The sequence below is a fragment of the Rutilus rutilus genome, assembly GCF_951802725.1.
Source record: "Rutilus rutilus genome assembly, chromosome: 10".
In the NCBI taxonomy this organism is placed as follows: domain Eukaryota; kingdom Metazoa; phylum Chordata; class Actinopteri; order Cypriniformes; family Leuciscidae; genus Rutilus; species Rutilus rutilus.
This window is the reverse complement of record NC_140215.1, coordinates 21,502,076-21,612,191: the sequence shown is the minus strand read 5'-3', so window position 1 is coordinate 21,612,191 and position 110,116 is coordinate 21,502,076. Positions and strand designations below refer to the sequence as shown.

Sequence of the window (110,116 nt, the reverse complement as noted above, 5' to 3'; positions counted from 1 at the left end):
AGGTTTACATGCAGCAAAGTTAAAAAAACACTTTCATGGTCTCATAATATACATCACTTCACTATTTCAACTCACTCAAATATTCAGCCCCTCTAATGGCCCAGTCTGTTGTGATTGGTCTACGTCTTACAACGCGTGTCAGAAACGAAACATCCATTGCCATAACTGAATTTCAGCTCTGAAGGCTTCCTAAAGCTCAGCGACTGTACACACCCGACCCGAGCTGACCTTGCCGAGATTTGAGAAGCAGTCGTCAAAAGGTTAAACTGTTGTATCGCTGTGGTAATTGTTACCGCTGTCTCTTCACATCCTCGTCATTTGGAAGATACAAAGAGAATTTTGACCAATCTTTGACCCTGTGGGGACATTTTTTGTCCCCTTGAGGAAAAAACCTTATAAATCATATTAAATTATGTTTTTTGAAAATGTAAAAATGCAGAAAGTTTTCTGTGAGTTAAGGATCAGAATCCACTGTATGGACAATGAGACATTTCTCAAAATATCTTCCTTTATATTCAGAAAAAAAGAAGGTCACACAGGTTCGTCATGAGATTCAGATGAGATTGGGAGTTTGTTAAAAAGGTTGATGTTGTTCGTGAAAAACAAAGATGTGTTCTGTGAAACAAAAATGAACCCAAACTTCCTCAGAGAAAATGAGTGCCATCCAAACAGGGCTAAAGGCAGAGGGCTGTGACTGAGGAGAACAGAAATCTGTGGTGATTACTGCAAGGAAATATATCAAATCTACAACAAGAGACTGGCCAGCATACAGTTAGAGTGACTAAACCTACCCATTGGTCTGTGACTAAGTCCATTATACAAAATGAAATGCATAGAAACGGAACATGCTGTAATGAGGTAGATGACAAATCACTGAAACATTCTTGAGTTTTTCCATTTGCTTCTATTTTCTTCCTTCCATTTGCATACACAGATTTGTCACAACTATGAGTGGATTAGCAGTCTTGCAGTTCAGCCTGCAAAGAGTCAGGAGAAAAACAAAACTGTCAGAGGTCGCCAATTACTAATATATCAAAAAGCATTTTTGAATGACTGAAAATAATATTTTCATGAAATTTTACACAATTGCAGAACTACAATCAAATTAAATTGAGTTTGAGTGTGTCTTATCCCTGTGAAGTGATTCAGAGTCACCAATGCACCAGATCTCTGAAACACCAGCAGTCGTCTCAGGAAGACTGTAACTGGGAATAATGAACCACACCGTTGTTGTCATCCTCAATAATTCTCAACATTCATTATGACTTAATAAACCTAACTGTGTTTGACTGGCCAAACAAGCTGCCTTCAAAGCTTCCGAGGTACATTGGAGAACTCAAGGCTGAATTAAAGGAGAACTCCGGTCAATTTTAACATTGAGCTCATTTTTTTGTACATTTGGAGTGCTGTCAGTACAGAGAACAACGACAAAAATCGGTGTTGCCTACACCGAGTTATCCTCTTTTTAAAATTTGCACCCTGTTGACTTCAATGGGGCAAGTTTTAAACCTGCTTTTAGGCTCTTAACATCCTTGATGTGTCATTACAAGATCACAGGTCATGTGAGTGATTCCTTCGGAGTGAACGCGGGTGAATCTGACTGCAGTAGATGTGAAAGATATGAATAAAAATAAAAATGAAAATGATGTTTATTCAGCCAGCGCACATACCTGTATTTACATCCTGTTTTCGGTCGAAGTCCACAGTAGTTGATTGTCGAGTTCACGCGCGTGATCGTAGGTACTAAACCTATGCGCGTGAACTCGACAATCGACTACTGTGGACTTCGACCGAAAACAGGATGTAAATACAGGTATGTGCGCTGGCTGAATAAACATCATTTTTATTAATATCTTTCACATCTACTGCATTCAGATTCACCCGCGTTCACTCAGAAGGAATCACTCACATGACCTGTGATCTTGTAATGACACATCAAGGATGTTAAGAGCCTAAAAGCAGGTTTAAAACTTGCCCCATTGAAGTCAACAGGGTGCAAATTTTAAAAAGAGGATAACACGTTGTAGGCAACACCGATTTTTGTCGTTGTTCTCTGTACTGACAGCACTCCAAATGTACAAAAAAATGAGTTCTCCTTTAAGCTCTCATCTCCAAACAGGTTCATCTGCTGAGTGAATCCACTGAGATGTAGGTTTGAGGATTCAGATAGTGAACAGTAATATGTTTTGCATGCCAAGACAATATTGCTCATGCTTAAGAATGGTTAGGAACTCAAACAAACTCCTCTTCCTACAGTAACTTTGGTTCTCAACTCGCTTGTGATACACCAATGAGGCTTTAAAAAACCTGACACTCTAACAACCACCAAGAAAAACCCAGCAATACTAGCAAAAAAACAAACAAGATTTCCATATCAACCATCCAGAACACCCCAGAGTAACACATAGAACACCCTGGCAACCACCCAGAATACTCAACGACCCATAATTTACTAGCAACCACTCAGAAAAACCTAAAAACCACCCAACACACTCTAGTAACCAACTAGAACACCCTAGCAACTACCCAAAACACTATAGTAACCACCAAGAACACCCTATAGCAACTACCTAAAACACTATAGTAACCACCAAGAACAACCTAGCAACTACCTAAAACACTATAGTAACCACCAAGAACAACCTAGCAACTACCCAGAACACTCTAATAACCAACTAGAACACCCTAGCAACTACCCAAAACACTATAGTAACCACCAAGAACAACCTAGCAACTACCCAAAACACCATAGTAACCACCAAGAACAACCTAGCAACTACCCAAAACACCATAGTAACCATCAAGAACAACCTAGCAACCATCCAGAATACTCAATGACCCAGAATACCAGAACAACCAACCAGAACACCCTATAGCAACAAGCTAAACTCAGAACACTATCGCACCTGAAAAATAATGTCATCATAACTGCAATTTTGGCATGATCAAGCAGCATTAACATTTTCTTCAGAATTGTACAAATTAAATATCTTGTAGCAGAGTACAATCAAACACATAAGTGTTGCACTAAAGTCTTGTTGGTGATGGCCACATTGCACAATATGCCACAAATGTGATTGAAGCAACCATACTGCTTTATTGATTGAGTATCATGATGGCTGAGGTGTGTGTGGGGGAGGGGAGGATTGAATCTGGCCCCCTAAGGCAGGTTCCCTAGAAACCTGGCATATAAAACAATTTCAGACTGTATTCTGAAATGCATTTTGAGAACAAGCCCCAACGCTGATCCTGTGAACTCTGTTTCTCTCTCGTAAATATGAATCACTGAGCATGTACTGTACAGTATGAACCACTTGTCTTTGTTCTTGCATGTCACACACTGTCACTGTCCACGGGCCTTTGATGGTGTGTGACAGCAAGCTGTGCTGGTTTGAATGTCAGCCAGATGTGGGTGAGAGGATGAGCATGAGGAGCAGATGTCCCCTCTCATCACTCATCAGCCACTGCTTGATGATAACCACCTCAGGGCACATCAGCCGTGACCACACAACTGCGCTTTCAGCAGGCTGTCAGCAAAGCTCTGGGATTATGCTAGATATTCAGACTCCCCATCAGCCAGACAAGTCACACACTGCAATAAATAAATAAATAAATAAATACAATAATTAGAATTTACTTACTTATAATAAGATACTGCTTTAATGCTGTCATAATACTTGTTTTCTAAGAATATGTCTTGAATTATATTTATATTGAAAATATAAATTTCTATATAATAGAAAAGATATTATATTTTTCTTTTTTTAGAAGAAATCTGAAATTAAATATTATAGTTGGGTTTATGATTAATATGTTTGAAATATATATAATGTAATGTAATATCTCTATATTGTTTATTTTTTTTTGAATTTTGTAAGTTACTAAAGTAATATATCATATCATATCATATCATATCATATCATATCATATATCTATTTGCATTGATCATTATTTTCCTGTTTATGACTGTAAAGCTGCTTTGAAAGAATCTGTATTGTATAAAGCCCTATAAAATAAAGGTGACTTGACTTGACTATAATATAACATTCATGATATATTCTGAACATATTCTTATTATTAGCCTTGTCATAAATTTAGCTTGTTTTAAGGTTGTTTAGATGTTTTTACTGGAAAATGAGACATATATATATAGTGGTTAAGAAAATATTATTTGCTGTGACACAAAGAATCACATGAACTTTTTATTTGAATTAAGATCACATGTAGCTTGTGACAGACTTGATAACTATCATTCATCAAACAGTTGACAAAGGTTCAGTTGCTGGCAAATGCAAGGAAATGTCAGAGTATTGCAGTCTGGCCTGGAGACCCAAAGGTTGTTGATCCAAACCTTGTGTTCATGAACAAACCCCTTCAGCCAGCCCAGGTGGTTATATAGACAGTATGGGCCCTATCTTGCACCCAGCGCAATTGACTTTGTACACCGACGCATGTTTCATTCCTATTTTGCACCCGCGCAAAGCGCGCTTTTCCCTCCACAGAAGCACGTCGCTAAACTAGGGAATGAACTTGCGCTCTCTGGGCGGTTCAGCGCAAAAAAGGAGGCGTGTTTTGGCGCAAACGTTCCCTGGTGCTATTTTACTGTTCCATAAAACAATTGCGCCACTGGCCAGAAAAAACCTAGTCTAAAGTCAGTGGCGCGTTGCGCGTTGTTCATTATGCTATTTTAAGGGCGCATGCTTGACCATAATGTATAGAGTGCACAAACGCTCATACACTGTGATTCTCTAATCTACACAGAAGCAGCAGTTTTCATTTTTGCAAATCATATTATTACAAACGATAGATAGATAGATAGATAGATAGATAGATAGATAGATAGATAGATAGATAGATAGATAGATAGATAGATAGATAGATAGATAGATAGATAGATAGATAGATAATTTATTATAAATATAATAATTTATTATAAAAGCATACATCTAGCTTACACATTTACCCACATTATTATATGCCTGTTTAGCCGAAGCTAATTTGGGTGTGTTTCTCCCATCCCCAATGTCACTTCTCTCTCTTTTACGGCCGTGAAGAGAGCGTTGCTCTCCTCGGCTGTGAACCGCTCTTGACGCGCGCCTGGCAAATCCGCCGTTATAATAGCAATACGCCAAGGAAAAAGTGCGTCTGCTCTTAAAGGGAATGTGAGATGATGCTCTGATTGGTTTATTTCACGTTACGCCCAAACCACACCTATGAATAATGAAGCTACTTCAGACCAACCCCTTTTAGATTTGCGCCCGGCGCAAGAGTCATTTATCCCGCCGGGAAAATAGCAACAGCGCCAAGACCCGCCCACAAAGTTACTTGCGCTTTGCGCTTTGACACTTGCGTTTCAGATCGTTAAAATAGGGCCCTATATTTCATGCAGTTATGATAATTGAATAATTTGTTGTTGTAATCACAGATTGCAGCAAGTCTAATACCCACCTACACAAAGCTCTCACTGAGACACAAACTAAGATCTCGATGCTGTCTGGGAACTGCAAGATCCTGTTTGTTTGGTCTCTAATTGTGGAACTGCGGTCAAGCCAGCCTCCACTTCGAAATGAGCGGTCAAACTAGCCGCCTCTATATTTCGCGGTGCGCGTATACACTAGCTATTACGGTAAGACCGTCAACCTGTCATCTAAACTCAAAACATTCATCTTCCGGCGAAGGCTATTTCACATTATTCTGTCTGTCCGTCTGTCTATCTATCTATATTATTATCTATCTATATATCTCAAATTATTTATCTATTTATCTATCTATTTCTATAATCTATCTATATTATTATCTATCTATATATCTCTATAATTATCTATCTATCTATCTATCTATCTATCTATCTATCTATCTATCTATATATCTATCTATCTGTCTGTCTGTCTGTCTGTCTATGTATAATTATGTATCTGTCTATTTATAATTATCTATCTATCCATCCTAAAATAATAATATACTGTTGTGTCTATACATTCAGAAAATCATATTTAAAAAAAATCCTAGTGCAGCCCAATTTCACCTCAGATGGAGAGTACACCTTCTCACCGTGTCACCTGCACAGTTTCAGGACATTCTGATGTTGTATTCCAAAATAAGAGCCCTCCAAAATTCATAAATACGCTGTTTTGGCTTTACATTCAGAAAATCATTAAAAAAAAAAATCCTAGTTTACACAGCCCAATTTCACCTCAGATGGAGAGTACACCTTCTCACCGTGTCACCTGCACAGTTTCAGGACATTCTGATGTTGTATTCCAAAATAAGAGCCCTCCAAAATTCATAAATACGCTGATTTGGCTTTACATTCAGAAAATCATTTAAACAAAAATCCTAGTTTACACAGCCCAATTTCACCTCAGATGGAGAGTACACCTTCTCACCGTGTCACCTGCACAGTTTCAGGACATTCTGATGTTGTATTACAAAATAAGAGCCCTCCAAAATTCATAAATACACTGTTTTGGCTTTACATTCAGAAAATCATTAAAAAAAAAATCCTAGTTTACACAGCCCAATTTCACCTTAGATGGAGAGTACACCTTCTCACCGTGTCACCTGCACAGTTTCAGGACATTCTGATGTTGTATTACAAAATAAGAGCCCTCCAAAATTCATAAATACGCTGTTGAGTCTATACATTCAGAAAATCATAAAAAATAAAATAAAAAAAAATCCTAGTTTACACAGCCCAATTTCACCTTAGATGGAGAGTACACCTTCTCACCGTGTCACCTGCACAGTTTCAGGACATTTTGATGTTGTATTACAAAATAAGAGCCCTCCAAAATTCATAAATACGCTGTTTTGGCTTTACATTCAGAAAATCATTAAAAAAAAATCCTAGTTTACACAGCCCAATTTCACCTCAGATGGAGAGTACACCTTCTCACCGTGTCACCTGCACAGTTTCAGGACATTCTGATGTTGTATTCCAAAATAAGAGCCCTCCAAAAATCATAAATACGCTGATTTGGCTTTACATTCAGAAAATCATTAAAAAAAAATACTAGTTTACACAGCCCAATTTCACCTTCTCACTGTGTCACCTGCACAGTTTCAGGACATTCTGATGTTGTATTCCAAAATAAGAGCCCTCCAAAATTCATAAATACGCTGTTGTGTCTATACATTCAGAAAATCATTTTTTTTTAAATCCTAGTTTACACAGCCCAATTTCACCTCAGATGGAGAGTACACCTTCTCACCGTGTCACCTGCACAGTTTCAGGACATTCTGATGTTGTATTACAAAATAAGAGCCCTCCAAAGTTCATAAATACGCTGTTTTGGCTTTACGTTCAGAAAATCATAAAAAAAAAAATCCTAGTTTACACAGCCCAATTTCACCTCAGATGGAGAGTACACCTTCTCACCGTGTCACCTGCACAGTTTCAGGACATTCTGATGTTGTATTCCAAAATAAGAGCCCTCCAAAATTCATAAATACGCTGTTTTGGCTTTACATTCAGAAAATCATTAAAAAAAAATCCTAGTTTACACAGCCCAATTTCACCTCAGATGGAGAGTACACCTTCTCACAGTGTCACCTGCACAGTTTCAGGACATTCTGATGTTGTATTACAAAATAAGAGCCCTCCAAAATTAAGAAATACGCTGTTTTGGCTTTACATTCAGAAAATCATTAAAAAAAAAATCCTAGTTTACACAGCCCAATTTCACCTCAGATGGAGAGTACACCTTCTCACCGTGTCACCTGCACAGTTTCAGGACATTCTGATGTTGTATTCCAAAATAAGAGCCCTCCAAAATTCATAAATACGCTGTTTTGGCTTTACATTCAGAAAATCATTAAAAAAAAAAATCCTAGTTTATACAGCCCAATTTCACCTCAGATGGAGAGTACACCTTCTCACCGTGTCACCTGCACAGTTTCAGGACATTCTGATGTTGTATTCCAAAATAAGAGCCCTCCAAAATTAAGAAATACGCTGTTTTGGCTTTACATTCAGAAAATCATTAAAAAAAAAAGAATCCTAGTTTACACAGCCCAATTTCACCTCAGATGGAGAGTACACCTTCTCACCGTGTCACCTGCACAGTTTCAGGACATTCTGATGTTGTATTCCAAAATAAGAGCCCTCCAAAATTAAGAAATACGCTGTTTTGGCTTTACATTCAGAAAATCATGAAAAAAAAATCCTAGTTTACACAGCCCAATTTCACGTCAGATGGAGAGTACACCTTCTCACCGTGTCACCTGCACAGTTTCAGGACATTCTGATGTTGTATTACAAAATAAGAGCCCTCCAAAATTCATAAATACGCTGTTGTGTCTATACATTCCGAAAATCATAAAAAAAAAATCCTAGTTTACACAGCCCAATTTCACCTCAGATGGAGAGTACACCTGCTCACTGTGTCACCTGCACAGTTTCAGGACATTCTGATGTTGTATTCCAAAATAAGAGCCCTCCAAAATTCATAAATACGCTGTTTTGGCTTTACATTCAGAAAATCATGAAAAAAAAAATCCTAGTTTACACAGCCCAATTTCACCTCAGATGGAGAGTACACCTTCTCACCGTGTCACCTGCACAGTTTCAGGACTAACTAGCACGCTCATTGGCTGCTCTGTGGCAACTGCAGCAGCCTACCACTGAGCCCTGCGTGACGTCACGCCCAATGACGCCACGCGTCATAACCTGCCAGTATGGGCGTGGCTTAACATATAAAAGGACGGGCTCGGGAGCTGTTTAACTGATTTTCATCTTTTCAGTGAAGCTCTCCGCATCGCTGGATCCTTGCGAGAAGCCGCCGCAGTTGAAGAAAGCGACAGAGCAAGCCTAGGACATCGCCTGAGGAAGCCAGTCGATTTCACGCCTCCTTCAGCCATCCGTGCCTGCTACGCTATCCGGTGTCATATCCTTTTACTGCCTGTGTGTGCTCGCCGCCGCGACACACACTCTCTCTCTCTAAAAGAGCGCGAGGCGTTTTTGTCAAAATGCCTCGCATTTCCTGTGGCTCTTGCAGAGTCCCGCTCAGCGACGGAGACTGCCACGTGATCTGCACTCTCTGCCTGGGCCGAGACCACGCAGCCCTCGCCCTGTCTTCGGGTGGCTGCGTCTACTGCGAGGACATGACCATGTCGACCCTGCAGGCTCGACTTAACATGTTCGACGCTGAAGCTGCACCTCCGCCTGCCCTTGCTGGACCGCGCTGTAAGAAGCGTCGCTCCCAGAGGCTACCGGAGCCTGCCATGGCCTGCGAGCGCTCGCCTGAACCTTCCCCTCGAGCCTCGCTATCTCCTTCTCCGCGCTCCTTTACGGATGCACAGATGCCGGCCGCCACCCTCACTGTTGACGCCTCGGGAGATGAAGTGGACGGAGACGCCATCATTGACAGCTGTTCCCTCCTGGCTTCAGAAAGCGAAGACTGGTCTGGATCCAACCCAGACCCCGCCCCTTCGCTCCAGGAGTCCGGTGCTCCACAATGAGCTCATGAAATCGTGGAACACTCCATTCTCCGCAAGACTTCACTTCTCCGTCTCCTCGACGCTCTCCCAAGTGGACGCTTGCTGACATGAGGGAGGCTGAGCGAGCCGTGTTTCTTAACGCCCCGCTCTCTCCGTCCGGCCTCTTTGGCCCAGCTGTAAGTGGGATTGTCGACCGGTTCTCTGAAGTACAGAAAACCACACAGGCCATGAAGCTCTTCCTGCCACAACGCTCGAACTCTGCCGCAGGCCGCTCTCAAAAGCAGCCTCCTGCCCGGAGCTCTACCCAGCAGTCCTCTCAGCCGCCGCCTTCGCAATGATGCCAAGGCGCTCGCCAGAGATCATGTTTGTCAAGCCGCCGCAGGCCGCCTCCCCCGCGGGGACCCCAGCCGAAGATTGCGCTGACACCTGAACCAGCGAAGTCCTCCTAGCATCAAGGAGGAAAAGATGGTCAAGACCCGCCGCGGCCGGACTGCCTTCAAAGCGTTTCGCTCTGTCAGTTCCCTTAGAAAAGGCGACTGCAGATGTGTATTTTGCAGCCAACGAGCACGTTGTACAACCCGCTCACCTGCACACAAACGCCGTTTTTACAGCGACCCAGAGAAATCTCATAAAGAGTACAATTTCTGGTTATCCGGCTCATGCCGATGGTGTCTTAAGTGTAGAAAATGTGCCCGCTTCCCAGTGTTCACCCCTACACACAAGCACGGTTCCCCCTGTGTCATTCACTCATGCAGAGCCCACTCTCATAAAGCTGCCGTATGCCGCTCGAGTGTTAGATGTAGGAAATGTGCCCACAAAAAAGTGCCCACCCCTACTCACTGCCCGCTCTGCTACACTTTTATCCCAGGGGACAAAACCTGTAAAGCCGACACACATCGGCTATGTTGTAAGTCCTGTGTCCGCCCGCGAGCGCTCACGCTTACTGACAAACACAACACGCCCGGTGCTACACACGCGTTCCCCGCTCAAGGTGACCGGGACGTTACATGTAAACCGGCCAGCCGCCGTTTTCAGCGTGCCGCTGTGTTCAAGCATGGAGAGCGCGCTCATCGCGCCGATACCTCAGATTTAGGTTCACAAGCCCACGCTGTGTGGCTACCAGAACCGAGAGGCCATTCTACCCCTAGCTATGCACGCAAAAGCGTGGGAAGCTATTCCGGGAGTGTCACAATGGGTGCTGAATACAGTAAAGCGGGGCTATTCGCTGCAATTCGCTCGCCGTCCTCCGCGCTTTCTAGCACGGACCGAGACAAAAGTGAATCAAGAAGTAGCACACCTACTTTGCGCAGAAATAACAAAGATGCTTTGCAAAGGGGCCATAGAACCAGTACCGCCTTCCGAGAGCGAGTCAGGCTTCTAAAGCCGCTAATTCCTTGTACCAAAGAAGGATGGGACTCCCAGACCTATCTTAGATCTGAGACATTTGAACATTAGTCCTCATGAGGCGACCGTTCAAAATGCTCACGACCAGACAAATCCTCGCGCAAATTCGCCCGAGAGACTGGTTTATCGCTCTTGATCTGAAAGACGCATACTTTCAGATTCAGATAATACCCCGTCAAAGGCCATTCTTGAGATTCGCCTTCGACGGTCAGGTATATCAATACACCGTCCTTCCGTTTGGCCTGTCCCTAGCACCCCGTACATTTACGAAGTGCATGGACGCGGCTCTCGCTCCCCTCAGAAGTCGGGGCATGCGAATATTGAACTATTTGAACGATTGGTTGATTCTAGCACAATTGGAGATAGAATTAATATCTCACAGAACGTTGCTTCTCAGCCATCTGGAAACCTTGGGTCTCACGGTCAATTGGACCAAGAGCTCATTACTGCCCAGTCAGACAGCCTCTTTTCTGGGGATAGAAGATGACTCCGTGTCTGTGACGGCCCGCCTGTCGACACAGCGCGCGCGCCGTGTTCGACACCTGGCCGCTTCATTCCGGACTAACAGCCTTGTTCCCCTGAAAACTTTTCAGAGAATGTTAGGCTGCATGGCCTCAGCAGCAGCAGTGCTTCAGCTGGGCTTGCTATGTATGCGCCCGCTACAACGCTGGCTGAGTGCGCGAGTACCACACCTAGCTTGGGCTTCCAGCGGTCTGCATATCAGAGTGACTCGGAGCTGCGTTTCAGCTCTGGAGCCTTGGATAGCGGCCGAATGGTACCAGTTGGGAGTGACAATGGGAGCTATCTCGTACCGGAAGGTTATCTCGACAGATGCCTCCAACCTAGGTTGGGGCGCCCTCTTCGAGGGCAGGCCGGTCTTTGGCCAGTGGTCAGACCAGGAAAAGTGCCTTCACATAAACTGTCTGGAGATGATAGTGGTCGAGAATGCGCTGAGGCACTTCCTCCCATGCCTGCGGGGCATGTACTGGTTTGCACGGACAATATGTCAGTGGTGGCCTACGTGAACCGCCAGGGCGGTATCAGATCCAGAAATCTCAATGCTCTAGTGGAACGCCTACTCGTTTGGGCTCAGCGCTCCCTGCTCTCGCTGAGAGCCGCGCATGTGCCTGGTCGCCTGAACGACGGTCCAGACAGACTGTCCAAGGACAACGTTCCTCCGGAAGAATGGTCCCTGCATCCTCAAACAGTCCAGCTGCTGTGGCGCCTTTTCGGCAAAGCGAAAGTCGACCTATTTGCGTCAAAAGACAAAGCTCATTGCCCAATGTTCTTTTCGAAGAAAGAGGACGCGCTGGCCCAAGCATGGCCCAGCTGCCCTCTCTACGCTTTTCCCCCGATCTCGCTGTTACCACAGGTAATCAGGAGAATCAGGGAGACTGGCCACTTGGTGCTCCTCATAGCCCCACGATGGGAGAACCAAATTTGGTTCCTGGAGCTGATGCGGCTGGCGAACTTAGCCCCATGGCCGATTCCGGTGAGAAGGATCTCCTCTCTCAAGCCGGCGGCTTGATTTGGCATCCTTATCCAGAGCGCTGGTCTCTGCATGCATGGATAATCAACGGATACCCATTGTCCTGCCAGAAGGGGTTGTGAACACGATCACTCAGTCTAGAGCTCCTTCTACGAGAAGGCTCTACGCGTCTAAATGGTCTGTGTTTACTAGCTGGTGTGTCGATAAAAACCTAGACCCACAAACCTGTAGGGTCTCTGGGGTGCTTTGTTTCCTTCAAGAGCTACTGGATAAGGGCAGGACCCCTTCAACGCTCAAAGTATATATTGCGGCCATTGCGGTGTTCGCAGAGTCGACGCGCGGCCAGTCAATAGGAAGGAATGAGTTCGTCATCCGCTTCCTTAGAGGAACCAGGAGGATGAACCCCCCGCGACCCCCGTCGGTTCTTATTTGGGATCTTTCTATGGTCCTGGAGGCCATGAAAGCACATCCCTTTGAACCTTTACAGGCCGTGGATCTAAAATACCTTTCGCTCAAGACCGCTTTTCTGATAGCCCTGTCATCAGTCAAGCGTGTGGGTGACTTACACGCGTTATCTGTTAACGCCGCATGTCTCGAGTTTGGACCTAATGAGTTTAAAGTCATCCTCAAGCCGAGACATGGCTATGTCCCCAAAGTGCTTGGCACTCACTTCAGAGCGCAGGTTATTACGTTATCGGCCCTACCGGGATCCGGTAGCGAAGTCGATGTTAACCTCCTTTGCCCCGTTAGGGCGTTAAGGGTTTACGTCACGCGCTCCGCCGCCTTCAGGCGCTCGGAGCAGCTCTTCGTTTCGTTAGGTGGGCGCGCCAAGGGCTTTGCCACCTCGAAACAGAGTCTGTCCAGGTGGATTGTGGACGCTATCACGGCAGCATATGCGTCTAAAGACCTGCAGTGCCCCTTGGGCGTCAGGGCTCATTCCACTAGAGGCATGGCCTCTTCGTGGGCTTGGTCCAGTGGGATTTCTATTCAAGATTTTTGTATGGCAGCAGGCTGGGCCTCCCCCTCTACATTTGTTAGGTTTTATAACCTAGAAGTTCCTGCCCTGCAGGCTAGACTTTTGTCAGTCTAAGTTATGAGTATGTTCTGCTCAGATTCGTTTGCGCGCAGGCTACTCTCACATTAATCCTAGCTCCCCTGGTTCCCGTAGCATAAGCAACTTATGCAATACGAGATAACCTCTCGTAAGAGAACACATTGAAGGCTATTTATTTTGTAATACAACATCAGAATGTCCTGAAACTGTGCAGGTGACACGGTGAGAAGGTGTACTCTCCATCTGAGGTGAAATTGGGCTGTGTAAACTAGGATTTTTTTAAATATGATTTTCTGAATGTATAGACTACAGCGTATTTATGAATTTTGGAGGGCTCTTATTTTGTAATACAACATCAGAATGTCCTGAAACTGTGCAGGTGACACTGTGAGAAGGTGTACTCTCCATCTGACGTGAAATTGGGCTGTGTAAACTAGGATTTTTTTTATTTTTATTATTATTTTCTGAATGTAAAGCCAAAACAGCGTATTTATTAATTTTGGAGGGCTCTTATTATGTAATACAACATCAGAATGTCCTGAAACTGTGCAGGTGACACGGTGAGAAGGTGTACTCTCCATCTAAGGTGAAATTGGGCTGTGTAAACTAGGATTTTTTTAAATATGATTTTCTGAATGTATAGACACAACAGTATATTATTATTTTAGGATGGATAGATAGATAATTATAAATAGACAGATACATAATTATACATAGACATACAGACAGACAGACAGATAGATAGATAATTATAGAGATATATAGATAGATAATAATATAGACAGATTATAGAAATAGATAGATAAATAGATAAATAATTTGAGATATATAGATAGATAATAATATGGATAGATAGACAGACGGACGGACGGACGGACGGACAGACAGAATAATGTGAAATAGCCTTCGCCGGAAGATCAATGTTTTCAGTTCAGATGACAGGTTGACGGTCTTACCGTAAGCTAGTGTATACGCGCACCACGAAATATAGGGGCGGCTAGTTTGACCGCTCATTTCGAGGTGGAGGCTGGCTTGACCGCAGTATTGTGGAGCAGCATTGTGGCAAATGGGAGACGCATGCTCAGAAACTAATTGGTGCAGCGAGCGTGTGGATGGCAATGAAGCGACCCAGTGATGGGTTTAATTGATTTAATGAAGTCATCAGCTCAGTGGATCCATTGCTAGCACCTGTCACTGTCGAACATGCCGCTGCGCTAACAACGAATGGAGGCATGGGAGGAATTAAAGAAGCTGTTTTTTGGAGATAGGAAAACAAGCTGAGACAATCTTTTGCCTCTAGAAATGTTTGTGTTGTAATGTCATTAAGAAAAAAGACTTAAGGAAACACTCTGAGGGGAAAATGCCATGTTGACAGAGATAAACACACAAAAAAATCACATTTTACCACACAGGTCCAAATGTTTTGTCATTAGCTGTGTGATAAGAGCAGACGACTTTTCTTTAGCTAGTTTCTCCTCTCACACAGGATCTTCTGCAAGGGGCATTACGGGGAAATGTCATATTGACTGTGGCATTTCTTCCCTTCGATACCATTATTATTACTGAGGGACGCAGGTGAGTGTGTGAGCTGTCGTCAGATAAGAGTATTGGGTTTTAAGAGTTTTTAGATTGAATGGAGGATATATTTATCTTGTCTATGACTGACAAAATTTATTGTTTAAAAAAAGATTAACTTTCTTGGCAACGTGGGATGCAATATTTCTTAAACTAGCCTATATGCTTTCCAGTAATACCAAAAGATTGCTCTTGCTCTGTGTGAAATGACATTTTCACTTTTGTGTCCTTGGTACACACTTAACATTTCCACTATAATATGACATTTTATTGTGTTTATGAGTAAGTTTTGTGGAAAGTTAAACCTATTAGGTTATGTAGCCTATAGTATTTTGTAGCTTAAAGTACAAATGTCAACGAGAAGAACAAAAGTGAGTTTTATCCTTCCTCCACAAATAATTCGAGTCGCTTTCCCCGTAAAATTGCTAGTGATGCTGTTGCCTCAACAATATTTGTGCCAGCCATCCCAAGCGTCTGCCGTCAAAGAAGCTCCCCTCGCCGTGCGCCGCATAAAATTATATGCTTGAAAATCCCAGTGCATTTGTACCGTATGTCTCCTCATTACTAATTCATCCACTCTCTGTGTAGCTGTCACTGTTATTTGTCTGACACGGATGCAAAATGATTTATTGAAGACATATTTGAGTAATTCCACAATGAAGAATTGCAATAATGATACTAAAAACAAAACAACATAACTTTGGAAAAGCCAAATGTCCCCACTGTCAGAGATTGTTGGATATACAAGCCTGCAAACTGTTAAAAATGATATGTGTCTCCATTTACATGCCAGTTGCCACAGTGTCTTGAATTAGGGTTGCTAAGCAATGCTACTTGCTACTGTCCTGTTTTGTGTTGTGCTCCATCATAAACCATCTACAGTCTGCTAATTGACTGCTGTTCGTGCAGGACGATTGTGCTGTCTCACATGCCCACAAGGCTCACATTATGAGGTACACCTGTCTGTAGGAGAAACAGATTTGAACAGCTTATTGCCAAACTTTGGAGCTGTATGGAGAACATTTCACTTCATATACACTGACAGTAAAGATATCGCTGTTGAGCAGAGCGGACACATCCTACTTTATATTCACCTGATAGTGCAGTATTGCATATTATTACAGCAAATATTACAGAATGCGCATATATACAAAAGATATACACTGAACAAAATGATTCGTTGAATTTAATAAAAAAAAGTGGTTGCACACAATTGATTTTAGCTACATTTAAACAAATGCATTACATTGACCTAAAATTGATTAGGTTCAACTTAATGCATTTGTTTAAATGTAGCTAAAATCAGTTGTGTGCAACCACTTACCATACATTTTTTTTATTAAATTCAACGAATCATTTTTTTCAGTGTAGGTTGTAGCCGACAGTATTTTTTTAAATGATCCCCGTTCAAACCGGTTCAAACGGAACCACAAACATGATTAAAAATGCTGTATTAAGCATGCCAGGCCAGTAGTTGGCGATGTCACTTTGTAAAAGAAACATACACACCTATAGACTGAACATGTAAATACGCATGACGTCACCATTTTCACAAATTCGCGTTTTTGTAGTTTACACGGAGATGATAACGGTATGGTTTTCAAAAACTTGCACTTTGAAACCCATTTTCAAAGTTTGTGTTTTCAGACCTCCAAAACGCTGTTGTCATGTAAATGAACGGCCAAACACATAAAACATTTTCCGTTTTAGTTGGACACGGTGTCATGTAAACAACCCCTTAGGTTGGTTTTAATGAAGTAATTGCTTAGAAAAGCAGCATTAAGAATTCTAAAGAACTTCGCTGCATTTAGCAAACAAAATTGAACTCATTTAATACATTTTGAATTCACATTCAATTTTAAATGTCATTTATTATTTTTTAACTCTTTATTAACATTTTAATTAAAATTGTAATAAATAACTACAAATTTTATAAAAACAAAATGTAATTAAATAAAAATAAAACAAGCCTTGCAATCCCCTCATTGAGCAAGCTAAATGCAACTGTGGCAAGGGGAAAAATATTAATAAGATATTAAAGTAGATGAGGACGAAACCTTGGGAAGGACAGCGACAATAGCAAGTGTTGAGCAAGGTTGTTAACGCATTAATTGTTCACAGAATCATCAGTAGGACAAAACTGATGCTTCCACCACACAAACAATTAGTGAAGCTGACAATGATTCATGATGGCCTTATAATAGAATGTCCTTGCAGCATTTGAAAAAGGTTATAAACTGTTTTGTCAGCAAAGAAATAAAACTTGTTTGGTCTGTGCCCAAATTGAACCAGCTGGTCTGTGCTTAAAAACACAAATAAAAATCAAACATAATTACATTCACACCGATTCATCAATATTTCCATTATGTCGCTGTCGAGAAGGACAAGTGCTGAAGTTTGAATTTTTCATAAAAATCTATTTATTTTTATCTTTATTTTTCACAGGCAAACGATGTTCAAAAACAAGTACATACACTAATGCCACTGGCAGAGGAAAGCACAACAATACCTTTCTGTCAGAACTAAATTGCAAATGGCTCTTGCAAGTCGGCCCGAGACTTATTAATTTGTGACTGACATTTTAATATGTTGCACTATGGCCTCAAAATAGCATTAATTTTACTCCTACTAATTTATTATACAGCGACTACCATGAGAGAACAAAGAGTGACCAAAGATAAAGAGATAGGAACTCCCATTCATTAGCACAAACACATTACTGTGCTTGTGTTCAGTGGCTAAGAGAAGCCTTGTTCAATGACAGCGCCTGTGATTTCAACCAGCGAATCCGCATTATTCAGTGTTAAGAGCCAGTTGGGAATAAATAGGCCAAATTTGCAAGTGTAAGTTATTAGTTAAACGCACTGTTCCCCCACCTAACATATTGGTCGGACTGTGAATAACAATTTCACTAGTTCATTCGAATGATTATATAAAACTCTGAGCCTTTCTTGCAGGCGAGGGTGATTTAGTTAATGTTCGGTATGTTAGAGAACTCTACAGAAACACTTGGATAGCATGGCTACACAATATAGACTATGTTTCCGGACATTTTGAAAACCGTGTGAATCAGCTGCTATAAAAAGGTTTACCAGACTAGTGATTCACTCGCATTCATTTACACATTGCGAGAGGAAAAAGAAGAGCGCATTTATAGGAAAAGAAGGAGAGAAAGAAGAAGAGGATTAAAAAAGAAACAGGAAGAATCAGAGTTTACATGTGCACAGATATGAGCATAATGTCTTTTGAGGAAAGGCTTTGTATCTCCTTGAAGTGGGTTGTCACCGTAATGCCCCTGGATGTTCCTGGACCTTTGTGGCCGATTGGTATCTTATCGTTCCCATCATCCCCTGAGAGGAGCAAACATCCCTAAAAGCTTCCATCTTTCTGGGAAGACTTACCACTGGGTGTTGTGGGAAAAATATATGATTCTTTGTCTGAACTTAATTCAATTGTGGTTCCATGGTAAATGTAATTTTCCTCTGACACGCAGCAAGATAAAGGTAGCATTCAGGTTATGGTGTTGGCAGGAAGACGAGACCAATCCTCAATCCTTTCAGCCCTATAAACACAAGGGGCCCTATCTTGCACCCAGCGCAATTGACTTTGTACACCGACGCATGTTTCATTCCTATTTTGCACCCGCGCAAAGCGCGCTTTTCCCTCCACAGAAGCACGTCGCTAAACTAGGGAATGAACTTGCGCTCTCTGGGCGGTTCAGCGCAAAAAAGGAGGCGTGTTTTGGCGCAAACGTTCCCTGGTGCTATTTTACTGTTCCATAAAACAATTGCGCCACTGGCCAGAAAAAACCTAGTCTAAAGTCAGTGGCGCGTTGCGCGTTGTTCATTATGCTATTTTAAGGGCGCATGCTTGACCATAATGTATAGAGTGCACAAACGCTCCTACACTGTGATTCTCTAATCTACACAGAAGCAGCAGTTTTCATTTTTGCAAATCATATTATTACAAACGATAGATAGATAGATAGATAGATAGATAGATAGATAGATAGATAGATAGATAGATAGATAGATAGATAGATAGATAGATAGATAGATAGATAGATAGATAGATAGATAGATAATTTATTATAAATATAATAATTTATTATAAAAGCATACATCTAGCTTACACATTTACCCACATTATTATATGCCTGTTTAGCCGAAGCTAATTTGGGTGTGTTTCTCCCATCCCCAATGTCACTTCTCTCTCTTTTACGGCCGTGAAGAGAGCGTTGCTCTCCTCGGCTGTGAACCGCTCTTGACGCGCGCCTGGCAAATCCGCCGTTATAATAGCAATACGCCAAGGAAAAAGTGCGTCTGCTCTTAAAGGGAATGTGAGATGATGCTCTGATTGGTTTATTTCACGTTACGCCCAAACCACACCTATGAATAATGAAGCTACTTCAGACCAACCCCTTTTAGATTTGCGCCCGGCGCAAGAGTCATTTATCCCGCCGGGAAAATAGCAACAGCGCCAAGACCCGCCCACAAAGTTACTTGCGCTTTGCGCTTTGACACTTGCGTTTCAGATCGTTAAAATAGGGCCCAAGATCTACAATGGTAACTCAAACTCAAACTCCCCTACATTTCCACATACCAGATTATTAAACACTAACAAACCCACTTTGTCATATTGCTCGGAAACATTTAACATTCACTTTCACTCTCATTCAGACCCATGCAAAGCATGTTAAGAACTGTAAACCCACTGCTAAGTTTAGTAATGCTACATTTTAAATTACTACTGTACAGTAATTAACAATTAAATGGATGGATTTTAAGATGATTAGATGTTAAGGAAACAGAGCAGAAAGAAAGATGCATTCCTAACCGTGTCAAAAAATGTAATTGAGAGAGTTTTGTTACCAAGCATGGAAATATTTCTCCCTCACTCCCTCACATTTTTGCAGTTTAGATCTAGATAGATAGATAGAACAAGGGCATGTTGACGCACTAACACTATGTATTCTCCACTGAAACTTACAAACTACTTTCCACTGTTGCTCCATATACAGAGTTTTTGTTTTGTGTGATTTTCTTTCCACTTTACCAGCAAGCTGTGTCCCAGGGGATGTTAGAATGTCTATGTAAAAGATTTAAGAAATACACCCATTTGTACAAGGGGTTGGTGAGCAAAACGAGTACATGAGTGTTTGGTGGCAAAATGAAGGAAACGCTTTCAAAATGTAGCTGGAGATGGAAAGTGAGATTTTACTGGCAGAGATGAGAATGCAAAAGGAAAGAGAGAAGAAAGATAAGTGATAATGACCTGCGGTAATGTGTAGATGCAGGTGTGAAGAGGAGTGTGTGAAAGAGAGAAAGAAAGCTTTTTTTAGACTTTCTGTAAATATGCTGTGGAGACAGCAGAACATTATGCAATAGACCAGATTTTGCAAAGGCTTTTGCATATATTACTGCTTTATGCTCTTGAAATTTCAGTTAGAAAGCAAAGATTCCTGTATGTCAACCAGCATTCAGTCACAAGCACTTTGGCTGTTTTTTATCAAAACAAATAATATATAAATGCATCAAATATTGTGCTAAACGACCGGTATTGCAAATTATGCCTGGAGGAAATCGAGCAAGAATGACAGAAAGGAATGTGGAGTGAAAAAAAATGGGTAGGAAATAAATGTATGGATGAAATCATAGGAACAGAGAGGAAAAATGAAGGATGCAAGGCAGTATGTGAGTTAAAAACTGAAAAGGGATCAAGGCCTTGAGAAAAGATGAGAGAGAATGAGCTTTCATTTCACGCTCGCATGCATGTGCTGTCTTTGGAGATAGAGACGAACAGAGTACAGTGCCAGGAGAGATAGGTGACTTTCTCTGAATACTACCTCCCTACATCTCTATATATCTGAACTGCTGCGTGCATTAAAATATGTGAATTTGCTTTGATTAAAGTAAAAGATAGAATGTTTGTTGTTTATAAAATAATTCAGGACTGGGTTAAACTCAAGAAGGTCTATCACACCTGAAGATATATATCCATTAGCATTGCCTCAATGGCAGTTGCTCCACTGTTTCATGACCGCCCAAAAGAGAGACAACTGTAATGACACATGGCAAATTTGAAAGGCCATCATGGAGAAAGCATCTTAGGTATCTACTACTATCAAGCTGGACTATGATAACCACCATTTATGGACTGTTTCCACCACTGAGTAAAAAGGAAAATGTGTGGGATAAAGTTTAAGATAAAAAACAGTCACACTGATATCAAGTCACAAATATGAGAAATAGTCATACCTACCACATAAAGTCACATTGCAAGATATAAAGTCATATTTAAAGTAGAATTTGCGAGATATAAAGTTACATTGCAATATAGTCACACACATAAACCAAAATTAAGAGAAATAAAGTGACAGTTGGGAGATATAATGTCACGAAACAAGAAACAGTCGCAATTGTGATGCATAAATTGCAATAAGGAGAAATAAAATTGTGTTTTTGAGCAATACTCACAATGTGAAGTCATGTTGCAAAATGAGAAATAGTAGCAGTTGCAAAATATAAAGTCACATTGCAAGAAATTAAGTTGCAATTATATTTTCTTTTTGTTTTACTCTGAGTCTTCTATAACCATTAAACTGGTTGATGTAAACACTCCCAATCAAACTACAGTAAAGAAGAAGTTCCAGTTAAAAAAAATCACACCCAGACCTCATTTGAGAAGAAAACACACAATCAAGCATTGGGTCTAACGGCCATCATGGCACTTTGTCAAGAAAAGTAGTCATTCTAATTGTCTCATGAGCTCATAATACCGGTATGGTAAATATGGCATCTTGTTCCCTACAAGAGAAACAAGAAGACAGCCCTAGAGAATAGTGTGACTGATGTGTGACTGAAGCTCTCTTGCAGTGTGAGTTAAGGATGTGAAATCCTGCTCGTCGCCCAACCGCAGGAGTCCTGCTATGATGGGCATTGGTTTGGGTGATTTCAAGAGCGCCTTTTTGATCATTCTAACTGAGCCTATGAAATCAGATAGAGTGAAAGGTCTCTCTGATAGAGAAAAAATATTTTGCATTCATGCACTGGTTAAAAAAAGTAGAAAAACATTCAAATGGCTGGCTGAAGTTTGCTTACAATTCAGTAACAACAATTACCAAACCAAGCCATTGTTAGTCTGTGTGTAAACACTTTACCATTATTGATGAAAATCAGGGACACAGATACATTCTCTAAAGATTCTCTAAATTGCTAGCACCATTGGAGGCAAAGCTCTTACACTGAAGGATTCATTGCTGCTCTTTGCAGAAATGCGCTTATGTATAGGCTACTAAGTGGAGGTGGAATCTATCCACATCGTGAAATCAACACATACCTACACTCTAGCTTCAAGGTAACATGTTTTTTGCAGCCATAAAGCTTTATTTAAGCTTATAACCATATGGTGAGATCTTTTCAGCCCTGTTCACAATGTTCCATTAACTCGATACAGCTCATTACACTTCCTGGTGCTTTAAAAGACAGCACACTGGAGATGATTTTAGAATGATAAATCCTAATTGGACAAAAGATGGGTAGTTAATAAAGGCTTAGCAGTCTAGTCTAAGTAGTGAAATGGTTGTAAAGACATAACATAAACATTCCAGTTGCAGTCAGTATGGAGATGCTAAAGCAGTGGTTCTCACTTTTTTTTTACTCCAAGGCCTCCCTTGTCCAAGACAATATTTGCAGGCCCTCCTATTGAAACTGATATAAAAAAAAAATATATATATATATATAAAAAATTATGTCAGTTTAATGTTGTCCTTTATTTTTTGTGGGCTTTTTAACATTTTAAGATAGTTAATACAACTAAATTTAAAAACTTTTAAGACTTAATAGGTGCCCCCCGGAAGTTTGCTGAGGCACCTTAAGCCCCTGAAACACCAATCGGACGTCGGCCAACATCAGGCCATTGAGAGCATCAGCCGACCCAGTTATTTAGCACTAGTTGAGACATCGTCTGGGGGAATTTTAGCCAATTGAGAATGTTGAATCAGCGTCCATCGGCACTGGCGCCGTCTGTGAGAGAGAACTCTGATTCAATATTCAGCTTAGCGAACAAGTCAGTGCATGAGAATAAAAGCAAAAGTGATGAACGCGAGTCAAGATGGCACAGACAGAAGGCTGCATTCATTTTATGTCGTCTTACCTGAGCATTCCAATGCATGAGTATTTTCATAACATGAGCCACCTGGAATGAAGAAATTGATCAGCATGATTGATATTCAAAATTGTAAGCAAGTGCTGCTTTGTTTACGATTTGTATATTTGCAGTTCTTTGAATGATGAATGATGAGCTGTGTGAATGGGCCTACCTAATTTGTTAACTTAAAGAGAACAGTTTGTGGTGGGTCTCGAGCTTGATTATACTCTTGGTGGGACCTAGCATAAAAAAAGTTTGGGAACCTCTGCCCTGTCTGCTACCCATCATGGACCACATCCCTACCACCAGTATAATGACATGACCTAAAGTAACAGTTATCATGCACTGGCCTTTTACAGTATGGTCTAATGCACAGAAGCCTTAACCTAATGCTCTTTATAATAGCACAGAGTCATTCCTCTTGAATCTTATGATCCTGTTTTCCCCTCCAGTCTCCAGGCAAATTCTACAGCCTTTAACCTCACAAATTATTCACAAGCATGCACTCTTCCATTCAAAGGCCTCAAAGAAAGACATAGAGTTTGCATTAGTCGACCACTTAGAAACCCTGTAAAGAAGCTATTACTAATTCCAGAGTGCTGACCCCCTTAAAATGGCAGTATAGAACAAAAATAGATATTATTCCACATAATGGATCATATTGCCATATTTTACAATTCAAGTATTTTTGGAAGCAACAGTACGCCATTGTGTGACGCATCGAATGACGTATCATGAAATCAGAGACACATCTCTCGACAAAACCTGATTGCAGGTGGTCACAGAAGACCACTTAAGACAGGTTGTAAAAAGTTATAAAAAGTAAAAAAAAAAAAAAAAAAAAGGGGGGGGGTTAAATAAATACACAGTAATAGCTTCAAGGCAAATAAAAAATTGACAGTTACGATGTATTATCTTTATCTTTGCTACATGCCGTTTAATTGCTGCAGAGTGCAGACATTTGGGATCCAACAATAAGTTAAAACTTGGTTTCTGTAAAAAACATGTGTTACTACATGCTAGCTCATTGTCAGGGGGAGGATGTGAACGTTTAACCAGAGATGTCTCTGACATGAAACTGACTGCAACTATGAAAGACAAGCAAACTAACACTGACAGGCAATCCCACATGCCATAAAGTTATAATGCTTTCTTTATTTAAACAATACTTTTTAAAGCAACCCTAATGAAAAAATATACTTTATTGTATTTGAAATATATTCCCTTTTTCAATAGTACATTGCACATACCAACACATTTTTTGACTATCTTTAAAGTTGCAGTCCGTAACTTTTTTGGGTTAAAAATGATCCAAAATACATTTTTGAGCAAATACATAACCAGCCAGTGTTTAAAACTATCTGCTTCCCTTAGCTCGATTCAAAACGGTAAGTAGCCGATGCAGCTCTTGGTATTAATTCTGAACCAACTCGTGTCATTCCATCCTTAAAAAATGATTTCAGTGTTTCCTTTTGATTCCCATTGATGGGAGTTCTCTCTTGTTGAATAACAACAAAGAAAGAAAAAGCTAGTCAGTAATAAATCAGTAATAAAAAAGACAGTGTTGCAGATCATACCATCGTTCTCAGACACTCTTGCCTAATGCTTCTGGATTAGCAACTGTAAGGCTTACCTCAATCTTCAATCTAAAACATAAACAGAGAGAAACTTGCACAAGACAGATTTTTGAACAATGAATTCTAAACCATCCAAAACCAAATTTTGGATTGTTCAACAAAGACATAGAGCATGGAAGTAATAAAACAAACTTACCACAGAAGTCCTTGCAACCTGCTGGAAATGTATGCTGTAAAGGGAGCCAAAAAAAAAAGTTAGGTAAAGAGTATTAATGTAACACAGGCAGGCAGACAAATAGATAAACAGACAGCTAAACAGACAGACAGGCAGACCTGTGCCTTTGGGTTTTATTTTTCAAGGTCAATGTCGAGGACAGCAATAAATGTGACACAAACAGACACCACAGTATCTTTAACGTTAATGTTACTTCTAATAGATTGCCAGTGTTTATCTTTTGCATTAATTTCATTTCATTTCATTTCATTTACTTTATTTATAAAGCACAATTAAAACAACGTGATGTTGACCAAAGTGCTGTACAGCCACACAATAAAATTACATAATAAAATGTTTCTTTTTCAAACAAAACAATGACTAACAAACATCTGAAAAGAGCCTCTTACTAGTTAACCTACTGAACCAAACGCTAATTCTAGCAAATGCAGTTTCAGATATCGTTTAAAATAACCTAAGGAAGGAGCCAGTCTGAGATGTAGAGGCAGGTTATTCCAGCGCTTTGGAGCTGCCACAGCAAATGCCCGATCACCACTCAATTTTAATCTAGTCCTTGGAATGTAGGATCATCTGATTTGCAGATCTAAGAGACCTAGAAGGTTTGTGTATATGAAGAAGATGAACAAGGTATGATGGGGCCAAATTATGCAAGGCTTTGTACACAAATATCAATAATTTATAATCAATTCGGAACTCAACCGGCAACCATTTAAGTGAGGCTAAAATCGGTGTTACATGCTGCTTTTTACGAGTCCCTGTTAAAAGTCTAGCAGACGCATTTATAACCAATTGAAGACGATTCAAAAGTGCTTGGCTGACACCTACATATAGCGAGTTACAATAATCTAGTCGTACAGAAATAAAAGCATGAATAATCCTTTCAAAATCACTGGAGGACAAAAACGGTTTAACCTTTGCTATTGATCTTAAATGGAAAAAACAAGATTTCACCACAGAATTAATCTGTTTGTCAAACTTCAAAGAACTATCAAATTGGACGCCAAGGTTTTTCACTACAGATTTACAAAAAGGAGCTAACTCACCCAGATCAAAATAATTTTTAGTGTCAGGGGCCCCGAACCAGATTATTTCAGTTTTACTTTCATTCAGATGCAGAACATTTTCGGACATCCAAGATTTTACTTCTTGTAAACATCTCAATAGTGACTCAAAATAATTTTTGTCCTGTTTCCGCAACGGTAGATACACCTGAGTGTCATCTGCGTAACAATGAAAGGATACTCCATGCTTGTGAAAAATAGAACCTAGAGGTAACATATATAATGAAAACAAAATTGGACCAAGAATGGATCCTTGTGGAACCCCACTAGACAATGGGGCCACTTTTGAATGTTGTTGACCAAAATTAACTGAAAACGACCTATTAGAAAGGAATGATTTGAACCAATCGAGTGCCATACCCTGAATTCCCACTGTCTTTTCTAGGCGGGAGACTAGAACATTGTGATCAATGGTATCAAACGCTGCACTAATATCTAGCAAAACTAAAACCACTGAGCTACCAGAATCAATCGCAAGCAAGATATAATTTAAAACTTTCAACAAAGCCGGTTCTGTACTATGTTTTGATCTAAATCCTGACTGAAATTTTTCAAAAATCTCATTTTGTACTAGAAAAGTCTGTAGTTGGTTTAATGCAACTTTTTCAAGGAGTTTAGATAAAAATGGCAATTTTGAAATAGGCCTGTAATTAGATAAAACATTTGGATCCAAATTCGTTTTTTTCAAAAGAGGCTGTACTAAAGCATGCTTAAATTCCATCGGAACTACTGCTGTTTCAAAGCTTCTATTAATTAAAGTCAATATACTAGGACCAATAATATCAAAAGTCTGCTTAACTAATCTAGATGGAATAAATGTAATTGTAAGCTTCCTCGTGTGGGCATCAAATCCAGCCAAGCTTTGTTCTAACCCACAGAACTTTATTTTACATTCTAGTCAAGTCAAGATCAAGATCCCAAGGTTTCCAAACAGCCACAAAATACGTCTTGGGCTTGAATACTTCACTCAAGTCAATATGGGTAGCGTTAGGCCTATGATATGGCTTTAGTGAAGCGTTATCGAGCATACACAATATGCAATAAGCTGTCAATGTGTAAAAAGTCATTTTTACAGTTTAACTTTGCGTTTAACTAGAAACTAAATTCCCCCATTAGCTTCAGACGTAAAAACCTGCTTATTAGCAACGAATGTTCACATAAAGCATGTAGTGCTAACGTAACGACAGGCTATAACGTAATAGGGCCTAACGTTAGCCTATAACGTCTGCAGACACATCGAAATACGGTTATCTCATGTCAACAATCATGTCACGATCACGCAATACGATTTTATGTATTGTTTTCCCTTATTGGCTTATTTACTTATTGACTTCCCTATTGCAGTTTAAATGCTCGTTTAAATAACTTAAATCATTTTAATGGTCTTACCTGAAAATATCAAGCTAGAAATATCGTAGATTTCCCGATTAATGTCGAGCTGGATTCCTGCGGGACTTCTTCTGTATTTGTCGGTTAACCATGTGGATGGATGATAACAGGCGCAGGAGGCCCCCTTCTGGCCCATATCTATAAGCTGATAACCACTGATAACGCCCATTCAATCGAGTGATAACATTCGAAACGGGTGGTACACATAAAGAAGGTGTCTCGGCTAGTAGGCTATATTGCGTGTGAGGATGTTGGAGATGGAGATTTATTGCCTTTTCTCACAGCACTTGATATAATTGAACTTAGCAATTTGATGGCGGATCCAGAATGGTTCAAACGACAATCACCAGTGACAACTGAAGATTCACCCGGTTTTAAAATGCAAAAGACTTCGGACTTTGGAGTGGCTAAAGAAAAAAAAGTGACTGCAACCGGCCCATGCGAAAACAAGGATAAATATCGGAAGGGCATTAAATGTAGTCACGCAATGCTGATGTTGTTAACATTAAAAATTTGAGAACAAAGTATAATTTGACCGGTTTGACATGATATGATAGTTAGATCGTTAGATTTAATCAGCGTGATTTACTGCAATGCTTTTTTCCACAAAAGTGGATGTTACTACATTTTCAAGTGAAAATTCTTATGTTGGTCATACTTCCAAAAAGTAGAATCTGTGATTCCAAATGACAGTATCCATTCCACACCACCGGCGCATTGACTGACAGCCGCACATTCTCCTCAAAACATTGGATTCATCTGTGCTGTGCCATGCCGAGGCACAACCCACGTAAAGTTGATAATTCCACGAATAACTGCAATTCCAGATTTCGACAGAGATGGCAACAAAGAGGAAAAACTACGGACTGCAGCTTTAAATATATTAAAAGTATATTAGCATCATGCTTTTACCCTTTTTTCACAAAACAACATTTAACACATTTTCAAATAATTGTACTTTAGTATATTTTCTAGAAAAATATACTTGAAGTGAAAATTTTGTTTATTTTTTAAAAGTGTATTTATTTGCACTTTATTAAAAAGAATATTTTAGGTATATTTTACTGGAAATGATCATTGTAACAATGTATTGAAAGTATACTTTCAAAATACATTAGTATACAATAGTATTTTGTACAAAGTATAGCTAAGTATTATTTGTTTATTAAAGGGGTCATATGATTGTTCTAAAAAGAACATTATTTTGTGTATTTGGTTTTAGGTAGTTATTTCACACACACTGTACATTATAGTTGCTACTCTATGCCCCGCCTTTCTGGAAAGCGTAGATTTTTACAGAGCTCATCATTCTGAACACTATGGGGACATTATGTAAACATAAAACCATGTCTGCATTTGTGATCGTAGAAACAAACAACAATTGCTATACTCTATACTGCTCAAAACTCGCGTTTGAATAGTCAGTAGCAAATTCCTAAAATATGTAAACATACTTACAGGCTGTGTCTATGAGTCAGAAGCACCAGAATGTACTTGCAAAGATGGAATTGCCCCACTTTTTATAATCAGGGAACCAAGGTTATGTTAGTAACCGAGTCGTTCCCTTTCGAGCGGTCAGTCGTATTGCGTAGCTATACGCTATGGGGAACCAATCCAATCACGCCGTGCTATGTTAAGCTTAACGACATGTTCTATGACCCAAGTTGGGATGCTTGAAAAAGGGTCCAAAGCAAGGGCCTAAGTCTGACATGACGCCTTGATAGGGCAAGACCCTAATGATGATGGCCTGGCTCGTGCAGAGGCCGGCTCAATCATACAGAAAGGACTTTTAAGTTATAAAATCTGGCGAAGGTAGACGGCGAGGACCAGCCGGCCGCCGTGCATATATCGCCAATGGATACTCCACTAGACCATGCCCAGAAGGAGGCCATACCTCTAGTGGAGTGAGCTCTGATGCCTATGGGGCATTCCTGGCCCATTGAACGGGGTTGAAAGCATTTTGCTCACGTAGCCATGTCTTGGTTTGAGGATGACTTTAGAGTCGCCCGGACCAAACTCCTGACAGGACGCTTGATTGATGCTATGGCTAGCAGTAATGCAGTTTTGAGAGAGAGCGGTTTTAATTCGGCCGATTGTAGCGGCTCGAATGGATGCCCTTTGATGGCCCTAAGGACTGTTGATAGGTCCCAGGAGGGCACTGTAGGGGGGCGTGGAGGGTTAAGCCACCTTGCTCCCCTGAGGAAGCGGACAATCATGTCGCTTTTCCCTATCGACTGGCCGGCCACTGGGGGATGGCAGGCTGCGATGGCTGCCACGTAGACTGAGCGTGGATAGGGTACGGCCTGAATCCAGCAGCTCTTGGAGAAATGAAAGTATCAGAGATACTTTACATAAAGTAGGGCTCTGGTTCCTAGTTGAGCACCAGCCAGAGAACACAGACCACTTAAGAGCATAGAGACGTCTAACAGATGGAGCTCTAGCCTCGCTGATTGTGCTCAGGACTCTCGATGGGAGGTCTGCAAGCTCCCGTCGAGAAGCCACACATGGAGGGCCCATAGTTTGGGATGGCGGTGCCAAATTCTCCTGTTCGCCTGGGAAAGAAGGTCTTCCCTCAGGGGTATTGGCCACGAGGCTGATGTGAGCAGCTGAATCAACTCGGGGAACCAAGGCTGGTTCCGGCAGAGGGGGGCCACAAGTAGGACTGTGTGTCTGCCCTCCTTGATCCTTTTTATGACTTGAGGGAGGAGTGTGACCGGCGGAAAAGCATACAGGGGAAGGCTTGGCCATTCGTGGGCCAGCGCATCCCTGTCCTTCGAGAAAAATATTGGGCAGTGAGAGTTGTCTTTGGAGGCAAAGTGGTCGACCTCTGCCCCCCCCCGAAAACATCCCAGATCGTTTGAACCATTTGGGGATGGAGGGTCCATTCCCCTGGGGACTCCTTGCCCAAGGACAGTATATCTGCTCCCTGGTTCAGTTTGTCCGGCACATGCATAGCTCTCAGCGAGCGAAGTTTGCTTTTTGCCCATAAGAGGAGACTTCTGGCAAGTTCGTACAGACGTCTCACCTGAGCCCGGCCTGGCGGTTTATGTAGGACACCACTGTCGTGTTGTCCATCCGTACAAGGACGTGGTGACCTGCCAGGTGTGGTAGAAAGGTTTTGAAGGCCAGCAAATTTCTAGGCAGTTGATATGCAACCGTCCCTCTGTGCTTGTACAAGAGCCGGAGGCCGGTTTGCCCTCGCACAGAGCCCCCCAAGCTGAGTTGGAGGCATCTGTCGTGAACACCATCCTTCTTGAGACTATCCCCAAGCTTACCCCTGACTCCAAGGGGCCAGAGCTCTGGTGCAGCTGTGGTCCACCCTGATATGAAGATGGCTTGAGCGCCATTCCTGGGGAGGAACCTGTGGTTTCAGCCAGTACTGCAGGGGACACATTTGAAGCATACCCAGTGGAAGTGCTGATGACGCAGAGGCCATGAGGCCTAGCATCCTCTGAAAGGTTCTGAGGGGGCGCTTGGTCCCCACTCTGAACGAGCTCGCGAGTCGCTGAATAGCCAGAATGCATTCGTTTGACGGCCACCCTCATTTGAGCAGAGTCTATAGCCGTTTTTCAATACCAAGTACGCAAAGTTCGGACTTGAGTCCTTGGTAGTTCGGACTTGACAAGTTCGACTCAGGAGAACGAACTCCCGAGGACGGGAGGACGGAAGTCCGATAATTCTGAAATGGAACAGCGGCGTACTTGATAGCGTCACTCAGCTCGCTCTGGCTACTCCGGTTATCTCTTTATGTATATCTAGGCTACAAATAAAACAAAATATGTTATAAACCACCACTCTGCCTCTTTTCATTTTCATTTAAAAAAATCTTAAACATAATGGCCACACAAATGTGGTTCAATTGATTATCTTCACTGCATATTTATAACAACACGAAATATAAAGCACAACCCTGACTCTTTTTGTTTTCATTTAAAAAATATGATAAATAAAAAACATTATAATATTGATCATTAAAACTAACATTTAGCAAAAAGAGACAGGGTTTTTTATTTTATTATATATGTACATACAGTGAAGAGAATGTAGGCAACATGTATAATAAAATATTTTATATGTTTTAAATATATAAAATAAAATGACATAACCTTTTTTGTTAAGTTTAATTGGACTTGCCTAGATGTGAACTTTGAATTGGAACAGTACTTGGGCAGCGACTGATGACGTTTCACAAGTCCACAAGAACACAAGTACAGACAAGAACGCATATTGAGAAACGGCTTATAACTGCACCCAGGAAGGATATCCTCTGACTGGGAAGCAGAGAGCTCTTGGCTGTGTTTATTCTGAGTCCCAGGCATTCCAAATGGCTGAGGAGCACAGATCTGTGAGCGTTCAGTTCCGTCTCCGACTGAGCCAGTCGTCGAGCTAGTTCAAGATGCACATTCCCTTCTGTCTCAATGGGGAAAGTGCTGCATCCATGCACTTCGTAAAAATGGGGGGCGCGACTTTGTCAGTTCTTCGTGAACCTCAGGGAAGAACGGTGCAGATCTCTGGTGAGGGGCTCTGCATTTGCCACAGCCATGGCGCGACATTTGAATCAACGCCGCTGCTCTTTTAGAAAAAATACCACCTTAAATCAGCTCGCCAGGGAGCGCAGGGAAACAGCGCGACAGCTCGCTGTGATGATCCGCCAGCTGATTGAGCGCGCTGGATCTGGATACAGTCCGCTGGCTTGCTCGCTGTTCCGCGGCTTGGCTCTGCTGTTCACGGCGAAGAAGGCGAAGGCTTGTAGTAGAGCAGTTCAGCGAGGTCCGTAGATCGTCGCTGAAGGAGATAAATCTGAATCTATGGCGATTGGTTCGCGCAGTTACGCCATAGGTTCGTGCAGTTACCAAAAGACAAAGTGTGCAATTTGTAGTATTTGGAATAAGCCAAAGGTATTACTGAGCACTTTTTACTCAAATATAATACATTTACGGTCAGCGTCGATAGCCTCGTGGGCAAGTGCGCTTATGTAGTGCCGTTGTGCTTCAGGAGACCCGAGTTCGAGTCCTGGCTTATAGTTTGTTTGGGTTTTTTTTGCCTTTTTTTTGTATATATATATACACACACACTTATGGAATATTGCTTGTATCTTTCGAAGACACTCGTAATTAATTTGTAATGTACTTGTAACACAAATAAAGTATTTTAGCATATATTTTTTTTCACCAGGGAAGTGCTTTCTAAATCATAATTTTTTTAGGTTATTCATCTTGACAAAACACAGAGCCCAGTTATTGAGGTTCACCCCTTAGAACATTCCCATTCAGTCTCACTGCTTTATTTGTTGGTTGTTGTGCCTTGTCCTCACCTTTTCTGGCCTTTAATATCTGTGGCCATAATAGCATGTGACTGGAGGGTTATGAATTCTGAAGTTATAGTTCTGAACTCTCTCAGATGATGAAGTGGTGGTTCTTTGTTCTCTCAGAGCATAGTGAATATCTGATGCTGGTGTAAATAGCAAGATATAAACTCGCAACTAGGACTTTATAAATCACATTTACGAGTTTATCTCACAATTCTGACATTATATTATATTATATCTTGTTTCTGACCTCGTAATCTTAATAAAAAAAATAATTATATTCACACGCAGCATCGTACCAGTAGTCTAATTTGTAGAGTCAGTCTCCTTAAACTACTTTAATACTTTTATATAAATAGGCCTATACAGTATAATATATAAATAATGTATAGTACCAATAATATAGTATAAATAATATATAAAATATAAAATATATGTAATTTATTTCAAAATGTGCATATATGAACATTTACCATTTACCAAACAAATACCTTTGTCTTTTTAAAATGCTTTTTTTCCCCTTTACATCAAAATTTTAAATATTGGGATTCACCTCGTAACTAGTTGGTTTGGTTCATGGCTTATAACATTCTAAAATGAAAAGTTTTTTTTAAATACATATGGGAAAAATGAATGGGACTGCAGTGCAGAATAAAGTTATTGTTTTCAACAACAAAAAAACCTGACCACTTTTCCTCTTTGCCATTGGTCAAACGAACATATAGTCCTGCCTCATTCTAACACCATTGGTTCAGTCAGTGTTGCTGTGTTGAGGTGGTTGGGTCTTGAAATGCTCAAACAAACAGAACAGTGCCACAGAAGTGAATCAAACTTTGACTCTGAATTTTAGTTGGATAGGAAAATTATTTAAACATCAACAAAATTACACACTTCCCATTTAAATATTTAAATAAACATAATTCAGCTTCACAGGTCCTGTATTGTGAATTCAAATAATATCTAGATCTGTTAGATGATATGGATTTGTTAATATGATCTCTATGTTCATAGTCTCAAATGACAGATTAGCTATTTATTAAGATAGAACAGCAAACAGAATCAGGTCTTTTTCTTTTCAGCCTGTGTTGCACCCAGACCCAGATGAGCTTTCATTTATTTATGCCAGAGTCAGTTTCAATTTTATTCATCTCAGTCCCTTCTGTCTTCAACAAAGGTGGATTAAAAGAGCTGTTCCCTGTGGTTAACGACAGACACAAAAGAAAAGCAACATTTCCCTGGGCATGCACATTTCATTCCCTTGCCAAGAAAATAACAGATATTTCACAAGGACAAAGAAAAGAACATTAAACCAAATACCTCAATTAAATGGCACCCAAAGCAGTGTTTTCATTCTCTGCACAAACACAAGCATTGAGATATTGTTACTCAAACACTAAAGCTAATTTGCTTGTGCTAAATGTATACAGTAATGTGTGCAAACTGCTGTGCAGGCCATTAGGCCAACCTCTGGGTAAAGGTGATGCTAATGAGTCTCGCAGAGAGGATGAGTTTAACGTAAGGTCACCTGGCACTCCACCAACACTCCATCAGGATCTTCAATGATCAAACACACAATAACATGTTCCTAAACTTTGCACTGCTCACCCACAAACAGTTTGGGATCCTGTATAGTGGAAAAAAACTTGATATATAGGGGTTGGTTTAACATACAGACGAACACAGACAGACATCTAGCTATTCTTTCTAATTAACAGCTTTTGAACCACATGTTGTATATTGATCTGTGTTCAGTTAAATTCACACTTCACATCATGTTCTTTCAACAGCACACTGAAGGCATTTGAGGGGCCTCATAGCTTGAACCTTATTGTGCATTTTGTATATATACTTGCAATAACATTGTCTTGTTTTAATGCACCTTTTTTTTTGCCATATGAATACATTTAAAGAGGACCTATTATGCTTTTTTACATGATTTACATCAATCTTCCTTATGTTGCTGTTTGGCCATGAAAAAGGTCTACAAATCACAAGTCCACTCCAAAGGGAAGCACTGTTTCTGAACTCTCTGAAATGCCTCGATTGTAGTCTTGAGTTATGTCACAATATTCCTATTTTAAATAATTCCCACCCAAGGCATATGCAAAAAAAGAAAAAAAGAAGAAAAAAAGGAGCGAGGCCTGGTTGAGTTGTGTTAGTAAAGTGTTAATAGTTGTTTTTATGGTAAGGGTCATGAAATTTCCGAAAACAAGATGGAAGCGGTTGACCGAACATAACACAGTGGTCCAGCTGACCAATCAGAGAAAATTTAGCTTTTTTAGATGGAGGGGCTTTATAGAGACAGGAACTAAACAAAGCGTTACTGACAGACTGGGAAAAGAGGTGCTGCAATAATGTAAAATATGAGAAAAATAATGGGTTTTTAACCTAATCTAGTAGACCACCAAAAAAAAAATCAATACTTTGTAATGGGGCATAATATGGCAAAAAAAAGTCTAATCGTCTTTGGTAGTGATGGGCGTGTTCGCACTGCTTCATGAAGCTTTGAAACCTTTTTGAATATTATGTTTCGAATTTGTGGTCCGAAGTGCATAACAATCTTGCCACGTCATGGGATTTTAGCAAACAAGGCTTTGTTATGTCATTGTTTATCTTTGTTTTGAATCTTGGAACTTGGAATCTTTCAGAACTGAGGATTCTTTCAAATGTTTAGTGAAACCCTGTGGGCCACATCATTTAAACATGATGAAATACATTGAGGGTGGGCAACCCGCAAAACACGTTTTATAGAAAACTATTATGAGTACAGTCTTCAGTGTACATCATTCAGATGACGAAATATAATTTATTTCTTAATGTATGTTTTAATGCATGTTCAAATTAGTACTAAATTGCTGAATGCGCCATTAAGGAGACTGTAAGAAAATACGGGAAATAAGGAAAGATTGTTCACCCCTCATCATTTGCCTCTATGTCTCTCCCTGTATCTCATTTTCTCTCCATAAATATGAAACACATGGCTCTTAAATCAGATCCAAGCCATCATAAAGGCCATTAGGAGGATATGGACATTAGCCATGTGAAAATGCATCTAGGGCTTTCTCACAAAACAAATACATACAGTTTATGGATGACTGAATGTCCATTTTCAACCTATGAAAGTGCAATTTCAGCTGAGAGAGAAGAAGAACTTATCAAAATGTCAGTGGAGATGTATTTAGAGTTGTGGGAGGTGATAAAGAAAATTCGGGAAAGAGCTCTGAGGGAATAGGCCTAAACAAAGAGGAGGCAGATGATTGAGGAAAACTCATGATCATTTACTGGTTGTGAAGATGGGCAAATTTTTTTCTTTTATTTGTTTTCTGTCAAGTCACAAACTGAGGAAAATTTGTGGGCTCCTGGATGCAAAGACCACCAGCAGTCAACACTTGTTTACTACTTGTAAAGCCATAATGTGTTTTAATCTCTTTTAATTTTCCAAAAAATATATGGTTTTTATGTACTGTATGTGGGTGGATGCCTCTTGAGTGTTAATGCTGTGCGTTCAGTACTGCTAAAAGTGTGAGAGAACCTCAAGTTGAGGGTGGTTTTGGGAAAAGCCAAGGCAGTAGTGGGTCGATCATTTTGAACAAATCTTTAATATGAACCGGGAACAACGAGTTGCCTCAGAGAGTGATTCATTCATTTTGTGTTGACAGCACACACGCAAGATCTTATAGGTTCTGTGCTACTGGAAACAGAAATTATTATTTCACCTGCCGAGTCTTTGGGTACGACTCGTTCGTTCATCAAGTGACAGCCCCATAGGCTAAGGCTATGCAGTCTGTACCGGAAACAGAAATGATTAGTTGATTAGTTAGTTGGTCTCAAATTTCTTACAATTTAGAAATTAGTGAATTTCTGTCATGGTTCTTTTCCATAACACTGGTAATAAAGAGTTGGCTGACACAAGATGAACGAACGACTCTGACCCAAAAACTCGAAAGGGGAACTGTTTATTTCTGTGTCCGGTACAGACTGCATAGCTTCAGCCTCTGGGGATGTGACGTGACAAAATAACGAAGGAGAACAGGTGAGAGGTGAACTAACAAACTGCATAACCTGGAGACCCAGCTATGCAGTGAATTAATCATTTCTGTTTCTCATAATTTGGCCTTGGCTGCATTATCGTTTTTTCTTACTCGAAATGTGATCAACGTTTGCATAGATGTGTTGGGGAATTTGGATATGAACATGTAACAGAATTAACAGTTATATTCTACTAAAATTCTCCGTACTTCCCATCACTACAAGGCAGAGCATTAGTATTACAGAGAGAACAAAGCGTTCAATTTCTGTGCTGACTTGCCTTTCTGTGTTTGTTCCAGACAGACTGTCAGTCTGAGAATTAGTTGTGGAGATTTTTCAGTGGCGACAAGTCACTGTCTTAATGAGTGAGTCATTTGAATCATTCATTCAGCCAATGCATTCAAGACACTGATTCATTCAGGAAGCAACAAATGACTGTTTTTACAAGTGAGTCATTGAATTATTCACTTAATAGATTCGTTCAAAAACTTTAAACACACGGATTCAATCAGAAACAAAATCAATGAAACAGCCTATACTGTGTTGATCAGAGATGCGTAATAGTTTATTCTGAACTATTTTCATTGACGAAACAAAAATAGTAACCAGCAATTTTGCATCTGAACTGTAAGAGATATTCAAAATAAGCATATCGCTTTAACATGTATAGCTATTCAGTTTAAACTTCTCATACATATCGCCCCAAAAATGTTTGGACAATGAAACGGTATGTATTACATAAGAAAGAAAGTGTAGCCATTTTTGCAACTGGTACCAAGGTAATTTTAGTTAAACTATAAAGTCTGTTCCCTCACGTTAACAGCAGGAATGTGTTCAAAATACTTTATTTATTTATTTATCTATGTATCAGTTTATTCATCCATACATTTATTTGACCAAAATTAACATTTGGTTGTCATTTTAAGTTGTTTTATCATTTAAAACCTAACTTTTGTGAAATATTTTGTTTGGAGAGTGAGTGTGTGCTACATTTCTTTAAAAATAGAATGGTCAGTCTGTCGTTCATATACTGTATTTTATGGTATGGCTTAAGGGCCCAACAAAATATATTATATGCACAAGTACTAAAAATGCTTCTAGATGGTAAATTACTGGAAGTTGGAAAGGGAATAAAGGAGGTTTGTTGGGTTACAAAGGAATGCTGAGGGAATTGTCCATGTTGGCAGGAGCTCTGGCCTGGGGAAAGAAGCAGTGCAGGTGTCGATTTGTCCTAGTTTTCAGGGCATAACTGTTTACTGTTGTGAGGAGAGACACTGTAAAAGAAAATGGCTATGGTAGGACGGGAAGATTATGATTTTCCCCACATTCATTTTCGTCCTACTGTAGATGCTTATGTCTGTGAGTGAGGAGAGCTGGCAACCAATTATTTCCTCTTAGAGTGTGATGATGCAGAGCCAAACCACCAGACGAGCAGAAAGGTTGAGAGGACAGATTCAATCACAGCTGTGTAGAACTGAACCAGAAGCCCACATTTCCTATGCTGTCTCAGAAAATAGAACATTTCCGATGTGTGCCTTTAAAAATAAGCCTTCAGTATTATCAGAGTTTTAAGACATCCTTGAAAATGTAATTGAAAGAAAAACGGCAAATTACATACTTTCACACAAGTACACGATATTAATTGCATATTGTGGAAATTCAAGTTGAAGTAGCTATATGACATGACACTACACTCACGGGGAATAATTACCCAACAGCTTGTCACTGGCAGTACACTCAAAGGGACATATTTACCCATAAAAGATAGTAGGCTACCGTAAAGGGTACATATTATTAATATTATGCCAATCTAGAGAAAAATTCAAAGGTCAATACAAAATATAGGGCGAAAAGTAAGGGATTCAAAGGACTTTTCTCAGAACAATCAGACTAGTTACAAAGATGAGACTCTAGCAACATAAATACACCATCAACACAAGGGGTTTAAAGGCTTTGTTTTTGTTGTGATTGTTCCGTGTGCGAAAGATCCCAATAATAGCAGTGTTACCAAGATCATGTAATAGTTGATATAAAATAAAACTGTATTTCTAATGAAATGGATTTATACTTGATTTTAAACATACAACATTTCTCAAACTTAATATTTATCCTTTGAGGGTAAAACGTTTTACAAAATAGAAGAAGACAGAATGCATTTTTAAAGGGATACTCCACTTTTTTCGGAAATATGCTCATTTTACATCTCCCCCAGAGTTAAACAGTTGAGTTTTACCGTTTTAGAATCCATTCAGCCGAACTCCGGGTCTGACGGTACCACTTTTAGCATAGCTTAGCACAGATCATTGATTCTGATGAGTCCAGTAGCATTTCTTTCAGAATGACCAAAGAGTTTCAATATTTTTCCTATTTAAAACTTGACTCTTCTGTAGTTAAACCGTGTACTAAGATCGACGGGAAATGAAAAGTTGCGATTTTCTAAGCCTATATGACTAGGAACTACTCTCATTCAGGCGTAATAATCAAGGAACTGTGCGGCTGTACCATGAGTGCAGCAGGCGTAATGATATGACGCAGCGCCTGAAAATAGGTCTAATAGGTTAGACAAACTTAGTCCCGGTCACGTTGGAAGAAGTTACCGAGCTGGGGACTATTTTCAGGCGCTGCGTCATATCATTACGCCTACTGCACCCATGGTACAGCCACACAGTTCCTTGATTATTACGCTGGAATGAGAGTAGTTCCTAGCCATATAGGCTTAGAAAATCGCAACTTTTCATTTTCCGTCGATCTTAGTACACGGTTTAACTACAGAAGAGTCAAGTTTTAAATAGGAAAAATATTGAAACTCTTTGGTCATTTTGAAAGAAATGCTACTGGACTCATCAGAATCAATGATCTGTGCTAAGCTATGCTAAAAGTGGTACCGTCAGACCCGGAGTTCGGCTGAATGGATTCTAAAACGGTAAAACTCAACTGTTTAACTCTGGGGGAGTTGTAAAATGAGCTTATTTCCGAAAAAAGTGGAGTATCCCTTTAAATACGAGTAAATATGAGCTGACGAGTCACCAGCAGAAACATTTCTTATGAGGGCAAATGCCTCCCTCTAGTGTTCAAGAAGGAAGGTTCAGGAGAATATTTGTCAATCATTACATCACATTTTTTTTCTGACCAGTTTTCTGCTTGACATCATACAATTTCAGATCATGTGGAGAAACTGAGAGATTTGACATTGACACTTTGCCATTAATGTCAAGATGCACAAAAGTAATGGATGACACATTTCTCGGAAAAGGAACACAATGAAACACAAAGAGCAGCATGATGTACTCTGAGTCATGTCATTATCTGAGATCACAGAGTCTTCATTATGCAGAACAGAAGAGTGTTCCTTTGAAGCACTGCACCTCAGTGACATTCTCCCAGGCACAACTGCTGATTTGATTTACAGAATTTTGAAAAAGCAGAATAAATTATTTTCAGTTTTAACATGTAAATAACACCATCTAACCCATGTTTATCATTGTGTGAGATTATGCAAATTTAAACCATGATAATACCACAACAACATGTAAATAACACCATCTAACCCATGTTTATCATTGTGTGAGATTATGCAAATTTAAACCAATATTCATGTCAACAGACAAACAAACCACAGAGCAAAGTGACTAATCATTTCCTTTGGAGAAACCTGGAGTCAGGGGCACAATGGTGATAGTTCACAGCTTATTCTGCAGGACTTTAAACAGCAACCTCATACTCATGGCCTTGAGCTTTACACCATATATCAAAACAGACAAGGCCCACAAATCAGTCAGTCACAAAATTACTGCAACTGAACAGCTGTGGCTTCTCAAGACACATGCATAACTACTTCAGTGTGCTTTTTAAAACTAAATGAAGTTTTATGTAACAAAGTTCGGGAGGAGCACGTTCAGGTAATCAACCAATCAGCTCAAGAGGAAGCCGGTATAAATAAAGCATTTCCTCACCTCTGTCTCATGTCAAGTTTCACAGCAGCCCTCCACCACCCCATCACCTCACTCTAGGCTGGTTTCTATCCCAGTAAAAGGGGGAGTACTCTGGGTTCGGGCAAAATCCCGAGCTCGGAGCCCTCCCCCGGACAGCATGCCAAATACGCTTAAAATACTACATCTGATCTGATTTCATGTAGCCTACGTCAGTACGTGTGAACTCGTGAAACAGAATATATGAATACAATTCTGCCCTAACAATAGTGAGGAGGAACCTCATGTGGAAATAAAAAATCTGACATCCACCTTGGCACATATGACAATATTAAAACATTCATAAGCTGGGATAACAAATATTCAAAAAGTTCATTCATATATGACGCATGTAATTGTAGTTCATAAAATGCTATATAAACACATGCCATTGAAGTTCTAGTTGTCTGTTGATAATACCACAACAACAATAAAGCCTACAATTACCCCTATATTTTAAACTGCATGCATTTTGTGGAAAAACATTGTTTTGGATGTGCTTTGGCTCTGTGTGACTGTGCGGATGAATATGGTTATCCGACTGATCATAAAACATTCACTCCTAGGCTTAAGAGATATAAAAGGATCTGAAGCTGACTAGCTGAAGATGTTACTGCAGCTATCCCCATTAACAGACAGCACTTCCTTGAAAAATTAATTCCAGCACAGTGCTACAACCAGTGTTAGGGAAAGTTACTTTTAAAAGTAATGTGTTACAATATTGCGATACTCCCTAAAAAGTAACTAATTCCATTAGCTACTTTTTTATGGAAAGTGATGTGTTACGTTACTTTTGCATTACTTTTTCTCATCTGGGCCTGGTTAGCTTGTTTGTTTTTTGACAAAAAAGTTATATTTTTGGCAAATGTAAAGGCCCTTTCACACCAAAGGTTAAATGAATAAGCCTAAGGCTGAAGGAAATGCAAATTCATGCATGTAAAATAGAGGGCGCAGCTCAAACAAACCATTTAAACAAATGCAGCAGAAGAAAGTTCACCAATAAAAACCAGGTTCAGAATGTAAAAGTCCTCCTCTGTATTTTGTTCCAATCACCTGGATTTGCTAATTAGCACAGTTTTTCAGCCAGGAGATAGAACTAATTAGTGAAATCAGCTGGCTGAGTTCATGGGTGGAATAAATGGCAGGACTTTTACTTTCTGACCACTGGACTTTACACCTCTGATAAAAACAAACAAGCCAATGTGATGTTTGATTAAAGTCTTTTTTTTTTCTTTATTAGTATGGTTGAATTTGATCATTAAAGGACAGTAGCAAAGACAGTAGTTAATAAAGTGAGATTAAATACGTAAAGTATATTTGTATTATTTAACATATTTGATTATCGCAGGTTACCATAATATTCTGAGTTTGCATTTCACTGTTTTTATTCATATTGAGGAATACTAAATCTGTTTTTGTGCAAGTGAGGTGAGTAAATGAATGCTCACTGCTCTCATTTAGTCTAGAACTACAAAAAACATATTCACACAGCATTGTAATGCTTTATAATGAACTGTTAGAGAGCTACATATGCAATTTATCTGTTCAATAAAATACCTTACATTTTGAGTAATAAAATGCCATTTCTGCATCGCCTTAACAAAATTTCACATCACTCAGTTCTTGCCATCTCTGAATAGCCAAGACAATGTTGACTCTCATTATATTACAAGCTCTGTCACGTTCTCTTGCCAGCAGACTCTCCTCCTCAGACTCTCCATTTTATGTGTGATTCTCCAGAGGTTCAAGATTTATGGTACTCCATTTTAACCTTTCTCACTCGTTGTGAAAACTAACCTATGCCACTCCCACACCATACACGTGTCAAAGTAGCCGGAGCAACTTTTCTCCATTTACTGATATGACGAGACCATCCCGCGTCAGGTCTAGAATATAATCTCTTATAATAGGATTACCATAGTGAATCAGGGTAAGATAAAAACACATTTGGGAATGGTTGATGATGTATTCACTCATTATTTAAATTTTGTTAATAAAAAAAAAAGTTACATAGTGTACATTTAACAAACTTACCTTCACCTATATTTGTAGAAAGAGGACATAAGATTTTGTGTTTCAACAGTTAAAAGTCATGCACAACAGTAATGTCCCAAATAGTCTCACCTTTTAACCCATTAAGTTAATAATATTATTGTAAAGAGAGAAGTGAATCTTAGTTCATAAAGAAATAACATCCACATTTATATAGCTGAGGATTTTTATTATTATTTTATTCATAGAATCAATTAGCCTATAGAAAAACACTTGCCTCAACTACCATTATATCTAAAAACATTTCTTCAAGTTGCTGCCCCCACACATACTTAAAAATAATAACTTTAGTAATAATAAAATAACAGACAAACAGAGAAATAACTACTGGAGTCCCAGTCATTTTACTGAGGCTAGGCAAAAAGGATCTATTTCAGAGGTCTTCAATGCAGTAAAAAGTTTAAAAAATGGTAAAAAGTTTAGCAAAAAAAAAAAAAGGTCATACTGTTTTTATGTTTGGTCCTTTTTGTTGTTGTTGTTGTTTAGTCTGAGAGTTTCTCATACATTATACAAAAAAAAGTACATAGTCATGAGTTACTTTTGGGGTAATAAGTCTTTTTTGGTTCTTGTGCATTGGATTTGAAATACTTATTGTAACAATAACTGCATAGCAAATGCATTTTCATTCACCCTGTAAAAACACAAAACATTCTGAGGCTAACAGCACAATTTGGAGTCGGTAAGAAGTTTTTGAAAGAAGTGTCTTATGCTCACGAAGACTAGACTTTTTTGATAAAAAATTAAGTAAAAATTCTAATTTAAATATAGCGGTTTTCTATTTTAATATATTTTATGTAATTTTCAGCATCATTACTCCAGTCTTCAGTGTCACATGATCCTTCAGAAATCATTCTAATATGCTGATTTGCTGCTCAAGAAACACTTATTATCATCAATGTTGAAAACAGTTGTTCTGCTTAACATTTCTTTTGTCGAAACTGTGATACATTATTGTCTGGATTCTTTGATGAATAGAAAATTCAATAGAACAGCATTTATTTGAAATAGAAATCTTCTGTAACATTACAAACGTATTTACAAGTTTTGTTGTTGATCCATGTAATGCATCCATGCTTAATAAAAGTATAATTTCTTTCAAAAGAAAATCTTACTGACCCCAAATTTCCACGTGGTAGTGTATCCTCACACAATAACCTACTCGTACCTCTGTACTTTATTTAGAGTTCTATTCAACATGTATAATGTATGTATAGCACTTTTTTTGCAATATAGAATGTAATATTGTGTAAGTTTGCTTGTGTCTCAGTATTTAACATAAAATAACACCACAATTAAAATGTGTTATTATAATATGCAAATAAATGTGAAAACCAGTGATACACCATTACTTTGGCAAGATGCAGGTAGTAGGCACAAAACTGAAATTGCCTATGGAAACTCTGTTAAATGTAGGGCCGGGTCTGATATTTGATGCCACACATCTTTTTCAGTGTTCCCTAATGGCTGATACTGAACATGACGAGCATCGCCCTGAGTGGTGTTCACGTGTGGATTCTCAATGTTTCTCAGTGAAATATCACTGACATGTCTGGCTCTGTCCACTGCTTTTTCATGTAGTCTCTCCTCCAGAATGGCTGAAGTCTCCCGCTCCAGATAAACCTCATAGATCGATTTATAATACGGCTTCCATCGGGTCATGAGAGATGAGCTTATCGTCAACAAAAATGAAAGGCCAAGAATAAGAATTAGGCCAATTACCTAGAAGGAGAAAAAACAACTGAAATTGAAAAAATGGCATAGGTCAAGGTCACGATCTATTTAACCATTTAACAGGCCTCTCTACCATTTGGTAGAACACATTTAGTGTAAAATGTGTAAAAAAAATACATAATTTAAATCAACTTTACAATCCACTATTTTCACCAGCATCATTTCAGGATGTTAGCAGCAGTGAAATCCTTTAACGTATTATCATTTTCATTAATTTTAGAAAGGTAATAATTTATTTTGTAAATAATATAGTTTCAGAGGGCATGGTGAACAGATTAAATAAACTTTTTTTTTTTTTTAAAGAAGGAAAACATGCTCAACCAATTGGTAGACATGTCTATTAATTGTAAAAGTGAGAGAACATTTTCAATTCTGCAGCAGATTCAATCCAGTGTTGTTATTGTTAACTATAACTAAAACTGTTAAAAATAGTTTTCGGTAACTGAAAATAAAGCTGAGATAAAATATAATATCCCAGATAGCACATGTACGTCTGCAAGATGTCTGTTAAAGAACACTTCCTCTGGAAAGCATCTGTTGTTTACTAACATCTGATAGTAACATACATTCTAAATCATTACATCTTAAAGACATCTTCTAAACGTCTATTTGACATCTGACAGGAAACGTCCTATAGACGTATTGCAGATGATACGTATTGCTATCAGCACACGTACATCACGGAGACGTCTATTTGATGTGCGTGTTTACATCTGGAAGACGTATTTTTTAGGGTGTTTGCTCATCTGCAATACGTCTATAGGACGTTTCCTTTCAGATGTCAAATAGACGTTTAGATGTCTTTAAGATGTAATGATTTAGAATGTATGTTAAACTGATCTTAAAGATGTCTATCAGATGTTAGTAAACAGCAGATGCTTTCCAGATGAAGTGATCTTTAACAGACATCTTGCAAACATGTGCTATTTGGGATCTGGGATAAAAATTTGATGGAAAAACTTAAAAATAAATAAAAAATAAAAAAATAAATTTGAAAGAAATGCTGCCTTGGCAACTAACTGAAGTTAACAAGCACTTTCTGTCATTTCTGTTTTCGCCTAACATGTAACCAGCAAAATAGTTACATATGGTTTTTCCCTTTTGGAAACCAAATCATTTTAGGAAACCAAAAATCTTTTATTTTATTTTATTCTTGTTTTTACCAAAAACTTCCCAGTAGCCTGCGTTTTGGGAACCAAAATTGTTAATTGTGTGATCAAATATGAGGGATAGCAATATAATAAATAACACAGATCAAATTTACCCGTGATTCACTGTCAAATTTTCTTAGAGTCTCTGCTTCTCCTGGAGTTGGTAGATCCTTGCACGCAATTTGCTCCCCGGTACCGTTCGCATTAACGGTCCGCATGCAAACGTACCAATCCCCGTCAATAAATGTAACAACAATCCACAGCGATCCCGCATAAAAGACATTGAACAGATGCTTCCATATAATGCCACAGTAATACCATCCTTCCTGACCACAGCGTTCTGGATGATAACAGTAACCCCCAGCACAACAGCAGCATTCAAAGGTATCGCAGCACTCACTCTTACAACATCTGCTCTGGCTGCTGACGCAACATCTGCAAACGTAACATCTGCACATCTTCAGGAGCTGAGCGTTGATGAGGATCATAATAAAGAACAGTATGCCTATTGGCAGACACAGGTAGAGCCAGCAGTGCAGGAGAGTTATCTCGCGAGTTGTGCAAGGGCACGTGAACACATATTTGAAAAAGATAAGCATGACCAGGACTATGACAGCTGTCCTGACGGGTACATTTCTGAGTACATAAGTTGAAAAAAACGTGTGTCGAGCCATTTCTGCATATATGCTTAACGGAACCCATACAAGAGCAGTAAAGCACCGCGCGTACTGATAACAAATCTCAGTAGTTCAACAAACATAACACGGCTTCCTGATATCCGCTGCTCCGTCTTCTCAGTGGATGTGGCAGAGGAAAGGGAGGGACAGTTAGGATTTATCCCACAACAATAGTAAGGTTGGGAAGATGCAGCGCCCCTCTATGCGTGTATGTTTTAGGAAACATAACATTACAGTGTAATCTCTGTAAGGACCGTTTCAACCACTGGATGGAGCCCTGTGTTTTTATAGCAGGGAGGTGTGTCTTTACAGGAATATGAGTCAGGAAGCCGTTGGTTATTATTGACTTTTCTAATTTACTCTTTCTTTAATGGTATTTTCTTAAAATCTAAACGTATCTAACTCGACTCTGACTTCACGGTAAGATGTTCTTCCGTCTGCTGGCATGACAGCTAGATGCAGCAGACTATTGCCGACTGTTTAACTTTATATCTAGGGAAATATCATAACTATGTGTATGTGAATACAAGAATCATATGTCTGATTTGTTAAATAATAGTCCAGGTCGAATATGTTTATGTTGATAGTATCAACTTGATACGCATTACGCAATAGAATGAGTCGGACACAGACGCTATTTTTATTATGTTCATCGTGTGATTTACTTATTTTTCTGTCGCTTTTCTTGGCATGTTCAGACACAGTGGCATCATGACAGTGTTTGAAAACTGTACTGTAGTGTTAGATGTGAAGAATGTGCCTTATAAAGAGAAGAAGAAGCTGAGATTGGCTCTTCTGGAAAATGGAGGAAACATATCTTATGTCATCAACAAAGAGGTTCGTATCCCACAAATAACATGGGAATGGGAACTTCCCTTTATGCTTTATAATGCTTAAAATAGTGCCTCAAGAGGTTAAAATAATTTAGTGAGCAATAGTTCCTACTAAAGATCTGTATAGTGTCTCTTCTGACCTGCTTTTCTCTTCTCCAGTGCTCTTTTGTAGTCACCAGCAGTGCACTCTTGGCAATTTTTATGTCTAAAACGACCGAACAGTACCAGTGGGTTAAATTGAACTACTCTCTATAGGCTAATTTTATGTTAGTTCCTACAACAGTCACATGGCAACTTAAAATATGTAAAAGTGACACCAACGTGTGCAATGTTTCTACTAAAAGCCACTAAAGAGCTGCAGTGTCTCTTCTGACCTGCTTTTCTCTTCTCCAGTGCTCTTTTGTAGTCACCAGCAGTGTGAATGACCTGAGCAGTAACCGGCAGCGCAGCATCCAGAAGCTCCAGATCCCAGTGGTTGGGACACAGTATGTGTGGAGCTGTCTGGATGAAGGGCATCTCCTGCCTTTGACGGAGCATGATTTGGCCCCACAGCTGGCTTATCCCACCTCTGAATTCATCTCTCGTCCAGGTAGAAGTTTCATTAACCTAATTTATTGAATTCTCAGATTTTCTTTCTTTGGTTAGAATAGATATCAGATGTTTGTGTCAAGTCACATGAGATGTACAAAATGGAGGAACAGAATGGATGGGAGTGTCACAGCCAGATTAGTTGTGTTTGCTTACTGTTGGGTGTGTTTTGTTCTGTTTTTGTACTCTTCTGTTGCAGTAGGCCATATTTGTTGAGACATTTTTTTGATATATTTAGGTAATGAGTATTAAATGAGATTAAACCATGTGTTTTTGTGGAGCTGTTGACATACTGTTGTTTTTCACCATAAAGAGGGAAAAGTGTCGACCCAGATACAAGAAAAAGAGGAGTTCAAAGGTCAGTCTGAACTCCCAAAGACTGAGATTGTGGCTCTTGAGAAGGGTGGACCCAGTCTTGGCAGGTTCAGGTATGCCCTTGTTTTTTGTCACCGTCAGTCCTTGAGTGTTATTAAAAGTTTCTTTATTGTTCTACAGTTTTCACATCATGTATTTAGATGTGCTAGTTTACCTGACTGCATCTTTTCATTTACCCAATGCAGAGTTTACAGAGGCGGCGACCATGAGCTGCCTGAATTTCCTTCATATTTTCAAGTGGCCAAGTATTCCGTTTTTGAGAGGGTGAGTGAGTGTCATAGTGTGTCACATCATTAAAAAATGTTCCTTCGATTTTCCCTTAATCTTTTAATTAAAAGAGTTAGTGTATTATGAAAAACACTGTACATTTCAGAACTCAAAGTAGACCATTAATTCAAAATACACTGCAAAAATTACTTTCTTTCAACTTCCACAACTTTCTGAAGTCAGACAGATAAATACAACAGCCCATAGGTCATAAATCTGACAAACATAAGTGGATCTCGGGGGAAAAATAAAATAGTAATAAAATGTATGATGACCAGTTTAACACATTCCTGAAGTGATTCTTGTAGCCTCCATCACTGCCTGAGTTTGAAGGTGTTTTCATGTCTGTGTTGCAGGTCAAACCCAAGACTTTGTCTGTTTTGGAGCTGCAGAGTGCCAGAGGACGAAAAGGCCAGCAGTATCGTGTGTTGTCTTCAATCTTGCGTGAAGCTGAGGTTTGGTCATCTCGAACACCGTATAAACTGTTTAGATGTTGTTATCATAGGACTCTTATACTGTGAGAGAGGTAATAAACTCTTGACATGTCTTGACACTCTCTCACTGTAGAGCGCAGTGGTGCAGGACAAGCTTGTGTACTGCGTGACGTCTGAGGATGCTGTGGAAGCGTATCTGCTGCTGATGAAGGAGATGGAGACACAGGGATTCACAAGGATTCACACGCTTCCTCCTGAGGTTGAACGCTTGGCGTCCTACAGCCTGCAGCAGGTTAGACAGAAACGGCTCTATGAAGATCTATTTTATTCAGTTGATACTGTACAGTATGTGCATATATAACGTGTCCGATGAGTGTAAAAGTTCACTCTTTTGATTTGCAGCTTCTGTTGGAGGAGAAGCTGAACTGCAGCTCATTATCACAGGAAGTTGGCGTCTTTGTGGAGCTGGTATGGACCGAAGCTCTCGGTTCCCTTAGTAACATCTTGACAGTCCCTGTCTCCAAAATCAGCCTTAATGATGTGAGAATGAGCCTTAGATAATCACACACACACACACCCAATCATGAAGCTCACAGGAATGTTGTGTGTTTAATGTCTCTGTGCTGTTGCAGGTGAGCAGGGTGGAGGGACTGTTACTGCAGGCACAAAAGACTCAGAAAGAGGATGAAGTCAAGGCCCTGCTAGAGGAGGTCAACACTCTTCTACCCCTCAGAATGATCGACCCTCCTTCCAAACACAAGCTTGTGTCTCAGAAACTAGATCTTTGTCAGGTAACATGTATGCAGTTATAGTATACAGTTATATAAATTCCTTCATATTTGGGGATTTTGGTAGATTCTTCGATATGGATTTTTAACTCCACACACAGTGCAGACTTTAAACTCTTCTGCCGTCCTCAGCTGATAAGAGACATTCTGAATGTGAGTGAAGCCACTCTGGGAAGCCCCTCGCCCTCGTCTCTGGGAAAGTATCGAGCTCTGAGGTGCAGCATTGAGGTTGTTCCACCACAAAACCCTGAGTTTCATGTTGTCTCTCAACTGCTTCAGGAAAGGTAAACTTGATTGTGATGATTGTGGTCTGAAGTTCAAACATGAATATATTATGATGGTGTTAATCTTATATCCACTACAGGCCTGTTCAGATTCAGCAGATACTGCGTGTAAGCAGAGGGGTGGAGCTTCAAATGTTTTGGGAGGATTTAGGCAACATTAAGCCTCTCCTTCACTCCACCAGTCCCAGTAGTTTTGTTGGAATACTGTCACGGTAAGAGCATATTCTTTAAAAAATAATCATACTTACACACAGTGACAAAACCACACAAACCTGTTTATGACAGACCATATACTGTGGTGGAGCAAGTTAAGAAGACAGATACAGTCGGTTTGGTTGAACCATAATGATTGATATGGCTGATAGTAAGTGAATTTAGAAATAATAATGTACAAAAATGGACATTGTTGTTGAGATTTGCATTAAATGTAATAAGATTAACCATTTATTTTAACCAGTTTAAATGCTGTTTAAAAATCAGTTTTAATACATTTATTAAATGTTATTAAATGATTAATAAATGATGGCAAATTTATCTAAACGTAAAAATAGAAGAAATGAGCATTACTAAAAACAGTAGACCAACCCTGAAAAAAACTCTAATATCTGTCTATAAATTGACAGAAATCACTTATTGTAATGTCTATTCAATTTATTTATTCTTCTGCAATAATCATGTAATGTCTTTTGTTCAGTTTTGGGATTTTCTCAGCAAGTGTTAATGCAATTCATTGTCATTCATTTGATTGCTTATTTGTTTTATCATGTAATTAATTAAATGTAATTTTTTTAATGGAATATTCTATGTAGAGGTCTGCTGCTGCCCAGAGTTGGAGTCGAACAGCATGGAATTGAGAGGACGGATATCGGGAATCTTGGAGGAGGAATCTACTTCAGTGACTCTCTAAAGTCAGTCTTTTGCATTATTCAGGCATCTTTTAATATGACAGATTTGTAAATACTCCACTTTCATGACAACTGAAGACTTTAGCCACTCAGTAAGTTTCTGCTCTGTGTTAAAGCACTAGTGTGAAATACTCCAAGCCCAGTGTAACTGACGGTTCTCGGCTGCTGTTGGTGTGTGAAGTGGCGTTGGGTCGCTGCAAAGACCGGCTGAAGAAAGACACCACTTTGACCTGCGCCCCTGACGGCTACCACAGTGTACATGGAGTCCGCCGCACACCCAACAGACTCTCTGAATTTGAGGTGCTGGTCATTTTCTCTGTACTCAATTATTCTGCTCATGTTTTTGGGATCTAATGTGATTCTTGTGTTTGCGTGTGCTGGTTTCTATTTGACAGGATGATGAGTTTGTTGTCTATAACACAGAGCAGATCAGACTGAAGTATGTGGTTCAGTACACTCTGGAGGGAGACGAGTTAAAAGAGTTCCAGCCTCATATCAACACAGTTGTGGAGCTCACACAGCTCACTGACACGTCTGACGTCTGTGAGTAACGTCCAGTGAATAGGACATGTAGAAAGAGCTTTTATATGTGGAGGAATCTGTTGTAGATCTGTCAAATCCATTAAAAATGTAATCAAATTACATGATGGCGGAGCCCATTTTCTTGTGTGCAGCACTCCAATATATAGCGCTACAGCGCTTTAGGTGACCCAAGTTTGAGTCACGCAGAAAAGCCCGTTAATGGTGAACTTTGCCATGGTGGAGAGAAAATCATTCTTCAGGGACATCTGATGCTCTGTAAACGTGAATGCTCTGATTTGGATTTGTGAAATTGATCATTGGTTTTGTTTAATGTGTTTCTTTAGTGTCCAGTGATGACAGTGAGGATTTGGAGTCCACTAAAAACCCTCTGGAGGACATGACTGCAGGTTTGCTGGACAGCAATGGTCAGAAAATTCCTCTTCAGGCTGTCAATGTGAGGTGCAAGCTGATGGACCTGCTGTGTCAGGTGTGATACTACAGCTGGCGCTACTGCTGGACTACGAGTGTATGAGCGATACAAAGCAGTTGTGTGTGTGTGTGTGTGTGTGTGTGTGTGTGTGTGTGTGTGTGTGTGTGTGTGTGTGCGTGTGTGTGTGTGTGTGTGTGTTTCAATCAAAGCATCACTGTTTTCTCTCACTGCTAAGGTCAATCGTGTGTTCAACAATGTTATGAAATATAAAAAATCAGAATAAAGGATAAATAGAATAAGTGAAATATCAGAAAATATAATGATTAAAAATATGAACATTAGTGATGAAGAGGCTGACAGCAAATGTGGGGTGGTCAAACATTTGTTGTTCAATTTTATGGCAGTTGAATACAAAACAGCAACTGACAATCATTGTAGGGAACAAAGACATGACATGGTGATCAAGAACTTCAAAGTAAAATCCAATAGGGTTAACAAAATAAATGAAAGAAAGAACCATAGCAAAATGATAATGACAATTTCAAACTGTAACCACAACCAAAACTTTCTCTGTTCTGTCATCAGGTCATCATTTTTCAGACCTACACAAACAAGAGTGCTGTTCCCATTGAAGCAAAGTATGTCTTTCCACTGGAGGAGACGGCAGCAGTGTGTGGATTTGAAGCCTTTATCAATGGAAAACACGTCGTTGGAAAGGTGCAAGTCATTCAGAATCTGTCGAATGCAGCTTTTGCTCTTCATTTCTGCTTTCTCATCAGTTTTCAATGTCTTTCTTTGTCCTGTAGGTAAAGGAAAAAGAGCAGGCACGTAAGGAGTACAAGCAAGCCATAGAGAAAGGACATGGAGCCTACCTGATGGACCAGGATGCACCTGTGAGTTACTTACTACTGTTTCTTTCTCCGATGCATGAGTGATAATATATCAGAAGGCTTCTTAAAGGTCATGTGTTTATGTGAGGCAGGATGTATTTACTATCAGCGTGGGGAACCTTCCTCCCGGAGCCACAGTTTTGATCAAGGTGACGTTCATCACTGAGCTGGTGGTGAGATCAGGCTCTATAGTCTTCTCACTGGCTGGCAGCGTGGCACCATGGCAACAGAGCGCCGCCCTTAATCTGACAACTCAGGTACGACACGATTGGTCTTTAGTCACTGTAGTTAAACTACTGTATGGGCTGCTGTTAGTTACAGTGTTTTGACTGAGAGTTTTGTTGTATTTCAGGCAACTGTTGAAAAGATTGGTGTGACGGAGCTTCAGTCAGAGGGGTGAGAGTCTCAAACGCTGGGGAATTCACTGGGATATTCACTAAAGATTCACTAAAAATCTAAATGCATCTGCTGATGATTTACAATATTAAATTGTCAAGTTGTCTTTATGATATCACACTCTCTTTCATTTGTTCCCTCTTTCTTCAGGGAGTTTTCTCTCTCTATGTCCATTGAAATGCCTTACGAGATCATCAACTTGAGCTCTTCACACCGCATCAAAACCAAGGTTATTTTACTTATTTTTGTGGATTGTCTTACTAGATACTTCTTGTGTTCTCCAAAGGAAATAAAACATATTTGGTTATGAACAGTATTATTAACAGTATCAGTGTTTTTCCCGTTCAGATGACCGACTGTAAGGCAGTGGTCAGCACGTTACCGGGACAGACTCTTGGATCTGAAGGGTTACAGGTGTCCTTCAGTCTTTCTAATATCCACATGCCCAGGATGTGGGTCGAGAACCATCCGGATAAATATAGTCAGGTAATGAAATAATCAGTCACATCTGATTCATATTGCAGATAAAAATGCCTCTTTTTCTTTCACATGGCCTGATCTATGAAACACACAGAAAAGTCGTTCTCTGACACTCTCTGATCCCTGCAGGCCTGCATGCTGGTGTTTTATCCAGACTTTAAGTCAAGCGGGGTTTCCAGCTCTGGAGATCCGTCCAGTGTGAGCGATGTGGTCATTCTACTGGACTCGTCCAAGTCTATGCGGGGAGACGCCATGCTGAACGCCCGCAGGATTGCCCTTCAAGTCCTTAAATCTCTGGACCGCTCACTGAAGATCAACATCATCTCTTTCAGCACTGGTTAGTGCTCACTGAAACAATCTGCTGTTGTTCTAGTGATCATCTTGTAATGTAGACACTTTTATTTCCCTATTATTCTTGTAATTCACAGTGAAGTATTATGGGTGAAGAACATTATATGCTGGTACTTAAAATGTGTGTGTTTTTAAGATTACAAGGAAGCTTTTCCTGCACCAGTGCCTTTAGATGAAGCATCTGAACCAGCCAGAAAATTTATAATGGTGAGTAATGTTTAAAAATAGTTAAAGATGAGTGTTTCTGTGCTTTGAAAGGAGGCATATTGAGATATTCATCAGGGGCCGTATTCACAAAGCATTTTATCTTACCACTAGGAGTACTCCTAAATCGCACTAAAAGATTTTAGCTAGGAGTTTTCTCTTAAAAGTGATTCACAACGCCTTTCAGACCTACTCTTAGTAAAGAAAAATGACAACTCCTAATCTAAGAGTGAGTCTTCGTTGCTATGGATGACGTCATTACTCATGCACAAGCTTGACTGAAGTGACCACCTTGATTGGCTGATGATTGTAACGCGGGAATGATTCCAAACCCCTCCACTACGATGATGATTGACAGGTGACAGGTCTGAGAATACGTGCGCTACACAAGTAGTGCGAAGGACGGAAGATGATGAATAACTGAATAAATAGCCTAAATGAATAAAGAGTAAGGAAAAACAAATAGCCTAGTAGCCTAATGAAACATATGGATTGATGCAATATCTTTGCAACATTATTGAATTAATCTGTCACTATATGCCTCTTACGTTTGCAAAGAGAAGAACATTTTAATTTGATTCACAATGAAACGTTACAATTAATTTACATGCAATGAATGAGTAGCCTAGTTTTGGTTGTTGTTGGTGGCGTTATTGCATCCCTAGTTATGCCTACAATGCAAAATTGTTCCCTCGCGATTGGAAGCTAGCCGCCGTATACGCATTTCAAAACATCGCAACGTGAAATGCCACAAAAAGCGGTTTGTGAATAGGTCTTAGTGAGTTACGAGTCCTCTCGACTTCTTTTAAGCTGTCCCAGGCTTAGGTGCTACTTTTAGGGCTAAAATGCTTTGTGAATTACTCTTAGTCAAAAAAATGAGGAGTCCTAAAGTTACGAGAGACACGCCCATTATTTTTAGGAGTTGCTCCTAAATTCGCCAGTTAGGAGCTACTTTTAGCCTTAAAATTCTTTGTGAATACGGCCCCAGGTTTTTTTACTTCTTCCATCAAGAGACATCATTCGATTCACATTATGCATCATCTTCTGCTCATGGTTGCTCATGGACACTAAGTTCCAATTAGAGCGAGATGTTTTGCCACCATAATGTTGTAGTTACAGCATCATCCAGCAGGGTGTAACTGTACCACATTAACCAGCTAAACCTTGAGCCCTTGGTTAATCACTAAATTTCATGTTCATGTCATTGCATGTTTGGTCTCTTCAGTCCTGTAGTGGCGCTGGTGGCGGCACTGAGCTGTGGCGGCCTCTCCAGAGCCTGAGCCTTCTGTCTCCCAGCCGGGGCGTGAGGAACATCCTTCTGCTCTCTGATGGACATGTTCAGAACCAGCCTCTGACCCTACAGCTGGTCCGAGAAAACTCCTGCCACACGCGCCTCTTCACCTGTGGACTCAGGTCTGCCTTTGAAGAGTTCAACACAAATCTCTTTAACACTTCAATTCATTTCTGAACCTACAGTTTGTGTTTGTGTTTGTCTAGCTTGACAGCTAATCGTCATATGCTCAGAGCTTTGGCTCAAGCAGGTGGAGGAACATGTGAATTTTTTGACACAAAGATGAAACACACTTGGGCAGAGAAGGTGAATCACGTTGTTTATTGTATTGTTGTTTTTATTAAGAAAAAGGGAACATTATCAGTTCAACATGGGCCGCTCTGAGGCTTGAGTTCACCAGATTTGCTGGTAATTTCAGGTGCGCGCTCAGGTTCAGCGTATGGAGTCTCCAGGCTGCAGATCAGTGGCAGTGAAGTGGCAGCAGTTTAATCCCACAGCGCCTCCTCCTGTTCAAGCCCCCTCACAGCTTCACGGCCTCTTCAGTGACTGTCACACTCTCATATACGGCTTTGTGCCGCACTGCACTCAGGTAGACCTGTGCTTTTTACCAGCTGATCTGATTGTGTTCCAGATGGTTGTTTCTTATTGTAGTTAGGACTGAGTAATATATTGTAAAATTCACAGTATATCCGAAAGATTTTGCTAAAACTGTAAAATTAAGAAACATTACGAATGTAGCTATAATTTTAGTATTTTTTACTATTAAAGTTAGAATTTGATGATGAATTATTTCCAGCTGTTTCATAAAATACATTCAAAGCCCTGAATCAACAGTTTGTTTGCATTATCATGTTCATGAAGATTGTGTATGGCATTTTTGATATTAAAATATTTTAAAATATACAGTATGTAGGTAAATATTGACGATGATTTCCTCAGTATAGTTATATTGTTGCATACTATAAATGAAAGTAATTAAATAGTGTTCTTCATATAGGTATGTTAATTTCTGCTGTACATTTTTAATTGTGTAATATTCACCCTTTTAGGCCACACTGTTTGGTGATTTGAGTGGGCAGGAGATCAAAACAATGGTTTCCACCACAGAACTACAAAAGACAAAAGGAACTGTGAGTGAACATCTTAAATACTTTATATAATCTGAAATATCATCAATTTTTGATCAGGTGTGTGTGTGTGTGTGTGTGTGTGTGTAGTTCCTTCACAAGTTAACAGCAAGAGCGGTCATCAGAGACTATGAAGATGGCATTCTAGGCAACAGTGAAGCAGAACATGAGGTACAATATTTTACTGATTGTTGCTGTTTTTAATAGAACTGGCAAATGTGGTAACAGAAGAACTTGACTTGCTATCTTGTATCTCTCTATCAGGGGAAGAAAGCAGAGCTGAAGTCCTACATCATTGAGCTCAGTAAAGAGTTCTCCATCTTGTCCCAGTTCACAAGCTTTGTCGCCATCGAAGAGAGGGTATGATTACTGATAATGTAGGGGTTATGTGTTCAGATCATTCATTCTAAACTTATTGTAACAATAAATGGCTTTTTTAAATTCATAAAAATAATTTACATTATCTGTAAAAACAAGATTTTAAATGTGTAGCAATAATCTTTCATTGTTCTTTCTGGCAAAGAATTGTGTCTCTGTTCAAGTTTCAGTTTCAAGATCTAGAGAAACAAACAGAAAAATCAAAAACTATGTTGCTCCGTCTTTTTGTTTGGTCACCCTTTTTACTCTGTAATGGTTTGCTCTGTTTTTCTACTGAACCGTCTTTACGAATAGTGTATTACCACCTATTAGTAAATTCGAAATTCGTAAAACACCTATTCGTAAAGACTGTTCAATAGCAAAACAGAGCAAACCATTACAGAGCAAAAAGGGTGACCAAACAAATGTACAATAACATATAGTACCTAAGTAACATCTTCTACCTTTTCTTAATGCAGCGACAATTTTTAATAATACAATTTTCTCAAGCATTTATGCTTTTAATGTCTAATCGTGTATCTATTCAAATTATGTTTCTTGCATGTGTTTTTAGGCAGCTTTTTTCTTATACTGGCCTATTATAATCGTTATTTAAAAATGTTTTAATAAAAATAAAAGGTCAATAAAATGTGAAAGTGTATTGTGAATCGCATTTTCAGACTTGGGTCACTAAATGGCCCAGCGGCAAAATGTATTGCAGATGCTATATAACGAAAATATACCAAAAATGATCTGATATAAGAAGTCAACTTCTGCTAAAGTGTGATATATGAGAGTTAAACTAAAATGACTTTTGTGATCTCAATTGATCTTTGTAGGACCAGAATGAGCTTGAAACTGGATTGACAGATATTCCCAAACTCATATCAGAAGAGGATGTGGATATTTTGCCATATATGGGCTGGACTGAAGAGAATCTCATGGATGGGCGTATTAGATGTGCTAATTATGTATGGGTAACAACAAAATGGTCTATTACAGCTGTTGTCATGCAATGTAGTATAATGTAGTATGTAATGTAGTAGTATAAATGCAAAGTAGTGGCTTTCCTGTAGCTCAAACAGTAGAGTGTTGGCGCTTGCAACGCCAAGGTCATGGGATTCAATTCCCAGGGAAAGCAAGAACTGATAAGAATGTAAATGTGTACCTTGAAATGCAATGCAAGTTGCTTTGGATAAAAGCATCTGCCAAATGCACAAATGTAAATGTAAAATGTAAGCTGACATCATTCAGTATTCACACCAATCATTTTTATTTTTATATATATATTTTTTTTTTTTTTTAGATGGATTCAGAGGAATGGTCCAGTAGCGACTCCAGATCTCTTGACGGTTCAGCTCGTAGTTACACTGAAGAAGAAGTTACATTGTATGATGATAAAATTGATTCAGAGGATGACTATGCAGATCCTACTGAGGATTTTGAAATGGAAGCATCTGCAGCTCTCACTCGTCATCGCTTCAGTTTCGGTTTCGCAGGCTCAGCAGGAAAGTTTAAGTTGTCTAGTTCTGATGAAAGTTATGCGAAGACTCACACAACCTCATCACAGGCTCCCGTAGGTGCCTCAGAGGATGCTCTCCCTCGTCATCAAATTCTTAAAAAGTGTTCTCGTCGTCCTTCTGGTAGTGCCTTGATGTCCATATCTGGCTCCATGAGTGACAGGCTTCCCCCTCCAACTCCCCTTAGTCGTGCCTCCAGGGTTGCCTTCTCAGTGCCTCCTCCCCTTCGTGATTCTGCATCAGCGGACTCTCTCTCCATTGATTGCAGCCTTGATTCCTTTCTCCCCACGAGTGAAACTTATGCATTCGAGCATAGCACCTCAACTCCTCCTCTCTTTGCAGGTCCTCCTCCTCCTCCTCCTCCATCTTCATCTAATCTGTTCTCGTCTTCCAGCCCCACTCCTCCTGCTCCTCTTTCTGGCAGGGTGGGCACATCTTTTTCAACGAGTGAAACTCCTGCTCTTCGCAGTCTCTCAGCAATCGATCATGGCATCTCAACTCCTCTCTTTGAAGGTCCTCCTATTCCTCGTCGTCGTGCATGTAAGCAGAACTTGTCTCACAGCCCTACTCCTCCTCCTCCTCTTTTTGGCAGGCCGAGGGCATCTTTTTCAACGAGAGAATCTCTAGACCTTCGCTGTCTCTCAGAGACCCAGTGTGACGCCGCAACTCCTCCTCTCTTTGAAGGTCCACCTATTCCTCATCGTCTTGCATCTGAGCAGTACTTGTCTCCCAGTCCTACTCCTCCTCCTAGTTTTTTTACCAGGGTTGCTGGCCCCGCTGTCTTTGGTTATACATTTAGTGGCTTTGGTGGTTTCCCTCAAAGTACGAATGAGCCTTTGGGCCTTTTTGGTTCCTCATCCTCCGGACTTTATGAAGCATCTCATCAAGAACAAACAGAACTAATGCAACCAGCAGCACCAAAAGTGCAACAACTAAAACGGCAAAGACTACTACAGCCACTAGACACTCTGAATTTTGCACAATGTAAGTTGGCTCACACTGATGAGGTTTCAATGTTGATGTGGAGTAAAAAAAATTTTCTATCCTTTGTCTCAATTTTATATCATTGTCTCATCTTTCTATCCTTTGTCTCATGAAGCTAGAATAATGGCTGATTCTGGTTATCATAAAAGGACTCAGCAATTTACAAAACCTCATGACATCTTGAATCTGTCGGTCATGGCAGATATAACAAGCAAGCCTGACACCGTGGCCTGGAATGAGCTGTTTGAGCTTCAACATGAGGTTTTTACACATGATTTAATGCACTAGATTATACAGTATGTAAATGTGTAAGTCAAGGGAATATGAACTTATGTATTGTGTTTGGATGTAGGATGGATACTGGGAGTGCACTGAGAGACTGAGCAGTTTCCTCAACCTGGACGTAGACTTTTTTGCCAATGTCTTCCTTCAGGAGAAAGGCATCCGTTCCTTTGGTATAAGATTTTTTAAATCGAATCTTCTTAATTTTTCAGACACAGTTTGTCTGTCAGAATCAGTTAATCAGTCACATGTTTTGTCTGTCAGGTGTGAAGGCTCATGCTGAAATTCTGAGACTGGTGGCGACTCTGCTGGTGCTGCAGCTGATCCGGGTGAAGAAGCTGGCAGTGGGACGGTTGCTCGAGTCTCTCCTCCGGCTGAAAGAGTCTCAGGAGCCCAGGTACGAGCACACGTCCTCATAGTGAATTCACTCTTGTATATTTGATCCATAACTTTGTGCTCTTCTCCATTCAGGCCGATGCACTGGGAGGCAGTGAAGAGGGCCGTGGACTGGGCCTGTCGGACAGACAGACAGTATCCATGTGTGTGCAGCAGGCTGGAGATCGGCCGGGATTGGGAATCATCTACACGTCAGCTGCTGGGCTGTGATTCTCCACACCCATATTCCCCTCTCAAACCTGTTCTGGAGAGACGTGTGTGTGTATCAGTCATGTAGAAACTGGACACACACTTCCCCCTTCATTTACAGTTGCTGCTTTACTTGCTGCTTGCTTATTGCAAACAAATCTTTCTAGCCTTTAAGTGGCCTTAACAATTTAGACACTTTTGAACTATAAGACTAACTCAAAATATTGATGTAAAATGTCTGAATTTCATTGTATTCTAAAATATCAAGTGTTTGAAAGCTTTTTTTTTTAGAACTAGAATTTTTTTTCAGTTACAGTAATTGTTGTAGTGATTTTTAGTGGATCTATTAAGTAATTTCTCCTCAAGTTCACACTGATGTCTTAGCGGAGCAACCACTAATGTAGTTCATCACATTATCTATGATCATTAAGCAGTATGTTGATTTATCATTTAAAATTAAACAAAATTTGCCAAATGTTTGGTTGACACGTATGCTTGTGCTGTCTTTCTTTTAAGTAAATGAAAATAAATATATTGTTTGTTACCGTAAACATTGGTGCTTCAAGGACCTGCGTAATAATCATCCATCCTATACTAATGGACTTTCTCTGGATTCATTTTATTTTTTTATAAGTTAAAAAGGCTTAAATTCATGGGATGATTATTAGAAGAATCAAATCTTTATTCCTTGGGAATTACTCGTCAAGCCACTTATAGCCCTCTGCGTTTTAAACAAATTGGTAATTTCAAATATATGTCAACTAATTGTGCAAAAAAATTCTTATTGGGTTGTAATTTTTCTGTTTTGCTCTGCCTATTTGTATCCATCAGTAAAATAATGTATCACTCAGAAAGGCACACCTGAAAGGCTGTCAAAGCTGTGGCAAGAACTCCATCAATTGATGTTCTAGGGATTCTTGACTTTTTATTCAACTCTTACAATGTTAAAAAAATAAATAGACTTTGTCTTGTCACCCGATTTAATTAATAATATTCTATAAATTAATTATCTGTACTTTAATAGAAGAAACTCCTCAAATGGTATTTTTTACGACATTGTGCCTTTTTTATTTTAATTAGGTTTATTTATCAGTGATGAAAAATAGCTATGAGGCGCCGTGCAACACTTGAATATATAAATGTTCACTTCAAACATATTGACCTACAGTCACTCTCTCTACACACACACACACACACACACACACACGACTCTCCGCGTGGCTGCTGTAGCCTACACGGCGCCTCATGAAGAACTGAGTTTCGACCACTGGATGGAGCCCGTCTAATGTTTTTATAGGGGTGACATACTGTACGAGTCAGGAAGTAATTTAACGAACTTCACATGCAGATTGTTTACGTCTTCTTTAATTGTATTTTCTTAAAATATGGTGTAAACTTCTCCACGGTAAGATATGCTCTTCCGTCTTCTAATGACGTAATTGCATACTGCGATTTGGATTATTGCCTGAATGTTTACTTCAAGAGAAAGATCAATTAACTTGTTTTAGGTATGTGTAGTAATTTGTTAATAAATATTCGATGTTTATTTGAACATGTTTGTGTTGCTGCATAAATACATATAATTTTATAGTATATGATTGATTGATATATTTTCTTTGTTTATCTTCTGTCGTTTTTCTTGGCATGTTCAGTGGCATCATGACAGTGTTTGAAACCTGTACTGTAGTGTTAGATGTGAAGAATGTGCCTTTTAAAGAGAAGAAGAAGCTGAGATTGGCTCTTCTAGATAATGGAGGAAACATCTCTTATGTCATCAACAAAGAGGTTCTGCTCATTTTTATACTCTTTCTAACTAAACTATATTTTTTCTGTCATCAAAACAGTTACACTAGGCGTTTGTTTACACAAATGTTTTTTTTTTTTTTAAGGACGTTTAGCCTACACAAATGTTAGATTTAGATTTTTTATTTTTTTTTATTTTTTTAAGGACGTTTACACAATTTACAGACGTTTGATTTGTTTATCCCTCTTGTACTGTTAAACGATGAAGTTAACAACGACATTGAAAATCTAGATTGGTGCCATGTGGTGGAAATAAATATCGAAAAGCACCTATTTGTGGTTTAACCACTGGATTCCTGTTTAGCTCTATATGGGCCATTCTACAGAATTGGTTCAAAGTCAGAGTTGGATTGTGCAGTTAATTATTATATTGTATTTTCAGAAAGTTTTGGAATATTTTTCCTCTCCCCAAATTTGTCACTACCGAAATAATTTAATAAGAAGGCTTATATTGACCTATTCATATTTTGTTTACATCTACCTTGTAAATATATTTTTTGCTATTTAAAAAAAAAAGTTTTCACAGGTAAATCAATAACAATTACAATTTTAACAATATTTCAAGTGTAATTTATAATATTTGTTGTATTTTGAACCCAATCTTTCTTTGTAAAAGGCATTAAGTTAATCATACTGATTTCAAAGTTAAGGATTCATTAGTTTAAATATACATTGAACCAAACACTATAATAACATCTTAGTTGATAATTCAGTATACTTTATTTTAGACAAAACATCTATGTTTCGGTCGTGACGGCACATTTTCGGTAGTGACAGTAATGTTTTGGTAGCGACCACATCATATTACAGAATTTTAATTTGCATACTAAAACAATACTAAAACATACTAAGATACTAATGATTTGCATAACTGTACAAAAATGTTGTTTATTTCCCCCAAATAAATGATTATGAGTTCCCTTTTGTCACTACCAAAACAATGATGGCATGTTTCGGTCATGACTGTTTCGGTAGTGACAATTTAAGATACTTTTGAGCCTAGTTCAAAGATGATAACCAGCACAAGGTTACTTAGCACAGTTCTGAACAGTTGTACACACTTAAAAACTAAGTTGTATGGAATTACACCCAAAAAAGTTTGCTTAATTGCAGAAAAAAGGTGTTTGGTAGTGACGTTTCTTAAAGTTACACACAGATTTTCAGACTTTTAAAGACATTTTCCCTCAAAATGATGGTGCCTATCTATAATGAAAGAGAGGCTATGAGAGAGAGGCACACAAGAATATTTCCTGATCAAAAATGTAGGGGTGTGGTTAAAATCAGTCTCAGCCAATGGACTAAAACACACACTGTTTTGGTAGTGACATGAAAATGCGGGACACATTTTTTTACACATTTAAAAATATATTTTTATTTATTTATTTTTTTTTACTTAACTTTTTAAAAGAAATCCAAAAGATATTTGTAAAAACAACAATGGAAAATATTTGAACAAAATATTTTCACAAGTTCAAATTTAGGGGTTAGGGTTCAGGACAGCCACCTCCCAATTGAACGTACCCAATAAATGATGATTCTATATATATTAAGCTTACTTGTATTTTAAATATTATTGTGGGATTCAATAGATAATAGAAGGATCTTAGTAAACATCTCAAATTTGAATACTTAAATGCTTTTTAAATGTGTTTTTTGGTTGTCGGACAGCAGTTTGCACCAATTCTATAGAATGGCCCATATATAAATAAATACACAGGCCTGTGCAATTCCCTTTCTTTGAACAGGGTTTTCAGACATAATTACTTACATTAATTAGGCTAGGTTTTGCATTTGAAAAATTAAGACTTCTTGTCAAAGTTTATCCTTTTTTTTTTTTTTTTTTTTTTATTAAAGTGTCAGTCAAACCTGAACACAGAGAAAGCCTTTTACCTATAATTAATAAAATAAAATAAAAATGTCTATAAAAGTGTAAAAAATCTCAGTATGTTTGATCCATCTGGCACTGATTTTTCAACCTCTTAGTTGAGTCTTCTTTTGATCTTACTCTGCCTATTGTGTTTATTTTGCACTCTTGGCAATTTTTATGTCTAAAACGACCGAACAATACCAGTGGGTTAAAATGAACTACTCTCTATAGGCTAATTTTATGTTAGTTCCTACAACAGTAACATGGCAACTTAAACTATGTAAAAGTGACACCAAAGTGTGCAATGTTTCTACTAAAAGTCACTAAAGAGCTGCAGTGTGTCTTCTGACCTGCTTTTCTCTTCTCCAGTGCTCTTTTGTAGTCACCAGCAGTGTGAATGACCTGAGCAGTAACCGGCAGCGCAGCATCCAGAAGCTCCAGATCCCAGTGGTTGGGACGCAGTATGTGTGGAGCTGTCTGGATGAAGGGCATCTCCTGCCTTTGATGGAGCATGATTTGGCCCCACAGCTGGCTTGTCCCACCTCTGAATTCATCTCTCGTCCAGGTAGGAGATTCCTGAAAATGTATTTGACATTGTTTTTAGGTTATAAGATTAAGTGAGATTTAAACATACATTTTTGTGGCTCTGTTGACATAAAGTTGTTTTTCACCATAAAGAGGGAAAAGTGTCGACCCAGATACAAGAAAAAGAGGAGTTCAAAGGTCAGTCTGAACTCTCAAAGATTGAGAAGGGTGGACCCAGTCTTGGCAGGTTCAGGTATGCTCTTGTTTTTTGTCACTTTCAGTTCTTAAAGTTTATTTAATGTTCTAAATTTTTTACATCATTTATTTAGATGTACTAGTTTACCTGACTGCATCTTTTCATTTACCCAATGCAGAGTTTACAGAGGCGGCGACCATGAGCTGCCTGAATTTCCTTCATATTTTCAAGTGGCCAAGTATTCAGTTTTTGAGAAGGTGAGTGAGAAAAATGTTATTTACATTGATCTATGAATTAAAAGAGGTCACATACTATGTAAAACACAATGTATTGTTCAGAACTCAAAATGGACCATTTATTCACTCCAACCTGCAGAAACAACTCATTCTGAACTTCCACAACTTAATGAAATCAGACAGATAAATAGTATAAAATAATGATAAATGTATGATGACCAGTTTAACACATTCCTGAAGTGATTCTTGTAGCCTCCATCACTGCCTGAGTTTGAAGGTGTTTTCATGTCTGTGCTGCAGGTCAAACCCAAGACTTTGTCTGTTTTGGAGCTGCAGAGTGCCAGAGGACGAAAAGGCCAGCAGTATCGTGTGTTGTCTTCAATCTTGCATGAAGCTGAGGTTTGGTCATCTCGAACACCGTATAAACTGTTTAGATGTTGTTATCATAGGACTCTTATACTGTGAGAGAGGTAATGAACTCTTGACATGTCTTGACACTCTCTCACTGTAGAACGCAGTGGTGCAGGACAAGCTTGTGTACTGCGTGACGTCTGAGGATGCTGTGGAAGCGTATCTGCTGCTGATGAAGGAGATGGAGACACAGGGATTCACAAGGATTCACACACTTCCTCCTGAGGTTGAACGCTTGGCGTCCTACAGCCTGCAGCAGGTTAGACAGAAACGGCTCTATGAAGATCTATTTTATTCAGTTGATACTGTACAGTATGTGCATATATAACGTGTCCGATGAGTGTAAAAGTTCACTCTTTTGATTTGCAGCTTCTGTTGGAGGAGAAGCTGAACTGCAGCTCATTATCACAGGAAGTTGGCGTCTTTGTGGAGCTGGTTTGGACCGAAGCTCTCGGTTCCCTTAGTAACATCCTGACAGTCCCTGTTTCCAAAATCAGCCTTAATGATGTGAGAATGAGCCTTAGATAATCACACACACACACACATCCAATCATGAAGCTCACAGGAATGTTGTGTGTTTAATGTCTCTGTTCTGTTGCAGGTGAGCAGGGTGGAGGGACTGTTACTGCAGGCACAAAAGACTCAGAAAGAGGATGAAGTCAAGGCCCTGCTAGAGGAGGTCAACACTCTTCTACCCCTCAGAATGATCGACCCTCCTTCCAAACACAAGCTTGTGTCTCAGAAACTAGATCTTTGTCAGGTAACATGTATGCAGTTATAGTATACAGTTATATAAATTCCTTCATATTTGGGGATTTTGGTAGATTCTTCGATATGGATTTTTAACTCCACACACAGTGCAGACTGGTACTTTAAACTCTTCTGCCGTCCTCAGCTGATAAGAGACATTCTGAATGTGAGTGAAGCCACTCTGGGAAGCCCCTCGCCCTCGTCTCTGGGAAAGTATCGAGCTCTGAGGTGCAGCATTGAGGTTGTTCCACCACAAAACCCTGAGTTTCATGTTGTCTCTCAACTGCTTCAGGAAAGGTAAACTTGATTGTGATGATTGTGGTCTGAAGTTCAAACATGAATATATTATGATGGTGTTAATCTTATATCCACTACAGGCCTGTTCAGATTCAGCAGATACTGCGTGTAAGCAGAGGGGTGGAGCTTCAAATGTTTTGGGAGGATTTAGGCAACATTAAGCCTCTCCTTCACTCCACCAGTCCCAGTAGTTTTGTTGGAATACTGTCACGGTAAGAGCATATTCTTAAAAAAATAATCATACTTACACACAGTGACAAAACCACACAAACCTGTTTATGACAGACCATATACTGTGGTGGAGCAAGTGAAGAAGACAGATACAGTCGGTTTGGTTGAACCATAATGATTGATATGGTTGATAGTAAGTGAATTTAGAAATAATAATGTACAAAAATGGACATTGTTGTTGAGATTTGCATTAAATGTAATAAGATTAACCATTTATTTTAACCAGTTTAAATGCTGTTTAAAAACCAGTTTTAATACATTTATTAAATGTTATTAAATGATTAATAAATTATGGCAAATTTATCTAAACGTAAAAATAGAGGAAATGAGCATTACTAAAAACAATGTAGACCAACCCTGAAAAGACCTCTAATATCTGTCTATAAATTGACAGAAATCACTTATTGTAATGTCTATTCAATTAATTTATTCTTCTGCAATGATCATGTAATGTCTTTTGTTCATTTTGGGGATTTTCTCAGCAAGTGTTAATGCAATTCATTGTCATTCATTTGATTGCTTATTTGTTTTATCATGTAATTAATTAAATATAATTTTTTTAATGGAATATTCTATGTAGAGGTCTGCTGCTGCCCAGAGTTGGAGTCGAACAGCATGGAATTGAGAGGACGGATATCGGGAATCTTGGAGGAGGAATCTACTTCAGTGACTCTCTAAAGTCAGTCTTTTGCATTATTCAGGCATCTTTTAATATGACAGATTTGTAAATACTCCACTTTCATGACAACTGAAGACTTTAGCCACTCAGTAAGTTTCTGCTCTGTGTTAAAGCACTAGTGTGAAATACTCCAAGCCCAGTGTAACTGACGGTTCTCGGCTGCTGTTGGTGTGTGAAGTGGCGTTGGGTCGCTGCAAAGACCTGCTGAAGAAAGACACCACTTTGACCTGCGCCCCTGACGGCTACCACAGTGCACATGGAGTCCGCCGCACACCCAACAGACTCTCTGAATTTGAGGTGCTAGTCATTTTCTCTGTACTCAATTATTCTGCTCATGTTTTTGGGATCTAATGTGATTCTTGTGTTTGTGTGTGCTGGTTTCTATTTGACAGGATGATGAGTTTGTTGTCTATAACACAGAGCAGATCAGACTGAAGTATGTGGTTCAGTACACTCTGGAGGGAGACGAGTTAAAAGAGTTCCAGCCTCATATCAACACAGTTGTGGAGCTCACACAGCTCACTGACACGTCTGACGTAGGACATGTAGAAAGAGCTTTTATATGTGGAGGAATCTGTTGTAGATCTGTCAAGTCCATTAAAAATGTAATCAAATTACATGATGGCGGAGCCCATTTTCTTGTGTGCAGCACTCCAATATATAGCGCTACAGCGCTTTGGGTGACCCAAGTTTGAGTCCCGCAGAACAGCCCTTTAACGGTGAACTTTGACATGGTGGAGAGAAAATCATTCTTCAGGGACATCTGATGCTCTGTAAACCTGAATGCTCTAATTTGGATTTGTGAAATTGATCATTGGTTTTGTTTAATGTGTTTCTTTAGTGTCCAGTGATGACAGTGAGGGTTTGGAGTCCACTAAAAACCCTCTGGAGGACATGACTGCAGGTTTGCTGGACAGCAATGGTCAGAAAATTCCTCTTCAGGCTGTCAATGTGAGGTGCAAGCTGATGGACCTGCTGTGTCAGGTGTGATACTACAGCTGGACTGCGAGTGTATGAGCGATACAAAGCAGTTGTGTGTGTGTGTGTGTGTGTGTGTGTGTGTGTGTGTGTGTGTGTGTGTGTGTGTGTGTGTGTGTGTGTGTTCAATCAAAGCATCACTGTTTTCTCTCACTGCTAAGGTCAATAGTGTGTTCAACAATGTTATGAAATATAAAAAGTCAGAATAAAGGATACATAGAATAAGTGAAATATCAGAAAATATAATGATTAAAAATATGAACATTAGTGATGAAGAGGCTGACAGCAAATGTGGGATGGTCAAAAATTTGTTGTTAAATTTTATGGCAGTTGAATACAAAACAGCAATGGACAGTTAGGGCGTGCAATAGGGAACAAAGACATGACATGGTGATCAAGAACTTCAAAGTAAAACCCAATAGGATTAACAAAATAAATGAAAGAAAGAACCATAGCAAAATGATAATGACAATTTCAAACTGTAACCATAACCAAAACTTTCTCTGTTCTGTCATCAGGTCATCATTTTTCAGACCTACACAAACAAGAGTGCTGTTCCCATTGAAGCAAAGTATGTCTTTCCACTGGAGGAGACGGCAGCAGTGTGTGGATTTGAAGCCTTTATCAATGGAAAACACGTCGTTGGAAAGGTGCAAGTCATTCAGAATCTGTCGAATGCAGCTTTTGCTCTTCATAACTGCTTTCTCATCAGTTTTCAATGTCTTTCTTTGTCCTGTAGGTAAAGGAAAAAGAGCAGGCTCGTAAGGAGTACAAGCAAGCCATAGAGAAAGGCCATGGAGCCTATCTGATGGACCAGGATGCACCTGTGAGTTACTTACTACTGTTTCTTTCTCTGATGCATGAGTGATAATATATCAGAAGGCTTCTTAAAGGTCATGTGTTTATGTGAGGCAGGATGTATTTACTATCAGCGTGGGGAACCTTCCTCCCGGAGCCACAGTTTTGATCAAGGTGACGTTCATCACTGAGCTGGTGGTGAGATCAGGCTCTATAGTCTTCTCACTGGCTGGCAGCGTGGCACCATGGCAACAGAGCGCCGCCCTTAATCTGACAACTCAGGTACGACACGATTGGTCTTTAGTCACTGTAGTTAAACTACTGTATGGGCTGCTGTTAGTTACAGTGTTTTGACTGAGAGTTTTGTTGTATTTCAGGCAACTGTTGAAAAGATTGGTGTGACGGAGCTTCAGTCAGACGGGTGAGAGTCTCAAACGCTGGGGAATTCACTGGAATATTCACTAAAGATTCACTAAAAATCTAAATGCATCTGCTGATGATTTACAATATTAAATCAAATAATTTAATTTAGCAAATCAAGTTGTCTTTATGATATCACACTCTCTTTCATTCGTTCCCTCTTTCTTCAGGGAGTTTTCTCTCTCTATGTCCATTGAAATGCCTTACGAGATCATCAACTTGAGTTCTTCACACCGCATCAGAACCAAGGTTATTTTACTTATGGATTGTCTTACTAGATACTTCTTGTGTTCTCCAAAGGAAATAAAACGTATTTGGTTATGAATAGTATTATTAACAGTATCAGTGTTTTTCCCGTTCAGATGACCGACTGTAAGGCAGTGGTCAGCACGTTACCGGGACAGACTCTTGGATCTGAAGGGTTACAGGTGTCCTTCAGTCTTTCTAATATCCACATGCCCAGGATGTGGGTCGAGAACCATCCGGATAAATATAGTCAGGTAATGAAATAATCAGTCACATCTGATTCATATTGCAGATAAAAATGCCTCTTTTTCTTTCACATGGCCTGATCTAAAAAACACACAGAAAAGGTCGTTCTCTGACACTCTCTGATCCCTGCAGGCCTGCATGCTGGTGTTTTATCCAGACTTTAAGTCAAGCGGGGTTTCCAGCTCTGGAGATCCGTCCAGTGTGAGCGATGTGGTCATTCTACTGGACTCGTCCAAGTCCATGCGGGGAGACGCCATGCTGAACGCCCGCAGGATTGCCCTTCAAGTCCTTAAATCTCTGGACCGCTCACTGAAGATCAACATCATCTCTTTCAGCACTGGTTAGTGCTCACTGAAACAATTGTGCTGTTGTTCTAGTGATCATCTTGTAATGTAGACACTTTTATTTCCCTATTATTCTTGTGATTCACAGTGAAGTATTATGGGTGAAGAACATTATATGCTGGTACTTCATTCACACAGTGTTAATCTTAAAATGTGTGTGTTTTTAAGATTACAAGGAAGCTTTTCCTGCACCAGTGCCTTTAGATGAAGCATCTGAACCAGCCAGAAAATTTATAATGGTGAGTAATGTTTAAAAATAGTTAAAGATGAGTGTTTCTGTGCTTTGAAAGGAGGCATATTGAGATATTCTTCAGGTTTTTTTACTTCTTCCATCAGGAGACATCATTCGATTCACATTATGCATCATCTTCACTTCATTTCAGCTTTTCAGTTGTTGCTCATGGACACTCAGTTCCAATTAGAGCGAGATGTTTTGCCACCATAATGTTGCAGTTACAGCATCATCCAGCAGGGTGTAACTGTACCACATTAACCAGCTAAACCTTGAGCCCTTGGTTAATCACTAAAGTTCATGTTCATGACATTGCATGTATGGTCTCTTCAGTCCTGTAGTGGCGCTGGTGGCGGCACTGAGCTGTGGCGGCCTCTCCAGAGCCTGAGCCTTCTGTCTCCCAGCCGGGGCGTGAGGAACATCCTTCTGCTCTCTGATGGACATGTTCAGAACCAGCCTCTGACCCTACAGCTGGTCCGAGAAAACTCCTGCCACACGCGGCTCTTCACCTGTGGACTCAGGTCTGCCTTTGAAGAGTTCAACACAAATCTCTTTAACACTTCAATTCATTTCTGAACCTACAGTTTGTGTTTTTGTTTGTCTAGCTTGACAGCTAATCGTCATATGCTCAGAGCTTTGGCTCAAGCAGGTGGAGGAACATGTGAATTTTTTGACACAAAGATGAAACACACTTGGGCAGAGAAGGTGAATCACGCTGTTTATTGTATTGTTGTTTTTATTAAGAAAAAGGGAACATTATCTGTTCAACATGGGCCGCTCTGAGGCTTGAGTTCACCAGATTTGCTGGTAATTTCAGGTGCGCGCTCAGGTTCAGCGTATGGAGTCTCCAGGCTGCAGATCAGTGGCAGTGAAGTGGCAGCAGTTTAATCCCACAGCGCCTCCTCCTGTTCAAGCCCCCTCACAGCTTCACGGCCTCTTCAGTGACTGTCACACTCTCATATACGGCTTTGTGCCGCACTGCACTCAGGTAGACCTGCGCTTTACCAGCTGATCTGATTGTGTTGCAGATGGTTGTTGTTTATTGTAGTTCGGACTGAGTCATATATTGTAAAATTCACAGTATATCCGAAAGATTTTGCTAAAACTGTAAAATTAAGAAACATTACAAATGTAGCTATAATTTTAGTATTTTTTACTATTATAGTTAGAGTTTGATGATTCATTATTTCCAACTGTTTCATAAAATACATTCAAAGCCCTGAATCAACAGTTTGTTTGCATTATCATGGTCATGACATTTTTAATTAGGGCTGTCAAAAGATTAATCGCGATTAATCGCATCCAAAATAAAAGTTTGTGTTTACATAATATATGTGTGTGTACTGTGTATAATTATTTTGTATATATCAATACACACACATGCTTGTATATATTTAAGAAAAATGTGTAATTTATATATAAAAAAATTATATTTATATATAATATCAATTATATATAAATATATACAGTATATGTATGCAAATATTTCTTAAATATATACATGCATGTGTGTGTATTGATATATACAAAATAATTATACACAGTACACACACATATATTATGTAAACACAAACTTTTATTTTGGATGCAATTAATCGCGATTAATCTTTTGACAGCCCTATTTTTAATATTAAAATATTTTAAAATATACAGTATGTAGGTAAATATTGACGATTATTTTGTCAGTATAGTTATATTGTTGCATACTATAAATGAAAGTAATTAAATAGTGTTCTTCATATAGGTATGTTAATTTCTGCATTTGTATTGTGTAATATTCACCCTTTTAGGCCACACTGTTTGGTGATTTGAGTGGGCAGGAGATCAAAACAATGGTTTCCACCACAGAGCTACAAAAGACAAAAGGAACTGTGAGTGAACATCTTAAATACTTTATATAATCTGAAATATCATCAATTTTTGATCAGGTGTGTGTGTGTGTGTGTGTGTGTGTGTGTGTGTGTGTGTGTGTGTGTGTGTGTGTGTGTGTGTGTGTGTGTGTGTGTGTGTGTGTGTGTGTGTGTATAGTTCCTTCACAAGTTAACAGCAAGAGCGGTCATCAGAGACTATGAAGATGGCATTCTAGGCAACAGTGAAGCAGAACATGAGGTACAATATTTTACTGATTGTTGCTGTTTTTAATAGAACTGGCAAATGTGGTAACAGAAGAACTTGACTTGCTATCTTGTATCTCTCTATCAGGGGAAGAAAGCAGAGCTGAAGTCCTACATCATTGAGCTCAGTAAAGAGTTCTCCATCTTGTCCCAGTTCACAAGCTTTGTCGCCATCGAAGAGAGGGTATGATTACTGATAATGTAGGGGTTATGTGTTCAGATCATTCATTCTAAACATATTGTAACAATAAATGGCTTTTTTAAATTCATAAAAATAATTTACATTATCTGTAAAAACAAGATTTTAAATGTGTAGCAATAATCTTTCATTGTTCTTTTAGGCAAAGAATTGTGTCTTTGTTCAAGTTTCAGTTTCAAGATCTAGAGAAACAAACAGAAAAATCAAAAACTATGTTGCTCCGTCTTTTTGTTTGGTCACCCTTTTTACTCTGTAATGGTTTGCTCTGTTTTTCTACTGAACCGTCTTTACGAATAGTGTATTACCACCTATTAGTAAATTCGGAATTCGTAAAACACCTATTCGTAAAGACTGTTCAATAGCAAAACAGAGCAAACCATTACAGAGTATAAAGGGTGACCAAACAAATGTACAATAACATATAGTACCTAAGTAACATCTTCTACCTTTTCTTAATGCAGCGACAATTTTTAATAATACAATTTTCTCAAGCATTTATGCTTTTAATGTCTAATCGTGTATCTATTCAAATTATGTTTCTTGCATGTGTTTTTAGGCAGCTTTTTTCTTATACTGGCCTATTATAATCGTTAGTTAAAAATGTTTTAATAGAAATAAAATGTGAAAAATAAAAGGTCAATAAAATGTGAAAGTGCACATTGTTAATCACATTTTCAGACTTGGGTCACTAAATGGCCCAGCGGCAAAATTTATTGCAGATGCTATAAAACGAAAATATACCAAAAATTATCTGATATAAGAAGTTAACTTCTGCTAAAGTGTGATATATGAGAGTTAAACTAAAATGACTTTTGTGATCTCAATTGATCTTTGTAGGACCAGAATGAGCTTGAAACTGGATTGACAGATATTCCCAAACTCATATCAGAAGAGGATGTGGATATTTTGCCATATATGGGCTGGACTGAAGAGAAGCTCATGGATGGGCGTATTAGATGTACTAATTATGTATGGGTAACAACAAAATGGTCTATTACAGCTGTTGTCATGCAATGTAGTATAATGTAGTATGTAATGTAGTAGTATAAATGCAAAGTAGTGGCTTTCCTGTAGCTCAAACAGTAGAGTGTTGGCGCTTGCAACGCCAAGGTCATGGGATTCAATTCCCAGGGAAAGCAAGAACTGATAAGAATGTAAATGTGTACCTTGAAATGCAATGCAAGTTGCTTTGGATAAAAGCATCTGCCAAATGCACAAATGTAAATGTAAAATGTAAGCTGACATCATTCAGTATTCACACCAATCATTTTTATTTTTATATATATATATATTTTTTTTATTTTTTTATTTTTAGATGGATTCAGAGGAATGGTCCAGTAGCGACTCCAGATCTCTTGACGGTTCAGCTCGTAGTTACATTGAAGAAGAAGTTACATTGTATGATGATAAAATTGATTCAGAGGATGACTATGCAGATCCTACTGAGGATTTTGAAATGGAAGCATCTGCAGCTCTCACTCGTCATCGCTTCAGTTTCGGTTTCGCAGGCTCAGCAGGAAAGTTTAAGTTGTCTAGTTCTGATGAAAGTTATGCGAAGACTCACACAACCTCATCACAGGCTCACGTAGGTGCCTCAATGGGTGCTCTCCCTCATCATCAAATTCTTAAAAAGTGTTCTCGTCGTCCTTCTGGTAGTGCCTTGATGTCCATATCTGGCTCCATGAGTGACAGGCTTCCCCCTCCAACTCCCCTTAGTCGTGCCTCCAGGGTTGCCTTCTCAGTGCCTCCTCCCCTTCGTGATTCTGCATCAGCGGACTCTCTCTCCATTGATTGCAGCCTTGATTCCTTTCTCCCCACGAGTGAAACTTATGCCCTTGACCGTGCCTCAGCATTCGAGCATAGCACCTCAACTCCTCCTCTCTTTGCAGGTCCTCCTCCTCCTCCTCTTAGTTTTTCATCTAATCTGTTCTCGTCTTCCAGCCCCACTCCTCCTGCTCCTCTTTCTGGCAGGGTGAGCACATCTTTTTCAACGAGTGAAACTCCTGCTCTTTGCAGTCTCTCAGCGATCGATCATGGCATCTCAACTCCTCTCTTTGAAGGTCCTCCTATTCTTCGTCGTCGTGCATGTAAGCAGAACTTGTCTCACAGCCCTACTCCTCCTCCTCCTCTTTTTGGCAGGCCGAGCGCATCTTTTTCAACGAGGGAATCTCTAGACCTTCGCTGTCTCTCAGAGACCCAGTGTGACGCCGCAACTCCTCCTCTCTTTGAAGGTCCACCTATTCCTCATCGTCTTGCATCTGAGCAGTACTTGTCTCCCAGTCCTACTCCTCCTCCTAGTTTTTTTACCAGGGTTGCTGGCCCCGCTGTCTTTGGTTATACATTTAGTGGCTTTGGTGGTTTCCCTCAAAGTACGAATGAGCCTTTGGGCCTTTTTGGTTCCTCATCCTCCGGACTTTATGAAGCATCTCATCAAGAACAAACAGAACTAATGCAACCAGCAGCACCAAAAGTGCAACAACTAAAACGGCAAAGACTACTACAGCCACTAAACACTCTGAATTTTGCACAATGTAAGTTGGCTCACACTGATGAGGTTTCAGTGTTGATGTGGAGTAAAAAAATCTTTCTATCCTTTGTCTCAATTTTATATCATTGTCTCATCTTTCTATCCTTTGTCTCATGAAGCTAGAAAAATGGCAGATTCTGGTTATCATAAAAGGACTCAGCAATTTACAATACCTCATGACATCTTGAATCTGTCGGTCATGGCAGATATAACAAGCAAGCCTGACACCGTGGCCTGGAATGAGCTGTTTGAGCTTCAACATGAGGTTTTTACACATGATTTAATGCACTAGATTATACAGTATGTAAATGTGTAAGTCAAGGGAATATGAACTTATGTATTGTGTTTGGATGTAGGATGGATACTGGGAGTGCACTGAGAGACTGAGCAGTTTCCTCAACCTGGACGTAGACTTTTTTGCCAATGTCTTCCTTCAGGAGAAAGGCATCCGTTCCTTTGGTATAAGATTTTTTAAATCGAATCTTCTTAATTTTTCAGACACAGTTTGTCTGTCAGAATCAGTTAATCAGTCACATGTTTTGTCTGTCAGGTGTGAAGGCTCATGCTGAAATTCTGAGACTGGTGGCGACTCTGCTGGTGCTGCAGCTGATCCGGGTGAAGAAGCTGGCAGTGGGACGGTTGCTCGAGTCTCTCCTCCGGCTGAAAGAGTCTCAGGAGCCCAGGTACGAGCACACGTCCTCATAGTGAATTCACTCTTGTATATTTGATCCATAACTTTGTGCTCTTCTCCATTCAGGCCGATGCACTGGGAGGCAGTGAAGAGGGCCGTGGACTGGGCCTGTCGGACAGACAGACAGTATCCATGTGTGTGCAGCAGGCTGGAGATCGGCCGGGATTGGGAATCATCTACACGTCAGCTGCTGGGCTGTGATTCTCCACACCCATATTCCCCTCTCAAACCTGTTCTGGAGAGACGTGTGTGTGTATCAGTCATGTAGAAACTGGACACACACTTCCCCCTTCATTTACAGTTGCTGCTTTACTTGCTGCTTGCTTATTGCAAACAAATCTTTCTAGCCTTTAAGTGGCCTTAACAATTTAGACACTTTTGAACTATAAGACTAACTCAAAATATTCATGTAAAATGTCTGAATTTCATTGTATTCTAAAATATCAAGTGTTTGAAAGCTTTTTTTTTTAGAACTAGAATTTTTTTTCAGTTACAGTAATTGTTGTAGTGATTTTTAGTGGATCTATTAAGTAATTTCTCCTCAAGTTCACACTGATGTCTTAGCGGAGCAACCACTAATGTAGTTCATCACATTATCTATGATCATTAAGCAGTATGTTGATTTATCATTTAAAATTAAACAAAATTTGCCAAATGTTTGGTTGACACGTATGCTTGTGCTGTCTTTCTTTTAAGTAAATGAAAATAAATATATTGTTTGTTACCGTAAACATTGGTGCTTCAAGGACCTGCGTAATAATCATCCATCCTATACTAATGGACTTTCTCTGGATTCATTTTATTTTTTTATAAGTTAAAAAGGCTTAAATTCATGGGATGATTATTAGAAGAATCAAATCTTTATTCCTTGGGAATTACTCGTCAAGCCACTTATAGCCCTCTGCGTTTTAAACAAATTGGTAATTTCAAATATATGTCAACTAATTGTGCAAAAAAATTCTTATTGGGTTGTAATTTTTCTGTTTTGCTCTGCCTATTTGTATCCATCAGTAAAATAATGTATCACTCAGAAAGGCACACCTGAAAGGCTGTCAAAGCTGTGGCAAGAACTCCATCAATTGATGTTCTAGGGATTCTTGACTTTTTATTCAACTCTTACAATGTTAAAAAAATAAATAGACTTTGTCTTGTCACCCGATTTAATTAATAATATTCTATAAATTAATTATCTGTACTTTAATAGAAGAAACTCCTCAAATGGTATTTTTTACGACATTGTGCCTTTTTTATTTTAATTAGGTTTATTTATCAGTGATGAAAAATAGCTATGAGGCGCCGTGCAACACTTGAATATATAAATGTTCACTTCAAACATATTGCACCAATACACCTACAGTCACTCTCTCTACACACACACACACACACACACACACACACACACGACTCTCCGCGTGGCTGCTGTAGCCTACACGGCGCCTCATGAAGAACTGAGTTTCGACCACTGGATGGAGCCCGTCTAATGTTTTTATAGGGGTGACATACTGTACGAGTCAGGAAGTAATTTAACGAACTTCACATGCAGATTGTTTACGTCTTCTTTAATTGTATTTTCTTAAAATATGGTGTAAACTTCTCCACGGTAAGATATGCTCTTCCGTCTTCTAATGACGTAATTGCATACTGCGATTTGGATTATTGCCTGAATGTTTACTTCAAGAGAAAGATCAATTAACTTGTTTTAGGTATGTGTAGTAATTTGTTAATAAATATTCGATGTTTATTTGAACATGTTTGTGTTGCTGCATAAATACATATAATTTTATAGTATATGATTGATTGATATATTTTCTTTGTTTATCTTCTGTCGTTTTTCTTGGCATGTTCAGTGGCATCATGACAGTGTTTGAAACCTGTACTGTAGTGTTAGATGTGAAGAATGTGCCTTTTAAAGAGAAGAAGAAGCTGAGATTGGCTCTTCTAGATAATGGAGGAAACATCTCTTATGTCATCAACAAAGAGGTTCTGCTCATTTTTATACTCTTTCTAACTAAACTATATTTTTTCTGTCATCAAAACAGTTACACTAGGCGTTTGTTTACACAAATGTTTTTTTTTTTTTTAAGGACGTTTAGCCTACACAAATGTTAGATTTAGATTTTTTATTTTTTTTTATTTTTTTAAGGACGTTTACACAATTTACAGACGTTTGATTTGTTTATCCCTCTTGTACTGTTAAACGATGAAGTTAACAACGACATTGAAAATCTAGATTGGTGCCATGTGGTGGAAATAAATATCGAAAAGCACCTATATGTGGTTTAACCACTGGATTCCTGTTTAGCTCTATATGGGCCATTCTACAGAATTGGTTCAAAGTCAGAGTTGGATTGTGCAGTTAATTATTATATTGTATTTTCAGAAAGTTTTGGAATATTTTTCCTCTCCCCAAATTTGTCACTACCGAAATAATTTAATAAGAAGGCTTATATTGACCTATTCATATTTTGTTTACATCTACCTTGTAAATATATTTTTTGCTATTTAAAAAAAAAAGTTTTCACAGGTAAATCAATAACAATTACAATTTTAACAATATTTCAAGTGTAATTTATAATATTTGTTGTATTTTGAACCCAATCTTTCTTTGTAAAAGGCATTAAGTTAATCATACTGATTTCAAAGTTAAGGATTCATTAGTTTAAATATACATTGAACCAAACACTATAATAACATCTTAGTTGATAATTCAGTATACTTTATTTTAGACAAAACATCTATGTTTCGGTCGTGACGGCACATTTTCGGTAGTGACAGACAGTAATGTTTTGGTAGCGACCACTTCATATTACAGAATTTTAATTTGCATACTAAAACAATACTAAAACATACTAAGATACTAATGATTTGCATAACTGTACAAAAATGTTGTTTATTTCCCCCAAATAAATGATTATGTGTTCCCTTTTGTCACTACCAAAACAATGATGGCATGTTTCGGTCATGACTGTTTCGGTAGTGACAATTTAAGATACTTTTGAGCCTAGTTCAAAGATGATAACCAGCACAAGGTTACTTAGCACAGTTCTGAACAGTTGTACACAATAAAAACTAAGTTGTATGGAATTACACCCAAAAAAGTTTGCTTAATTGCAGAAAAAAGGTGTTTGGTAGTGACGTTTCTTAAAGTTACACACAGATTTTCAGACTTTTAAAGACATTTTCCCTCAAAATGATGGTGCCTATCTATAATGAAAGAGAGGCTATGAGAGAGAGGCACACAAGAATATTTCCTGATCAAAAATGTAGGGGTGTGGTTAAAATCAGTCTCAGGCAATGGACTAAAACACACACTGTTTTGGTAGTGACATGAAAATGCGGGACACATTTTTTTACACATTTAAAAATATATTTTTTTTTATTTATTTTTTTTTACTTAACTTTTTAAAAGAAATCCAAAAGATATTTGTAAAAACAACAATGAAAAATATTTGAACAAAATATTTTCACAAGTTCAAATTTAGGGGTTAGGGTTCAGGACAGCCACCTCCCAATTGACCGTACCCAATAAATGATGATTCTATATATAAAGCTTACTTGTATTTTAAATATTTTTGTGGGATTCAATAGATAATAGAAGGATCTTAGTAAACATCTAAAATTTGAATACTTAAATGCTTTTTAAATGTGTTTTTTGGTTGTCGGACAGCAGTTTGCACCAATTCTATAGAATGGCCCATATATAAATAAGTACACAGGCCTGTGCAATTCCCTTTCTTTGAACAGGGTTTTCAGACATAATTACTTACATTAATTAGGCTAGGGTTTGCATTTGAAAAATTAAGACTTCTTGTCAAAGTTGATCTTTTTTTATTTTTTTTTATTAAAATTAAAGTGTCAGTTTGTGCGTTATCATTACAGTCAAACCTGAACACAGAGAAAGCGTTTCACCTATAATTAATTCAAAAATAAAAATTCGATAAAAGTGTAAAAAATCTCAGTATGTTTGATCCATCTGGCACTGATTTTTCAGCCTCTTAGTTGAGTCTTCTTTTGATCTTACTCTGCCTATTGTGTTTATTTTGCACTCTTGGCAATTTTTATGTCTAAAATGACCAAACAGTACCAGTGGGTTAAAATGAACTACTCTCTATAGGCTAATTTTATGTTAGTTCCTACAACAGTCACATGGCAACTTAAAATATGTACAAGTGACACCAAAGTGTGCAATGTTTCTACTAAAAGCCACTAAAGAGCTGCAGTGTCTCTTCTGACCTGCTTTTCTCTTCTCCAGTGCTCTTTTGTAGTCACCAGCAGTGTGAATGACCTGAGCAGTAACCGGCAGCGCAGCATCCAGAAGCTCCAGATCCCAGTGGTTGGGACACAGTATGTGTGGAGCTGTCTGGATGAAGGGCATCTCCTGCCTTTGACGGAGCATGATTTGGCCCCACAGCTGGCTTTTCCCACCTCTGAATTCATCTCTCGTCCAGGTAGGAGATTCCTGAAAATGTATTTGACATTGTTTTTAGGTTATAAGATTATTAAGTGAGATTTAAACATACATTTTTGTGGCTCTGTTGACATAAAGTTGTTTTTCACCATAAAGAGGGAAAAGTGTCGACACAGATACAAGAAAAAAAGGAGTTCAAAGGTCAGTCTGAACTCTCAAAGATTGAGAAGGGTGGACCCAGTCTTGGCAGGTTCAGGTATGCTCTTGTTTTTTGTCACTTTCAGTTCTTGAGAATTATTGAAGTTTATTTATTGTTCTACATTTTTTACATCATTTATTTAGATGTGCTAGTTTACCTGACTGCATCTTTTCATTTACCCAATGCAGAGTTTACAGAGGCGGCGACCATGAGCTGCCTGAATTTCCTTCATATTTTCAAGTGGCCAAGTATTCAGTTTTTGAGAAGGTGAGTGAGAAATTTTTTATTTACATTGATCTATGAATTAAAAGAGGTCACATACTATGTAAAACACAATGTATTGTTCAGAACTCAAAATAGACCATTTATTCACTCTAACCTGCAGAAACAACTCATTCTGAACTTCCACAACTTAATGAAATCAGACAGATAAATAGTATAAAATAATGATAAATGTATGATGACCAGTTTAACACATTCCTGAAGTGATTCTTGTAGCCTCCATCACTGCCTGAGTTTGAAGGTGTTTTCATGTCTGTGTTGCAGGTCAAACCCAAGACTTTGTCTGTTTTGGAGCTGCAGAGTGCCAGAGGACGAAAAGGCCAGCAGTATCGTGTGTTGTCTTCAATCTTGCGTGAAGCTGAGGTTTGGTCATCTCGAACACCGTTTAAACTGTTTAGATGTTGTTATCATAGGACTCTTATACTGTGAGAGAGGTAATGAACTCTTGACATGTCTTCTTGACACTCTCTCACTGTAGAGCGCAGTGGTGCAGGACAAGCTTGTGTACTGCGTGACGTCTGAGGATGCTGTGGAAGCGTATCTGCTGCTGATGAAGGAGATGGAGACACAGGGATTCACAAGGACTCACACACTTCCTCCTGAGGTTGAACGCTTGGCGTCCTACAGCCTGCAGCAGGTTAGACAGAAACGGCTCTATGAAGATCTGTTTTATTCAGTTGATACTGTACAGTATGTGCATATATAACGTGTCCGATGAGTGTAAAAGTTCACTCTTTTGATTTGCAGCTTCTGTTGGAGGAGAAGCTGAACTGCAGCTCATTATCACAGGAAGTTGGCGTCTTTGTGGAGCTGGTATGGACCGAAGCTCTCGGTTGCCTTAGTAACATCTTGACAGTCCCTGTCTCCAAAATCAGCCTTAATGATGTGAGAATGAGCCTTAGATAATCACACACACACACATCCAATCATGAAGCTCACAGGAATGTTGTGTGTTTAATGTCTCTGTGCTGTTGCAGGTGAGCAGGGTGGAGGGACTGTTACTGCAGGCACAAAAGACTCAGAAAGAGGATGAAGTCAAGGCCCTGCTAGAGGAGGTCAACACTCTTCTACCCCTCAGAATGATCGACCCTCCTTCCAAACACAAGCTTGTGTCTCAGAAACTAGATCTTTGTCAGGTAACATGTATGCAGTTATAGTATACAGGTATATAAATTCATTCATATTTGGGGATTTTGGTAGATTGTTCGATATGGATTTTTAACTCCACACACAGTGCAGACTGGTACTTTAAACTCTTCTTCCGTCCTCAGCTGATAAGAGACATTCTGAATGTGAGTGAAGCCACTCTGGGAAGCCCCTCGCCCTCGTCTCTGGGAAAGTATCGAGCTCTGAGGTGCAGCATTGAGGTTGTTCCACCACAAAACCCTGAGTTTCATGTTGTCTCTCAACTGCTTCAGGAAAGGTAAACTTGATTGAGATGATTGTGGTCTGAAGTTCAAACATGAATATATTATGATGGTGTTAATCTTATATCCACTACAGGCCTGTTCAGATTCAGCAGATACTGCGTGTAAGCAGAGGGGTGGAGCTTCAAATGTTTTGGGAGGATTTAGGCAACATTAAGCCTCTCCTTCACTCCACCAGTCCCAGTAGTTTTGTTGGAATACTGTCACGGTAAGAGCATATTCTTTTAAAAATAATATTTACACACAGTGACAAAACCACACAAACCTATGTCTATGATAAACCATTTCAAAGTCCCTTTTAAGCAAGTCATTTCACTCGGCGGCCATCTTTGAAACGCCTCTCGGGCATGCAAGTGCAGCTCTGTTCGCCAAGCTTACGATTCAATTTCATATTTAAAATTACCAATGAAATCTGACAACAACTGTCTCATAAATTTTGTTCGAATCATGACAGAAAATGACATTTTTCATTTTGGATCCAGCTAATGCGCATGCGCAGTGGAAGCGTGTGTCTTGACTGTTTCTATAGGAACCGGAGCTTCTAACGGCATCTGCAGTGACGCGATGACTTTACTAGTCAGCGATTGGCTCTTATTTAGAAAGTGGGACTTATTCCGCCATATTGAGCGTTGCACTTTTCCCCATTCAAAACAATACGAGTGACGCGTCTTGTGTTATTTTATTGTCTTTGACCATATACTGTGGTGGAGGAAGTGAAGACAGACACAGTGTGTGTGGCTGAACCATGTTTCTAGTTATGGCTGAAGTGAATTTAGTAATACCAAAATTATAATGTACAAAACTGGACATTGTTGTTGAGATTTGCATTTAATGTAGTAAGATTACATTTAACCGTGTTATTAAATTATTAATAAATGATGGCAAATTAATCTAAATGTAAAAATAGAGGAAATGAGCAATACTAAAAACACAATGTAGACCAATCCTTTTAATCTCTAATATCTGTCTATAAATTGACAGAAGTCAATGTTTGTAATGTCTATTCAATGATTTACTCTTCTGCAATAATCATGTAATGTCTTTTGTTCATTTTTGGGATTTTCTCTGCAAGTGTTAATGCGATTCATTATCATTCATTTAATTTATTATTCATCTTATCATGTAATAAATTAAATGTAAATTTTTTAATGGAATATTCTATGTAGAGGTCTGCTGCTGCCCAGAGTTGGAGTCGAACAGCATGGAATTGAGAGGACGGATATCGGGAATCTTGGAGGAGGAATCTACTTCAGTGACTCTCTAAAGTCAGTGGTTTTTTGCATTATTCAGGCATCTTTGTAAATACTCCACTTTCATGACAACTGAAGACTTTAGCCACTCAGTAAGTTTCTGCTCTGTGTTAAAGCACTAGTGTGAAATACTCCAAGCCCAGTGTAACTGACGGTTCTCGGCTGCTGTTGGTGTGTGAAGTGGCGTTGGGTCGCTGCAAAGACCTGCTGAAGAAAGACACCACTTTGACCTGCGCCCCTGACGGCTACCACAGTGCACATGGAGTCCGCCGCACACCCAACAGACTCTCTGAATTTGAGGTGCTGGTCATTTTCTCTGTACTCAATTATTCTGCTCATGTTTTTGGGATCTAATGTGATTCTTGTGTTTGTGTGTGCTGGTTTCTATTTGACAGGATGATGAGTTTGTTGTCTATAACACAGAGCAGATCAGACTGAAGTATGTGGTTCAGTACACTCTGGAGGGAGACGAGTTAAAAGAGTTTCAGCCTCATATCAACACAGTTGTGGAGCTCACACAGCTCACTGACACGTCTGACGTCTGTGAGTAGCGTCCAGTGAATAGGACATGTAGAAAGAGCTTTTATATGTGGAGGAATCTGTTGTAGATGATAACTGGGGCTGTCAAACACATTACATTTTTTTACATCAATGTACATAGAGGAGCCCATATCCTTCTGGACAACATTCCAACATATAGTGCAATAGTGCTTTGGGTGACCCAAGTTTGAGTCCCGCAGAACAGCCCTTTATAATAACGATAAACTTTGACATGGTGGAGAGAAAATCATTCTTCAGGGACATCTGATGCTTTGTAAACCTGAATGCTCTGATTTGGATTTGTGAAATTGATCATTGGTTTTGTTTAATGTGTTTCTTTAGTGTCCAGTGATGACAGTGAGGGTTTGGAGTCCATTAAAAACCCTCTGGAGGACATGACTGCAGGTTTGCTGGACAGCAATGGTCAGAAAATTCCTCTTCAGGCTGTCAATGTGAGGTGCAAGCTGATGGACCTGCTGTGTCAGGTGTGATACTACAGCTGGACTGCGAGTGTATGAGCGATACAAAGCAGTTGTGTGTTTTTCAATCAAAGCATCACTGTTTTCTCTCACTGCTAAGGTCAATCGTGTGTTCAACAATGTTATGAAATATAAAAAGTCAATTTTTATTGACATTTATCAAAATATGATAATTAAAAATATGAACATTTTAATTAGTGATGAAGAGGCTGACAGCAAATATGGGGTGGTCAAACATTTGTTGTTAAATTTTAAGGCAGATGAAAACAAAACAGTAATGGACACAGTTAGGGCGTGCAATAGGGAATAAAGCAGAGGTGGACAGGACAGTAACAAAGTACATTTACTTGAGTACTGTACTTAAGGACACTTTTTGAGTATCTGTACTTTAAACCAACTGATGTTGGATTCTGACATCAACCTGATTTTCATTTTCAACGCTGGGTTTGGTCAGACTTCTAAATGCAAATTTTGTCATTGTTTTGGTGCACACTAGCTTATAGATAACAGTAAGGTTAACATATTCATACTAAAAGCCAAAAAACTTTAAATAGGGCACTATTTGAGGGAACAGCCATTTGGGTGTCCGAAACCATTGTGGACGTTATTGAGTGCACTTATTCAATCTCACATTCAGTCCCACTACTGGAACTGTGTTCTAGAAATAAATGTGATATTGATATGAGGGTAGGCAGGCATAGATTCAGAGGCATAAGGTACTGTAAGTATTACACACAACAATGCAACAATAATAAAACAATGCATTGACATTTACTTTTGATACTTAAGTACTTTTAAAAACAAGTACTTCTGTGCTTTTACTTAAGTAAAAATCGGTCTTTACAACTTTTACTTGTAACGGAGTAATATTTGACCATAGTATCTGTACTTTCACTCAAGTAAGGAAGTTGTGTACTTTGTCCACCTCTGAAACAAAGACATGACATGGTGATCAAGAAGATCAAGATCAAAGTAAAATCCAATAGGATTAACAAAATAAAAGAAAGAAAGAACCATAGCAAAATTATAATGACAATTTCAAACTGTAACCATAACCAAAACTTTCTCTGTTCTGTTATCAGGTCATCATTTTTCAGACCTACACAAACAAGAGTGCTGTTCCCATTGAAGCAAAGTACGTCTTTCCACTGGAGGAGACAGCAGCAGTGTGTGGATTTGAAGCCTTTATCAATGGAAAACACGTCGTTGGAAAGGTGCAAGTCATTCAGAATCTGTCGAATGCAGCTTTTGCTCTTCATAACTGCTTTCTCATCAGTTTTCAATGTCTTTCTTTGTCCTGTAGGTAAAGGAAAAAGAGCAGGCGCGTAAGGAGTACAAGCAAGCCATAGAGAAAGGACATGGAGCCTACCTGATGGACCAGGATGCACCTGTGAGTTACTTACTACTGTTTCTTTCTCTGATGCATGAGTGATAATGTATCAGAAGGCTTCTTAAAGGTCATGTGTTTATGTGAGGCAGGATGTATTTACTATCAGCGTGGGGAACCTTCCTCCCGGAGCCACAGTTTTGATCAAGGTGACGTTCATCACTGAGCTGGTGGTGAGATCAGGCTCTATAGTCTTCTCACTGGCTGGCAGCGTGGCACCATGGCAACAGAGCGCCGCCCTTAATCTGACAACTCAGGTACGACACGATTGGTCTTTAGTCACTGTAGTTAAACTACTGTATGGGCTGCTGTTAGTTACAGTGTTTTGACTGAGAGTTTTGTTGTATTTCAGGCAACTGTTGAAAAGATTGGTGTGACGGAGCTTCAGTCAGACGGGTGAGAGTCTCAAACGCTGGGGAATTCACTGGGATATTCACTAAAGATTCACTAAAAATCTAAATGCATCTGCTGATGATTTACAATATTAAATCCAATTATTTAATTTAGCAAACCACGTTGTCTTTATAATATCACACTCTCTTTCATTCGTTCCCTCTTTCTTCAGGGAGTTTTCTCTCTCTATGTCCATTGAAATGCCTTACGAGATCATCAACTTGAGTTCTTCACACCGCATCAAAACCAAGGTTATTTTACTTATTTTTGTGGATTGTCTTACTAGATACTTCTTGTGTTCTCCAAAGGAAATAAAATGTATTTGGTTATGAACAGTATTAGTAACAGTATCAGTGTTTTTCCCGTTCAGATGACCGACTGTAAGGCAGTGGTCAGCACGTTACCGGGACAGACTCTTGGATCTGAAGGGTTACAGGTGTCCTTCAGTCTTTCTAATATCCACATGCCCAGGATGTGGGTCGAGAACCATCCGGATAAATATAGTCAGGTAATGAAATAATCAGTCACATCTGATTCATATTGCAGATAAAAATGCCTCTTTTTCTTTCACATGGCCTGATCTATGAAACACACAGAAAAGTCGTTCTCTGACACTCTCTGATCCCTGCAGGCCTGCATGCTGGTGTTTTATCCAGACTTTAAGTCAAGCGGGGTTTCCAGCTCTGGAGATCCGTCCAGTGTGAGCGATGTGGTCATTCTACTGGACTCGTCCAAGTCTATGCGGGGAGACGCCATGCTGAACGCCCGCAGGATTGCCCTTCAAGTCCTTAAATCTCTGGACCGCTCACTGAAGATCAACATCATCTCTTTCAGCACTGGTTAGTGCTCACTGAAACAATCTGCTGTTGTTCTAGTGATCATCTTGTAATGTAGACACTTTTATTTCCCTATTATTCTTGTAATTCACAGTGAAGTATTATGGGTGAAGAACATTATATGCTGGTACTTAAAATGTGTGTGTTTTTAAGATTACAAGGAAGCTTTTCCTGCACCAGTGCCTTTAGATGAAGCATCTGAACCAGCCAGAAAATTTATAATGGTGAGTAATGTTTAAAAATGGTTAAAGATGAGTGTTTCTGTGCTTTGAAAGGAGGCATATTGAGATATTCTTCAGATATTCTCCACCATAATGTTGTAGTTACAGCATCATCCAGCAGGGTGTAACTGTATCACACTAACCAGCTAAACCTTAAGCCCTTGGTTAAAAGGTAACTCTCGCCAAAATTGAACCTAGGCTCTTTTTGTTAATGTACCCGAGTCTGATAAAGTGAGTCATACAAAACCTTTCTTTTTAGAAAACTTTGTGTACACAAACAATATTCTCAATGCTCAAGTTCATGTGTAGAGCCCCTGGTGATACTTCGAGCAGTTTCATGTTGTGTCGAGCCTCCTTAATGTTTCAAAAATAGCGATTTTGATGCTATCATAGAAGTGCCCCAAGCACTCCCATTCAAAAGGCATTTTGACCTAAAATGAAAATACGGTCAATCTTAAAAGTGGCGTTTCCATTCTAATTATGCTTTTACACAAAAGTTTGACTCTGTAGATTATCAAAAAGAGCCTAGGTTCAATTTTGGCGAGAGTTACCCTTTAATCACTAAAGTTCATGTTCATGTCAAGTCAAGTCAAGTCAAGTATATTTGTATAGCGCTTTTCACAATACAGATTGTATCAAAGCAGCTTCACAGTATTAAATTAAAATAATACAACAAGGTTTGTTTCTAGTGGAATTTATTGATAAAATCAAATTAGATATCCCCAGAATATCCCCAACTGAGCAAGCCAAAGGCAACAGTGGCAAGGAACCGAAAAACTCCATCAAGTCATTGCATGTTTGGTCTCTTCAGTCCTGTAGTGGCACTGGTGGCGGCACTGAGCTGTGGCGGCCTCTCCAGAGCCTGAGCCTTCTGTCTCCCAGCCGGGGCGTGAGGAACATCCTTCTGCTCTCTGATGGACATGTTCAGAACCAGCCTCTGACCCTACAGCTGGTCCGAGAAAACTCCTGCCACACGCGCCTCTTCACCTGTGGACTCAGGTCTGCCTTTGAAGAGTTCAACACAAATCTCTTTAACACTTCCAATTCATTTCTGAACCTACAGTTTGTGTTTGTGTTTGTCTAGCTTGACAGCTAATCGTCATATGCTCAGAGCTTTGGCTCAAGCAGGTGGAGGAACATGTGAATTTTTTGACACAAAGATGAAACACACTTGGGCAGAGAAGGTGAATCACGTTGTTTATTGTATTGTTGTTTTTATTAAGAAAAAGGGAACATTATCTGTTCAACATGGGCCGCTCTGAGGCTTGAGTTCACCAGATTTGCTGGTAATTTCAGGTGCGCGCTCAGGTTCAGCGTATGGAGTCTCCAGGCTGCAGATCAGTGGCAGTGAAGTGGCAGCAGTTTAATCCCACAGCGCCTCCTCCTGTTCAAGCCCCCTCACAGCTTCACGGCCTCTTCAGTGACTGTCACACTCTCATATACGGCTTTGTGCCGCACTGCACTCAGGTAGACCTGCGCTTTACCAGCTGATCTGATTGTGTTGCAGATGGTTGTTAATATTATATTATATTAAAATATTTTAAAATATACAGTATGTAGGTAAATATTGACGATGAATTTGTCAGTATAGTTATATTGTTGCATACTATAAATGAAAGTAATTAAATAGTGTTCTTCATATAGGTATGTTAATTTCTGCTGTAAATTTCATTTGTATTGTGTAATATTCACCCTTTTAGGCCACACTGTTTGGTGATTTGAGTGGGCAGGAGATCAAAACAATGGTTTCCACCACAGAACTACAAAAGACAAAAGGAACTGTGAGTGAACATCTTAAATACTTTATATAATCTGAAATATCATCAATTTTTGATCAGGTGTGTGTGTGTGTGTGTGTGTGTGTGTGTGTGTGTGTGTGTGTGTGTGTGTGTGTGTGTGTGTGTGTGTGTGTGTGTGTAGTTCCTTCACAAGTTAACAGCACGAGCGATCATCAGAGACTATGAAGATGGCATTCTAGGCAACAGTGAAGCAGAACATGAGGTACAATATTTTACTGATTGTTGCTGTTTTTAATAGAACTGGCAAATTTGCCAACAGAAGAACTTGACTTGCTATCTTGTATCTCTCTATCAGGGGAAGAAAGCAGAGCTGAAGTCCTACATCATTGAGCTCAGTAAAGAGTTCTCCATCTTGTCCCAGTTCACAAGCTTTGTCGCCATCGAAGAGAGGGTATAATTATTCTAAACATCTCAGTCTCAATTAATGACAATTCTTTTCTTTTTGCATAATATTTATTAAAAATTCACTTAAACTTAAATCTAATAAATCTATCAAATAAAAAAAATACAACAACAACAACAAAAAACTATGCTGCCCCATCTTTCTTTCTATCTTAAAGGAAACACTTTGTGAAGATATAGCAAACCATTACAGAGTAAAAATGGTGACTAAAATAACATCAATAGCAAACATCTTCTACCTTTTCTTAATGCATAAACAATTTTAAATAATACAAATTTCTCACAAATTTATGCTTTTAATATCAAATCTTTTAATTATTCAAATTATGGTTCTTGCATGTGTTTTAGGCAGCTTCTCCTTGTACCTGCCTTTTCTAAGATTTAATAAATAATTAACAAAAAATAAACATCTCTACACATTGAGAATTGCATTTTCTGACTTGCGACAGTAAATGTCCATTTATAGCAGATACTGATAATGAAAATGTATCCAATATTATCTGATACATCAGTCTTGTTGATAAGAAGTCAATGAAAGTCTATGAAAGAATTGACTTGTATGTCCTCATTTGCTCTTTGTAGGACCAGAATGAGCTTGAAACTGGATTGACAGATATTCCTAAACTCATATCAGAAGAGGATGTGGACATTTTGCCATATATGGTCTGGACTGAAGAGAAGCTCATGGCTCAGCATAGTATTGGTGCCGAGGAAGATGACATATGGGTAAAAACAAAACAGTCTATTACAGCTCTTGTCACATAATGTAGTGATTAAGGATGTCATTCAGTATTTAGAACAGTGCATTTTTTATTTTTCCAGTTGAAATCAAAGGAAAGGTCCAGTAGCATCTACAAATCTAGTCTTCTGGATTTTGATTGTACTGAATCTGATGAGGGGGATGGCTATGAACCAACGTATGGCTTTCGAGGAGCACCACCTGCAGCTCCCCCTGCCCATTATTCATTCTCTGACTCTTTTTCTCATGTTTTTCAACCTTATCTAAAGACAAAATTTATTTGTTTGAGTAGCCCTGGTCATACTGAAGCCTTAACATTGGATGAAACTTTTTTTGACATGCATCCCTCTCCTAATATTGAGGCAAGTGCTCTAAAGCTTCCCCCTTCCCCTGGCAGGTTTGGTGCCCCAATGCGTACTTCCCCTGGCATCTTTGGTGCCCCAATGCGTACTTCCCCTGGCATCTTTGGTGCCCCAATGCGTACTTCCCCTGACATGTTTGGTGCCCCAATGCGTGCTTCTCATCATAAACCCCTTCAAGACCCCCCTCCATCCTATAAGTCAAAGGAATCTCTCTCCATTACTCACAGCCGTCCTCCTCCTGGTCCCACGTTGTCCTCACTTTTCTCCACGACCGGCAGTCTTCCTCCTGCTCCTAGTCTTGACACCTCAGTGCCTTCTTTTGTGGATTCCTTTTGTGGCTCTCCTCGCCGTATGTCGAAGCCAATGTCGTACTGCAGAGCTCCCAGACCTCCTCCTCCTGCTTCTGCCAGGAAGTCTGTATCTTTTTCCATGAGTGACAGGGGCTTGCTGGCTCCCCCTCTTCCTGCTGCTGTTTCCTTTGGTCAACCTAAAACCTGTAAGCTTGCCATTGGTGTGCCAAATGCCTTTGCATACAGTAGCGCTCCTGTCATTCTGCGAGAGACAATTAAGCCTCTAGACTGGGAGAGATCTGCTTTTTCAGTCTTTAGCTTTGGAGCATCTCAGCAACAACAAAAAAGATCTGCGTTTTCTGTACCTGGTAAGTTGAATCACATTGATGAGTTTCCCTATTTGATCACTGTTCAGATGGATTAAAAACATGTCTCATTTCTTATTATGTTGAAACCAAAGACAGTACTGGCTTTCCTATTAAAGGACGGAAGAAATCATTGCTTCTGGGAAAACAAATCAGCAAGCCTGACACCGTGGCCTGGAATGAGCTGTTTGAGCTTCAACATGAGGTGTTAACACGTGATTTAATGCACTAGATTATATACGGTTTGTAAATGTGTAAGTCAAGGGAATATGAACTTATGTATTGTGTTTGGATGTAGGATGGATACTGGGAGTGCACTGAGAGACTGAGCAGCTTCCTCAACCTGGACGTAGACTTTTTTGCCAATGTCTTCCTTCAGGAGAAAGGCATCCGTTCCTTTGGTATAAGATTTTTTACATGACCGTTTCTGGTCCATTTTGCAGCTTATTCTGGTAAAGAACCACCCACTTAGACAAGAAGAGCTGTCTGGCTGATGTGTAAAGTGACCAATCACAGTATGTTTTGTTTGTATACTGTTTAAAGGCAGGTTATCTGGAATACACCACACTAGCATGTAAAAAATCTCAATTCAATAATGGCGCAGCAGTCTCAGATAAAGCTCTGAAAATCTTTCAAAGATTTGATGTCATTAACCTTGCATTATTCCATGGCAAATACAGATTATTTCATCCTCAAAATAATTAGAACACCTGTGTGCTCTTACTCCAGGAAGTAGCATAAACCAACCATCTTACTAAATCAACAAAGTCCCACCTACCTAATGCTACAGTGTCTTAATCAAGCATGACATGACAAGATTCTAGGCTTGTTCGACTTGATCCGGCGCTGCACAGACCGATCGGTTTATGACATCAAAGTACCGCGAGAGTGATTCAAAAGCATACAGAGCCGTCTTTGATGTCATTCACCGATCGGTCTGTGCAGCGCCGGATCAAGTCGAACAAGCCTTACGACACCACAGTTCATCTGTCTATGCTCAACATGAATCTGTCATGTGAATTGACACACAGCCAATCAGAAGATATTTAATGCTTAATGTACAGTAATGTGGTGCTGGATTTTGGACTAATGATATTTCACAGAGGATGGCACATTTGACAGATTTGATCTGTTTATTTTGAAGCTTAATTGAATCTAATATCTTTTAACAGACACAGTCAGAATCAGTTAATCAGTCACATGTTTTGTCTGTCAGGTGTGAAGGCTCATGCTGAAATTCTGAGACTGGTGGCGACTCTGCTGGTGCTGCAGCTGATCCGGGTGAAGAAGCTGGCAGTGGGATGGTTGCTCGAGTCTCTCCTCCGGCTGAAAGAGTCTCAGGAGCCCAGGTACGAGCACACGTCCTCATAGTGAATTCACTCTTGTATATTTGATCCATAACTTTGTGCTTTTCTCCATTCAGGCCGATGCACTGGGAGGCAGTGAAGAGGGCCGTGGACTGGGCCTGTCGGACAGACAGACAGTATCCGTGTGTGTGCAGCAGGCTGGAGATCGGCCGGGATTGGGAATCATCTACACGTCAGCTTTTGGGCTGTGATTCTCCACACCCATATTCCCCTCTCAAACCTGTTCTGGAGAGACGTGTGTGTGTATCAGTCATGTAGAAACTGGACACACACTTCCCCCTTCATTTACAGTTGCTGTTTGTTTAAAGGGTTAGTTCACCCAAAAATGAAAATTCTGTCAAGTCGTTCCAGATCCACAAAACTTTCGTTCATCTTCAGGACACAAATGAAGACATTTTTTAGTAAATCTGAGAGATTTCTGTTCCTCCATTGAAAGTCTAAGTGTGCATAAAAAGATTGTAAAATAAATCCAAATGAATTGAGCGGCTAATATGTCTTCTGAAGAGACACGATCGCTGTATATGATGATCAGATTCATTTGTCATTTATTTACATTCAGATTTGGTCATAGAAGGTCAAGCATGCTTGCTTGACTCCCGAAAATCAGTGAAGTTCATTCTCTCGTGATACGCCCGCATGTTTGAGCTTCCACAAGAATCAATAAAGGTTGTTCTCACATGTCAAGAATGGCTGAGCTTCTGTTTATATTCGCTGATTTTTGGGTGAACTATCCCTTTAATATTTTTTTTTTTTTTACTGTTATAGCTTTAAAGTGGTCTCAACAATATATTTGGACAATTGTGTCACACTTAAAATGTCTGAATTTCTTTCCATTGGATTGAACATGTAAAACCAAGTGTCATTTGCCAGTAAATGCTGGTCTCAAAGTGATTTTTAGAGCATGTATGAAGTAATTTATCTTCAAGTTCACACTTATGTCTTATCAGAGCAAAGTTCATTACATTATGACACACTATGATGTCAAACATGGTGCACTGTTAAATTCTGTGAAATGATTAGCTTGAAAAGTGTGGCTATGCTGTCTTTAAGATAAATTACATTTGGTTTGATGTTTTTTATATATATATATAAATGCAAAGGCATTCAGATTTTAAGTTTGGATTAAATATTTTTTAGTCCAAATACTTTTTTGTAGAAGTGTATTTTTCAAAATATGAATTACCTGTTTGAAATGCTAATTTTTTTTTGCTTGGTTTATTTTTGTGGTTTTAATAGAGTTGGATAAAAGCATAATTTTTGTGAAGTGTATGTTTTTTTGTGTGTTTTTTTTTTCATGTTACAGTATAATTATATAACCAAATAGTTAGTGATAGTAAAAACTGAACATGCACTTCTAATATTCGTCAACGGCATTTTTTCATTGACGAAAACGAGGCGATAATGAAATAAAAAACATTTTTGAATGACAAAAACTGACGAAAATCTATTGACCTTTTCGTCAACGAATAAAAATGGGACGAAAATGTTAGGGAGATAAGAGGGACCAATGTTCTGCATGGCAGATGTGCACATCACCCGGTGGGGCATAAGTTGGCAGACACTTGCTGCATGTCTCATACAACTTTCGAAAATGTAAATGTCTGGGAGAAAGAGAAGAGCAGACGTGGATAAATCTGAAAAAGCGTGACCACGTGAAAGAGAGCCCAATTCAGTCCGTTTTTTTAGTGCGCACACAGAAAGTCGCTTATCGGACGTCAGCACACAACTCTCTTTCGTGTCTTTTCACGCTTGACTAGACAAATGTCAGTTTTGATATTCACGTAAACAAAGTAGGTTATGTCTTAAGGGAACGTATACAGTTGGGAGGAAGTGCATCCGTGTATAGACCATAGGGTATAGACCAATTTTGTGTTTGTAAACAACGATGACGTATTTTGTGGGCGGGGCCGAACTGTTGGCAGAAAGTGACAGTTCTGTAGTAGAGCGTAGAGGCGTCAGGTTTCAGCGGTTAAATCAAATCAAACCATAAGAATATGGATCATCCGGACGCTTTTTCAAATTATTTGAATGGTTTACCAGTGGAAGATCGCTTGTCTTACATTAACAAGCTAACGCTTAGCAACGGGGTGAGGTTTCCTGACCCGTACTCACTGTCGGGGCAATGGGTGAGAGATCCAGCTAAATGGCCAAAGCTGCAGTGGCCGGACATCTTTTTATACCTGGTAGAAAAACCCCGCGTCTACACTAAAGAAAAACTAAAGGTATACAAGTCTCTTGACGCATACAATTTTGTACTTTGCAGTCATGTCCAGGATATCGAATATCAAGAATTGTCTCATGACTTTTGTGTATTACGGGCCGAGGTTTTGCCTTGCCAGCGGCAAGGACACAAAACAACTTTACAAAACGTGGGCTATTATTAACAAATCTAACAACTACGAGTCTCGCCCGATTTATTCGTAGATGCTTGTTTGTTTCCGCTGTTTTTCTGCCACCACAGCTGCAAGCGACGTAACTGTGACGTCGGCTCGAAATTGGTCTATTGGATCCGTGCATTCGGCCTTAAAGTGACAGCAGTCTAATAAACTAGCTGCTGCTGTCTGTCATTACTGTCACTAAATGCTCTTGACTGGATAACTTTAATAGCTTTAATAAGGATTAATCCATATTTAACTTCTACAAATATACAGTTTTGCTCAAAATTTGCAGAATCTGCAAATAATTTTAACAAAATAAGAGGGACTGCTGAAAGGGTTCAAATATGCAACAGATGCTGGAAAACTGAAGAATTTGCAGGACCTGAAAGATTTTTCTGAAGAACATTGGGCAGTTTAACTGCTCAGGACAAACAAGGGACTCAAGAACCAATATGTAAACTTTTGAACTGAGTCATTTTTATGAATTCAGCAAAAAAAAAAATATATATATATATATATATCTTATCTGTAAAATATCTTATTCAGGACAATACTAACTCAAAAATAACATGCATTTTTACGATCCCTCATATTTTGTTAAAATGATTAAAATTTTTGCAGATTCTGCAAAGTGTATGTAAACTTTTGAGCACAGCTGTATATGTCCGAATGAAGAATGTTGTATGCAAGTTGTTATGAAGAATGCATCATTAATTAAAAAAAAGACCATGTTCTTGTTTCTTTATGAGAAGTGGTTTAATTTCATTTGAAGATAAAGACATGTTATATGTCACAGGCTCAGCAGTTAAATCTCTGTGTGAATTGCATTTTCAAGCCTTAATATCATTCGTATTAACAGGTTAATAGATGTTTTCTCCAGGAGTATAATAATAAAATATGACTAAATTGCATAATAGTCAAAAGACAATAAAACTAAATCAAATCAAAATTTGTGTCAAAATTAGCACTTCACTTGGGTTTGGATTTGAGGTATGAATGTAGTAGAAACTAATCATTTAACTTGATTATTTTTAATGAAGCACAGAGGAACAAAAAAACAAGATATAGGCCTACACAATATACTGTTGTTGTTGCAGTGTCTCATGGAGCTGCACACACAGTCATAGAATGTCTCCTGTGTGTAAGCATTCACACACCCTGGTGCTCCATAACAGAAATCCTGATGTACTTTTTTTGGCAAAAAAAAAAAAACACTCAAAATTATCATAGGATTGTTATAATATATAATAAATCGTTGCAATCATAAACTTTCCTTTTTACAGCCATTTGTATTTACTAGCAATTATTCAGCATCCGCGCCCGATTACTTTAGTCACTGTCACCCCTGGTCGGACAGGAACAGAAAATATCCAAGATTTAGGATTCTTTAATAAAAAGATTAGGCTTTTGATGTATAAAAACCTGGGCGAGACATTTCACACCAAGCGTTCCTAGCATCTTCAGACATTTGTGTGGTTATATTTTTGCTAAGCTCCGTCTTTTCAATATCAGCAATGTGCTTTGAACATATCCCTTCTGCTCTCTTTTTGGCAATTTCTTGCAATTTTTCATGCAAGTGTTTATCTGTTTCCACAGACAGGAGCTCCTCATACCGCCTCTCGTAGTACGGTTTTCTTTCGTAGATCTTGTCGCAGCAGTCCTTCAAACACGGACAAGAACATCTGTCACAATAGATCCCAACCTTGGTGTTTGATATCAGCCACCATCCAAAGAAACCAACAGCTATGCTGATGTAACCATACAACTGCACAAGAGAGAATAATAAAAACCATAATGAACAATTAAATCAACTGAAGGATGATTTTAACCAAAATGTTCGACTGTGTTTTCGGAACACCTGACAGTGTTCTTAAATATCATGGGTCAAGTTTTATCAAAACCAGCTGTTTAATCAGTTGTTTTGCTTCCTATTGTGCTTAACTCATACATTTGTGGCAGGTTCCACTGTGACAACATCTCAACAAAGAGATTACATTTACTGTATCTATTTTCCTGGGCAATAATGGTGGGGAATTTTAATAGCTTTTTGTTGTCATTAGAAATGAACCCACATTTTGAAAATCAACTGAGTTCATTCTCCCAATCAATCATCTTGATATAATAGACTCTAAAAAAACTCTGAAAAATATGGGCACAATGTAACTGTGCTAATATTAAGGAATTTTCCGTATTTTCACAGGTTATACCCATTTTTTTAATTATGCATTGCATGTTTAAAGATTAAAAGAAATGTCTGTAAACTTAACGGATGTCCTGGCAGGAAATTGCCAGTAGCCTACCTTTTCTGTTTTTCTACTCTTTTTTTCTTTTCTTACTGTATAACAAAAGTTCGTCGAGACAGACTTTAAGTTGGCTTGGAAAAGTTTGGACGAGAAGTTTAAAGTAGTTTGAAGTATTACATTATTACTTGATTTTGTCTTTCTCGATCCTTTTATAACAATTAAAAATATTTTGTTGCCGTCACATGAAAAACGATCAAATTATCAAATCATTGTTCTGGATGGTTGTTATGAGATAGATAGATTAGAAATATTAGATAGAATGGCAGCTGATGAAGTCTGATGAGCCTCTCCAACTGTCAAAATTTGAATTTTAGTTAGAGTTAGAAAGAAAGAAAGAAATATAAGATTAGTTAGGGAAAGTTAGGATTTTTTTGTTGCCAATCTGCAAAAAAAATTCTTACCAATAGCTTTTTTTACCATGTGTTCCTATATGTGTCTAGTAACACCTCCCAATTTATCCACGGCCAAATCCTCAGGGAAACGCAATATACAGAGGGATTTGTAAGACATATACAGAGGGATTTGTAAATATATTATTCCTAGCCTGATTTATATAACATTTTATTCCAAAAAACATGGCAAAATCATTTTTTTAAGGCTATTGACAGTATATTCTGATTTATAGGATAACAAAAGTAGATATCCATAAATCCCTCAGTATTTTTTTTCCCATCTAATATGTGAACACAATGAAAAAATAATTTTTAACCTGGCTTTATCCAATACTCAGATTTTTTTTTAAAGAAATGCAAATTAGCGCATATTTAATTAGATATTGCCTAATTTGCATATTTAAAAATTAAATTACAGAAAACTTGTAATACATTTTTTTCTCATCTTAATATAGGTAATCAATTGGGAAAGTTTCATGGTGATATCTGCTAGTTAAAAATTTGACTCTATTCACCTGTAGTGTCTGGCCTTAAACCGATTTAGTAAGTTTTGTTTTGTAATTGTTCAATAAAACCATTTTTATGTGGTTTTTGTATGAACTTGGAGTCATTTTTACTCAAAACTAATGGCTGGGATATATTCGGTACCCCTAAAAACCCCTAGTTAGACATCTCAAAATGTAATATAAAAAAAAAATCATTATTTTTACCCAGGCCGTCTGGGCAACCCAACTTTGATTGCCTCTCCAGGCGTTTCCCCGAGGATTTGGCCGTGGATAAATTGGGAGGAGTTACTAGACACCTATAGGAACACATGGTAAAAAAAGCTATTGGTAAGAAATTTTTTTGCAGATTGGCAAATTCCTAACTTTCCCTAACTAGATAGATAGATAGATAGATAGATAGATAGATAGATAGATAGATAGATAGATAGATAGATAGATAGATAGATAGATAGATAGATTAGTTAGGAAGAAAGCAAGAAAGAAAGAAAGCTTAAATGAGTCTCAATAAATTAGAAATAGTAACGTACATAGAATGGCAGCTCATGGGGTCTAATGAACCTCTCCAACTGCCAAAATTTGAATAGTCTATAAGACCTTATGACCTTATGTAGCTCCGCCCCTTTTCAGCGCTGCGCTCATTGTCTTTTGACTTCCGGTCTGTATTTTCACAGCGTTTTGCGTGTTTATTAATGAACGGCTCGTTTTAAAATCTTCCCGGTCGATTTACATTTGTTAAGTCATCTGCTTTAAACATTACAGTCCTCATGATAACTTTCGTTAACTTTACATTAAGTAAATCCACTTAATAAGCTAATTACTCCTGGACAGAAATGCCATATAAATATACAGAGCGAGTCGCGACCGCAAAACGGAAGTTAAAAGACAATTTTCCAAAGATGGCGGCGCCCTTGTTTCTCTGGTGCATAAGGTCTATACAGTTGAAGTTTAAATAGTCTTGGCTCAATTTGAACCGTTAGTCTGATCAGTCTGAAAAGAGCAAGCAACTCGAGTCAGAACAGTTTGAAGGTTTAGTCTGAGTTTAGTGGTTGTAGCTTGAACAGTTTAGGAGGAGTAGCGTGGAGAAATTTTGGCTAAGAAGAAGAATAATAAGCTTAAATACAATATCAGTTCCAAAGCCAACTTAATTAATTAAATCACACCCACATTCAGAAGAAATCTAACTCCTAAATGCAACTCCTAAATACAAGTTGACTAAATACAATTGAATTGTTCTAATTAGAGTAGCCTACTTACCTGTGACCAGTTTTTGTGGATTGTAATAATGCTCATTTCTTGAAGAGTGAGATTCTTCTTGCATGGAAGTTCACGCTGTGTGTCATTAGGTTTGGTTAACAGACAGAGATACAAGTCTCCGTCCAAAAGGATGAATCCCACCCAGAACAGACCGATTCCAAAAAGCTGGAAGATTTGAGTAAATAAACCGCAGCAACAGGCCCCACAAACTTTTGTCCTGGGTTGTTTAATTAGTTTTAAAATAAAAAACAATATTATAGGAATGAGCAAAATGTAAATGACCACAATAACATGAAACTCTTCTGTGCAGGAGCATGAAAACTGAGAATTAAAGATGTACTGAAAAATGTAAATCATAACAATAACTAGAAATAGATTCGCAGCCTCTGACAGCATCACACGCAGTTTGTCTGGAATATCAGAGAAAAGATGCGGCATGGTTGATCAGCTGAAGCTCCGACACAGAGGTTCAAGACAAGTACTGTAGCTGTTTCCTCTCTCCTCAAGTCTTGACGGAGTCCTTCAGGCACCTATATATGCCAGTCAAGATGTCTGCACTACTACATTACTTTCTCATGACATTTTTGAACAGTCTGCTTTTACCACAAAATCAATATATGTTCCCCTTTGGAAGTTTGAAAGTGGTATTTAGATGTGTGAATGTGGGTTATTTTAAAAAAATGCAGCGTGTTAAGGTTTCAATATGAGGGCTTGAGGGATTTCATCTACAGCTCATGATATGTTGATTATGCAACTCGTTCAACTGTGAACTTTTTTAGTTGCCCAAATAAAATAAAATAAAAAAACAGTAAAATCCGGATCTCATGCTATTTTATATAATTAATTTCATGGTTCTTTATACATAACAGAATATCATGGCTCCACTATACAGTATACACAATCTCCACTTTCATTTTGTATTTGTTATACCTTCACATCAGTACTGACTTCATCATAATAACCTGAACTCTTGATAATACCAGTCACATATGAGAGCCAGCCACTAGTTTCAGGCTTCTCTGTAAATTTTTTGAGAAAAGTGAAGTAAAACAGTAAAGCGTCACCTGATGTCTGTTGCAATACCGCAATTGCAAAATATGTTTTTTCCACATATACACAGTGTTGGGTAAGTTACTTTAAAAAAGTAATTAGTTATAGTTACTAGTTACTTCTCACAAAAAGTAACTGCGTTAGTAACTGAATTACATCATTACAAAAGTAACTAATTACCAGGGAAAGTAACTATTGCGTTACTTTAAAATAAAATAAAAAGTTTACATATAAGAAATTTCTTGGATACCCCCAATATGAAATGTTAAATGAATTAAATGGACACTAAATAGAACATCTTATTATTATAAAACATTGTACACTAATCTACACTATTTTAATGTTGCTGTGGGACAATGTGAGAGACACCTATTAACTTAAATAAAAAAAATTACTATATGGAACAACAAATAGCCTGCATAGACATACACTAGTGCATATAATTAAAATTATAAAACTCACACACCTTTACAACTGGTAGACATTCTGTATAGCCTACTTGAAGTATTTTCTTCCTCACAATATTAAGTTTAACAAAAAGTGCTCTCAATATAATACTGAACAATGTAGGCTACCAACATAAATAATAATAATAAAATATAATCTTTTGTGGGTTTATTTTTATAACCTACAGAGAACGTCATCATCAGAGGTTATTTATTTTAGCCAAATTCTAGTCGTGTTTGCCGCACGTGTTCACAACCGGTCAAACAAATAGCCTATGAACGTTCCCTGCAGGTTATTTTGGAGTTTATGTTTGGCTATATAAACTAATTAAAACATTGCATATGATACCAATATGCTACAGAGATTATTCTAATGCTGAAATGTGTAATTTACTTATAAATAAAGTATTTATGCTCGTTGCTCGGACACACTCGGTCTCTCTCGCGCACTGCCGAGCGCGTTCTCGGACACACTCGGTCTCTCTCGCGCACTGTCGAGCGCGTTCTCGGACACACTCGGTCTCTCTCGCGCTCTGTCGACCGCGCTCGCGGCATTCGCTTCGCTTTTGTCCAGTCCGGCGCCTCATAAACACACACACACCAGAGGAAAAACTTTGCAGCTCATATGGCTGAGAGAGAGCCTACTCGGATGAAAACCGCTTCAGTGAGTTCAATAGTAACGCCGCATTTTTATTGACAGTAACGGTAACGGCGTTGTAACTGAGGAAACAGTAATTAGTTTGATTACTCGTTACTGGAAAAAATAACGCCGTTAGTAACGCCGTTTATTTATAACGCCGTTATTCCCATCACTGCATATACACTCTCTTTCTTTACACATGTGATGTTCGGTGTTGGTACTCTAAGTGATACTGGTTTCACCCAGCACTGTGCCAGCATTACAGTGTTTTTCAGTTAGTGTATGATTTCACAAAATCATAAAAAAGCTAGTTTTATGAGGTTTATATCTCAAAATTCACACTTTTTTCTTTCGATTGCAAGTTTATAACTTTTTTCTCAGAGTTTTGAAATTCAAAATATATCAGGATTGTGATTTATTGTTCATTCTGTAGTGGACCATGCAGTAAGTAAACTGTAAAATCTGATTATTGTAAGCTAATATACTCCAATTACGGTTCATGGTTATTTACAGAGCTCAATGAAACAGAACTGAATGTGCACACAGAACTAACCAGGGTCGTCAGTGGGGTTTCTGGGACATTGTACAGTTTACTGCTATCGGTCTCGCTAAGTTTAAATCGCATTTCTGGCTCTTGCTCTATGTGCTCTTGCAATTGTGTGACTTTGACTCTTATATCTGAGTCATTAAATGAAACAATATTGTCTATGAGGTGGCTCAAGGAAGCTAAAGGATGATACTTTTAATCAAGCATAGAAACTTCCAGGCAGGTGTGTTGAGGCAAGTTGAAGCTAAACTCTGCAGGACAGTGGGCCTGGACAGATTTTTGGACACCCCTGGTTTAGCCAGTCTGACTTCTGACCATTTGCAACTGTTTGTATTTCGTCTCATGAGCACACTTACTCTTGTCAAGATGTATGTTAAGTGTGTCAGGACACTCCTCTCAGAGGTAATATTGACAGAGGGAGGAGATGCTGATCTCCTTCAGTGGAAGTACAGTTTGAAACTAGTCTGGGGGATTAGAAAGTGCTCGTCTAGCCCGTTGATTTATTATGCCATCGACAGAGATGATGAACAGAGTGGAACATCGGTTCATCAAAGATTCTGCTTGAAAGTAGGAACAGATTACCAGAATGGCTTCAATTGGACAAATAATCTTTGCAAGGTAGAAGAATTGAAGAAAAAAAAACCTACTTTTTCAAACAATTTCAGGTTGAAGATTATATTACAATGAGTCAATACTGAATGTTTTTCATCAAATGTATGTCTTTTGCAGTATGATTGTTCTGATAGTTGCCATTTCAGGACTCATCATTTTCATTTTGGCTATTGCATTTTCAGGTTAGAAAAACGTTCATTTTACTCTAACAGTTTGCACAACTTTTAGTAGTGCATTTGGCTTTTGATGTATAAACTAAACGTCCGTGTGTATGTTTGATTTTCAAGTGTCCCAAGGTACCGTTGAAAGCAGCAGTCCCTCTACTGTGGGGAATATTGAGCAGGATGTGGTCCTGGATTGCAGGTTTCTTAGCAACAGTGGCAATGAGCAATTGAGTGATGTGTCAATTACTTGGCTAAAAGATGCTGTCAGTGGTGTGGTCTATGAATACAAAAACAAAGCAGCCCAGCTCCAGAGGCAGAACAATCAGTTCAAAAACAGGGCTCAACTGTTCTCAGATGCTATATCAACTGGCAACGCTTCCCTTCTGCTGAGAAATGTGAAGATGGAGGATGAGGGTGTGTATCGCGTCACTGTCAATGCGCCAAAAGTCTCAGGGACTACCAGCGTTAATCTTAGAGTGGCTGGTAAATACATTCTTTATTCATTTATTTCAAAGTAAAACAATGTTTAAACTAAGGCTGGGCAAAAAAAATCGATTTTTCGATTAATCGTTTTTTAAAATGTGGTCGATTCAAAATCGATTCTCAAACGCCACGAATCGATTTTTTTTTTCATATTTATTTATCTATTACCCAAAAGCCAGTATTAGTTTTGCTCCACTGTTCATAGGCTTGCAAACTCCATTTTATAGCTAATGCTGTGAGATTTTATGTTTGTTTTATCTTAATCATAAAATAACATCAACTAGTGCTGCATGATCATATCGCAATCGCGATGTCAAGCCTATACGCAATTATATGACGCAAAAAATCTTGACGTTTTAATCGCATTAATCGTGCTTTAACTAATAACACACACAATTATGCCAAATTGTCTTTTTGTCGAGTATCTTCATAACATAAGAGCAGTCTTATGATGAACGTGAAGAGTTGACTCGTGAGAGAATGAGACGCGTGTGAGATCAGCAGGGGCTGGTCTTAAAGGGACAGTACAGTAGCCACTAATTATCTCTGTCGTTAAAGTTATTCAAAGGACAAAGGGAACAGAGAAAAACACTTACTGCTCTTGACTAAAGAACTTTTGTAACTTTAATAAGGATTAGTCTATATATCATTTATAATTAATGCAGTGCAGACTGTTTGATAACTTTATTCAATTTCTACATATGTCCTACCTTTTAGACAGGAAGGACACAGGTAAATATGATTCTGTTTTAATGTATCCAAGTGTAGCTAAAATAAAAAGTTTATTATACAGGTTTGTAGCTCTTAATTTCTTTTTATTAATTAACCACTTGTAAACTTATGTTTTTTATAAATATAGGATTTGTATTAAATATATATATTCATTGAGTTGAATCGAAATTAGAATCGAAAATCGAATCGAAATCGAATCGAATTGAGAGCTTGCGAATCAACTGAATCATCTGTAATCGAACTGTAACATCTGAATCGATACCCAGCCCTAGTTTAAACCCACATCTTATTTCTTCATGCTTTATAGATCCACAAGGTGACAACACTAGAGTCTCTTTATGAGCGAGTCACTGAATCATTCTCTCATATGATTTGTTAAAAACCCTGATTCACTGAAATTCAAACTAGTGTCTGGCTGCATCCGAAATCGTATACTTTCTTGAGTAGGTATTTATTTTGAATAAGTAATTACTTTACGACCGCTCAAAAGTATGTATATGTAATCTGGACGTACTACATCCGCCATGTTGTCATTATCATGACCTACCACTAGTTACGTCGCTACACTGTCATTCATAAATCCTCTCCGGTGGTCTCATGGGATAGTAAAGTTTCCATCGAATGTACACTTCAGAATCGCGCCACTTAAATTATTTGTTCTAAACTGATTCATAGGAACAAAACTGTTGTGTGCTCAGAGATTAACAAAATTATTATTTAAAATTACTGAATCAATCTGACTATATTTGAATGCACTGGAAATTGCTAGTAAATTTCACAATTAATCACAAAGAAATGGCAAGTAACATTAAATTAAAAATGAAATTTTGAAGTAGAAAGACTTATAGTATTTTCTTGTAAAACATACTTCAAAAGTCTTTACACTGTACATCAAATGATATATACAGTGAGGAAAATAAGTATTTGAACACGTACCCTGCTATTTTGCAAGTTCTCCCACTTAGAAATCATAGAGGGGTCTGAAATTGTCATCGTAGGTGCATGTCCACTGTGAGAGACATAATCAAAAAAAAAAATCCAGAAAACACAATGTATGATTTTTTAACTATTTATTTGTATGATACAGCTGCAAATAAGTATTTATATATTTATTTTGTATTTATACATACATTTAGCGTACATGTATATCTGATCTGCTCATATCAATTTCTTTGCAGCTTTCACAGCTCCCACATTTACTTTAAGTGCAAATGGCTCTCTATTTGCTGAGGCTCATAAATGGTTTCCCAAACCAGAGGTTAGCTGGATGAGTCAGAGTGGGCAGCTTTTAAGCAGCAGCACCAATTTCACCAACAACAATGCTGGAATCATGCGAGTTACCAGTGTCCTCGAAAACCAAGTAAAAGTGGATGACATCTACACCTGTCTTATCGAGAACGCTCTTGTGAAAGCTATCTCAGAGGCAACTGTAACAGGTAAAACCGTAGATATTGACAAAACAAAAATGTAAAGACTAGTTGTTAAGAAGGGCTCACCCATAATCATAATATTTAAACAGAGCATTGCACATCAAATCAAATTTCTTAAAGGGGTCATATAATGGTACATGCACTTTTACAAGTTGATTTTACTGAAATGTGTGTTGGCAGTGCCTGTACACAACCATCATAAAATGATAGAAATCCATCCAGTGTTTTTTTTTTAAATCTCCTTATGTTTTCCCCTGTCTCAAATCAAGCCGTTCGACCTTGTGACGTCACACGGTCGAACGCCCCTCCCACGATTGTTGATTGACAGCAGCGTTTCAACACAGACCCGCCCTGAGCAAGCCATTGTAGATACGCTGGAGCAGAATGGCGTCTAAGCGATTGTGGTGTTCTGTTCTTGGGTGTAATAAGGAACACATCAGTCATTTTGATGTTCCCAAATCCGAACCACTGAAGACGCAGTGGCTGAGTTTTGTTTTCGTAGGGAATATTCCCCACGATCAACGTCAATGCTTTCATGTTTGCGCGAATCATTTCACACACCAGACTGCTTTACAAACGAGGGTCAGTATAAAGCTGGTTTTGCTAAGAAGCTGCTCCTGAAAAAAGGATCGGTACCAACTATTCGTGTTCCTGCTGCACCTCCAGAATAACTGAAGTGAGTGTAACGTTTTATTAACCTTTATATTAATCTTTATATTAATCTTTGCAAATCGCTAGCACGCTTCACTATGAATGCGGCTAAGGTTTACACTCAGGGTATTACGGCATGTTTTCTATGTATGACGTTCTCAATATAATTCATAATCCCACGTTTATAATGAACAACGCGTTATGGTTATTGTGTTATTATTACAAACGGTGTACGCACAGAACAGAGGGGCGGGGTGAGCAAAGCTCATTATCATTTAAAGACACATGCACTTAAACGGCGTGCTGAAAACAGAGCTGTTTTTGACCAGGTAAAATGAGTGTTTTCTTACAATACTAATGAGAATTTTTAATTAAAGTATATTACAAACTTTTAATTTAGACCCTAAAGAATCATATTAGCTTGTACAAAAATGGCATTATATGACCCCTTTAAAACAATTTTCTGGACAGCATGGACAAACAAAATGTATGTCACAAATAGCATGACACGTGCAGTATGTTGATCAAATCATGAGTTTCTGTTTTAAAGTCAACATTGCTATTTCTTTATGATTATTATTCTTCAGCAAACAGCGTGACGGAGAAGACATACTTCATTTTCAGTGCTGCATCTACAAAAGTGTCATCCTTACAACTTCTGTTCACAGTCATCCTTATTCTCTCTGTAACCCAGACAAGTCTCTCCAGTGGTTGACAGATGGTCAAACCAATCAGTTACAAAGACTGACATGTTTTCTCGGGTTGGTTGCTTACAGTACATAAAAAAAATGTAATCAATTAACCACACATCCTAAACCATAATGACATGTCCCAATAAAAAGACAAACTGTATTTAAAAAAAAAAAACACACACATTTTACATGAGATTTTGTAGAAACCTGTAATGGACATATATTCTAAATCCAATGAATTATTTCACATGAAACCTTTTGTTATTGACAAAATGTCAACTAATCTGCAGACATATGTGATATTATTTATTATACCTTTTTTCACATACTATTATCTTAAACTTTTCTTGGAAAATGTTTGTATTACCACACTCTAAAAAAAGCTGGGTTGTTTTAACCCAATTGTGGGTCAAACATGGACAAACCCAAACAATGGGTTAAAAATGTAATTTAAAAATGTAACCCAACGGCTGGGTTTGTCCATATTTGACCCAAAGTTGGGTTGAAACATTATTTCATATTAGGCCACAATAAAAATGTCTAGAAATTCATTCATGATAAAAAGGTACAATTTACAATAAGACCACTTTATTCATTGCATTAGTTAACATAAAATAACTATGAAAATGTTAATTAATGTTATTTAAAAGGATACTCCACTTTTTTTGGAAATAAGCTCATTTTACAACTCCCCCAGAGTTAAACAGTTGAGTTTTATTTGAGGTCATTTTTTTGAGAGAGATGCTAATGGTCTTGTCCGATTCAATGATCTATGCTAAGCTATGCTAAATGTGGTACCGCCAGACCCGGAGTTCGGCTGAATGGATTCGAAAACGGTAAAACTCAACTGTTTAACTCTGGGGGAGTTGTAAAATGAGCCTATTTCCCAAAAAAGTGGAGTATCCCTTTAATTTTAAATCGGAACTATACGGTTATCCAGACCACACGTGACCACACGTAAAGTCGGTTTACACGTGTGGTCCGGATAACCCGGATAAATTATTTACGTGTGGTCACGTGTGGTCCGGATAACCGTATAGTACCGTTAAATCTTATTTAATGTTAATTTCAACATTTACTAATATAGTAATTAAATCAAAACTTGTATCTGTTAATATGGACCTGAGCTAACATGAAATAATTAACATTTGTATTTTTTATCAACTGTTAACAAAGATGAATAAATACTTTTACCAATGTAGGCTATTGCTATAATTTTATTGAAACATTAATGATACCTTAATGTAAAGTGGTACCGATAACAAAAGACTGTTGCTTTTTAACTGCTGACTATAACCAATACAATGATATTGTCAAACCTACATCCAAAAACAGGGACTTGTATTACATTGTACATTGTTATTAGGCTATTACAAATATAGTCTCCATGGTTTATTATTGTCACGTTTTGGGTTTTGTTTCTTGTTCTTGTCATTGTCATGTTTCTGTGTCTTGTCATGTGATTCGCTGTTTGTCATGTGATCCTGCCATGTGTCTTGTCATTGGTTAATCGTCTGATCGTTGTTCACTTGAAGGTGTTCCTTGTCTTGTAATTAATCTGTGTTAGTCTGGCTATCACCAGACCAAGCTCAATATTTTAAGACTGAACATTAGTCTGGGGAGTCTGCTCTGTATTTTCACTGCACAAGAGGCGTGATCAACGGGCATAGTTCAAATGACTGTACGCAATTGGATAGTCCTTCAACCAATCAGACCAACGATCCAGGCGATGTACTTTGCTGCGAAAACTCCAGGCAGGAAAAGCGTCAACAAACGCGTTGGTTTGTAGCATTGATCAGCGGTTTGCAGAAGCAGCAATGGCATCGAGCGATTTTTGCAGGTTGTGCAAAAAATAAAAAAAATAAAAAAAACATGGAAGTGAGAGGTGTTTACACCCAATTGAGTGATTTGTTTGCTAAACTAAAGAAGCCATTGAGCATCGTCAAGAGGTTAAAAGGAATTGGTTTGGATTAAACCCGCCAATAGCGCCCCAGGTGGATAAGCCAGTTTGTGATTGGTCCCTGCAAATTTGTAACGGAAGCAAGATAGAAGGTTTACAGTATGTGATAAGAGTTCCATGCCTCGTCATGCCTTTGTTTTATGTTTGATCATGTTTTTGAATTAAAGTTGCACTTGGGTTCTCACTTCAACTTGCCTCCAGTAGTAATTGTTACAATTATAGGCTAGAGACAAATGCCCATTTAATAGAACTTTTACAAATGGATTAATTAAAGGAATTAATTACATTACAGCAGGAAATAGAGCATGAACTGCAAATCTTGACCTTTGAGTGTTGTAGTTTGATCTGTCTGTCAAACTCAGCTCCTGGAGGGCCACAGCCCAGGGGCGGACTGGCCATCTGTGTGATCTGGAGAATCACAGAACGGCCGGTACTCCAGGACGGCCGGCGGGCCGCCCACCACCCGCCACTCACGCAGTCATCACTTGACTTGTTTTTTTCCCCCACTAATCTGTTTCACACTCCAGTACTGTAGGTGGCAGCAATGCACCTTTAAGTTGGATGCCAGCTGCACTGGCCGTGGCCGCCAAGTAAGGAGAAGCAAAGACGTTAGATAGAAGCATAGAAACAAACAAACAATATGCATAACGCGGCCGCGGGTAAACAACGGAAAGAAAAGGGTGGGGCTGAGAAGAAGAGAGAAAAAAAAAAATGCGGAATTTAGATACTGAAGCCGCTAAATGTCGCAAACTAACTTAAATATTTAGCAGCACAGCCAGCAGCACCTTGCAGTTAAATATTAGCAGCAGTGAAGAAGTGAGCCAGACTATGCAGCAACATGCCACCAGTGATAATGAGGGATATAAAGATGAGCTGGTTCCACAGGCAGATCCAGGGCAAGTAAGTATGGGACATGAGAAGAGAAAGAGAGTTACTTGCTAGAGATGATGTTAGGAAGTGATATTCAGGTTGCTACATTTTTAATGATTAACTTAGTAGTTAAACAGTAGTTAAAACAGCTAAACTTCAACATTTTAGCTGTAAAATGCCACATGCAGTAGCTAATATTAAGAAATATGTTGTGCTTTTACTTTTAAAAATGTTGGTAAAAATGTTGGTAACGTTACAGTTAATGCTTACAAACTCTGAAGATTTTGAATA

The 110,116-nt window shown here is 38.8% G+C and overlaps 4 protein-coding genes across 8 annotated transcripts; all 4 read left to right on the top strand.

Moving 5' to 3' along the window:
- The first annotated feature begins 46,433 nt into the window (after positions 1 to 46,433).
- On the top strand, positions 46,434 to 60,671 carry LOC311298789 (protein mono-ADP-ribosyltransferase PARP4-like). Of its 4 annotated transcripts, none has more exons than XR_014628993.1 (35): positions 46,434 to 46,706; positions 46,985 to 47,123; positions 47,513 to 47,708; positions 48,021 to 48,135; positions 48,268 to 48,346; positions 48,706 to 48,804; positions 48,917 to 49,075; positions 49,186 to 49,323; positions 49,416 to 49,574; positions 49,704 to 49,855; positions 49,936 to 50,067; positions 50,665 to 50,763; positions 50,877 to 51,060; positions 51,156 to 51,303; positions 51,627 to 51,769; positions 52,298 to 52,429; positions 52,519 to 52,605; positions 52,695 to 52,859; positions 52,955 to 52,998; positions 53,149 to 53,227; positions 53,347 to 53,484; positions 53,608 to 53,815; positions 53,966 to 54,036; positions 55,259 to 55,446; positions 55,531 to 55,630; positions 55,743 to 55,913; positions 56,374 to 56,454; positions 56,542 to 56,622; positions 56,716 to 56,811; positions 57,648 to 57,779; positions 58,115 to 59,312; positions 59,432 to 59,573; positions 59,665 to 59,767; positions 59,859 to 59,991; positions 60,066 to 60,671. XR_014628993.1 is itself a non-coding variant. In XM_084422033.1 (35 exons), exons 2-35 carry the CDS (start codon positions 46,998 to 47,000, stop codon positions 60,265 to 60,267), a joined length of 5,484 nt encoding a protein of 1,827 aa, XP_084278159.1. In that variant the 5' UTR covers positions 46,434 to 46,706; positions 46,985 to 46,997; the 3' UTR covers positions 60,268 to 60,671. The 4 variants fall into 4 exon arrangements, 2 of the variants coding, with proteins under 2 accessions (XP_084278159.1, XP_084278158.1); XR_014628994.1 differs by having other exon boundaries at positions 57,648 to 57,785; XM_084422033.1 differs by having other exon boundaries at positions 59,428 to 59,573.
- An 880-nt stretch (positions 60,672 to 61,551) lies between these two features.
- On the top strand, positions 61,552 to 76,640 carry LOC311298790 (protein mono-ADP-ribosyltransferase PARP4-like). Its single transcript, XM_084422034.1, has 35 exons — positions 61,552 to 61,687; positions 61,832 to 61,964; positions 64,219 to 64,414; positions 64,528 to 64,627; positions 64,749 to 64,827; positions 65,107 to 65,205; positions 65,318 to 65,476; positions 65,587 to 65,724; positions 65,819 to 65,977; positions 66,113 to 66,264; positions 66,345 to 66,476; positions 67,076 to 67,174; positions 67,288 to 67,471; positions 67,567 to 67,738; positions 68,016 to 68,158; positions 68,671 to 68,802; positions 68,892 to 68,978; positions 69,068 to 69,232; positions 69,328 to 69,371; positions 69,541 to 69,619; positions 69,733 to 69,870; positions 69,995 to 70,202; positions 70,375 to 70,445; positions 70,772 to 70,959; positions 71,044 to 71,143; positions 71,256 to 71,426; positions 72,229 to 72,309; positions 72,467 to 72,547; positions 72,641 to 72,736; positions 73,589 to 73,726; positions 74,067 to 75,282; positions 75,398 to 75,543; positions 75,635 to 75,737; positions 75,829 to 75,961; positions 76,036 to 76,640. The coding sequence occupies exons 2-35, from the start codon at positions 61,839 to 61,841 to the stop codon at positions 76,235 to 76,237; spliced, it is 5,517 nt and encodes a 1,838-aa protein (XP_084278160.1). The 5' UTR covers positions 61,552 to 61,687; positions 61,832 to 61,838; the 3' UTR covers positions 76,238 to 76,640.
- An 817-nt stretch (positions 76,641 to 77,457) lies between these two features.
- Positions 77,458 to 93,402, top strand: LOC311298650 (protein mono-ADP-ribosyltransferase PARP4-like). 2 transcript variants are annotated; one of them, XM_084421750.1, is made up of 35 exons: positions 77,458 to 77,672; positions 77,817 to 77,949; positions 80,222 to 80,417; positions 80,534 to 80,633; positions 80,765 to 80,843; positions 81,123 to 81,221; positions 81,337 to 81,495; positions 81,606 to 81,743; positions 81,836 to 81,994; positions 82,130 to 82,281; positions 82,362 to 82,493; positions 83,452 to 83,550; positions 83,652 to 83,835; positions 83,931 to 84,078; positions 84,418 to 84,560; positions 85,637 to 85,768; positions 85,858 to 85,944; positions 86,034 to 86,198; positions 86,294 to 86,337; positions 86,507 to 86,585; positions 86,705 to 86,842; positions 86,966 to 87,173; positions 87,324 to 87,394; positions 88,203 to 88,390; positions 88,476 to 88,575; positions 88,688 to 88,858; positions 89,092 to 89,172; positions 89,312 to 89,392; positions 89,486 to 89,581; positions 90,175 to 90,318; positions 90,415 to 91,351; positions 91,444 to 91,553; positions 91,647 to 91,749; positions 92,565 to 92,697; positions 92,772 to 93,402. In XM_084421750.1, exons 2-35 carry the CDS (start codon positions 77,824 to 77,826, stop codon positions 92,971 to 92,973), a joined length of 5,184 nt encoding a protein of 1,727 aa, XP_084277876.1. In that variant the 5' UTR covers positions 77,458 to 77,672; positions 77,817 to 77,823; the 3' UTR covers positions 92,974 to 93,402. The 2 variants fall into 2 exon arrangements, with proteins under 2 accessions (XP_084277876.1, XP_084277877.1); XM_084421751.1 differs by having other exon boundaries at positions 77,469 to 77,569.
- A 9,268-nt stretch (positions 93,403 to 102,670) lies between these two features.
- On the top strand, positions 102,671 to 107,158 carry vtcn1 (V-set domain containing T cell activation inhibitor 1). The gene is made up of 5 exons (XM_084422240.1): positions 102,671 to 102,849; positions 102,961 to 103,025; positions 103,131 to 103,490; positions 105,401 to 105,658; positions 106,891 to 107,158. Exons 1-5 carry the CDS (start codon positions 102,818 to 102,820, stop codon positions 107,016 to 107,018), a joined length of 843 nt encoding a protein of 280 aa, XP_084278366.1. The 5' UTR covers positions 102,671 to 102,817; the 3' UTR covers positions 107,019 to 107,158.
- Positions 107,159 to 110,116: the final 2,958 nt, after the last annotated feature.

Excerpts from the sequence above, each read along its gene's own strand:
- LOC311298789 (XM_084422032.1), top strand. The coding sequence starts at position 46,998 with ATGACAGTGTTTGAAAACTGTACTGTAGTGTTAGATGTGAAGAATGTG. Across the intron at positions 51,304-51,626 it reads CACTGACACGTCTGACGTCT|TGTCCAGTGATGACAGTGAG; the intron begins GTGAGTAACGTC and ends GTGTTTCTTTAG. Across the intron at positions 54,037-55,258 it reads CAGCCAGAAAATTTATAATG|TCCTGTAGTGGCGCTGGTGG; the intron begins GTGAGTAATGTT and ends TGGTCTCTTCAG.
- LOC311298790 (XM_084422034.1), top strand. The coding sequence starts at position 61,839 with ATGACAGTGTTTGAAACCTGTACTGTAGTGTTAGATGTGAAGAATGTG. Across the intron at positions 71,144-71,255 it reads AACACACTTGGGCAGAGAAG|GTGCGCGCTCAGGTTCAGCG; the intron begins GTGAATCACGCT and ends TGGTAATTTCAG. Across the intron at positions 73,727-74,066 it reads GATGTACTAATTATGTATGG|ATGGATTCAGAGGAATGGTC; the intron begins GTAACAACAAAA and ends TTTTATTTTTAG.
- LOC311298650 (XM_084421750.1), top strand. The coding sequence starts at position 77,824 with ATGACAGTGTTTGAAACCTGTACTGTAGTGTTAGATGTGAAGAATGTG. Across the intron at positions 80,418-80,533 it reads TGAATTCATCTCTCGTCCAG|AGGGAAAAGTGTCGACACAG; the intron begins GTAGGAGATTCC and ends TTCACCATAAAG. Across the intron at positions 92,698-92,771 it reads AAAGAGTCTCAGGAGCCCAG|GCCGATGCACTGGGAGGCAG; the intron begins GTACGAGCACAC and ends TTCTCCATTCAG.
- vtcn1 (XM_084422240.1), top strand. The coding sequence starts at position 102,818 with ATGGCTTCAATTGGACAAATAATCTTTGCAAG. Across the intron at positions 103,491-105,400 it reads CGTTAATCTTAGAGTGGCTG|CTTTCACAGCTCCCACATTT; the intron begins GTAAATACATTC and ends ATTTCTTTGCAG. Across the intron at positions 105,659-106,890 it reads CTCAGAGGCAACTGTAACAG|CAAACAGCGTGACGGAGAAG; the intron begins GTAAAACCGTAG and ends ATTATTCTTCAG.